The sequence below is a fragment of the Podarcis raffonei genome, chromosome 14 (genome assembly GCF_027172205.1).
Source record: "Podarcis raffonei isolate rPodRaf1 chromosome 14, rPodRaf1.pri, whole genome shotgun sequence".
Taxonomy (NCBI): domain Eukaryota; kingdom Metazoa; phylum Chordata; class Lepidosauria; order Squamata; family Lacertidae; genus Podarcis; species Podarcis raffonei.
The window spans coordinates 18084447-18228625 of NC_070615.1; the positions used below are offsets into that span (position 1 = coordinate 18084447).

The 144179-nt window shown below is 45.2% G+C and overlaps 2 protein-coding genes across 4 annotated transcripts; one reads left to right on the forward strand and one right to left on the reverse strand.

The window, feature by feature from the left end:
- Positions 1 to 5169: 5169 nt before the first annotated feature.
- On the forward strand, positions 5170 to 30975 carry HAPLN3 (hyaluronan and proteoglycan link protein 3). Its single transcript, XM_053365344.1, has 5 exons — positions 5170 to 5303; positions 17192 to 17340; positions 19661 to 20029; positions 25700 to 26002; positions 29352 to 30975. The coding sequence occupies exons 2-5, from the start codon at positions 17220 to 17222 to the stop codon at positions 29630 to 29632; spliced, it is 1074 nt and encodes a 357-aa protein (XP_053221319.1). The 5' UTR covers positions 5170 to 5303; positions 17192 to 17219; the 3' UTR covers positions 29633 to 30975.
- Positions 30976 to 35517: 4542 nt separating this feature from the next.
- ACAN (aggrecan) lies at positions 35518 to 120909 on the reverse strand. 3 transcript variants are annotated; one of them, XM_053364998.1, is made up of 20 exons: positions 120506 to 120909; positions 88537 to 88615; positions 79486 to 79562; positions 77988 to 78371; positions 76518 to 76692; positions 74694 to 74821; positions 73367 to 73660; positions 71528 to 72010; positions 70539 to 70713; positions 67880 to 68007; positions 65866 to 66159; positions 64592 to 64771; positions 60846 to 63341; positions 60126 to 60239; positions 51181 to 51294; positions 45090 to 45248; positions 44206 to 44288; positions 42790 to 42934; positions 40080 to 40262; positions 35518 to 37480 (listed from the first exon to the last, which is right to left on the reverse strand). In XM_053364998.1, the coding sequence occupies exons 3-20, from the start codon at positions 79553 to 79555 to the stop codon at positions 37392 to 37394; spliced, it is 5694 nt and encodes a 1897-aa protein (XP_053220973.1). In that variant the 5' UTR covers positions 79556 to 79562; positions 88537 to 88615; positions 120506 to 120909; the 3' UTR covers positions 35518 to 37391. The 3 variants fall into 3 exon arrangements, with proteins under 3 accessions (XP_053220973.1, XP_053220972.1, XP_053220974.1); XM_053364997.1 differs by lacking the exon at positions 88537 to 88615; XM_053364999.1 differs by lacking the exons at positions 51181 to 51294; positions 88537 to 88615.
- Between the last annotated feature and the right edge of the window lie 23270 nt (positions 120910 to 144179).

Below are 144179 nucleotides of genomic sequence, written 5' to 3' on the forward strand. Positions count from 1 at the left end.
AATAGCATACAAAAGGATATTTCATTTAAGGGAAATTGCTTTGCAAAAATACATCTCATAGGCAAAAATATACAATAATGTGTATATAAGGAGAATTTTGAACTAAAATGCCAATTAATTTTCCTGCACCAAGACCAAAGCTGCTGCTCGTAGATATTGCTATTGCTCAGGGAAGCAGGCAACACAAGTTATGCACCCAGGTGGCAAAAATAGATGTTGGGCCAAGTTAGAAGTGCCCAGCAGTTTGTGGCTCCAGCTCATTGTACCTTCTGAGTGTGACCTTTGATGCAAAGCAATGCGATGCCCATCCTTTTTAGACAAGGTCTCCTTGTTCGTAACCAGGAGACAGACTGTCTTGACAGATAAAGCCTCTTGTAGATATCAGACAGTGAGAGAGAAAACAGCTTCAGCCCAGTGCCTATCAGAGAGGCTTGTGCCTCTGAGATCAAAGCGGGAATAGTTCATTGAGAAGGAGCAGCGTTTGGGAAAGGACGGACTGTAGGCCATTTGCTTTCAGGATGAGCAATTGGGGCTGATCTGCCTGTTAAGGATATAGGAGAATTTTGATGGAAAGGAGGATGGAAATTGCAGATGTTTGCTTATTTGTCCTATGCATAGAACAGAAATCAAACCAACAAATATAACCAGTATTTGCTCTTGTTTTCAGTTGGCAAGCGATACATAATCATTGAGTTTCTTCTTACCCCAATTTGCATCACATTGAAATGAACGTTGTAGAATAATGTAATGATAACATAAAGCATTGCAAAATGTGCATATTATGATAAATTTGCATGAAAATGCTAATGAATTTTCATGAGGACTTAAACAAACGAACAACCCCCCCCACAGCAACCCAAAGCGCAAATTAAGTAAGTTCACTCTTATATGTGAATGGAACCAAATTTCTTCCCCATCCCTAGATGTTCATCGCACCCAATTGTGGTAGACGAGTTCTTGGTAGTGTGCATCTTGGGAAGGAGGGACTGTGCCTAGGCCATGCAAATACTTCACTGTGTGTTTGTGTGTGTGTATATGTTTATATAAAGGTTGTTTACTTTGAAGTCTGAACATCTCCTGCTTCCACAGCACGGCTGGATCCAAGCCCCATTTCCTCATCCTAGAATAACAACAGCAGCACAGAGAAACAGCCCAGAGGGCCCAGAGGCCAGCAGGGTCGCGATGCACACAACTTTCCAGTTCCTTTTCTCATTCAGACTCTGCTCTGTAGCCCAGAAATAAGGGCCACGTGAGGAATTCGTGCATTCAGGTCAGGATAAAAGAGAGTCTCTTCTCCTGCTTGATTTACCCCAGATATATGCTCCAATAGTCCTTATTGGTCCTTATTTTATGAGTTGGTTTCATGATTTACCTTTCCCTCTTATTGTGCTCTGTGATTGTTGTTTATTATTGTATGCTGTCCTTGGAGGGGATAGATTTTTAAAAAACAAACAAACAATAATATTGCGTTCAGATAGTAAAGATAAAGGGACTCCTGACCGTTAGGTCCATTCGCAGACGACTCTGGGGTTGCGTGCTCATCTCGCTCTATAGGCCGAGGGAGCCAGCGTTTGTCCATAGACAGCTGCTGGGTCATGTGATCAGCATGACTAAGCCGCTTCTGGCGAACCAGAGCAGCGCATGGAAATGCCGTTTACCTTCCCGCCAGAGCGGTACCTATTTATCTACTTGCACTTTGACATGCTTTTGAACTGCTAGGTGGGCAGGAGCTGGGTTCAGATAGACTCCATTAATTCATCATCACTGTCACCATCAATTGTGACCAGTGTGGTGCAATGGAGCTTCTCTCCTGACACTGGTGTCGCTGCAGTTTACCTGGTGGTGTGGGACAGGCTGGCAGCAAGCTTGGGTCTGTGTGGGTGCCCAGGCAGGAATGCTGGATTGACTCCAGTTCAGCTCTCACCTTGCCACTGCTCTGTCCTGCCCCAGCCCTGTCCAGGTAAGGTGCCATGATGCCCATATCAGTGGCTCTGAACCTCTTTTCAACCATACTGGCTCCTACTGGTTGTCATAGCAGTGACAACAGATGAAGATGGCAAAGACAGAATTCGATGCCCTGAGTCTGCTAGCACAAGAGCTCATGTGCTAGTGGATAGCTGAGTTTAAAAGTTGTGCAAGAGAGGAATCCAACACAGCAGTTGCGTGAGTGGAAACGCATTGCGCAGCAGACTGTGCAACGTATCATGCAGCAAAGTTACTAGCCACCTGCTTGTGCATTCTCTTGCACAACAGTGATCTGCTGGCACAAAGCACTATCTGCTGGCACTATTGGGACGAGGGTGCCACTACTAAGTGCCTTTCACTTAGTGCTTCAATGGATACAACTCAGGGTGGGGGACTTTTGTGGCCTCCCAGATGTTGCTGGACCTCAGCTCCCCTCATCCCTGACTGTTGACCATGCTAGTTGGGACTGATGGGAGATGGAGGACCACAAATTCTCCCACCCGTTCTAACTAAATGTAAAACTGTGAAATGCAGAGAAACTCCAGCTTCTGTTAACAGCTGCCAGAAGCTGGGTAGCAGCTGAATGAAAAACTCCAGTGCTTCTTTCTACATGAGACTGGTCACGGTTGCTGTCAAACTGGGTCCATATTTATTGATTATTTAATTTATTAATTACATGCCCTTCACCCTGAGGTCCCAGGGAGGGTTACAACATTAAAAACAAATTTCTTAATTACTGAATCTACAGTTTTTCAAGATAAAGTACACCTATGCTTTTTGTTTGCTTGCATAATGATGATGATACTTTAATATTTAATTTAATTTATATACTGCCTTTCATCTGAAGATCCTAGGGTGGTTCACAACAGAAAAATACAAAGTGAGAATACAAAATACATAATAAAACCAAACCAAACCAATACCCCCCATTTTATATACTGTGCTTTAAAAAACAGCTAAATTGTGTTTTCTAATGTGCAGCTTTGTACTGTATTTACCTCCTCTTACAACAGATTGTATTTCATATAATACCGGTATGTTTTGCTTTTTCTGCATGCATTTATAACAATTATAAGGCTATGCAGGGATGGTATTTGGAATCTGTCATGACCCCTAGTCTTAATTCCCTTGGGATGTCACTGATTCCCAATACTTTAGGCCCGCCAAAACTACAGAATGTTAGGCATGAAATCCCTGTGATTAGACCTCTTGACTTTATTTGTAAAAGCAACCATGGGGTGCCCCGAATGGAGATCAGAGCAATGGCAATGGGGGAAGGGTGTGTTTAACAATTTTCCTGGTCAACATTCAGGGAGATGGGGCAAAAAAATTCAAAGTTGCTGCCTTAATATCCTTGCAGCTTCTATTAAGTTAAAAACAAGAGACTAGATTTTCCATGTAACATTTGGCCCTTATTCACGTGCTTCTCCCTTCAACTCAATGGTGAAGCTTAAGGATATTAACAACATTTTTTTAAACACCCCAACAGTAAGCCTGATGTGTAACTTCCATAAAATTAAAGGGGACTTACCAGTATTTCTGAATAGAAATGCAGAGGATTGCACAGTTTAGTAGCTGCTGTATAGCTTTGATGTGTGCAGTGTTTCATTATAATTTTGGGTGAAAATCCTCAAATTAAAACATGCACACCTGGGTGCATGCATGTGCATGTGCATATGCACAAACACAAACACACACAATGGAAGAGAAGAGAGAGGCTTGAACCCAACAGACCCTTTTGCTTTGGAAGAATAAATGGCAGTATGCAATGGCATAGGGGTGGGAGAAAAAATGTGTGCCTATATTACCCCTTGGCTCCCAGTACATTGGCTCCCAATACATTTCCAAGAACAATTCAAAGGGTTTTAAAGCCCTAAATTGCCTCAGCCCAGTATGCCTGAAGCAGCGTCTCCACCCCCATCGTCCAGCCTGGACACAGAGGTCCAGCGCCAAGGGCCTTCTGGTGGTTCCCTCCCTGTGAGAAGTGAGGTTACAGGGAACCAGACAGAGGGCCTTCTTGGTAGTGGTAGCCAGCCCTGTGGAATGCCCTCCCATTGGATGTCAAGGAAATAAACAACTATCTGACTTTTAGAAGACATCTGAAGGCAGCCCTCTTTAGGGAAGCTTTTAATGTTTTATGTTTTATGGTGCTTTTAATATTCTGTTGGAAGGAGCCCAGAGTGGTTGGGGAGGCCCAGCCAGATGGGCGGGGTAAAAGTAATAAATTGTTGTTGTTGTTGTTATTTATTATTATTATGTTAGAACATGGACCTTTAAACACCTCTGTAAAGCTCCCTTGCCTGCTGCTCATCCCTGCCTCCATCTCTCTCTCTTTTCCACTGTGATTTTCTTCTCATCCCCAAGGAAGATTTTTGATTGTAGGCTCATAGTGGCAGAGACCTTTCACAGATCATATAATAATAATAATAATAATAATAATAATAATAATAATAATAATGGATAGCTCTTGGTAAGCAAGGATGGAGAGTGTGTGCCTCTCTAGATGTCGTGGGACCCCTCCCATCATTCGTCCCTTGAAGGTGAAGGGACCCCTGACAGTTAAGTCCAGTCGTGACCGACTCTGGGGTTGTGGTGCTCATCTCGCTCTATAGGCTGAGGGAGCCGGCGTTTGTCCGCAGATAGCTTCCTGGTCATGTGGCCAGCATGACTAAGCCGCTTCTGGCAAAGCCAGAGCAGCGCACGGAAACGCCGTTTACCTTCCCGCCGGAATGGTACCTATTTATCTACTTGCACTTTAACATGCTTTCGAACTGCTAGGTGGGCAGGAGCTGGGACCGAGCAATGGGAGCTCACCCTGTCACGGGGATTCGAACTGTCAACCTTCTGATCGGCAAGCCCTAGGCTCTGTGGTTTAGACCACAGCGCCATTCTAGCTGGGGCTGATGGGAGCCGGAGTCAAGCAGCACCCAAAGGACCACCATTTCCCACGCCTGTTTCCAAGCTGGTATTGGTGTTCACTCCAGAAAACCTCGACAACAATATGAAAAACGAAACGAGTAGCAGTTGATTACATATGTAGGATGCGCCAGTCTTTCTAGACGGTCTGGGCACCCTCTCCTGGTTATCTCCATCATTTCTGCAGCCTGCTTTGAGGCACGGGGGACTGGAAGAGGCGTGCTTGCTCCTTTAAGAGGCTGTCCTTAAAGCCCAGAGGCTCGGCCCGCGACTGCTCCCCTTTCGCCCCCTCCCTCCCTTTTACACATTTCATTAAACTTTCAGCTCAACTTCCTCACTCACTCTGCAGTGAGCGATCAAGCCAGCAGCTTCTGCCGTTCCTCGCCTCTCCCTCCACCAGGAGATTGGTTTGGCTCTCATCTGTAAGTTTTGGGATTCCTGGAATGAGGAACTCAGGACTGGGGGGTGTTGGAGAGGAAAAAAAAGGAGAGATTTTCTTTCTCTCCTCTGGGACGCTGCTTTGCGTCCTAGAGGATGGAGCGCTTGGAAGAGGCAGGGCTGGGGGGGGGCAAGTGTGCAGAAGCTTTTAAATGCACGGAAGTTCGCCCTTTTGCCAACATGTCCTGGAGGCATGTTGACAACGAGAGGATTTCTTTCTTTTTTGGGGAGGGGGGTAGGAGGGAGGAACTGGTGGGACAGGCGTGAAATCCAGGGGGTTGGTGGCTCCACCTCAGTCCCACTCAGAGTAGACCCATCGAAAGGAATGGACCTTAGTGAGCCATGTCCGTTCACTTCAGAGGGTCTACTCTGAGTAGGATGCAAACTTGGAGCATGCCATCAATGCTGTCGTGATGATTGGGAGGTGAGCTCTGGGCATAGCGAAGTGTAAAAGAGAAATTATTCCAGCCGCTTCCTCAGAGCCAAAAGAAGCATTTTCTGTGATTGTTGGTCAGGCGATGCAGGGCACATTCTGGACGGACGGGCTTGCAAGCTCGTCCAGGTCTCTGCCAAAGTACCATCCCATTGATTGAGTTTAATACGGTTTACTCCCAGGTAGGTGCGCACAGGACTGCAGCCTTAAGGGCTAACTGGTTCTTAACTGGTTCTTGATTTTAAGCACAAACTGATTTCAAGCCTCGAAGTGTGAATACTGTTGATGTGATGTGAGCTCGGATGAGGAAGGAAAGTGGAAATGTCCATTTTTACCTTTGCATCATTTTTACGGGCTCATTTTTACCTTTGCATCAAGAACTGGTTTAAACTGCAATCCTATCTCACCCATACCTGGGAGGAGAGCCCATTGAACTCAGTGGGGTTTACTTCTGAGTAGACATGGTGAGGTTTGTGCTGTTAAACACAACCCTGTCCTCTTGCTTTATGGGATTGTGAACCCTTTGAGTCTTTTTTAATTCTCCTCTGACTGTTGCTGTCCCACATATTCTTCTAAATCTAAAAGTTTGCCATGCTTTTAAAATTGGAATTGGAGAGCTACGTTGATTGCATAGGGTATCTCCAGTTTTAGGGAGCAGAAAATGTGGGACAGCAGGAGTTGGAGGAGAACCCCACGTGGATGAGGGGTAGTCAAAGGAAACACAAGGGGTTCACTATCTATATTAAGGCCAAGGGACGCGGGTGGCGCTGTGGGTTAAACCTCAGAGCCTAGGACTTGCAGATCAGAAGGTTGGTGGTTTGAATCCCCGCAATGGGGTGAGCTCCTGTTGCTCGGTCCCTGCTCCTGCCAACCTTGCAGTTCGAAAGCACGTCAAAGTGCAAGTAGATAAATAGGTACCGCTCTGGCAGGAAGGTTAACGGCGTTTCTGTGCGCTGCTCTGGTTCACCAGAAGCGGCTTAGTCATGCTGGCCACATGACCCGAAAGCTGTATGCCAGCTCCCTCGGCCAATAAAGCGAGATGAGCGCCGCAACCCCAGAGTCGGCCACGACTGGACCTAATGGTCAGGGGTCCCTTTACCTTTACCTTTATGGATGGGCCCAATTTTGCATGTGAAATTGCCCAAACAGCTGGTAATGTTGAAGGGATGAAGACATGTAAAAGCAGAGGGAGCTACAAAGTGCATCTTTGAAAGGAAAGGAAGAATGCAACAGGCATGATTAAAGGTACTGTTAATGTGATCCCTTTACAGTTTCAACAAATATGTCCTGGGTAATCAAGGAAGACTTGTAACTTGCCAAACTGCAATATTTCATCACAATGCATATACTAAACTAACAGAGTTCATCACAGCTGATTTGCTATGAAATTCTTTGGATTATACCACCAGTCAGCTCAGATGAACTCTGCTAGTTTAGTATGTGCATTGTGATATGATTTTTAAGCAAACACAAGACCTGATGCCCTAGAAAAGGATGATCTCTCTCCTGGGATTCTATGTGAGGAGGACTGTGCACATATGCTTAACTGTGAAGTCAAACTGGGACTTTTCCCCATGTAGGTATGCAAAGGTTTCCATCCCTACTCCTTCTTGCTAGATGAGACCTGAAATTCTGGTCTATGTCTAAAGCCACTCCTGGAATCTACTGCCTCCCATAAATGGTTCATGGGGACTTTGAGCAGTTGGGAGATACCTTCTTTTGTAGAACATATCCGTGAATATTACTAAGTCTCCTTCCATTTCCCCGAGACTTAAAAAGACTCTGATTATAAATGGATTCTTATTGCCCATTGAAATGTGTATAAAGTGGGATAGAAATATATTAATTTTAAATAAGCAAATATATGTATTGGCTAGGATGTTGTGTTTGCTTTTGGTCCCAAATTCTTTCCTGCATTGACACCCTTAATTTTTAAAAAGTGGAATTGGAGGGGAGTGACTCTCAGAAACAGAGATTTGCTTTGCATACAGGAGGACCGAGGTTGAATCCCCAGCATCTGCAGGTAGGGCAGGGAATGTCCTCTCCCTGAAAGCCTGGAGAGCTGCTGCCAGTCAGTGTATACAGAATGGAGCTAGTTGAATGAATGGCCCAACATGTATTTTAATTGTATTTATTTATTGCAAGTAAATCCCAACTTTCCTCCAAGGAGCTCAAGGGGGTGCATATGGTTTCCCCCTCCTCATTTAATCCGCACAACAACCCTGTGGGGTAGGTTAGGCTGAGAGGCAGTGGTTGGCCCAAGGTCACCCAGTGTGCTCCATGACTGCGTGGGAATTCGAACCTAGGTTTCCCAGGTCCTAGTCCAGCACTCTAACAGTTACCCTTTGTTCCTAAGCCAACCTTTCTCAACCTGTGGGTCCCCAGATGTTGTTGAACTACGACTCCCATCACCCCTAGCTAGCAAGGCCAGAGCTCAGGGATGATGGGAGTTGTGAGTTGTGTTGTTGTTGTTGTTGTTTAGTCATTTAGTCAAACTCATGCTGGTAGCTTCGAGAACACTGTCCAACCATCTCGTCCTCTGTTGTCCCCTTCTCCTTGTGCCCTCCATCTTTCCCAACATCAGGGTCTTTTCCAGGGAGTCTTCTTTTCTCATGAGGTGGCCAAAGTACTGGAGCCTCAGCTTCAGGATCTGTCCTTCCAGCGAGCACTCAGGGCTGATTTCCTTCAGAATGGATGCGTTTGATCTTCTTGCAGTCCATGGGACTCTCAAGAGTTTCCTCCAGCACCATAATTCAAAAGCATCAATTCTTTGGCGATCAGCCTTCTTTATGGTCCAGCTCTCACTTCCATACATCACTACTGGGAAAATCACAGCTTTAACTATACGGACCTTTGTTGACAAGGTGATGTATGGGAGTTGTAGTCCAACAACATCTGGGGACCCACTGGTAGAGAACCGCTGTCAAGACCTAAGCACATGAAAATCTCATTGGGATGTAGTCCCTTTCAACCTTTTCCAGACGATTAACCCAAACATGCATCTGGAAACACTTTCCCAAAAGTTTGTTTGCTACTGGCAGTAGAGCTGCTGTTTCGACTCACCTTGGGGCAGGTTGCGACTGAGTAGGGTCACGCTCCCACAGCGGAAGACCAATGGAGGACTTCTTCCATAGTAACACTTTATATTGTCATTGTTATTTAATATATTGCTTTCCATATGTTGTCATTCTCTCTCCAATATCTTACCTTCCCCAACCCAGTTTAGAAGTATGCAAGCTACTTTGTCCTTTCTGCATCTGACAGCATAGATTCCTAGGTGAGCTTTACTTCCAGGGAAGTGGTTTTGATGACATCTCATAGGCTGCAGTGCAGACTCGGAAAGATGCTCCTTTGAAATTGCATGGGACTTATTTCTGAGTAACCTTCCTTTGGATTGGCCTGTGAAATATGGAAGCCTTGAGAAGATCTCTCAGTCTGTCTCAACTATAGGAAAGATGCAATGACTAACATCCACCTGACATGGATTTCAGCAGCTGAGATTTGAGCATATGTTGTACTTTCCTGCCGGTATCATTGCGGGCTTAAAACGCTTGACTTGGTTTGGACTATATCCAGCCAAGGGATGGGGTAGGAGTTTGGTTCCATTTGCATTCAGAGGCAAACTTGCTTAATTTGAACTTCCTGAAACAATACGTGACAATTACCGTATTTTTTGCTCTATAAGACTCACTTTTTCCCTCCTAAAAAGTAAGGGGAAATGTGTGTGCGTCTTATGGAGCAAATGCAGGCTGTACAGCTATCACAGAAGCCAGAACAGCAAGAGGGATTGCTGCCTTCACTGCGCAGCGACCCCTCTTGCTGTTCTGGCTTATGAGATTCAGAATATTTTTTTTTCTTGTTTTCCTCCTCCAAAAACTAGGTGCATCTTGTGGTCTGGTGCGTCTTATAGAGCGAAAAATACGGTATTTGCACTTCTTTGCAGTGCAGTTCCCCAGCCAAGAGTGACAAATATGCATAAAATCTGTCTATTGGTGAAGATAACATACCTGCATTGCAGAGATTTGGACTAGATCATGCTTGTGGTCCCTTTCCAGCCCTACAAGTCTGTGATTCTGTGATAGAATGCATTACGGTTGGGAAGGCTGCTTGCAAAAACCTGTCCTTTAGGCAAACTTGCATGAAAAAATAATGTATGTTAGGAGAAATTTCCAGGAAAGTGACAATGACTGTTCATGGGGACTGATGTGAAGATTCAGATTTAATATCAGAATATTGGGAAACTGAACAAGCCCAAAATTTATGGATTTGCCCTTCCCAAATGCAGCGTATCTAATTCAGGGCAAATGCCACCCCTCCCATTTAATTCTTCTTCCTTTTCAGTGATAATGGAAGATATGGCGGAACAAAAACTCGGTCTCCCTATCTGAAGTACAGCCCAAGAAGAATCAGCACAGATTCACACTGCGCAACTCACCCCTGTAGATGCTGTCCTTACAGGATAAAAAAACCACACACAGCGAATTCATCCAAGTTTTTGGATTGTTGTGTTTTAAAGGCACACCACAGCACACACCAAAAAATTATAATTGTTGATCTGGGCACAGAAGGTTTTTTGGGAAGGTCAGCATTACACTGAGATTTATGTAATCTGGTCTAATGGAGCAAGTATCATAATGGCTCAGTTTAGATGAGGGGGGGGGCAATTGTAAAGGAAATCCCCAGCTTGTTTAGGTAGGGAAAGGGGCTGGAAGAACAGTCAGCATTTTATGCAGGAAGAGGCTGTAAGGAGACCCATGTAAGCTTGGTGGAGAGATAGGGTCCTGGGGCAGTTTCCTGTAACAGGAGTTTTCCTTTCCCCCTATAAGCGAGTTTTTCTGGTGGGAATTAGGAAGCTCAAGAGAGAGATGAAAGAGAAGCCAGTGAAGAACAAAGAGGGGGCATTGTAAGAAGTGTTGGATTGAGTGAAGGGATAAATGATTCAATTGACAGCATATATAAACATCAAAATTACTCTGCCAGGTCAAGATAAGGTCTGTGTAATCTGACAGTGGCTAGCCCCATATGGTTCCAGAAACTGTTCAAGCAGGGCATGCCCATCCACTCTTTGTCATTAGCATTTTTGGATCTAAGGTACAGATTCTGTATATGAAGGTTCCACGTTTCACTTAAGTTACCCTCGAACAATAGGCATGCAGCTTCCTGGGCAAGATACGGCTTCTTATTTTGTAGCATGCCTCACTGGGTGCTTCACAGAAACACCTCTTCCCTGGTCTCTTTGGTGTCTGCCCCTTCAAAAAATGCAGAGCAAATTTGGCTCGGGGCAGAGTTAGGGTTGGACTGAGGACTCAGCTACATTAGTAAGAACAACAACATTTTGAATGCGTTATAAACATGCAACACCAGATGGCGACAGAGAGGGAAAAAAATTCTATGTGATTTTTACATAGAGTTTTTTTCTTTTGTTATAACAATTTAATTTCTGACTTACAGTCATACCTCATGTTATGTTTGCTTCATTTTCTGTTATTTCAAGTTACATCCCACGGCAACCTGGAAGTACCGGAAAGGGTAACTTCCGGGTTTCGCTGCTCGCACAAGCACAGAAGTGCTAAATCACGCTTCACACATGCACACAAGCGCCAAATCGTGCCGTGCACCTGTGCAGATACGGTGCTTCAGGTTGCACTCTTTTCATGTTGCAAACGGGCCTCCGGAATGGAGGTACCACTGTATTTATAGCGTTCCCCCCTGCTGTGTGTAGATCCACCCTAGGACTGGGGAACCTGGTTCAGAGCTTTGCTCAGCCAGGAAGCTCGCTACATACCCTTGGATCAGTCACTTTAACCAACCTTGCAAGGTTGTTGTAATAATAAATGGAAATGAGGAGACTCTTAAGCTTCTCGGAGGTAAAGCGGGATATAAATGTAAGAAATTAATAAAGACAGAAGGCTGGGGGAAATACCAAAAGGCAAACTCAAGGGAATGCAAGAAAACAGAACAATTTCTGTCAGTGGTGCTCAGCGTTGTGTTGTAGACGACACTCGGGTTATACAAAAGGTGATACATAAAAACTGAGTGGTGCTTCCTGCTGGCCTGGAGACTTCTTGATAACCTTGAGCCAGACTGCAGGGGTTCAAGTTGCCACAATGCTCACTGAATTTAGTACAGTGGTACCTCGGGTTACATACACTTCAGGTTACAGACTCCGCTAACCCAGAAATAGTGCTTCAGGTTAAGAACTTTGCTTCAGGATGAGAACAGAAATTGTGCTCTGGCGGCGCGGCAGCAGCAGGAGGCCCCATTAGCTAAAGTGGTGCTTCAGGTTAAGAACAGTTTCAGGTTAAGTACGGACCTCCGGAACAAATTAAGTACTTAACCCAAGTACCACTGTAGTCATTTCACACTGTGTTTCAAAATCACCCACCCTGTTCTTTTAAGACAAGTCCCGGCTAATCCTCTAAGTATGGAGGTTTGACTTGGAAACCCAATGTAGGCAGGATGCGGCTTCTGATTTTGTAGCGTACGCTTGTGCACCAGTGGGCTACAGGATGACTGCTGGTGTGGATGTGAGAAATAGATAAATTGAGGCTCCTGTGAGCCAGAAGCACAGATCCATCTGCCAACTGCACCTCACTGTGAATTGCTTGTCTGGTCTTTCGCTGTTGCTTTCAGTCCATCTCCACCAGAAGCGGGGAGAAATCCTGCCTCATTTCTTCATCCAATGGACCAATGTGTAAAGGCTCAGGGGTGCCTCTTCCATCCCCAGAGGAGGCTGCCCGTTGTCTCTCTGTACGATCCCCTGTTCTGAACGTGAAATTGTAGAGTTGAGACCTTGAAGGGAATCGAGACCAGTCCCTGCCAGTACAGGAAAACTGCTGCATCCCTGATAGGTGGCCATCTCATTCCCTGCTTCAGAACCTTTGCATGCTCGGAACAGAGATTTAGGCACAATCCTGATTCGATTTACAAAGGAACAAGCTCCTGCTTCACTCAATGGGGCATACTTCTGCGTAGGGATGCACAGGGAGATGTTATTAAGCAGCAGTGTCATTGAACTTGATGACACTTACTTTTGAGTAGTCATGCATTACGACATTGCTGTTGTGCAGAAATACAGGGTGGTACTCAACTATGTTTTACTTAGACTAGACCGAACGGGTTGCATTCCACTAAGTCCTATTCAAAGTAGACATTAATGAATCAAAGTTAGTCATGTCTATTAAGAGTTTTGTTTTTTTTGGAAGAGTTTTGGATTTGATATCCTGCCTTTCACTCCCCTTCAGGAGTCTCAAAGTGGCTAACAATCCCCTTTCCCTTCCTCCCCCACAACAAACACTCTGTGAGGTGAGTGGGGCTGAGAGACTTCAGAGAAGTGTGACTAGCCCAAGGTCACCCAGCAGCTGCATGTGGATGAGTGGGGAAGCGAACCCAGTTCACCAGATTACAAGTCCACCGCTCTTAACCACTACACCACACTGGCTCACTGGGTGTTCTGAGTAGGACCAGCGTTGAATACCACACAATGCCACACAATGTTCATTCTACATTCGTAAGGAATCAGTGACTTACCTGCCCTCTGGAACTTCCTGCCTATTGACATCAAGCAGCTACCTTCCCTGTATTCCTTTCAGCACATGCTAAAAATGCTTTTATTTAGGCAAGCTTACCCAGGCATATGTTTTAATCTGTAATTACAGATTACAGGTAGTTTTTAATTATTTTTTGATTCTCTCTCTCTCACACACTTGCATTTTAATTGTTTTAATGTTGCATTTTAATCTTGTTTTTAAGTTGTATTCATTCAACTCTTTTTTATTATTGGTTGTTAGCCACCCTGAGCCCAGCCTTGGCTGGGGAGGGCGGGGTATAAATAAATTATTATTATTATTATTATTATTATTATTATTATTATTATTATTATTATTATTTTACTTCGACTTCCAGCAATCATTTTAATGTCTATTTTATGTTTTCGGAAAACTGCTCAGAGGTTTCCTTTACAGTTCTGCAGTATTCTGATTTTGTTAGATAAAAATAAATTACTGATTCTCATTTTTTCACACCCTGAGAAGAAACCACTTTTGGCATATCAGTGGAAAAGAGCCACCAGTTTTAATTCAAAATCTTTTTTTGACCTGCCTGGGTATGCCTGCCTTAACGCCATTAACTCTGTGTTAAATGGACAGTTGTTAACAGCTACTAGGAGCAGCAACAAAATGTTGCAGTGTGGAGTGTTTCTGCGCAGGATGCCACCTACCCAAGCCCTCCTCTAGCATGCACTATTCCATTTCCCCTCCCTCCCAGTCCTCCTCCCCATCCAACAGACGGTCAGCATTCTGTGGCTACTTTGCACATTCAGCTCTTATTCAGGCGTTTCACTCCTTAGTGTCAGCCCCCACAAAATAATTATTTTGCACTTCTGCAAATCTCAGGGTTTCCCCAAACCTACCAACAACCATCCAGTAGTGATGTATGGAAGTGAGAGCTGGACCATAAAGAAGGCTGATCGCCGAAGAATTGATGCTTTTGAATTATGGTGCTGGAGGAGACTCTTGAGAGTCCCACGGACTGCAAGAAGATCAAACCTCTCCATTCTTCAGGAAATCAGCCCTGAGTGCTCACTGGAAGGACAGATCCTGAAGCTGAGGCTCCAAAACTTTGGCCACCTCATGAGAAGAGAAGACTCCCTGGAAAAGACCCTGATGTTGGGAAAGATGGAGGGCACAAGGAGAAGGGGACAACAGAGGAAGAGATGGTTGGACAGTGTTCTCGAAGCTACTAACACGAGTCTGACCAAACTGCAGGAGGCAGTGGAAGACAGGAGTGCCTAGCGTGCTCTGGTTCATGGGGTCACGAAGAGTCGGACACGACTAAACGACTAAACAACAACCAACAACCATCTCCTTGTCTGCAGTGCTGTTCCATTGACATATTACCTGCCTGGACCTCTGGATATTGGAAATGGAGGGAATGATTTGCTTAAATCTTTTGCCTGGTCTTCAAAATGTGATGGGTATGAGCTTGCTAGACTATGCTTTCATAGTGAGTAATTCAACAGGACAGATTTCCAGAAATAAGTGGTGGAGAGAGAGAGAGAGAGAAGATCAAACCACAATTAGAGCAGGACAAAGTGGAACATGCAAACAAAATATTTGCTTTAAACTGATTGCATTTTTAAATTGCTGTAGCCTGCCCAGGGACCTTGTGTTGAAGGGAGCATAAGCAATGAAATGATTAACGGTAGTATAAAAATAATGCGGTGTGGAGTGTTCTGAAGGAGTCAACTCCATTCTGTTTCCCCTCCTCGGTTTTCCATCCCTCTCTCACCCTTGGAAGTTTGTGGTCACTGAGCATGCTCAGACATCATTGAGCTATTTGGTTGTTTTTTTTAATTACTCCCATAGAATTTTTCACTCTCAATATTGCTTTGTCGTTGTTGGCATCTGTCTATCTTGGGAAACGATGGCAGATGAAATGGTTTGACTCTGGGAATAAAGTAAAACAGTCAAAGAGTTACAGTGCCTGCTGAGTCTTTTGAGATGGATGTGGGAGAGACATGTTTTGTTGCAGCTGGGGCAGATAAAGGAATCCGGTTTTGCTGCTATAGGTGCACGATGGTGTTTCTTCTCTCTGATGTTTTGACTTCTGCCAGTCATGGAGGGGTGGGGAGTCTCCTGAGCACCCCGCTACTGCCTCCTTATTTCCCGGTAGTTCCCATTGTTTCTAGTGGTTAGAGTGTCAGACTAGGACCTGAGAGACCAGGGTTTGGATCCCTACTCTGCCATGAACCTCACTGGCTGACCTTGGGCCAGTCACCATCTCTTGGTCTAACCTACCTTACAGGGTTGTTGTGAAGATGAAATGGGGAAGAGGAGAACCATGTGCACTACCTTGAAGTTCCTTGAAGAACCAGGTGGGGTATAAATGCACTACAGTGGTACCTCTGGTTACGTACTTAATTCGTTCCGGAGGTCTGTTCTTAACCTGAAACTGTTCTTAACTTGAAGCACCACTTTAGCTAATGGGGCCTCCTGCTGCCACTGCGCTGCCAGAGCACGATTTCTGTTCTCATCCTGAAGCAAAGTTCTTACCCCGAGGTATTATTTCTGGGTTAGCGGAGTCTGTAACCTGAAGCGTATGTAACCCGAGGTACCACTGTAAAAGATAAATACATAGCAATCATAACTCACGACCCGAGTTTGCTATCTTGCTGTGTGTGTTAACGATTGCAGACTTTAGCATCTCTTCAAAACATGCGTGGCTGAGACAGCAGCCTTAGATGCGGTGAGTTGGGAGCTTGAAAGCTGTTTCAGGATTATAATTGAAGATTATAATTTGGAAGACAATTTGATTTTTTTTTATTTTAGTTTTTTATTTTTATTGGATTGTGATTTGATATGTTAATTGGATGTTTTTTATTGGAAAATTAATAAACGCCCTAACAAAAAAGAAAGAAAGCTGTTTTATACCGAATCAGACTAAAGGCTCATGTAGCTCTGTTTTGGTACTACAACTCCCATCATCCCTAGCTAACAGGGCCAGTGGTCAGGGATGATGGGAATTGTAGTCCCAAAACAGCTGGAGGGCCAAGTTGGGCCATGCCTGGACACTGGCTGGCAGCAGCTCTCCAGGTTTTCAGGCAGGGAGTCATATCCCAGCCCAACCTGGAGATGCCAGGATCTCTCTCACTCGCAAAGCAGATGTTCTGCCACATCTGACCCACACCTGACCCTTTCTTTGAAAGCTTGAGTGTGTGGATTATCTGGTATGTGTGGCAATGATGGGAGAGGACTGGAAGAGGGGGGAGTTGCAAGCCCCCCTCCTTTTCCAAGCAGCAGCAGTGATGGTTTCAAATAGGTTGTAAATTTTTGTCTAAGCAGGGGGCCAAGAAGTCAAATTCCAGAGCTGAGGAGCAAGCAGGGAACTTTGTGGGTATCAAGTGCCCTCTGTTGGCCAGAGGGGAGCTTGCACAGACTTCTGTGATTCAGTCTAACCGTGTGCAAGTTTACGCATGTTTACTCCAAAGTAAGCTCTGCTGGTAACAACAGCAGCGAGAATATTGGTAGCCAGTTATTGGAAAGCAAATAATATCCCAACAAAAAGGGAATGGTTAAGTAAATTATGGGAGTTAGCAAAATTGACAGATTTAATAAGGCACAAATCCAAAACTACGGTATAGAAATAATGGGAATGCTTAAATGAATATTTACAACAGCAGGGCCCAAATACGAAAGTTTGGTTGTTCTTAGATTAACTTTGTGAAGAATATAGAGAACACAAAGATTTGATGGACTATGAAAGAACTCAAGGAAATTTCATTAATTATTTCTAAATTGTGAGTTATACGTACAAATTTGTATGTGCAAAATTTATGCAAGTGTTGTCTTTTTAAAATTTATTTCTCTCTCTCTCTCTCTCACTTTGTGTGTGTGCATTAACCAGTTTGCTAATTCCCTGCTCCCCTCCTTTGATGGACAGGCTTCTGTTTTGGAACTTCCCGCGAGTGATGCTTTTCCTGCTGGTTGTGATGCTGCTGCAGGCGAGCAGCTGCTACTGCGGCCTCCCTTTCTACAATGGTTTCTACTATGACCGGTTCATGAGTGACAAAGGAGAGGCTGACGAAGAAGGTAAGAAGTGGGGAGGGGGAAAAACAAAATAAAACAGCACCTGAAGATGGAGAACCTGAAGGAACTGGGCTGGGCTGGAAGGCTGTGGCAGACCCAGAAGATGTCAGGACCTGGAATAGCTCAGTTGGTCTGAAACATACTCGGAGTCGAGTGTGGATTTCATGCTCTTTATTCAGCTCATAGTAGTGAGGAATGAAAATCCCTCAAAATATCTGCTTTATATACATTATTTACACAATGGGTTGCACGTGATTGGCTAATTCTGGGATTCTCCTGTAGGCCAATCAGGTTGCGGATTCACTTCCACCTGGAGCTGGATTGGGTGGCTCCTGCGGACCAATCATACTGCTGCATTGTTCTAGGACCAATCAGCCTGCTGCATTCTGGACCCTATTTTTCTAGGACCAATCAGATTGCTGCATTCTGAATCCTATTGTTCTAGGATCAATCAGACGGCTGCATTTTGGATCCTATTCAACTCAGTACATAACATGGTCAAAGCACTAGACTCTTAATCTCAGGGTCATGGCTTTGAGCCCTACATTGGGCAAAAGATTCCTGCATTCAGGGGGGTTGAATCCTGGTCGCTTCCAACTCTACAATTCTATGATTCTATTCATACTTGTAGAGGCAATGTGTCTCTGATTGCCAGTTGCTGGGAAGGTTCCTTGACATAGACATCTAGTTGGCCACAGTGAGAATGCTGGACTAGGTGGGCTGTTTGACTGACCTAGCAGGAGTGTTCTTACTTTTACAGATGTGGAAAGCAGGCCATGAGAACCTAATCCCAGAGGAGGCTGCTCCATTGGGGCAAATGGAGCCCTATCCCAGCTGCCTCATTCTGCCCTCAGCCAATGTCCATCTTCCTGCCCTCTTATTTATAACCAGTCCAGGGCATGTCCCTGGCTATCAGTTTCCCTTTCTTAAGTTTCGCTGTTGCCTTTGTAGCACTCGGCAGGGAGGGCAAAACCGGAATGAGTTGACTCTGCTTGGCATTGCCTCTGGCGCCACCTACTGTTGGACTCCCTCCCTTCTGCCCTACCAGTCTTAATGGGCCCCTTGGATGTTTGGGTTGTGAATGCCATTGCCCATGTGGCATTCTAGTTTAGAATAATAAAAAAGTGGGTAAGGCGAGGAGAGACATGAATTTTACTATCTAATGAGATAATTGATCCATAAAATGAAAACAATAACCAATGTACTGTACTATAAAATAAATAAGACAGTATTGTAGATGATAGGACGCGGGTGGCGCTGTGGGTTAAAGCCTCAGCGCCTAGGACTTGCCGATCGAAAGGTCGGCGGTTCGAATCCCCGTGGCGGGGTGCGCTCCCGTCGTTCGGTCCCAGCGCCTGCCAACCTAGCAGTTCGAAAGCACCCCCAGGTGCAAGTAGATAAATAGGGACCGCTTTCTAGCGGGAAGGTAAACGGCGTTTCCGTGTGCTGCGCTGGCTCGCCAGATGCAGCTTGTCACGCTGGCCACGTGACCCGGAAGTGTCTGCGGACAGCGCTGGCCCCCGGCCTCTTAAGTGAGATGGGCGCACAACCCTAGAGTCTGTCAAGACTGGCCCATACGGGCAGGGGTACCTTTACCTTTTATTGTAGATGATAAAAATTAAAATTATTATTTTTTCTTACCTGCACTGATGGTAGTCATTGTTTTGATGGGGGGCTTTTATCCATTTCCGCAGTCACACAATCAGTCAATCAGTAGCTGAACTGGGTTCCGTACAGTCACAAAAACAAATTACAGTCATACCTCGGGTTGAATGTGCTTCGGGATGAGCGCATTCAAGTTGCACTCTGCGGCAACCCGGAAGTAACGGAGCACGTTACTTCCAGGTTTCGCCGCTTGCGCATGTGCAGACGCTCAAAATGACGCCACGCGCATGCGCAGAAGCAGCAAAAAGCGACGTGTGAGTGCGCAGACGTGCCATCGCTAGTTACGTTTGCTTCTAGATGCGAAAGGGGCTCCGGAATGGATCCCATTCGCATCTAGAGGTACCACTGTAATCGAAAATGCCTCAAAAACAAAAACGCAAAATAAATAGCAAAATCAAAAGTGCCAAACTTAATCCGTTCCAGAAGTCTGTTTGACTTTCAAAATGTTCGAAAATCAAGGCGCAGCTTCTGATTGGTGCAGGTGCCCCGGAAACAATAGCCGACAGCCGCATGTGACATTTGGCTTCCAAAAAATGTTTGAAAACCGGAACACTTACTTCTGGGTTTTTGGTGTCTGAGAACCAAGGCGTTTGAGTACCAAGGTGTTTGAGAACCAAGGTACCACTGTATTTCATACCCTGTTTTTCAACCCCTGCAGTTCAGTTCCGTGCTGTAAGGCTGATGGTCGAGACTTCCCCGGATGCCGTCTATGCCTACCGTGGCGCCAGCGCCATCCTGCCCTGCCGCTATCATTATGTGCCCAAGCTGGACATCCCGCGGAAGATCCGTGTCAAGTGGTCCAAGCTGCGAGAGGACAACACCAAAGATCAGGATGTGCTGGTGGCGTCTGGGTCGAAGCAACGGAGCTTTGGGGGGTTCCGGGGGCGCACGACCCTGCAGCAGGCGCCTGACCAGGAAGCGTCCCTGGTGATTGATGACTTGCGCCTGCATGATGCTGGCAAGTACCGCTGCGAGGTCATCGATGGCCTGGAAGATGAGAGCGCAGTTGTGGAGCTAGCGCTCCAAGGTGAGTAGGACGGTGCATCCAGTGGCTGTTTTAAAAATCATAACCCAACTTCAAACTAAATTCTGAAATATTCTGGATCGCGGTGGGGAGGAAGCTGAGGCCTGGGGCCAAATCCAGCCCTCCAAGCCTCTCTATCTAGTCCTCAGTACTCTCCCCAGGCCATGCTGCTGCCTCACTTTGGTTTGCACCTTCCAAGAGTGTTCTTGAATCCTGCCTTTTGCTTGCTTGTATGGAGGATAGACGCGGGTGGCGCTGTGGGTTAAACCACGGAGCCTAGGACTTGCTGATCAGAAGGTCGGCGGTTCGAATCCCCGCGATGGGGTGAGCTCCCATTGCTCGGCCCCTGCTCCTTCCAACCTAGCAGTTCGAAAGCACGTCAAAGTGCAAGTAGGTAAACAGCGGGAAGGTAAACGGCGTTTCCATGCGCTGCTCTGGTTTGCCAGAAGCGGCTTAGTCATGCTGGCCACATGACCCGGAAGCTGTACGCCGGCTCCCTCGGCCAGTAAAGCAAGATGAGCGCCGCAACCCCTTACTTTCCCGCCAGAGTGGTACCTATTTATCTACTTGCACTTTGACGTGCTTAATCTTCCATAAATACAGGGAAGCTTCTTCTCTGGTAAGGCTTAATGTTCTCCCCTCTAATCTATTCAATGGCAGATATAATAAAACCCCCAAAGAACAACGGATGCTGCCCGTTGCAACAATGCTGAAGGGGTATCTATCTTGCATGTACTTTTCTATTGTAGTTTTTCTTAAGGGACTGGGAAAGATCTAATATATCCTATTATTTGCTCCTCTGTGTGTCGTCGGATCACTTTGACTTATTGGGGCCCTGAAGCAGTTACAGAGCAAGTGGCAAAGTTCTTGAATACAGATATCATCATTAGACCTCTTTAACAATTGCTTGATGCATACATTCTCTCTCTCTCTGCAATCAGTTTAAAACAGATATTTTGTTTGCATGTTCCACTTTTTCCTGCTCTAATTGAGATCTGATCTCCCCCCATCCCCCCTCTCTCTCACACACAGTGTCTAATATTTTAATTTTGTGTTTTTAAAGCTGTATTATGTATACTTTAATTAATGCTATCATTTGTCATCGTCGACTGATTTTGCAATGTGTTAATGGTCTGTGGATCACGGAAAAAGAAACCAAGGTCCCCCACCACTATTTTAGATAATGCAACTTAAGCAGGTTGGCATATATTTCCTTTCTTAGCAGAAAAGAGTAGAACAAATGATTCAAACTGGAGATGGAGAGGAAGTGAAGAGAGAGGGACAGGATGGAAAAGCCAGAGATCTCAGAAGCCAGTTCTGCAGTAACTCTGTGCTGGGCTTTTAGTGTGGTTGCCCCTGTTCTCTGGAATACCATTCCTGTTGAAATAACAACCGACACTCGCCAGCTGTACTTTCTGGGAAGCAACTGAATAATAAAATAATAATAAATTTTATTTATATCCCGCCCTCCCCAGCCGAAGCCGGGCTCAGGGCAGCTAACAACAATAAAACAGTACAAAAGTACAACACAAACAACACTCTAAAATCATTCATTATAAAATTAATTAAATTCAAGCCACTGGCCACAATTGGGCCAGAGCTCCGCGAAGATTGCCGAGGGAGGGAGTCAGGCTGTGCCCTGGCCAAAGGCCTGGCAGAACAGCTCTGTCTTGCAGGCCCTGCGGAAAGATGTCAAGTCCTGCAGGGCCCTAGTCTCTTGTGACAGAGTGTTCCACCAGGTCGGAGCCACAGCCGAAAAAGCCCTGGCTCTCGTTGAGGCCAGGCTAACTTCTCTGTGGCCTGGGACCTTCAAGATGTTTTTATTTGAAGACCGTAAGTTTCTCTGTGGGGCATACCAGGAGAGGCTGTCCCGTAGGTACGAGGGTCCTAGGCCGTATAGGGCTTTAAAGGTTAAAACCAGCACCTTAAACCTGATCCTGTACTCCACCGGGAGCCAGTGCAGTTGATATAGCACCGGATGAATGTGATCTCGCAGCGAAGACCCCGTAAGGAGTCTCGCTGCAGCATTCTGCACCCGCTGGAGTTTCTGGGTCAGTCTTAAGGGCAGCCCCACATAGAGCGAGTTACAATAATCCAGTCTGGAGGTGACCGTCGCGTGGATCACAGTGGCTAGGTCACTTTTTTTGTTTTGTTCTGAAATGCTGAATGAATTGGTCTCGGCCGTGGGTGTCTACTTTGTCTTGTTTTTATTTACTTATTTAATTTATTTCATAAAATTTATACACTGCTTGATTGTGAAACAGCAACAACAACCAACCAAACCTCAAAGTGGCTTACAGAAAAAGATGAAACAGTAAAATTATCAATAAGCAGAATTAGCAACAATAATTAGAAGCTTTCACAAAATCAAGATAAACAATAAGCTAAAAACAGGTTTAAACACACACTAGCTTTCTAAATACCTGGGTGGGCTTAAAAAAAATCACTTGCTCTTTTTAACTGTTTTTTCCCCTGTTTTTATTATGATTTATACATAATCTTGGGACATATATGTGGAAGGTGATTAATAGCTCAGAAAAAAAATATCAAATCCCATACTTACACAGCACAATTGTTGTGATGGACGCTCCCCCATTTAACATTCTGATGCTAGACTGCCCAAACAACTTAATATTATGGATGCTTGACGAACCTTCCTAACCATCAGCAGCATGAGATAGAAGCCACAAAGCAGATGGCAAACTGAATGTTTCTGGATCACTCTCTCAAATTTTATTTGGAAACATGAATGAAACTGTTCATGACAGTAACCAGGATTTTTTTTTGGGTGGGGGGAGCTAAAGCTTTTTTTTTTAGGAAATCAAACTTTTTGAGCTTTTCTAGGGAAATCACAGGTAAAAATACCCTTTAAATAGGACATTTTGTGGGGCTGGCTTCTGCTAGCTGGGGGGGGGGGACCTCAGATAACTGAGTACTTTCAATGCTTTTCAATAATATTTGTGCCCCCCGGCTACACCCATGAAACTGTCCTTTTCCTGCTTCCTAATAAACAGGACTCCACCTTTGTGCAGGTAGAATCCTTGGGATTTGCTAAGAAGTCTGGAGGCAGTTACCAGAACTGCCAAGTATATACCTATTTCTGGCCACCAGAGGTCAGCAGTAGCCTGTCATTTTTCTCAGTTTTTTTTAAAAAATTCTTTCTTCTTTCATCCAAGATGAAAGGCTCTGTGGGAATACATTAAGCATTTTTCCCCTCCCCATGTGAGGAGCCCATCCTGTGATTATATATTTCTGTGATGCCAGGCAGTATGTTGTTTGACTAAATGGACTGAAAGATGAGCTTTTTCTCTTTTTAAAACCATTGTACTGTGTGGGTTCGCAATGAAGCCTACTTTAGCTTTGTTATTATAATGATTAATCAACCAACAAATTAGAACAAAGACCTACCTAGTTTTGCATCCCAGATCCCATAGTGGCAAACAAGAAGCTATAGGGGAACTCCTCGACATATCCAGGATTCGTCTGTCAAAAATAATGAACAAAAAAATCAGAACATCACTCTGCCCACCCCCCACCCCCCGGAGAAAAAAACCAAAAAACTCAACAACTTTTGTGTCTGGTTTTTCACTTTTTGAAATATGGCAACCCTATATGAGGGCAAATCCCTCTTTATCCATAAAGCTCACTAGTGGGGTAGGAGAGTTGAAAACAACGCCAATATATTTCACATCAAGACCCCTCCTGCTCTATATTTTGCTCTAGTAAGTTTAGTTTGGTCAGAACTGAGAATACACTTCCAGTTGTAGTCGTTTAGTCGTGTCCGACTCTTCGTGACCCCATGGACCAGAGCACGCCAGTCACTCTTGTCTTCCACTGCCTCCCACAGTTTGGTCAAACTCATGCTGGTAGCTTCGAGAACACTGTCCAACCATCTCGTCCTCTGTCGTCCCCTTCTCCTTGTGCCCTCCATCTTTCTCAGCATCAGGGTCTTTTCCAGGGAGTCTTCTCTTCTCATGAGGGGGCCAAAGTATTGGAGTCTCAGCTTCAGGATCTGTCCTTCCAGTGAGCACTCAGGGCTGATTTCCTACAGAATGGATAAGTTTGATCTTCTTGCAGTCCATGGGACTCTCAAGAGTCTCCTCCAGCACCACACTTCCAGAGTTAACACTAAATATATGACTTCTGGTGAATGAGCCACCATAGAGAGCCATGAAAATTTGTGTGTCAGTTTTTGTTTAGACTTATCCAAATGTTCTTATGTCACCAAAAGAAAGTGCGCAGCAATTCACAAGAAGCCAAAGGCCTTGTGTGCACCTCTCTTGGGGACAGAAACTCAGAGATACAATTCCCAGAGTTTCCTGGCAAGAGGGAGTGGTTGTTAAAACTGCTCTGGGGATTGGAGCTCTCAGAGGGCAATAGGCGCTGGGTGGCACTGTGGGTTAAACCACAGAGCCTAGGACTTGCCGATCAGAAGGTCGGCAGTTTGAATCCCTGTGACAGGGTAAGCTCCCGTTGCTCAGTCCCTGCTCCTGCCAACCTTGCAGTTCGAAAGCACGTCAAAGTGCAAGTAGATAAATAGGTACCGCTCCGGCGGGAAGGTAAACGGCGCTTCTGTGCGCTGCTCTGGTTCACCAGAAGCGGCTTAGTCATGCTGGTCACATGACCCAGAAGCTGTACGCCAGCTCCCTCGGCCAGTTAAGTGAGATGAGCGCCGCAACCCCAGAGGCGGCCACAACTGGACCTAATGGTCAGGGGTCCCTTTACCTTTTAACAACTCTCAGCACCCTTAACAAACGACACTTCCCAGGGAATCCATGACTGCTATAAATGTGTACTTCAGATGTTGCAGGCCTGCAGCTCCCAACATCCCTGTCAGGATGCTGTCAGCAGCTGCCGGCTGGTTGCCCAGGACAGAATAAAGACAAGGGAAAATTTCTTACAGTCCTTTCTTATTTCAAACTTTACACAGAGAGGCTCTAGAACCCAGCCTCTTGGATAATGGCGTTATCCCGAGTGAATCTCCACCCACTGCCTCTCCCACTTCCTCATTCGTCACTTCTATGGGTGCTGCAATGTGCTCTTTGAGCTCTTTGCTCTCCTACTTTTAAGGTTCGCCAGGTCCTGGGAGATGGAGGGTCTGGAATGCTTTCTGATGACAACGTGTCAGCCAGGTGTTGCTCTGGCTCTCCCAGCTTTCCCCCTCAGTGTGGTGTAGTGGTTAGGAGCGGTAGATTCGTAATCTGGGGAACCGGGTTCGCGTCTCCGCTCCTCCACCTGCAGCTCCTGGGTGACCTTGGGCCAGTCACACTTCTCTGAAGTCTCTCAGCCCCACTCACCTCACAGAGTGTTTGTTGTGGGGGAGGAAGGGAAAGGAGAATGTGAGCCGCTTTGAGACTCCTTCGGGTACTGATAAAGCGGGATATCAAATCCAAACTCCTCTTCTTCTTCATCTGCCTCTGAGCTGTGACTTCCCTCAAACCCCTGTTGTGAATCTATACTGTCTTCCTCTTCCTCCTCCCTGGAAAGGTCAGGATGGGTAGGCGGCCTCCATCATTCCTCCGCTGCCCAGTCCCTGACAACCCCTGACTGTTGGCCTAGCTGGCTGGGGCTGATGGGAGCTGGAGTCCAGCAAACTCTGAAGGCCATAGGTTCCTCACACTTCAGTAAGTGATCCTTCCTCCTGTACTCACTCAGCAACTTTCTTTTCCCCAGGGGTGGTGTTCCCTTACCAGCCTCAACGTGGGCGCTACAAGCTCAACTTCCATGAGGCCAAGAAGACCTGTGAGGACCAGGATGCCATGATGGCCTCCTTTGAGCAGCTCTTTAAGTCCTGGATGGAGGGCCTTGACTGGTGCAATGCAGGCTGGCTGACGGACGGCACAGCCCAGTACCCCATCACTGTGCCACGGGAGCCCTGTGGAGGCAAACACATGGCCCCTGGCCTCCGGAACTATGGAGAGCGCCACAAGAACCTCCATCATTTCGACGTCTTCTGTTTCTCTTCTGCTCTGAAAGGTCAGTTGTTCTCTGCCATCGTTCACCAGGCAGGCTACTTTAGAGGAGGGATGGGGAGATGGTGGGCCTGGGCATGTCATCTCTGGCCTGGCTGTATGTCCCCACTCTGGCGATTTCAGATTGACTACTTCCTCTTTCCATATGAACCTGCCCGGACCCTGAGATCATCTTCTGAGGCCCTCCTTCGTGTGCCCCCTCCTCGAGAGGTCTGGAAGGTGGCATCATGAAAATGGGCCTTCTCTGCAGTGGCTCCCCGTCTGTGGAATGCTCTCCCCAAGAAGGTTCGCCTGGTGCCTTCATTATACACCTTTAGCCGCCAGGCAAAAACATTCCTTTTCAACCAGGCCTTTGGTTGATCCGATTTAGATTCTCTACTCTTTTAAAATGTGTTTTTGTTGTTTTGGTGGGGGGCTATTGGGTTGTTGTTTTTATTTTTATTAGGTATTTTGTGGTTTTATATCTTTATATCTTTATTCTGTGAACTGCCCTGAGACCCCTGGGCGGTATATAAATTCAATAAATATAAATTCAATTTAATAATAATAATAATAATAATAATAATAATAATAATAATAATAATAATACTGTAATGCACCGGGCACGGGACTGCCTTTGAGGACTGCCGTTAGTTCAAACTACAGCCTCTAGGCCAGGCATAGGCAAACTTGGCCCTCCAGATGTTTTGGGACTACTATTCCCATCATCCCTGACCACTGGTCCTGTTAGCTAGGGATCATGGGAGTTGTAGTCCCACAACATCTGGAGGGCTGAGTTTGTCTATGCGTGCTCTAGGCTGCTGACTGGGACTTGATCCATCTAGCTTGGTTCTGTTTACTCTGACCTGCAGCCGCTCTCCTGAGTTACAAGCAACAGACCTTTCCGGCCAAGCTGGAGATGTCCTTGGTGTGGAACTTGGGACCTTTTAGATACAGCTAAATCTCTCATTCAGTTCAACATCACAAACCTTGTTATGCATTCTGCTACTCTTAGAGGCTCCCAGCCTGCAGAATCCCTACCCAAGATAAGTCTTGGTTGGCTCCCTCTCATCTGAGCTTTTAAAACCGTCACCTGGCTTTCAGCTGGGGTTGGAATTCATCTCACTCCTGTTGATTGTTTCACCCTGAGCTTCATTTTACGGTAGTTAATGGATTTAGGTAGCTTTCCTTTCGCTTTTGCATTTGATGGGTTTTAATGAAATGCTCTAAATGCAGTATGCTGCTTTGAGTATGCTTTTTATTCGTACTACAAAGAGCAATCATTAAAGGGAAGATGAGTTCTGGAGTCTAAATTCTCCGTTTAACTCCCTGTAACTGTTCATGGACTTTGGTACTGAAAAGCACAATTTGTGTTCCCCTAGGCTGTGTTTTCTCCTCTGTGTTGTGGTTGTCTTGATAACCCTGTCCTGCATGGGTTACCAGCATGGCTCTCACAGGCAGACATGTGCTCAAATAGGCTTACCTGACACCTTTAGGGTCTCCCCGCCCCCTTGTGTCAGGGACTGGACTGAGGAGGAACGGTGGGTACCATCCCCCCTTTCTCCTGAACCTTCCCAAGAACAGGAGGACAGTATAGATTTAGAACAGCGGTTTGCAGAAGGCTGTAGTTCAGAGGCTGCAGAGGGGAGAAACTGGGAAATTTTGGAAAAGGAACAGCAAGAAGAAGCACAAGGGGAGAGACAGCTGACAGACTCAATGTCTTTGGAAAGCATTCCTGATCCTCCCTTTCCCAGGACCAGGTGGGCATTGAGAGTAGTAGAACAGAGAGCTCAGAGGCAGAAAGCTCAGATTAGCCAACGCAGGGGTGACGTATAATAGGAGAGACGGAGGGGGTGGGACTTTACTTGGAGCAACGCCATTATTAGGGAAGACTGTATTCCTTCGTCTCTTCCTGCGAATATTAATAAATTACGTGGTAAGAACTTTTAATTGTTTCTCTGCTTCTTGGCAGCTACCGTGGGAGGGATCAGATTCTCCAAAGCTATAATTAGGTTTGAAAGAAGCAGAATCTTCTCTCCACAATATAATCTCCAAGAAAGAACAACATCCTTCTAAACTCCCCAATTAGGCTAGCAAAAAGCTAAGGCTAAAGGGTAACTAGGGAGTAGGGAAGGGAAGAAGAGGAGGAGTGAGAGCATATTTTTATTTGTTTGTTTTTATTTATTACATTTATGTATCACTTTTCCAAGGATCTCAAGGTGGTGTACATGGTTCCCCTCTTCCCCATTTCATCCTCACAACAGCCCTGTGAGGCAGGTTAGGCTAAGAGATGGTGGCCGGCCCAAGGTCACCCAGTGAGTGGAGATTCGAACCCTGCTCTCCTAGGTCCTAGTCCAACGTGCTAACCATTAGGCCACGCTGGCGTATGTCCTTGTGGTGCATGGGGGGCGCTTTGTGTAGTGTGGTGCATGCATGGTTGTAGCACATGTATAGCGCCCACAACATTTTCTCTGGCTTGCAAAAGACTGGTGACTCCTGCTTTACCATATGACCATTGTTTAGGGTCTGCAAACCCAAGGTGATAGCCAACACTAGTCCTAAAGGTAAAGGGACCCCTGACCATTAGGTCCAGTCGCGAACGACTCTGGGGTTGCGGTGCTCATCTTGCTTTATTGCCAAGGGAGCTGGCATACAGCTTCCGGGTCATGTGGCCAGCAGAATTAAGCTGCTTCTGGCAAACCAGAGCAGCGCACGGAAACGCTGTTTACCTTCCCGCCGGAGTGGTACCTATTTATCTACTTGCACTTCATGCTTTTGAACTGCTAGGTTGGCAGGAGCAGGGACCGAGCAATGGGAAGTCAGCCCCTCATGGGGATTCGAACCGCCGACCTTCTGATCGGCAAGCCCTAGGCTCTGTGGTTTAACCCACAGCGCCACCTGCGTCCCTATGCTAGTCCTAGATGGCTTTAAAAGAGGACTAAAGAAATTCATGGAGGAGAGGGCTATCGATGGCGACTAGCCATGTGGGATATGCTCTGGCTCCACAGTCGGAAGCAGCGATGCTTCTGAATGGCGGCTGCTGGAACCCACAGGAAGGGAGAGGACTTTGTGCTTGGGGTCATGCTTGTGGCCTCTGCTTGGCCATTGCAAGAAGAGGATGCTGGACTAGATGGACCATTGGCCTGACCCAACAGCCTTCTTACATAGTCAGATTAGACCCACTGAAATGAATGAACTCAGGGTAGTCATCCTCATTAACTTCAGTGAGTCATTTCTGAACAGAACTTAGCATTCAGTATAACCCCAAATAAACTAAACAGGAAGGAAAAAAGCAGGACATGTATCTGTAAGTGGGTGTCTTTTGGGATTTTCCTGCATTGCTCCGTAACTCTTTCTCTGCCCCCTCCCAACAGGAACGGTTTACTATCTGTCCGGCCGCGAGAAGCTCACCTTGGAGGAAGCCAAGCAAGCATGCCAGGACGATGGGGCTGAGATTGCCAAGGTGGGACAACTTTATTCTGCATGGAAGCTCTCTAATTTGGACCGTTGCGACGCCGGCTGGTTGGCTGATGCTAGTGTGCGCTACCCCATCACTTCACCCCGGCCCAACTGTGGTCCCCCGGAACCTGGGATCAGAAGCTTTGGCTTCCCCAAAGCTGGCAAGTTTGGAGTCTACTGTTACAAGATGAGCTGAAGGAAGGCCAATGTATGGACACTGTGCACCAATGGACAATATCCTTCTGTTGCCCACCTAGAGTTTATTATTTAAAGGGCCAGTCTCGGGGGGCAGTTTTAATTGTATGTTTTTTTTTGTCTGTGTCTCTTGGGCTTTGTTTTTTTTTTTACATTTTTGTAACAAAAGGGGAGGAATGCTGCACAGCCCCACAGAATAGCCTTGGAGTGGACTTGGTGCTGATTCTAAGATTCTTCCACTTCCATTGCCCGTCTAATCCAGTGGTAGAGAAACCCCTCCTGAGTTTTAGTGTTGTTTTTCTGTCTGGTCATCTGATTTCTGGAACGGGCTCAGGTTGAGATCTATGGATGAGATTGCAGAACTGTCTCGTGCTCAGCTAGGTCTGTACTGTGGTCGCTGCATCTTGCCAAAGGATTCCCAGTCCCGATGGGAGGTTCCCAGTAGTTACTAGAATAAGGTCTCCTCACCCCACAATGGCTTTGCCTCCTAGTAAATCCAGTGTTTACAGATTAGGATGGGGTGGGGAAACTCTCCAGCCTGAGGGCTATATTCAACCCTGGGCAGCCTCTTGTCAGTGCTGTGAAGGGCCAGAAGGAAAATATAGCTTTGTACAGTACATCTGTTTCGACATATGCACCTCTCTGTCTTCATTCCAGAGAAGCAAGAGACGTAATCAGAGTTCAGTGACACATTCCAGCAATGCAAAAACACTTGAGGGTGTGAAACAAGGCTGGGAAGGGGTGTGGCTTACAGAGAGGGGTGTGGCCTGGCAAGAGGGGGTGTGGCCATGAAAGGGACTGACTTCTGAGTAAGCATGCCTAGAATCAGATCACCATCAGGAGGGTCACAGGAGTCTACCTCTAGAGGTTGGAGATAAACACGCGCGCACACACACACACACACACCAAGTAGGACCTCTGGCAAGGGGTTCTTCCCCCTGTAGCAAGGTCCTGACCCTGCTGGTCATGCTGGTGCCTACTTTTGTTCAAAGAAAAAAAAGCAGGACAGGTGAATATAGTCTTTCATTTAATGTCTCTTTTTTGGGGGGGCCTGTAGAGCATACAAGTGGGACCTGCAGCAAAACATTGCAGTGTATCTTCACTTTGTAGGAATGTTCTAGTTCTTGTTGGCTAGCCATGCCCTCCTCCCACATCACAGGCACATAGGGAACTGCCTTTTATACCCTTACGTGAAACTACCTTGCCACTATTAAGGAAAGCTCTCTAAGTTGCCATACTTTGGCATCTGCGTGCTCTATTCTTGTGTGTACCTCACCTTTTGGTTTTGCTGTTCAAACTTGGGGGTTTCTCGGACGTTTGTGAATAAAACCCTTAAGAAAACCACCCAAGGAATTTGTGGGATATTGTTGCACTTTGTGTGTGTGTGGGGGGGGGGGGGAAGTGGCTCCCTGATTTGGAGGATCCGTTCAACAAACACTAAACAATGTTTTCAGGGCATGAGTGGAAGCTGCCAGATCTGGAAGTCCTCTTTCTACTGTTAGGGAAAGCTTTCGGAGCTGAAATAACACACACTGGTGAATGTATGCATCTGTGTGTGAAAGGGCGAGGGCGAGAGGGAGAGAACGAATATCTGGGATAGAAAGGGGTTTTTGAAAAGCGAAATGTATCAGGGAGGAGGAAGAACAGGAAGGAAATAGCGGTGTGGGGGTGTGGGTGCACATGCACGCGAGAGAGGCCACGAGCCTGGTGGAAGGCGCCCTGAATGAATTGCATTCATGTAGGCGCCAACAATTTAATCAAAAGCCCATGCTTACCTTTGCACAGCATATCAAAGAACTCTCTGCTTAAATATTTAATTAAAATCCAGCTCCCAACTCATGTAATGAATTCTAAAAAGTTTGCCACGGTTTGTTTGCCTCCTCCTTCTCTGTTAATAATGAAGCAAGCCTGACAGGGACATGTAAGTAATGAGCTCTGCAAAGACACAATGATGCTTAAGGTAGACAACCCAATGGGCACACTGCTCTTTTTGTTCATTCATGTGGCACACATGGGCCATAGACTCTGATGGAACCCCGAAAGAGGCAGTTGAGATAGCTGAGATGCACGTTTCCTTTATGGTAAGGTAAAAAAAGGTAAAGGACCCCTGGACAGTTAAGTCCATTCAAAGGCGACTATGGGGTTGCGGCGCTCATCTTGCTTTCAGGAGCTGGCATTGGCCAGCATGTGGTCATGTGGCCAGCATGACTAAACTGCTTTTGGTGTGACGGAACACCGTGACAGAAACCAGAGCGCACGGAAATGCCGTTTACCTTCCTGCTGCAGCAGCACCTATTTATCTACAGTGGTACCTCGGGTTAAGTACTTAATTCATTCCGGAGGTCCATTCTTAACCTGAAACTGTTCTTAACCTGAAGCACCATTTTAGCTAATGGGGCCTCCCACTGCTGCTGCGCCACCGGAGCACAATTTCTGTTCTCATCCTGAAGCAAAGTTCTTAACCCGAGGTACTATTTCTGGGTTAGCTGAGTCTGTAACCTGAAGCGTATGTAAACTGAAGCGTATGTAACCCGAGGTACCACTGTACTTGCACTGGGACACAGGTGGTGCTGTGGTCTACACCACTGAGCCTCTTGGGCTTGCTGATCGGAAGGTTGATGGTTCGAATCCCTGTGATGGGGTGAGCTCCTGTTGCTCTGTCCCAGCTTCTGCCAACCTAACAGTTTCCTTTCTGACAGAGCTAGGGATGCAGGAATCTGTCAATTTTGGTTTCTCTCTGTTTCTCCTTTTTCAATTCTCACATTAGTTTGAATTATAAAGAAAAAAAAATCCTCATGAAAACTCACCAGCATTTTACTGCGAATTTCTGCGAATTTCTCCTAATACCTATGTTTTTCTATGTAATTTTGCTTTGATTTACATATTTTTGCAAAGCAATTTCCCACAATACAATGCACTTCTCTATGTTCCTGTCACTAATATAAATTTAAAGCATGTATTACCCTAGCATATACATTTTTGGACACATTGCTTGACTGGAGACCTGCATTGCAAAATTCATGCAGATTTTGAGGGATGGCTTTCTGCATTGCTTTGGAAGCTGCAGATTTGGTAGGATTGCCATTAAATGCACACTGAATCAAATTTGTCCCCCCAAAAGATAGAAAGAGACTGCTTTGGGCAGTTACAAAGGTTGGGCAAACAGCAAAGGCCCAACTGAATTGCTTATGCCAGTACTTATGACAACTGTGGTGCTTGAACACACAATATGCCTGTATGTTTGCCCAACTCAGTACAGGGTCATATCTCAGCAGCAGATCACTTATTTTGCCTGAAGGAGGATCTAAGATTAATCCTTGGCACCTCCAGTTACTTATTCATTTCACATTTATTTGCTTATGCATTTATGAATCACCTTTCATATGAGATGATATGGAATAAAACAATAAAACAACTAAAATTGGTTAAAAAACCAATACAACTAAACACAACTCCTATCAGACTCCCAGCCAGCATGCCCAGTGGTCTGGAATGGTGTGAGTTGTAGTCTAGCTACATGTGCCTCATCCCTCATGTAAGGGGTTAAAAGGCCCCAGGAAGGAAGTCACATGAAGCACATCTTCCTGGGAGCCTGGAGAGCAGCTGCCAGTCAGAGTAGGCAGTATTGAGCCGGGTAGAGAATTATTCTGACCTGACAAAAGGCAGCTTCCTGTTTTCCTGCAGAGCAGCCCTGCATTGCTTGAGGCTGGGAGTGATTGCAGTCTATACTGGATGCCTTTGCCTTGCCCTGATCAATACATAAGTTTATTTACAGTCCCTAAACTCCACCACTGTGCTTTTGACATAACCCCTTTGTTCTGTAACATGGCTTCTGACCTGCGACGATGTCTGCCCAAGTGTTCCGAAATGCACACACACAGAACACACACACAGCATGCAACCAGCACCTCCGCAAGGATAAAATACAACAAACTTTTATTTTACAGGGTTCACAACAGCGCCGATAGCTGTTTTAATTTTGAATCTTGCATTTTATGCATAAGAGTTAAACACCCCCCACCCCCCCACCCCTAAAAAAAAAAAGGAGGGAAGAAGGAAGAAGAAAATATTCTGGGTTGGGTTTCTTCCTACCTCTTTTTTTTTTTGCTTTTTACAGAAAAAAAAAATCAGGCAAGCTCTTCTTTGCTTCATTCCACATCCCCCCACCCCCAGACCATTCCCACCCCCCACTTTGAAAACAGAACACACATCAAAAGCCTGGCTCCTACCAGCATCCTTGAGACATTGGCGAGTCCATTTAAATTATTGTAAAAATGACCAGTTTTCTCTTTGTTTTCAATAATTATTACCATTATGCTTTTTAAAAAATATATATAAATATGTGCAGGGAACTCAGGTGCCCGGCACGGTCCCCCTTGAGAGAGCGCCATCTCAGGATGGGAGCTGCTTTTCCATATGTCCTGGTGGGGGGGGGTAGGAAACAGCCATGGTGGGGGGACACAGGCTTATGAAGTTGCGTTATAGATCTATTTCTATGTCCTCTACTTGCATCTTTAAGATGCCCTCAGGAAAGCGGGGAGAAGATGGCCGAAGAAACAAACCTATGATGTTGTCAGCTGAGTGACTCTGTGGCTCAAATTATACGCAGGCCAGAGGGGGCTCAGCCCCCTTACTGTTTTGTGTCAGCTCCTGAACACCTGTTTTTTTTTTAGTTTCTAGCGGGGTGGGATGTTTGTATCACGATTTGGCTAAAAGTAGAGAAATTCAAGGATGGACTTTGTAGACTTCACAAAGGACGCCACAACCTTCCTGCACCCCTCTGCATAATTCAAGCATTACTCTGACACGGAAAATAAGCCAATGAAATGACTGGCAGCAGGTTCGGAACAAACAGAGGGAAGTGAAACCCACCTCACAAGGTTGTTGTGAGGATAAAACGGCATGGACCCTCGTCCGCTATCCTAAGCTGCTTAGTAAAGGTAAAGGTAAAGGTAAAGGTAAAGGGACCCCTGACCATTAGGTCCAGTCGTGGCTGACTCTGGGGTTGTGGCGCTCATCTCCCTTTATTGGCCGAGGGAGCTGGCGTACAGCTTCCGGGTCATGTGGCCAGCATGACTAAGCTACATCTGGCGAACCAGAGCATTGCACAGAAATGCCGTTTACCTTCCCGCCAGAGCGGTACCTATTTATCTACTTGCACTGGTGTGCTTTTCAAATTGCTAAGTTTGACTTTGACGTGCTTTTGAACTGCTAGGTTGGCAGGAGCAGGGACCGAGCAACGGGAGATCACCCCGTTGCGGGGATTCGAACCGCTAACCTTCTGATCGGCAAGTCCTAGGCTCTGTGGTTTAACCCACAGCGCCACCCGCGTCCCTTGAGCTGCTTAGAGACAGAGGTTAAATGTGAAGTAGCCATTGTCTGTATCCCGTGTTCTCTGCCTCAGTTTTAATTCAACACAACTGGGTTAGCTCAGACAGCAGAGCATAAGACTCTTAATCTCAGGGTCGTGGGTTGGAGCCCCACATTGGGCAAAAGATTCCTGTGCTGCATGGGGTTGGACTAAATGGTGTCCCTTCCAACTCTGTAAGTCTTCCACTGCAGGAAACAGTTGCACAACCAGAAACTCAATTGTGGAACACATTGCACAATCTATTGTGCAGCAAAGCTACCAGCCACTTGCTGGTGCATTCTCTCGCACAACACAACATCCTGCTGGCACAAAACATTTCTTCAGAGGAACAAGTTGGTCACTAACTGGCTTTAATTTAGCTCTGCATTGGATACTGCCCCACACATTTGCATGAAGAAATGCATCTAATTCATGGACCTGCTCATCATCCAGAATAAATTTGACTAAAAGCTTTGGGTGTTATTGCCCCCACTTTTTAAAAATTACTGGTGCGTCTTATAGAGCGAAAAATACGGTAGATTAGACAGTTTTATGGGGCAGATGACAATCATGGTGGCTAAAAGCGAGAGGGAGCCTCAATAGGCAGAGGAAGTCTATCTTTGGTTACCGATGCTGAGGATGCTATCATGCTTTGAACTGAAGGACAGTGACTCAGCGGGAGAACATCCGCTTTGAGTGCAGAAGGCCCCAGTTTTAATCCCTTGCATCTCCATGTAGGGCTGGGGAAAGCCCTGGGCTGAAATCTTCGAAAGCTGTTCCTGGCAGTCAGTGTAGACCAGCCTGGATAGCTCAGTTGGTTAGAGCACGGTGCTGAGAATGTCAAGGTTGCAAGTTCGTTCCCTTTATCAAACTGCATATTCCTGCATCGCTGGGGGTTGGATCAAGATGATCCTCGGGGTCCCTTCCAACTCTATGAGTCTATGCTTGTACCAGAGTTTCCCAAACTTGGGTCTCCAGCTGCTGTTGAACTACAACTCCCATCATCCCTAGTGAGCAAGACCAGTGGTCAGGGATGATGGGAATCGTAGTACCCAAAACAGCTAGAGACCCAAGTTTGGGTAACTCTGATGTAGACAATGCTGTGCTTGATGGACCTATGGCCCAACTGGATATGACAGCTTCCTGGGCCCTGCTTAAGAACTTCACAACAGCATTTGACTTGAGCTAGGAAGCTAATACAGATGACCACTGACCAACATGGTAGCTGACCACAAGTTGCACCTCTGTAACTTCTTGTCAAGTATTGTTTCAACTACACTTTTGTTTCAACAAAATTCTGGGGATCAAAGAGTGTGGCCCAATGATCAACACCTGACAGGATGATACAGACGAGCAGCTTACAAAGTGGTTACATTCATTCACACAGCGGCTGAAAACAGATATTGCCTTTGTTCATTCAGCATGTTGGGACTTGAGGGGGAATCTCTGGAACGGCCCACTAAGGTTGATTCATAGGTGTATATATGAAGCTGGCTTGCCAATTGTTAGTAACAAGACCTAAATTTTGTTGCTCCAGTCATTTACTCTCTCATTTCCTTCACACAACTTTAAAGATAAAAATAAAATAAAATTGGATGGGAGGAGAAATTGGCCGAGAGTAGCTGGAAACTGACAAGAACTAAAACAGCATCAGAGGTCCAGCTTTTATCTGTGCCCTTCATTCTTTATATGAATGCCACTCTGGCTGGTCTGATGTTCTGGTTAATTTCAGCCTCCACACATTATTTTACATTTTGCATTTATTTAAAAGAATTGACATTTCCAAACGAGCAATGGCTGTTTCCCCCACCTCCCTGGGAGAGGCGGAAATCCTCTTTTCTACTCCTTTCTCATTGAAAAGATTCAGCCCATTTCATCTCTCTCTCTCTCTCTCTCTCTCTCTCTCGATTTACACATTCCCAGTGGCTCCCTCTGAACCCTACAAGGTAAGCTGCATCAGTGGGAAGAAGCTGAGTGGGACAGGGAAGGAGAAACACAACGGCTTACAAAAGAAAAAGAAAAAGAGAGAGTCTTGTCCACCCTGCAGATTAAATAATTACATGGCCTGTGAATAAAACCAGGACCTCCCCCACAAAAAAATAGCAAATCTTATTTATTATTTAACTTAACCCTCACCCTCTTGCGACCCTCTCCATCCCCTTCCCCGAAAAGGCACAAAGATAATTGGATCCAGACGGTTAGTAAAAAAAAAAGAAGCTTTTGCTATGCTGTTTTGCAAAAGTTTCTCTCTCTGTCTCTCTCTTTTTACATATGCACAAGGTGGATTTTTCTTTAATATATTTTTTCCCCTTATATAACAACAACAAAAAAGCAACAAGAAGAAATCGAATTTGTTAATATAACTGTTCCATAAAATCTCTCTCTCTTATCTCCTCTCTCTGTCTCTTCTTTAATGGGTGGGTCTCTTCGCCATTCCTCCATTGGTCCTTGATCGAGTCCTTGCGCTCCTCTTATGTAGTCTGTGCTTGTAGGTGGAGGCTGTGGGAGGGGAAGAAGAAGGAGAAGAAGAAGAAAAGGCACCTTGTTACCTAGGGATGGAGGTTACAGAGGCCCTGTTTGTCCTCAGCTGGCTTGACCAAACGCCTCTCTCCCTCTTGCTCTCTGGAAAAACACTGCCGAGGCTGTAGCATGTTGTTTCTCCGGCTGGCCGTGCCGAACGTGCCATGGCGCCAGCATTCTCACCCTTGCACAATCAGGCCTTCTCTCACCTCCGGTGCTCTGGGACCCAATGAACCAGCTGGGTGGGTTTGCCCCCCTCTATGACACTTTGTTGCAGGCTCTGTCCCTTCCACCTAACACTAAGGGGAAAGAGATTTGAGGGTGCCACAGACAACTCTGCTACTGTCTGTCATGACGTGGCGTGGGGTGAGGGAATAAAGTCTGCCCTTTCCAATAACGGTTGATAGGCCGAGACATCGCCAGCCCATGAGGCAGACTCTCTTACATTGCTCCCTGTTCAAGGAGCCATAGCTGGAGAAGAGAAGAGAGCTTTCTCTTTGCGGAGGAGGAATCCAGGAAAAAATAGCCCAAGAGACGTTGCTGCCTGAGGACAAAATTCAAAATGCCCTCTGGCTTGTGACAATTTTTTTTTTAAAAGCAAGCTACTTCATTGACAATGGACTCCTCCAAATAGCCTTTTTTTTTTTTTTTTAGCCTTCTGATTTGCTGGCACAAAGTGTACACAGAGCTAAAAGCCAGCTGAGCCACACCTGTAAAAGGTAAAGGTAAATGGCCCCTGGATGGTTAAGTCCAGTCAAAGGCGACTATGGGGTTGCAGCGCTCTTCTCGCTTTCAGGCCGAACGAGCTGGTGTTTGTCCACAGACAGCTTTCCAAGTCATGTGTTTAGACCACAGCGCCACCTGCGTCATGGGTAGCCAATGTGATACCCTCCAGATGTTGGTGAACTCCAACTCCCATCAGTCCAAGTCAGCATGGCCAATGGTCAGGGATGGTGGGCATTGTAGTCAACAACATCTGGATACCTCTGATGGTGGGATATGGGTATCTTCAACCAATGCAAGAGTGCCCCCAGACAGCCCAAGGATCAGAGGAAGTGTGTAGGTTAAATCTGGAGAAGGGAAGGTTATTGGTTATATTCAATGCCAGTCCAACTCAGAGCAGACCCATTAAAGTTAATCAACATAACTAACTTAGGCACATTCATTTCAATGGGCCTACTTGGAGTAAGACTTAATTGGCTACAAGCCTATTTTTTTCAAACATGCCCCCAATCCTGGATCTATTTAGTATTTCTTTTCCCCAAATATTTTACATTCAGGAAGAGGGATGGGCGAATCTGTAAATTTCAGTTCTCATCTCCCCCACCTGAAGTTTGGTTTCCAGATTTCCCTAACAGTTTGTGATTTTTTTAAAAAAAAGTCATCATGAAAATGGCCAGCATTTAGTGCACATTTCTCTTAATATTTTGCATGCAATTCTGTCTTAATAGATACATTTTTTCTGCAAGCCATTTTCTCGCTATATAATGCATTTTTTGCATATCTTCAGGAAAAGTCACATTTTTATGCACACTTTTGCCTAACGTGCACTTTTTCCTACTCATCATTTGGTTGGCGAACTGCATCGTAACATTAGGAGAGGTGCGGACTTCAAAGTACAGTGGTTTTGATTTGTGTATCGTGTCAGGAAGTGTGAATTAGGGAGGTCCCTATTAAAATGCAAACTGAATTTCTCCCCCATCCCTAGTCAGGATCCTTAAAGGAAAACCCATAGTTATGTTGATTCCCAAACCTTTTATTAGCCAATTGAAAGGGTGGCATGGGAGCTGCCATCTAGCTGCCTCTCCTCTACCCCTGCAAATCTTATCCCTGCCCTCTGTCCGTTCACAAGCCAGAGAACTCAAAGACTTACAGAGAGTCTGCTGAGCACAGCATGTTGGCCAAGAAGGACTTGCCAGCTGTTGGCATCGCTATGGAATGAAGCGTCCCCCAAGCTGAATATCCAGCTGGCCCTTGTGAGCCAGCTCTGTCTTGGAGAGGAATAGACCTGGAGTCCTTGTCAGACTGAGCTTTAACTAAGAGCATCATTGTCACTCATGAGGAAGCTTCAGCCAGCCTCTCCCTTGCTGTGGGTGTGAACTGTCTGATCATTCCTAATGAGGAAGAAGAAGCTAGAGAATAATACTTTGGTGTACCAGAGAGCATTCTGGTCCGGTGTAGGCACTGCTTTCATGAAGGCCTTTCCAGTATAGCTGTGCATTTGCACAAAATCTGGTCATCACCCCACATCTTTCTAGTGCAATTATCTCTTCGCTTTTCTAACCACAAAACGTCCAGTGAGAAAAGCGATGGGAAATTTCCCCTGGAAAGTGTGGGTCAACTACTGGCTGGCAAAGGTCGATGGACTGCATACACACGCCATCTGTCTAACTCAAATGGGAGTTGGATAAACTCTTCCGAACTCTCTGTCCCTGGGAGTTTCGAGACTATTTATTGAGCATTTGTGGAGATACATTCGCACAAAACTTGCATGGAGGTTACACAGAAACACAGGAAGCTGTCTTATACTGAATCAGGATATTGGTTTGCAGTACAAATAAGATAGACCATTACATACGATCAATACAGGCTATCCGTGGCTCTTCCCAGTGCCCATTGGGTTGACACCGGATGGTGGGCAGATGGCGCTGAATGTAGCCCTGATTGCACTGGTACCGCACCATGGAGTTGATCTCATAGCGGTCTTTCTTCTTTCCAAAGTGCCTGGCGTTCTCAACCACGGGTGGGTCTCCACAGGAAACTGGTGGAGGAAAAGAAAGCCTTCAAAGTTGCTTTCAGCATAAAGCAGCTCAGTGGCTGGTGTGATACTCCTAACCTTCTTCTCCTATCATCGCAAGAACTTTTAATATTAAAAATGTGTGACACCATATTGCTAACCAGTTGATAGGATGCCTGCTGTGTCTCTGTATGATTTACTGCTCTGGTTTTCACATTACATCATCAGCATCCAATTTGACAGTCTAATTCTGCTCTGTCTCTTCATTGGTGTGATTGTAACATTCAGTCGCTCTTGATACAGATATGCAGCAGAATCAGTCACCTGAGCTCAGAGAAGGACGACTGTTGAGGCTGCTTAGTACCTGTCTCCTTACAGTCAGGAGTCATACATAGAACAGTCACTCATTTTTCTCATTTTTCCAATTTTAAGTTCAGTTTCTCCACATTTAATTGTGTCCGTTTTTCACAGCCCTAATGTAAATTTATGCACATTATAGTGCAAATACACACACACACACACAAAATTTTGTATGCAATCTTGCATACAAATTGCTTACACATTTCTGCAAAACAATTTGCCCCTAATATAACACGCTTTTGTATGTCCTTTTCACGTATATATGTGTGCATATATTTATGCACATTACTTGGCTGGAGAAGTAAATTGCAGAATTCAGGTACAGTAAGTGCAAATTTCAAAGGATGGCTGCGCTTTGGCTCCCACGTTCTTTTGAAAACTGCAAATTTGGTAAATTCTCTTTTAGAGGCACACAGAACTGAGCTCCTCCTCCATCGCTGCTCACTTAGCAGTGCAGGAGGATGTTCTGCAGGAGGAGTGCAGAGAGTTCTTCTGCTTACACAATCTTTTTGAGGGTTAAGAGTGAAGCAAATGTTGAAGTTTGGTTCAGGAAAAAAGTGTGCTTCAATATTTTTTCTAAAATGGGGTTGGGGAACTAGGTTAGAAACAGAGATCTTGGGGGATTTGCAATTATGAGATGCTGGTCCCGTCCTTAAAATGCCGTTGGTGTTCTCTGCACTTATTGGGCTCAGGAGCGGATTCTCTGAAAATTTATCCTTGCTCTGACTTTTGGTTCCATGCAGGAAGGGGGATTCCATACTAAAGCCTTTGTCTGCTGTTTGGTCTATGAGACCTTCAGACGCCAAGGTTGCTAAGAGCGTTCTGTTGCCTGGTCCATGAGCCAGGCTCAGTGGCTGCAGATGGCCATCTTTTTTGTTAAATGTGGCAGGCAGGATTAGAGCTATAAACAACTGGTTAACTAGCATCTAGAGAAGTAGGGGTGGGTGGGAATCTGATTCAGGCCACATTTAAAGGTGAACTACTTAATTTTCACTTCCTGAAACAACGTGCATAGTGGAACTCAGCCAACCTTTGAAATTCACACTCCTATGAATTTTGCAACGCAGTTCTCCAACACAAAGCATGCTTTTAACTCTGAGTAGGTCACTTCCACCTAGAGCAGCTTTATCCGAGAAAAGAAAGCCCTGGCAGATTTCTGCCATTTGAGGGACTGAATGGTCCAATCGTACAATACGTTTCCTGCCCTCTGACTTCACTTGTTGCATCTCTGTGTGAGTCACTGACCCTATGAGGAAAAGTTACCGCATGTTTCGCTCTATAAGACACAGCTTTCCCCTCCTAAAAAGTAAGGGGAAATGTGTGTGTGTCTTATGGAGTGAATGCAGACGGGAGGTTCTGCTCTGCACTCCCTTTAAAGAGCCGCACACACACTCCGCACGCTCTTTAAAGGGAGCGCTGCTCTTGGGGGAGCCTTAGCTGTGCGCAGCCTCTCATGGACAGGGGATGAAGGGTTCCCTTGCCCGGGAGAGGCTGTGCGCAGCCAAACAAGAAGCCAGGACAGCGAGCAGGATCGCTGCGCTGCGATCCCACTGGCTGTCCTGGCTTCTGGCTTAGCCGCGGGAAGCCTCCGCAGAGCAGCGGGGAAGCTTCATCCCGCTGCCCTGCGGAGGCTTCGCACGGCTATCCCTGGCTTTTGCGGGAGATGCTCAGGATGCTTCGCGTTGCTTTTTTATTTCTTGTTTTCCTCCCCTTAAAACTAGGTGCGTCTTATGGTCTGGTGCGTCTAATAGAGCAAAAAATACAGTAATTCAGGAAAGGGGAACATGTGGCTGATGTTGCTAGACTGATGCCCCTCCCTGGACATTAGCCTTCAAACTGTTTCAAAGGGGCTGGTGGAAAATGAAATCAATTTGCACCTGGGGTTGGAAACACATTTCCCATACCCTATTTAATTACTGAATTTTTTTCACACGGCAGACTTGCAGATCTCCCAAGTCACACACATGACTGCAGGTGCGGTGAACCTTTGGCTCCCTAGATGTTGTGGAATTACAACTCCCATCACCCTTGGTCATTGGCCATGTTTGCTGGGGAACTGTTGGAAATTGTAGTTCAGCAACCTCTGGACGGCCAAAGATTTCTCCACACCTGCATGAGTGCCCTTGGGAAGGGTTGCTATCTCATCCTTCCTTGTCCCATAGACCTCTTGCTGCCAGGAATCCAGCCTTACCTGTTCCTTTCTTGCACGTGAATGGGAGATGGTAGTTGCAGGGGACGTCGTTCCACTCTCCCTTCTCATGCCAGATCATTACGACACAATCTTCTCCTTTGGCAAAGAAATTATCGGGTTGGTTGGGCCGCCAGTTCTCATATTGCTAGGAAAGATGAGAACAAAGCTGGTATTGGAACTTAGACAGAGAAGACAGTTGGGGAGGCTTTTCCTTAGGGTCTAATAAGACCCAATGGTGGAGAAAATGGCCATCAGATCACCTGTGGGTTTTTGTTTTGTTTTTGCAGGGTCTCGCAAGTGAGGGTGGGACCATAATCCTGAAAAGTGAGGGGCTTATTGTTATTTGCTCTGCAGGCCGTGGAATCTGGCCCAGCCGGGCAAATGGGGCATTGTTACACCAACCTCTGTCTGGCTTTAGCCAGCCCCACCTGCCTGCCTTCTTATTACCATTCCAGAGGCTGGCACTGCCTGCCAGGTTCCTTACCCTTAGTGTTGCTCCTTGTAGAAGGGAAGGGGACAAAATGAGGATTAGTTGCTCCACCTTCTATTGTCTCTAGCGCTGCTTCTTGTTGGCACTAGCTCCACCTACTGGTGGCCTCCCTGCCTTCCACCCTACCAGTCACAATGAGCACCAGCCACTACCACTTATTGCAGGCACAGGCAACCTTGGCTCTTCAGATGTTTTGGGACTACAACTCCCATGATCCCTAGCTAACAGGACCAGTGGTCAGGGATGATGGGAATTGTAGGCCCCAAACATCTGGAGGGCCAAGGTTGCCTATGCCTGGCTTATTGCCAGCGAAAATATTCGAATGCCATGCAGGTACCTGTATATGCCCAACTCCCCAACTCCTTATAGGACACTTGGCAGCTCTGAAGGGCAAGTGGTCAAAGCCCCAATCAAACCTGCAGCCAGCCCTAACTCTGGTCACAAGCACACCATGTATCTAAAGCACTATGATACCACTTCAAACAGTCAGGACTTCCCCCAAAGAATTCTGGGAGCTGTAGTTTGTTGTTAGGAGACTTCTATTCCCCTCACAGAGCTCCAGTTCCCAGAGTGGTTTAACAACCAATCCTTCTTTGCAGAGAACTCTGGGAACTGGAGCTCAGCGAGGAGAACAGAGGTCTCCTAACAACTCTCAGCGTCCCTTAAACTACAATTTCCAGTTGGGGAAGCCATGACTGTTTAAAGTGGTATCACAGTGCTTTAAATGTGTTGTGATAATGTTACCTCTGTCTCTTGTCCATTCCCACTAAACAAAGAAGCCCCTTTCACTCTTGGGCACAAGGGGGGAAAATAAATAAAGCCCAGAATTGTATTTCCTTGTGAGGAAGGAAGCTCTTATGCTGAAATGTTTCCCAGCAGCCCAGGATCATTCACTGAAAACCATGTCCTTCTGGAATGTAACTCACAAGGGAGTGTCCATCAGACCAGCGGAAGTCATCCTCAACCGCTCTGTCACTAAGGCCAATCCACTGGTAGTCTTGAGCATTGTCTAGAAAGGAGAGACAGAGAGAGAATAAAGATTAGAAAGTTAGCCTGTAACTTCCTGCTGAAATCTGCAAATTTTTACACCACAAATGTTTCACCCTTTCCTTTTGCCCTTTTGTTGTGCCTGGGTGCTCTTCCAGACAGGTAAGGTAAAAAGGTAAAGGACCCCTGGACAGTTAAGTCCATTCAAAGGTGACTATGGGGTTGTGGCGCTCATCTTGCTTTCAGGCTGAGGGTGCCGGCATTTGTCCACAGACAGCTTTCTGGGTCATATGGCCAGCAGGACTAAACCGCTTCTGGTGCAACAGAATGCCATGAAGGAAACCAGAGCGCACGGAAACATCGTTTACCTTCCTGCCACAGTGGTACCTATTTATCTACTTGCACTGGCGTGCTTTCAAACTGCTAGGTTGGCAGGAGCTGGGACAGAGAAATGGGAGCTCACCCCGTTGCGGGGATTCGAACCTGCTGACCTTCCGATCAGCAAGCCCAAGAGACTCAGTGGTCTAGACCACAGCACCACCCACAATAATATGACAACACTGGGGAAGCATCATAAAACGACAAATAAAACGGAATGATGGATTAGTGGCCCAGTATAATTCTACCACTAATGCATTAATTGACTACACCACCATCCCACAACTCCCCCACAACCAATCTGGAATGACTGCAAATTGCAACGTTTTGATTCTACTTCTAAAGTCAATAGGAATTTGTAGTTTCTTGATCAGCCAATGCCACCTGTTTGGAAAGTGCAGCCTCGATTTCTGGCCCTACATACTCCTCAAATCACCACACTTACTGTTCACAAACTCCTGCTCTTCGGGAGTGATGATACTGCTCAGGTGAGACTGATGGTCTCGGCAGAGGTTCTCAGCATCCACCCACGTGTGCTTTTCTTCAAAGTGCTTGTAACAGTTGCCTTGGAATTTGGTCCAGCCTGCTTCACATTCTGCCAGATCTGGAGAGAAATAAGAGGGAATGCATGTGAACAAGAAGCAAAGGTTCTTGAACAACTCAGGACCAGGTTACCTGAAATAATGCCTGCCCTATATGGATATAAAATTTACAGCATGTTATAATTTAAGAGGAAATTATATGAAAATGATGTATTGTCAGTATCTAACACTGAGTAAAGTGACAATATGTATAAATCTAAATCAAACAAGTGTTGGAAATGTAAAGAGAAAGAAGGTTCTTTTTATCATATGTGGTGGTCTTGTAGGAAGGTTACAGCTTACAGGGAAATGATATACAATGAATTGAAAAGGATGTTCAATAACTTTTGTAAAAAAACCAGAAGCTTTACTTTCGGGAATTATAGGGACAGGACTACCTAAATTGTATAGAAATTTATTTATGTATGCTACCACAGCGGCAAGAATGTTACTTGCCCCAAAGTGGAAAGAAGCAGAAGTCCCAGCAAAGGAAGAATGGATACAGAAACTTATGGAATATGGAGAAATGGCGAAACTTACCGGGAAGAAGAAGAAGAAATAACAAACTTTTTATAAAAGAATGGAAATGGTTTATTGAATATTTACAGATAAATTGCAAACAGATAGAAACATTGACAGGATTATTGTAATAACCTGCAGTTTCATAAGAGTATATATATTTAAAGTAGATAATTAAATGAGCAAATGAAATGAATTTGGATATGCAGAAGATATTAAAAAATAAATTTAAGGAACAGCAGAAAGAGGGGGAAGGAAGTCAAACTTTGAAATGTTAAATAGATTGTAAAACTAATGAAATGTATGAACTTGAAAAGTGTAAATAAAAACCAGAAGAAGAAGAAGAAGAAGAAGAAGAAGAAGAAGAAGAAGAAGAAGAAGAGGAAGAAGAAGAAATACTGCCTGCCCTTGTAGAGACGTATAATATTACTCACGGCATCATACCCTACAGAATATCACAGGGCAGGGACCTAAAACAAGCATTTTTTGCCACTGTGGAATGGTCTTCTCTCTGACCTACCAGAAGCATCATCCAACAGATGCTTCAGGTATCTTGAAAAGATGCATCCTTTTGACTCATAAGTTTGGATCCTGCTTTTACTAGATTTCTGATTTTACCTGTATCTGCTTTTACCTGTTTCTTTTTAAATAGTACTGATTTATAGCTTTTATGTTATTTTTGTATACCACTTAGGGATTTTCAGATATTAAGTGGCTTAGAAATGCTTTTAAATATGTACACGCATATATCAAATAACTGCATATGCTTTAAAAATATATGCACACATATTTATTTATTTAACAAAACGTATGCATCACTTCATTGTAAATAGAACCTCAAAGTAGTTTGCAGAAACAGAACAAAGCCAAAATGGTCAAAGAACGACAATGTTAAAAATTAGGTATTAAAAAAAATATATCAAAATATAATTAAAATAAACAGTTAAACTAAACTAAAATTAAAATAAACAGCTAAACTAAAAATAGAATATGATTACAACACATAGCAGCTTCTATGTTTCTAGGTAGGCTTGCCTGAAGAATGTTCCATTTTCAACAAGTTCTGGAAAAGGTATGGCAAATGCGCCTGCCTGCTGGCAATGTGCAGGGAGTTCCGAAGTTATGTGCTGCTATACTAAAAGACTTCACAAGTGTGGAACAAGTATTATGTGGCACCTCTAATAGTGCCAGTTCTGCAGATCAAAGGAGTCAAGTGAGTGTATATGGAATAAGGTAATCCCCTTGATTTTATTCTGTGAGACCCCCAGGTATAGGGCGGTATATAAATTCAATAAATCAAATAAATAATAAAAGAAACAAACAAACTAGTCCCAAACTGTTAAGCACTTCATATGCAGATAGCAAAAACCTTCAACTTTGCCTAGTGACAAAATGGCAGCCCCATGCAAATCTCTGAGCAGGGTTTCACTCCTGCAAGCAACTGCAATTTCTGGCTACATAGGCAGAACGAGCCAGTTATCCTCAGGCAGCTGATTTTGGGCGTCGTGGAAGGACAGCAAAAGGTTAGCTATTTAATTTATTATTGTTGCATTTTCACTGCCAGGCAGGGAAGAGAGGCTCTTGTGGGATTTTTTTTCTCTTCTGCTTAGGTGCCAAAATAACTTGACCAGCTTTGGGTATTATGTGTGTTGACTTGGAGGGGGAGCCCATTTGCCGCTCCACCTCAGAGAAGAAAATGTCTTCTGCCCGCCGTGTAGACGCCTATGTCGCACTTTGCTGTGATGCACAGTTGTCCTCTCAGACAAGAAGAGTTATTGACTTCCCTGTTGAGGAGGCTCCCTACAGTGCTGAGCAAAATTTCGAAAGCCCATTAAAGGACACCACAGTGTGCCAAAGAGAGAAGGGGAGAATGGAAGAGGCTTTTAAGACTGCCAAAATGGAAGCAGGGCAACATGGTCAGTCGCTTGTATTCCAAGAAGCTGAGCTTGAGGGAGCAGGGAAGTTTTCTGAGATAAATTGTGAGCAGGTAAAGAAATCGCTGCAAGACTGTGTTAGGCCCTAAAAATTAATAATTGGGGCCAGATTCACACCATACGTTTAAAGCACTGCGATACCACTTTAAACAGCCATGGCTTGGAGCTGTGGTCAACAGATAATACATATCTAGCTTTGTTATAAATGTAAATATATTTTGTGTTGTGTTGGATCACTCCGATAATCAAAAGTTGGAGAATGTTCATTATCAGGAAAGCAAAAGTGTTAGGGGCTTTTTTGTAGATTAGAAAAATGATGATTAAGAAAGGGGGAAATTACAAAATTATGAATTATATGTAGAACACCAATGGAGATAGCTCTTTCTCTCTGTTTTGTAATACTAGAAACTGGGTTAGGTAGGTGAACCTGCTTTCATGACCCTTAATCCACTGCAGTCCCCAGGTTCTTTTGGTGGAAGCCATGACTTTTTAAAGTGGTATGATACTGCTTTAAATGTCTAGTGCAGATGGCATCTAGGTCACAGTGAGCTGGAGCAGAACTTTAGGCTGATTTAAATATGCCTAACAGGGCAGTGGAAATCCATGGAGCATATTGTAAGAAGCAGGACCCTCCTTAGTAGATTATGCTGGTCTAAACCACATAATCAGTAGATTTTGTGGTCTAAACCACAGAGCCTAGGGCCTGCCGATCAGAAGGTAGATCTCAGTAGATTATGCTGGTCTAAACCACATACCGTAATCAGTAGATTTTGTGGTCTAAACCACAGAGCCTAGGACTTGCCGATCAGAAGGTCGGCGGTTCGAATCCCCGCGACGGGGTGAGCTCCCATTGCTCTGTCCCAGCTCCTGCCAACCTAGCAGTTTGAAAGCAAGTGCAAGTAGATAAATAGGTACCGCTCCAGCGGGAAGGTAAACAGCATTTCCGTGCGCTGCTCTGGTGCACCAGAAGCGGCTTAGTCATGCTGGCCACATGACCCGGAAGCTGTACGCCGGCTCCCTTGGCCAATAAAGTGAGATGAGCGCCGCAACCCCAGAGTTGCCTGACATGTTCTCGAACTCTCCTAATATTTCTTGTTTGCCGGGAAGGAAGATACTGAATGTGCTAACCTGAATGTACAAAGGTACATTTATATTCATTGCTCCTCCCACTTTCGTCCCTGGTCCCACCCACAACTTCCACATGGCCCCCCAGAAGATTTCCCAGAAGGAAATGTGGCCCTTGGGTTAAGAAAGCATCTCCCTCCTTGTTGTACACAGTCCATTTCTTTTCTGGCCCTGTTTGCCAAGGTAAACAGGCAAAAACCCTGCCTGGTTGTTTGTTGCTCTCAGCTTGTTCTGCAAGTAACGTGGGTGGGAGGAAGAAAGACATAGGAGGCATCAGATGTGAGTTCATCCTGCCTGCCTATTAGTAAGATGATGGGATGGATGGATGGATGTTTTTACTTGAGGCTCCTAAGGGAAGTTCCGTAGCCCAGCTCAAGAAGAAATATTCCTTCTTTGTCCCCAACAAGGAACTCATCCGTGTTGGCACATGGTGTGGTATCATGTTTCCCTTGCTGCTGGAGTATTTCCCATGAGGAAAAGCTAAAGTTTGGAACTTATAAACAAACAGGGGTGGTGGTGATGTAGGAATAACCAGAATTTATAATATTATGAAAAGAGTAGAGAAAACTGGTTGTCTTTGTTTGAGGGAGCTTCCAGGTAACCAATTTACTGGGCATTCATCCTGCTTTGTTTGCAAGGAGGCTAGATGGGGTTGCCTGTTTAAGGAGCATTCATTCTGATTTGTTTGTGGGGAGGCTGGATGTGCCTGCATCAAAGCAAATATCATCCCAGGGCATTTCCCCATCCCAAAGAATCCAGTCATTTTGGGAAGCGAGTTTGTTGCACAAGACCACCCACTCAAACATAATTGTGCAACCATAATTTGCTGGTGGCGCTGTGGGTTAAACCACAGAGCCTAGGGCTTGCCGATCAGAAGGTCGGCGGTTCGAATCCCCGTGACGGGGTGAGCTCCCGTTGTTCGGTCCCTCCTCCTGCCAACCTAGCAGTTCGAAAGCACCTCAAAGTGAAAGTAGATAAACAGGTACCGCTCCAGCGGGAAGGTAAACGGCGTTTCTGGGCGCTGCTCTGGTTCGCCAGAAGCGGCTTAGTCATGCTGGCCACATGACCTGGAAGCTGTACGCCGGCTCCCTTGGCCAATAAAGCGAGATGAGTGCCGAACTCCAGAGTTGGCCACGACTGGACCTAATGGTCAGGGGTCCCTTTACCTAATTTGCTGGTATGTGATTGAATTCCATCTGAAAAATGATGGTTTGGAAGTACCCCCCCACCAAAAAAAAAAAAAGTAATGCTGAAGGTTAGTTAGGGGGATGCACAGTGGGCCATTGTGCCACATACAGTTTTGTCAACCAACAGAAGGGTGAAGGAGAAACAGTCTACTGCTACTGCCACAAATAGCATTTGTCTCACTCAGCCTAATGGTAGGGCCATCTCCCTTAATGTAGCACTCCCCCCCCCTACTTCTGCCCACTAGAAGTGAATCCACTCATTCATAGGAAGAAAGTGAAGGGATATATTTAGACACATAACCAAGGGGATTAAAGCTGCAGAGGTAAGGCAACATATTTCACCTTTCCCCAATTGCACCTCAGATTTCAGCCTCCTTTTCTTTCTTCTACACATTTCAGTAGGGTCCAGGGTTCAGTAGGTTTGAGTCAGACCTCCATAATCCCACTCTGTATTTTTGGAATGATGCTGGAAGTGTGACGTAAGCTTGGGCATTAAGAATGTGACCAAGAGAAAGAATGTTGGGAACTGACCAACGAAGGCTTCCTTTGGTTTCTAAGTGTGACCAAGAGAATACCCAGGAGTTTTAAGAGTTATAAAAAGGGAAAGACAGAAACTACCTATGGAAATTCCTTGCCATACAGAAGATAAATATAGGCTGGTAAGCAAAGAAACCAGCTTTCCTTGTGGCAACAATGCACAATTCCTTCTATTACTAACATGCAAGCTTCAGGTGCTGTCGATTATGTACGTAGCGAAAAATGACACCAGCATGAGCGCGCAAGAGGGATCCGTCAGCAGGCTTAGGGGAAACACCAAAGTTTGCAGGCATATGAGCAAACAAAAACCGGCGAAAAAACTCTAGTGGGAGGGAATCCCAGGCTAGCTCAGAGAGGTCTGAGCATGCTCAGTGATCATGGTATGCAGATTAGATACTTGGCAGGGCAATGAGAAAACACTGAGTGGAGGTGGAGAGGCTAGAGTCCTGAACATCAGCAGCACTCCATATTGCAATGTTCTGTTGCAGTTTCTACTGGGTTTTTATTACAGTTATTAAAGAGTTAGATGAGGATGGGATGGGTGTGTGTGTGTGTATCAGATAGAGAGGATGTCTCCCCACTCCTCCCAACCCAGGGGAGAGAGAAGGGATGCTGTTAGTACTATTAGCTGAAGCCAGGCAGGCAGGGCGTACCAACGTCACAGAGGTCCCCTCCGTAGCTGGGAAGGCATAAGCATTTGAAAGTGTGGATGCCATCGACGCAGGTAGCTCCATTCAGACAGGGGCTGGAGTGGCACTCATCAATGTCTGCAAGAAATCAAGGGCTGCCATTAGGACTCAGGCTCTGGAAAGAGGTCCATCAGCAGGAGAAAGGCTTTCCTTGCTTGTCTTGCAGGGCAGGAAGAATGAATGGATGGATGGTTTGGAGAGGCAACGGGGAAAACTCGGAAGCGGGCACCAGCTTTCGCCTTAGAACGGTCACCGCCAAAGAAGCAGAAGAGGAACGGGGAATGGGAAGGGCAGGCTAGGATGTGATAGGAGGGCTTCCCCTTTGGTTACTAGCAGGGATGACAGATCAACCATAGAGGCAAATGACTGCTTGCATTTGGGAGAAAGAAAGGCAGCTTAGTACTTTGATGGGGAGGCACTCAAGATGCATAAGATTGTGATGGGCTACCCAGGACATAGACATGCTCATAAAGGAGAGAAGATAAAAGAAAATTGTGGGTCATTTTTGTGATGAGAGGACCTAAATGGAAAAGTGAACTCTTGGACCGAAGTCAGGAAAGGGAGCTTCATATGTTTGCAAAGTTATTTAATTGTATTAGTGAGCCACTGGCGTTTTTCTCCTTTAGGCCCACAAGTTAAAAAACAACAACCTTATAATTCCAGAGACTTTTTATTTTATATAACAAATGCTGGAAATTCAGAGGAGGGAGATATGGTTATGTTATGGTCCTAAAGGACAGGAAGAGAAGTTTCTCTGGCACCTTCATTACACAGCAAATGTTGAAAGTGCCCCTCTTTACCCCACCTGTTGACACTTAAGGTTTGTTTTGTTAGGACCCACCATGTTTCCGTGTCTGCAAGTTGTTTTAAACTGTTTTTAATATTTTGTTTTAATTGTTGTAACCCTGGGGACCTTAAGGTGAAGGACAGGTAAATGATGATGATCCTGATATGATATTATGTTCCTCAGTGTGCAATGGCATGAGGCAAGATCTTAATTCACCCAGAGCAGAAAAACCCCACAATCTTAGCTTTGCCCCCTCCCAAGCTGGTGAGCTCTATAGGTCTTGGTGTTTCAGGTTATTTATCAACGAAAAGGAGCCCCAGTTTTCCCAAGTCTTTTTAGCACACCCTGCAAAATCAATTATTGCCATGACTTTTTGTTGTTTGCTTCATTTGGAAATCTCCGCTTGTGGCTTTCTCACCCCTCTGGTCACCCAGCTATCATTCGGTAGAGCCTGAGACAATCCCCGGGTTGTGGGTTTGAGCCCTGAATTGGTCAAAAGATTCCTGCTTTGTCAGGGGTTGGACTAGGTGACCCTCATAGTCCCTTCCAGCTCTACAATTTCATGATTCTATGAGCAGATGAAAGAGTTCTCCAGCAGAAAGGAAGCATGTCTAAACCAGGAGAGGGCAGGAGGCAAATCAGGATCTACTGGGACCTTCTCTGGGTAACTTGCAGTAGCTCAGCGAGGGTTGGCAACTTCCAGTGGTTTAATAAGAGTGACCAAAAAAAAAAGCCTTTCAACTCCTCTCCAAAATTTGACTGCTGAAATCGAGAAAGTTTTGGAGCTAACAGAAGTAGGTGTATGTGTGAATGGATCCATGCAACAACTCCAGTTCTGGTACTGAAAGCAAGTTCTTGGTCTCTGAGCATGTTCTCAGCAGCACCTTGTTCCTGAGCCACTCTTCTGTACTGGCCATTCATCCTGAGTTGCTCGTGGTGTGTTTATACATCTTCCCACTAGTCAGCCATTCATCCCACAACTGCAAAAAGTCTGTTTCTTTTTCTTTTTTTAACGGGGATCTGTTGCCCCAGGGCAGCAGTAGGCTTCAATCCACTTTAATTGTGCAAGCCTAAATTTCCCAGTATGCTCTTGAGTTTCTCCCACAAAATACTGACAGCCTAGAGGGATCCTTTGTCTGCTTCTAGTTGTTCCATCTTTATCCAGAGTCTAAGACACTGGTCGTCATCACACATTCATTTCACAAGCCAAGCGATCTTCTTCTCTTAAGATAACCAGCCACATCCTTATTTCCAACTTTGGACTCATCTAGACTTCCTTTTGTGCTGCGTTTCTAGGCCCAGGTTGGGGCTTTAAAGATCCACATCCAAGCTTTGTTTTTTGCTTTTTTGCCTCAGTGTGTTTTCCCTGCGTTTACTGCTGAATCGGAGGAAACGGCAATCAGGTTTTCTGCAGATTGTCGTTTTCTCCGATTCGCTGGTGAAACGCAGGTTTTCCTGGGGAAAGCGCTGAGACCAAAGCAAACAAACAAATGCTCAGACATGAAAGGTATAATAAAACATGAACCTCTTCCTGGAAATCGCAGCACAAAAGGAAGTGTGGATGAGCTAAAGAAAATAAAGAAACAGCATAGGAAATTAACAGCATTAAAAAGGCCTGTACATTATAGAAAACCCATCTAAACTTGGGTTTCTAAAAACATAGGAATAGGGGCGGGGCAATGATTCAGTTCACATTTAAAGGCAAATCTACCTAACTTGCCCTGTCCAAAACAATGTGAGAACTGACACACAGGGATCTCTGAAGATTGTACTTCTCTGAATTTTGCCATGCAGTTCTCCAGCCAAGTAATGTGTACAAAAATGCACATGGTCACGTAAAGTCTGCACAAAAAATGCAGATATGAGTAAAAGATGCACAGCATTAGGGGAAATATAAATATTAGGAAATGTGTACATCAGGCAAAATTTTCATACAAAAATTTGTATATTAGGGTAAATTTGCAGCAAAGTGGTGAATTTTCACAGGAACCTTTTTTTCTTAAAATTGCAAACTGATGTGGAAATGTGGAGAACTTAAGACTGGAAAAAATGAGATACCAAGAGAATATGTAATTGACAGATTCACCCATCCCTAGCTGTCAGAGAATGTGGCTCTATAGCACTTTCCTGAGAAACATTATTTTGCCACTTCTTCTCTTATCAGAAAAACCCTCCAAGGTATAGTGATGTAAAGTGCTTACTCTAAAAAGACCTACCAGCAGAGAACAGGTCAGCACTGGGAGTCAACATGGTTCAGCATTTGCTGAGCTCCACACCCCAGAAAGGTGTGACTGCTGCGAACTCCCTGAACCTGCTTCTTCACCTCTGTCTCTTGCTTGTTTGCTTTATCTCTTCCTCTGGCCCAGAAGATATAAGCAAGGGACTGGCAACAGTGGTGAGATAAAGGAGTAGCTGCTGCTGCTGCTTTTGCCTCGGCCTACCTTCTTCCTGGCTTTTTACCTGGCAAGAGAGCAGGTGATGGCAAAGGCAAGGAGGAGCAACAGTAGATGGCGCTGGAAGAACATAGGAAGAGCTTTTCCTAGATAAGAACAAAGGCCCATCTGGTTGGACATCCTTTTCCCACGGTGGCCAACTGGGTGCCTACAAGGATTCCACAAGCAGGACCTAAGTACAATAATACTCTTCCTTACTTGTGATTCTCAGCAACTAGTGTTCAGAGGCATATCACCCGAGACCTTGGAGGTGTAGCAAAAGGTAAAAGGTAAAGGTAAAGGACCCCTGGATGGATAAGTCCAGTCAAAGGTGACTATGGGGTTGCGGCCTCATCTCGCTTTCAGGCCGAGGGAGCCTGTGTTTGTTCACAGACAGCTTTCTGGATCATGTGGCCAGTATGTCTAAACTGCTTCTGGCACAATGGACACCGTGACGGAAACCAGAGCGAACAGAAACACCGATTACCTTCCTGCCACAGTGGTACCTATTTATCTACTTGCACTGGGGTGCTTTCGAACTGCTAGGTTGGCAGGAGCTGGGACAGAGCAACGGGAGCTCACCCTGTTGCAGGGATTCAAATCACCGACCTTCTGATCGGCAGGCCCAAAAGGCTCAGTTGTTTAGACCACAGCACCACCCGTGTCCCTATGTGGCACATAGCCATGATAATGGAAATGACTCGACTTCCGGGTTGGCGCCATTGTTTAATGGCGGATTCCCTCCGAGCTCCGGAGGGAATCGGCTCCGTAGCGTCTGGGTCTGGCCGCTGCGGCGAAGCGGGGACCCTTAAAATCACAGGCGCGGATGCCTGTGAACACAGAGACTCGGCGGGCACCATTTGCGCCCCCCCAATCTGCGACGGAGCCTTTTTAAAGGCTTCGGAACGGAGGCAGGGTGAGGCGTGGTGCTGAGAGTACTCCCTCGCCTACGGAGTGAAGCCGCAAGCCATAGACAGAGAGCGCCAACTTCTTCCAAGATCGACTGGACTCTAAAATATAAACCCGTGAGTAATACGGAGATTGGGACTTTATAAAAAATTTTAATTCTGGATTTGGAACGAGCGGGAAGGGGCTAAAAAGGAAGTCACCCCCCCCTCTTTGTAAACAATTTAAAGCAAAGGACTGAGCAGCTAAGGTCGAAAGAATTTGCTTCTTGTTTTTTTTAATGAAAAGATTTTGATTTCACGGTTTTGACACTATAAGAAGATTTACTGGAGGATAAAAAGAACTTGGGGACTGAAATTTTACCCCCCCCCCAGACCCGGGAACGCCCTATGAGAAAGCCTGGTGTATGGAAGATTTTGACAGCTGTCAAGTGAGCTGTTAGTCAGCTAGCTGTCAGCTGGAAAAAGAAAACATTGTTTCTGCTGTTTCTGCTGGTTTATTTGGTACAACTTTGTTAAAAACAAGGAGGGCTGATACAAAATAACTGGACTTTTGGTTTTGAGCTGAAAGGAACATTAAGGAACTAAAATCCCCCTAGAGGGGGAATAAGGACATTACACTACAAAAATGACTGGAGTATGTAAATTCCAAGCAGAACTAGACAGAGTTTTCGTTCTCTTGGGAAACTTGAAAGATGAATACAATGCTTTGTCTACAAACGTATCATTACTACACTGGACAGTAAACAACAGCTTGGAGCCTGATAAGGACTTGAAACAGGAAGCCTATTTAACTGAACAAATAAATGAAACTGAAAGCGTAGAAACGATGGAGCAATGTGTTGTTTTTGAAGAAAATGAAGGAGGAGCAGGAGATTTGCAGGAGTTAAAGGAGAGTTACAACATGAGGCCTGACATGATGACAAAAAAGGATAATAAAAATTGGATGTGGAAAGCCTGGTCTGAATGGGAATCTGGAAAATGGAAAGATCTCCTCGGGAGGAGACCTGAAGACCTGAGGATTACAAATTGGTTGAAGGTGAAAGCTGGAGCTTTGGGGACATTTGGATCTGTAAGAAATCTGAAACAAGAGTTGGAGCACCCCATAGGCTTTGCTTTTAAGTATGGAGGACTGGCTGGAAGCAACATGGATTCTGTTGGGCCGGAGCCCCTCCGAGACTTGGGGCTTAACATTAAGGACCATCAAAGAGACCGGCGGAAAGGAACTGAGAGAGATATAAGGGCCTCGGACGTGAGATCTCCAGGCTAAATAAATAACATAAAGACTGATGGACATTGGTTGGGGTCTGGAACCGGGAAAAGGGTGGGCGGAGGTTGGGAATCCAAAGGGTGTATAAGGATAATTTGTTTTTTATAATTTAGTTAATGGTAAGGAAATTGGGCAAATCGTGGAAGGGAAATGTCGGTCGACTTCAGGAAAAAGGTTTAAGAATAATTAATGGGGTATAAGTATGGATGTGTGTTTTTAATAAGGTAAAATTGGTTTTTTCTTTTTAAATTAATTGAAAATAAGATTGTTAAAAATAAATGGAGGAAATGGAAAAAAGAAGGAAAGTAAAACAATAGTAAGTTAGAATAAATGTATAAGTTAAGGTAAAGAAATAAGTTAAGGACTTGCTGAACTGACAATTTAAATGGGAATACAAGAAGGGGAGGTGTGAGGAGGTCTGAGAAATAAGGTTAAGAACAATAAGTATCAGAAACTTTTATGTGTTTTTATTGTTGTTTAGTTTTGAATATTTTGTATTTTTGTGTTTGTTTTTCTCTCTTTTGTTTTGTTTATTTCTTGTTCTTGTTTGTTGTGTGTTTTTTGAAAATCCTAATAAATATTAAATTAAAAAAAAAAGATAATGGAAATGACTCAAAGCAACTTACAGACACATGAAATCGATTCCAACAAACACAATAAAAGAAATGAAAGAAGCCCACCTCTGTACAAAGATCTTACAGATCCTGCTGCACTGAAAGAGGCTGCAAATACTTGAAAACCCTTCAGATTAAGGGCCAAAAGCCTCTGTAAAAAGGCAAAATTTTGCCAGGTGTTTAGAAATATATAAAAGATGCCTGGAGAGCCTCCCTGAGGACAGTGTTTCTACAAGTGGGAAGCCACTGTTGAAAAGGCCCGTTTTTGCCACCCTTTGGATCTCCTGTGGCGGTGGCAGATGGAGAAGGGCCTCCGATGAGGATTGCAGCATCTGGGTTGTTCCACATGCAGAGAGGTATTGCATCTTGATGGTAAGCATCGATAGCCTTATCCTCCATGAATTTGACTCATCCCCTTTCAAAGCCAGCAAAGTTGAGGTCATTGATCCATCTCGTGGTAGCAAATTGCATCGTTTAACTATTCACTGTGTGAAGAAGTATAGGGCGTATTTTTCACCCTATGGGGCGCACCTAGGGGTTTTTTTTTGGGGGGGGAATAAAGAAAAAAAATTTATTCCCCCCCCCCAGGTGCGGGGCTGGGGCGGGGGAAGCCTGAGCTTCCCCCAGCCCCAGCCCCCAGAACAGGCTGCTATCCGCAAGCCTTGGGAGCCTGGCGGGAACTCCCGCCGGTCTCCTCAGGCTTGCAAAGCCCGGGGTGTGCTGCTCAGCCGGGCTCCCAAGGTTTGCGGAGAGCTGCCCGAAGCCTGGAGAGCGAGAGGGGTCGGTGCACACCAACCCCTCTCACTCTCCAAGCTTCAGTGAAAGCCTGAATTCGTCCCATAGGACGCACACACATTTCCCCTTCATTTTTGGAGGGGGAAAAGTACGTCCTATAGGGCGAAAAATACGGTACCTCCTTTGGAGACCACATGCGGACGATACATTCAAAGAACTATGTTCAGGGTGGATCTACTATAAAACTAAAGAAGATTATGCTTCAGGACCCTGAAACGACTTTAGTCCACGCTGCTTAATTTTTTGGGGGGGGCGGAGGGGCTAGTACATCCAATTTGAGTCAAACAATTCAAATTGATTGATTTTTGTGTGTGTCTCAATGCCAAAGTTTGAGCGTCAGTAGCACAGACGTTCTACATGTGGTGTGTTGCAGGAATTCGAAAATTAAAGGGACAGGAAATTTTTATTTACACCAGTGACTTTGACATGTGAGATAATTTTGACATGTACAGTGATTTTAATCAAAATCTGAGATGTAGCAGTTTTTCTTTTTGTTTTAAAAAGTGGTGATCTGTTGTGGAACAGCCCCATTGAAAAAGATAAAAGTGGTTATTCAGACCTCGTTGCTGGTTGTGAAGCCCCCCACCCCCACCCCATAACAGTTCAAGCTTCAAGGCCCCAAAATTGTAGGTCAATTACAGACTATGATACCACTTTAAGCAGCCATGGGTTTCCCAAACTTGGGTCTCCAACTGTTTTTGGACTACAATTTCATCATCCTTGACCACTGGTCCTGCTAGCTACGGGTGATGGGAGTTGTAGTCCAAAAACAGCTGGAGACCCAAGATGGATGGAGAAGATAGATAGATAGATGGATGATAAGTAGATGATAGATAGATAGATAGATGATAGATAGATTGATAGATAGATAGATGATAGATAGATAGATAGATAGATAGATAGATAGATAGATGATAGATAGATGATAGATAGATAGATGATAGATAGATAGATAGATAGATAGATAGATAGATGATAGATAGACGATAGAAAGATATCCCCTCCCTCTTCCTCTCTCCTTTGTAGACAATGTTCAAGACTACCAATGGTTTGGCTTTAGAGACAGAATGGGTAAGGATGACTTCTGCTGGTCTGATGGACACTCTCTTGTGAGTTATATTCCAGAAGGACATGGTTTTCAGTGAATAGTCCTGGACTGCTGGGAAACATTTCAGAATAAGAGCTTACTTCCTCACAAGGAAATACAATTCTGGCTTGATTTATTTATGGCCCTCATGCCCAAGAGTGAAAGGGGCTTCTGTGTTTAGTGGGAAAGGACAAGAGGAAAGGAAAATTTCTTCTTCTTTTTTTAACCCCTCGTGTATTGGGTGTAAAGGACTACTACTGTTTAGGATTGCCATATGTCCAGCATTTCCTGAACATAGCCAGAATATGGCAGTCGGAAACAGTGCCCAGGCAGAAATCGCCGACATGTTCGGGAAAATCTGGATGTATGGCAACCCCCCCCCAAAAGCCCAACCACTTTGCCCAAGAAAGCTCAGCAACTTTTCTGCCCGGACTGTCACTTTTTGAAATACGGTAACCCTACTACTGTTAGTATGCAGGACAAGAGACAGAGACAGGGACCACATTCACACCATACATTTAAAGCACAGTGACACCACTTTAAGCAGTGCTGCTGTTCGCAAAGGCGTGTGTGTTTCATCTTGGGCTGAGTGGGTCCAGCCCCACTTGCCCTGCAGCTAGAATTATGAATGAAGCCTCCTTCCTGGGGTTGGAATGCTTCACTGGGTGAGAAACTCTCTTCCCAGTGCGGTTACGTATATCAGCTGTTGTGGGGCTGATGCTTGACAGCCATCAATTTTGGATTATTATCCGTTTGCATTGAGCTGCATTCGTTGTTTATTGAATTGTGGATCAGTAGAGCAGATCTGTAGTTCCATGTGTGCTTGAACAAAGAAACATAACAATAGTGCATTGTGGGTAGCCTGTCTGTTCTTCTGTTTCTTGGTTCTGCCTCCGTGCTCAGAACCTGGGATATTTGCTCAACGTGCCCAACAAGCAACACAGTTTTGCAATAACATTTTCTTGGTGGGGTGCATATTACCATTTCAACAGTCATTTTAAGAAGAAGTTAGGACTTACCTATGTCACAGCGATCACCCATATATCCAGGTGGGCACACGCAAGTGACGCTTCCATCTTGTTCTTGGCAGGTTCCAGCACCACATGGTTTCTCTTCACATGTCTTGGGCATAACTGCAACCATGAAAGGAGATAAGCATTAATGATCCCTTCCCGTGGTGGCTGGTGCCCTTTGGGACTGGTAGGGTGGAAGGCAGGGAGGCTAACAGTAGGTGGCAGTAGAACCAATGACAGGTGAAGCCAATTAGTTCTACTTTTGTCTACATCCTCTTTCCTGTTGACAAAAGTAACATTCATTTCTTCACCCACATTTGCCTTCAGTCATGCTCTCACATTCTCCCCCAAAAAATTCCCAGAAAGACTATGTGGCCCTCAGTTTGAAATAGGTTCCTGACCACTGGTTTAGATGAACAGGAATGAGGTTCTATTGATGAAAGGCAGTATGATAAAGGATGGTCTGGGAGAGACTCAGGGCTCAGCTATACGGCTGGAAATAAAACATTTGAAGTGTGTTTTAAGTGCAATATACAATGTGACACTAGATGGCAATGGTGAGCCTTATGGAAAATTCAATGTATTCTTAAAAACACTTAAAAAAAAACATTTTCACAATTTTAAAAAATATGTGTGTAGATTCTACCTCAGGGAGTGTGAGCATTCTAGAGATTCAGATAACCAAGGCTGGCTATTGGGGGTTCCACTGCATATTTTTAACTGTACCTTGTGTAGTAGATTCCGTCTCATCTGTAACCTCTGGTGAAACTTCAGGCAGGACATCAGTAGCAGTCGGAGGTGTTGGTGGAACCTCTGGAAAAGCTGCACCTTCTGTTTCCGAACCTGGTATTTTGTGTGTATAGGCCTCTGTTTCAACCTGGCCTTCTTCTAGATGCTTGGAGTGCGCATCTGGTTCACTGGTTCCTGGTAGACTATCTGGCAGCAGAGCTTTCTCTGGAATGTCAGAAGCAGGGTCAGGGGGTGGCCCAGAACTATCCCCATGAATCTGGCTTCTTTCTTCAAGTGCCTCAGAGGGCAATCCGCTGAAATAAAGTACTCCAGATGTTTCTGTATGGCTTTCAGGCAATGGTGATGTTTCACTACCCGTTTCATAAAGGGTTGGCATTTCAGGGTGGCTGTCTGGTAATGCTGATGCTTCACCACTTGTTTCATGAATGGTGGAAGTTTCTACACCAGCTTCATGAAACCTGGATATCTCACCACTGGTTTCATGAACAGTTGAGGATTCTACACCAGCTTCATGAAACGTGGATATCTCACCACTGGTTTCATGAACAGTTGAGGATTCTACACCAGGTTCATGAAACGTGGATATCTCACCACTGGTTTCATGAACAGTTGAGGATTCTACACCAGGTTCATGAAATGTGGATATCTCACCACTGGTTTCATGAACAGTTGAGGATTCTACACCAGGTTCATGAAATGTGGATATCTCACCACTGGTTTCATGAATAGTAGAGGTTTCTACACTGGCTTCATGAAATGTGGACGTTTCACCACTAATATCATGATATTCAGGTGGGCTTATGGTACTTTCGTGATATGCAGAAGTCTCTCCAGCTGTCGTGGAGGTTTCTCCACTTGATTCAGAAAAATGGGGATGCGTTGCCTCTGTTCCTCCAGCCATTTCCTGTGAAACTGCAGGGCTTGTCACAGCTTCTATAAGATCAGAAGTTACTAAGGTGATTTCTGGGATTCCAGAGGCATCACCACTAGTACCAGCTACAGTTGAAGACTCTCCACTTAGGTCAGTGACACCAGCAATTTCTCCACTGAAATAAGGAACACCCGATGATGTTCCACTGATGTCAGTTGTTCCTGATGGATAGCCGCTAACTGTTGTCACATCGTATGGTTCTCCAGATGCCTCCCTATCTCCTGAAGGAAATCCACTGATTTCTAATACCCCAGATGTCCCTTCTCCAAATTCCTGGGCAACTGATGGCTGTGTTACAACTTCCACCAAAGTTGTATCCACAAGGGAGACCGTGGGAAACCCAGACGTGAGCCCACTGTAATCATAAATTCCAGATGACAAGCCACTGGTGAGACCAACACCAGAACTTTCACCACTAATGTCTGTTAGTCCACTTGGAAGTCCACTAATTTCATGAGATCCTGAAGTCCACCCACTGAAGTCTATTTGGCCAGAAGGCTGACCACTCACATCTAACATTCCAGACACTGTGCCTGATAGATCTTCATCTCCTGAAGACAACCCACTCATTTCTACAAATCCTTTGCCTTCTTCTTCTTTAGCTGAAGGAGTTGTCACCTCAAACAAATTGGCATCTATGAAGGTAACCCCTGAAGGCTCGCCACTTCCATCAGTACCGGAAGCTTGGCCACTTAAGTCCACGAAGCCACTTATATCAGGTATCCCAAAATTTTCCCCACTGAAGTCAATTCCTGAGGACAACCCACTAATATCTGGTAGGCCAGATGGTTGTCCGCTAGCGTCAAGTCCGGATGGTAATCCACTGAAATCAGGTATCCTAGGCAGCTCCCCACTGATATCAAGTCCTGAGGAAAACCCACTGATGTCAGGTATTCCACTGACATCAAATCCTGAGGGTAACCCACTGGTTATGCCACTCATGTCCCATCCAGGAGAGGGCAACCCTGATAAGTCTCCATCTCCACTGACACCAATTGTTCCTTTCCCTTCAACTTCCTTGTCCGTTGCTGTGGTGACAACTTCCACCAATGTGGCATTGACAAGGGACACGGTAGGAAATCCAGATGGGAGACCACTGTAATCATACTCTCCAGATGGTAAGCCACTGAAAAAGTCCACACCAGAACCATCTCCACTGAATCCAGAAGGCAACCCACTGATTTCTGGAACCCCTTTGCCTTCTTGAAGTCCAGGTACTCGCTCTTGGATTCCTGAGCCAATCCCTGATGTCAGTTCTTCATCTCCAGAAGGTAAAATGCTGACTTCAATATCACCGGAAGACAGACCACTTATGTCTCCTGATGGTAGGCCACTCTCACCAGAAGGGAGTCCGCTGAAATCTGTGGTTCCAGAAGGAAACCCGCTTTCTCCAAATCCAGAGGGTTCTCCACTAGGTTCATACATTCCACTTGTATCTGGAGCTCCAGATGTCCACCCAGAAGCAGATGTTTGTGTGATTGGAGCTTCTACACTTGTCTCACTAGGTATGGCATCAATAGGAGCAACAGCTGATGGAATCACTTAAAGAAAGAAGTGTGTGGGAGAGAGAGAAAGAGAGAGAGAGAGAACATTAAACAAATCTTGTTCAAGGACACTATGACATTTTCTCACATGATATAAAGAGAAACATCAGCTTGAACTCTTTTCAGTATCAGTTGTCCATTATCATCTCTCACTAGCTATGGCAGCCCAGGAACTCAAGCAGAAGGTCTCACCCACTGCCTGCTACTGGATCCTTTTCACTGCAGATACCTCGTGTTCCACTGTTGACTATGTGCTGGTCATTCGCAGATTAGATTACAGGCAGCCCCCCATTTATGTGGGGGTCACATTCTGAGGCACTGCACATGTCCGTGAAATCGCACATATTTGAAACACCACTGGAAAAAGCCTGCAACTGCTCCATTCCGTCCCTTTTTGTAACATTTTTGTGACGTTTTCAGCTCACTTACGGGTTCGGAGCAACTTACGTATGCACGGTCATGCGCATATTGAACAGGCGTAAATGGGGGAGATGCCTGTACTGCAATGTGCTCTATATGGGGTTGCCCTTTAGGCTGACCTGGAAGCTGCAGCTAGTGCAAAAAGACAGAGACCTGGCTGTTCATTAGGGCAGAATATCACCATATTGCTGTGGAAAGAACTGCATTGGCTGCCATTTAGCCACTGGTCAAACTTCTAGGTGCTGGTACTGCTATACAAAACCTTATGCAGCCTGCGATCAGGATACCCAGAATACCTAAAAGATTGTCTCATCCCCTATGTGCCACACCTATTGCTGTATTCTGCAGGAAAAGGCATCCTGTCAGCAGGTCTGTTCTGTACGATGTCAGAATTGGGCCTTTAAGTGTGGCTACGCTTTGGAGATCCCCCCTATTACATATCAGGCAGGCACCTTCTCTAAATCGACCATCCTGTAAATTAAGTTCTTTGGATCTAGTCTTGTTCTCTGGGGCAACAGGGAAGAAATCTTTGCCCTGTTCTGTGTCACGTTCCTCTGGGTATTTGAACAGCCCTATCGTGTCTCCTCAATTTTGTCTTCTCCCCTGGTTCCTTCAACCATTCTTCATAGGACTTGTTTTCCAGATGTTGTTGACTCCAACTCCCACCAGTTCCAATCAGCATGACTAATAGGCCAACAACATCTGGAGACCATATGTTCCTCACCCTTGGTCTACATGCATCATTATGTCCACCACACATAGGAAGCACACGGTTACAGCCACCTCTGAATAGGGCTTCAAAGTTATAACCATGGAGCCCAACATACCAGACAACAATGATATGTTTGTTGGAAATACTTCTGTTCCCCACTCGGTCTGATTTTCAGAATCAGTGGCAAACTCCATTTCCACAGTTGTTTCCTCCCCAGAAGGGACTTCCTCGACCCCAGGAACTAGCTGGGCTGCAATGAGCTCTTCCTCTATGCCCTCATACTGAGATGGTTGAGCTGAAAGACAAAAAAATCACAGTGAATATCCAAGAGTGTCCTGTCTGTCTCAGAGGTCTTATGTCTACACTGTTTAGTGTGGGGAGAATTTTTGGAAACCCTCAATTCTGAATGAATAATGCCCAACTCAATGTAATTCTCATTAGTCCATCATGACCCCCATATTTCATTTTCTCAGCTAAAAGTCTTACATTGTTTGTTGTTGTTGATGATGTTTTTTATTTTCATTTTTACTATTTCATCATTAGCCCAGACACTGAGATCTAGTTCCGAGGGCCTTCTGGTGGTTCCCTCACTGCAAGAAGTGAGGTTACAGGGAACCAGGCAGAGGGTCTTCTTGGCAGTGGCACCCTCCCTGTGGAACACCTTCCCATCAGATGTTAAGGAGATATGTAACTATACAACCTTTAGAAGACATCTGAAGGCAACCCTGTACAGTGGTACTTCGGGTTAAGTACTTAATTTGTTCCGGAGGTCTGTTCTTAACCTGAAACTGTTCTTAACCTGAAGCACCACTTTAGCTAATGGGGCCCCTGCGCCACCGGAGCACAATTTCTGTTCTCATCCTGAAGCAAAGTTCTTAACATGAAGCACTATTTCTGGGTTAGTGGAGTCTGTAACCTGAAGCGTATGTAACCTGAAGCGTATGTAAACTGAGGTATAAGGAAGTTCTTAATGTCTGGTGTTTTATTATGCTTCTGGATACGCTGGAAGCCACCCAGAGTGGCTGGAGCGACCCAGTCAGATGGGCAGGGTACAAATAATAAAATTATTAACAAGATCAATACCAATACCAATGTCGCTATCAATATTAAAATCCTGCCTTTTCCCCAGGCTTGGACTCAAAGTGGCTTACAGTTTCACCATTTTAAAACAATTCACATCGTTCTTCTCTTCTGGAATACATTATGTGGTATTATTCTGGCCCCGTAGTGCTTGAAAAACTTTCTGTGATGAGTCACAGAGACACAAGAACATCAGAAGAAGAGCCTGCTAGCTCAAACGCCATCTGGTCCAGCATCCTGTTCTCACAGAGGCCTGTGGCAAAGCCTGTGAGCATGACCTGATCACAACAGCACTCTCCTGGACAGTACCTCTGAAACAAAAAGCGTGGTGCTTTGACTGAGGATCAGGGAATCCCGTCTGATTGGGGTACAGGTAGGTGGTCCTCACACCAGGCTTCTCCCCACCACATGCAGGACGTGGGTGAACAATGGGATATCGAAGGCTGCCATCAGCCAGCCAGCCAGCCCGGCAGTTATCCAGACCCAGCTTCCAGGCTGCATAGAGTTGACCAGTTGAAGCCAGTGTAGCATTCTGGCTCTGACAGTATTCTTGAGCTTCCTGTAAGGTGAACTGGTCTGGTTGTGTTGCGAAGAAGACCTCACCTAGGGATAAAATAGTAAGCGTGTGAGTTTTGGCTAGATATATTGGAGAGGTCCTATGGAAATGGAAATGGGGGTGGGGTGGAAATTGCTGACATTCCCTTATTCGTCCCATGTGTGGAACATAAATTAATCCAGCAAATATGATTGCTGTTCACCTTTGCCTTCAGTCCGCAAATGGAACTTGATTGATTACATTCCTCCATATTTGCATTGCGTTTCCTCTGCACTGAAATACGTGGGGTGGGTTAATGTAATGAGAACATAATTTATGTAATTAAATACGCAAATTATGTAAGTGATGAAATTTCACCATGGGGGACAGTGAGATTACTAATGCGGATCCCACCTGCACTATACATTTAAAGCATCGCCCTCCCAATTTAAACAGTCATGGCTTCCTCCAAAAATCCTGGGAAATATAGGAAAGGTACTGAGAATTCTTAGGAGACCCCTATTCCCCTCAGAAAGGTTCCCCAGGGTTCCCCAGGTTTGATTGTTAAAAATTGTTTTTTTAAATCATTTTTATTTGATTTTACAAATATAAATTCATAACAAAATCAAATACATACCCATATAGAGAGATTTCTTTGAATCTCAAGACTTCCCCCATCCCCTTCCTGGGTCCTATTGTCAACATTTTCAACTGCATATCATTTCATAGTCTATATTTTGTATCTATCCATATTGTCCACAGTATTTGTTATACTGCAAGTTAGATTAAAATCCTGCTAATGTTTTCATCTGTTTACAGTGGTCTCCTAAGTAAATTATAAATTTTTTCCATTCTTTCTTGAAGTTTTTGACTTCTTGATCCCTGAGCTTTCTGGTCAGTTTTGCCATTTCGGAATAATCTAACCATTAAAAATGGTTAAACCACTTGACGGAAGATGGAGTCTTCCAGCATTCAGTTCCATTGGATGTTTATGAGTGCCATGGGAGGGGGAGGAAAATGTATCTCTCCAACCACTTTTTCCATGCCAGGTGTGATTTTATAAATTTCTACCGTGTCACCTCTTACTTGCCTTTTCTCTAAACTAAAAAGTCCCAGACGCTGTAGCGTTTCTTCATAGGGGGCGCTTTGTCTCCTTGATCAGTTTGGTTGCCTTTTTCTAAACCTTTTCCAACTCTACAATATCCTTTTTGAGGTGAGGCGACCAGAATATTAACATGTCTGGCCAGGGCCGGATTTAGGTTTGATGAGGCCCGAAGCTACTGAAGGTAATGGGGCCCTTTATATGTCCAGCTGTCCTTTGTCAACAACAAATTGTCGCTGTTTTTTGTGTTAAATAATTATAATCTTTATATATAGTATTAGAGTAGCAAGTGGGGGTAATAGGGAACTGTATGTACTAGTAAATAATACTATAGGTCTACTAAATAATAAAGATGAAATATTTTCTGAAGTAGTTTTATAATGGGATCAAAATAAATAATGTATTACATGAAATCAGTCAGTAGGCATAAGACTCACACCCTTAGTCTATGCTGCCTTATCATCAGTCTACAAGCACTCTTTAATTTTGTTTTTTATCTTATATTTTGGAAACATACATCCAGTTTTTTCCCCTTTAAAATTTTTTAGGGCCCCCAAGAGAGTGGGGCCCTAAACTATAGCTTGTTTAACTTATAAGTAAATCTGGAACTGTGTCTGGTGCATGAATACATTCAAATGCACTTTACTCCTCTACCTCCAACGCAGGAATTATGGAAGAAAACTTACCATTCAGTCTGTCAATATAGCAGTAGACATCAAACATCTCGGATGCTGGGCGCATGCCATATGTCCGTACACCTGGGATGTCGTCTTTGTCTCCTTCACATTTGCTCCGCGGAACCACAATAGGGTACCTGGCCATTAAAGACATTTGTTAATTTTTTACCCAAGATCTCACCCATCTATCTATTTAGAAGATGTATGAACCCCTTGATCAAAGAGCTCTCTGTGTGGTGTGCAGAATAAAGCTGTAAATAAAACACAGCTAAGATCCACAAACCAACTGCAAACAAATATGCACGAAACCACCACCGTTAAAAGCAAATAGAAACTCAATAATGCTTTTGAAACAAATATATGGTAACTCATTATATTTCTAGGTATGCTTGGCAAAACAAAACAAAAAAGTTTTCAGCAGGTGTCTAAAACAGGGCAGCCCAACTTTCCATACAAAGTGAGGTGCAAGAGCACTTTGGAAGCGGCCTTGGCATGTGTGGGGCAGAGTGAGGCCAAAATTTGCCTCCACACTGCCTTCCCAAAACCCACTAAGTGAGGAGCAAGGCTCTGGCAGAGTCCTAGAGCCCTCCTTCCTCCTTCCCAAGGCTGGGAAAGTGATAAATCAGACTTTGGGAAGGAGACACGAGGACTTTGGACTCTGCCAGGGCCCTCACAACCTCCTTCCCCAAAACCAACTCCTTGATTACCCAACTTTGGGAAGGCAGTGCAAGGGCTGGAGGGTGTCAAATGTTGCTGAGGGCTGCAAAAAAGGCATTGAGGGCCACATGCGCCTAAAAACTTTCACCAAGGTTGGCAGATGAAATTGATTGACTGTATGGGATTGGCAGAAATGACGAGCAGAATCCGTGAATAGGGAGAAGAGTCGGCAGAAGAAGATTGGAAAAAATTTAAGGACTATTTACAGAAATATTGTAAAATTAAGGAATGCTGAATGATGTTGGATTGAAATTAAGTGGTTTCTAGCTGTAATGATATAAAGGAACATGGATGGAAAAAAAAGGGTTTGGATAGAAAATAAGGTGATATGATAAGCTGTAATGCTTTAAGTTAAGGATTTGCTGAACAAATAATCTGAAATGGAATACAAGAAGGGGAGGTATGAGGAGGTCAGAGAAATTTGTTATTGAAAAGTATGTTTTACGAACTATATGTTTTTTTTAAATTTCTTTGCTTGTTTTTTGTTTGTATAAAAATTGGAAACTTTAATAAATATCTTTATTAAAAAAAAAACTTTCACCAAGGGCACCTGCTTAGTTGTCAGTAGGCAAGGAGATCCAAAGTACAGATAAAGCCACACTAAAGAAATGTCTCCTCACAATGCAGAACGGATGCGGCAACGGCACAGGCATGACTGTAAGCTCAATTAGATTGGCCACATGAGAAACGTCACCTTCTCAGTAGTGGCCATAGGAAGTTGATTCATAACAAGGCAGACCATGTTGCTCAGTGTTGTCCAAAATGCCTGGCAGTAGCTCTCTAGGGTTTCAGGCAGGAGATATTCCTTGCCCAACCTGGAGATGTCAGGGATTGAACCTGGGCCCTTCTCCATGCAAAGCAGATGCTCTCCCACTGAGCCACAGCCTTTCCCCAATGTGGATCAATACATTGATGGTAGAGGTAGTAGCAATAGTAGAAATGAGATCACCAGCAACACCACTCAGTTAAATGAACATTCATTTATTAATTGTATGTATTTAGTTTCATTAAATGCTTAAACCTGTGGAAGCCCTCCCATCCGATGTGAAGGAAATAAACAACTACCTGGCTTTTAGAAAACACGTGAAGACAGCCCTGTTTAGGGAAGTTTTTAATGACTGATGTTTTACCGTGTTTTAAATATTCTGTTGGGAGCTGCCCAGAGTGGCTGGGGAGGCCCAGCCAAATGGATGGGGTATAAGTAATAAATAATAATAATAATCATATCTGCATATGAGAAGAAACAATAGGTCTAAAGAAAATATAATCCTTTTTTGTTTTTTAGAGATGCACGCCTGTGGCACAGCAAACATCATCTTACAGGAACCATTCCAGTCTTAGAAGAATCATCTGATCAAATACTGACACTGAGACTGGCAGCTGCATGCAATTTGCTCTGGGATTTGCAAAATATTAGCCACTTATGTCACACCAGCTCTCTGTAAGCAACAGTTATAGTACTTAGGGGAGAGCAAAGGAGCTTGCTATCAGGCTGGATTCTGAGCTGCCCCCCACCTTGTGCCATGTTGACAGGTGGGCGGACCCACCACCCCATTGCCTTCCAGATGCTATTGGACTCCAATTCCCATCAAGTCAGAGACATAGACCTTGTTCATCTCCAGATGTTCTTGGACTCCAGCTCTCATCAAGTCCAGCTAATATGGCCAGAAGTCAAGGAAGGCAAGAGTTATAGTTTAGCAGCATCTGGGAGACCCAAGGTTCCCTACCCCTGCTTTAGCTGAAACCCTCTTTCTTGTAATTTGAACTCACTAATTCAGATCCTTATTCTCTGAAGCAATAGAAAACAAATTGGCTTCATCATCAACGCAACAGCTCTTCAAATGCTTGAAGATGGCATCCATCCCACTACTTCATCATGTACCCTGCAGGCTAAAAATATCCTGCTCATTAACCTTCCCACTGGACTTGCTGAGTCATCATCTGTCCTTACCTGACCGTCTGGTCTCTCAGCCAGCCAGCATCACACTGGTCGTAACCATTCTCATAGGCTGCCTGCAGCTGTTCAGGAGTGGCAATCACAGCATTGTTATCCAGGCAAGCTTGCTGAGCTTTGACAAAAGTCAGGGAATACCTGTTGGTGGATGGCCGGTAATGAAAGATGACACCTGTTGAAGGAAAAGAAAAACAACTGAAGGGGCAACAGGGCATGAACCCATCAACACTTGCATTGCATTTCCCCTAGGGATGTGCTAATATTTCTGCAATTTCAATATGTGTTTCCGGAGAACTGAAACTGACTCTAAAAGCAGTTCCCTCTGGAAGATGAGTGTATGTCACTGGTTTTGGCTCAGTCTTGTTTTCCTTGAAATATTTGTGATTAGGGATGTAGGAGAAATTCAGTTAGCTTTTTCTTTTTGATGCGAACCTACCCAATCTGCACTTCTTAAAACAATATGGAAAGCAGAATGCAGATATTCTTTGAAATTCACACCTCTGAATTTTGCGATGAAGCTCTCCAACCCAACATGTGCCCCCAAATTCATACATTAGGGGAAAGTATGCATAATAGTGTGTGTCTCAGTGAAATCCATATACAAAATCTGCATTAGATTAGGGGCAATTGCATGAAAAAACGTGTGTATTCAGAAAAATGCAACTAAAATGCTGACAATTTTTCATGAGGTCATTTTTTTTGAAGGTTTCCTAGCTGATGGAGAAATCTGGAGAAGTGAAGACCGGATTGGAAAAATGGGAAACTGGAATTGCCAGACTTGTCCATTTCTAGGTGTGATCGGGTCCCTCTTGCGGGTTTCAGGTTGGCCACAGTGAGAACAGGATGCTGGACTAGATGGGACATTGCCGGATCCAGCAGGCTCTTCTTACATTCTTATGTGATTTGTTGTGGACCACTCTGGGCTACTGAATCAGGTGGATTTTGTTACCCTGCATTTGCATATAGCACTAGGCATTGCCACATACCTGTGGGAGAAATGGGTTGCCCAGGAATGAGGCCAATATCAGGAGCAGCTGTTCCCGGCACAATTTGATCTTCCCCAGTAAATGGCAAGGTGGATTCTAGTCCTGGCGTGACGGTAGCCCACAAGCTGTCTTCCACCGAGCTCACCTCCAGGGTATCAGTGGTGGGAAGAGCATCTAGGAGCGAGAAGGTGGCGTTTTCTAGACCCTCCCAGATCCCCACATCTGTCCTGTTCTCTGCCTCTTCAACGAAGCTAGTAACAAAGAGATCTGGTGTTGCTGTGAAGCCTTCGTCCACCTCCGAGGCGGTAAAGTCTATTGGCTCCAAGGTGGCAATGCTGCCTCGGGCCTCCTCCTCGGTGGCGTTGCGTGCGAATTCCAGCTCAACATCTGTCTCAGTGACTGTCTGGATGGTGAAGCCACTGCCCAGTTCATCAATTATCTCGCTGGTGAAGTTCTCATGGATGATTGTGTCCAAGTCGCGACCTAGGGTGGAAGAGTGAGGATTCATGGGATATGAATGCAATGGATGAATACAAAGCATTGCAAGGCTACAACCTTAGGTCCCCCAAAGTCCTGAAACAATGCTACATCAGGGGGCTTTATAGGAAATTTACATGGTGGACAGATCTAACTCAGTATTGTCCACACTGACTAGCAGTGGCTCTCCATGAGTGTCAGGCTTCAGTGAATTCTGATCCTCTCCTGCTCACACCAGACAGCCAAGGAAGTAGACAAGGAAGCTCTTACTGAGTCTTTATTCAGTATTCACAGTGAGAGGCTCATTTATGCTGCCTCTTAGATTAATGGCGCTGCTCCAGCTGAGCTCCTCCTCCCTCCCTTCCTAGTAACAGCACTTCCCCTTATGGTGGCCACCAGGGGCTAATTGTCTTTGAGTCCTTTGCTCTTCCACTTTCAATGCACGCTGGGTTTTGGGAGAAGGGGGGTCGGGAATGCTTTCCAGTGATAACGTGTCAGCTGGCTGCTCTGTCTCTGTCTCCCCCTTCTGTTCTCCCAACACCTCCCAACTCTTCTGTTCACCTGTCTCTGAGCTGTGACCTTCCTCAAACCACTGCTGTAAATCAATATGGGACCGCCTACGGGACCACCTCTCCTGGTATGCCCCGTGGAGGACCTTAAGGTTCACAAATGGCAACATTTTGGAGGTCCCAGGTCGCAAGGTGGTTAGATTGGTCTCAACTAGGGCCAGGGCCTTTTCAGTACTGGCCCCGACTTGGTGGAACGCTCTGTCACAAGAGACTAGGGCCCTGCGGGACTTGACATCTTTCTGCAGGGCCTGCAAGACAGAGCTGTTCCGCCTGGCCTTTGGTTTGGACTCAGTCTGACCCTTATGTTTCCCTCCCCTTATGGTTTTGATCTATGGGCTACTTTTAAAATGAGGCTGCATTTTAAATTGCATTTTAACCTGTATTTTAAATTGTGTCCCCCCCCATTATGTTTTTACTGTAATTTTACTGGTGTTAGCCACCCTGAGCCTGGCTCTGGCTGGGGAGGGCAGGGTATAATTATTATTATTATTATTATTATTAATATTAATATTAATATTATTAATACTGCTTTCCTCTTCTCTAAAAGGTTCAAGGGGAGGGCGGCCGGCCTCCACCATTCCTCCTCAGTCCCGTTTCCCTCAGCCCAGTCCCTGACAATGGGTGTCTCTCCCAGTCCCATCACCTCTTCCACCCAGTAAAGGTGCAAGTTCTGATGGCCACAGGAGGTTAGATAACCCACTGACTGCTACTGGAGATTGGTCCATGACTCTCATGCTTCTGTACTCTTGCATCTAGGAAAGTACAAAGAAATAACTTGGGACCCAGTACTTACCAGCGTAGCAGATGGCATCATAGCGGGAATGGGGGTGAGGATACCCTGTCTGGTTGACGTGGAGGTACACGGTGCGCACTCCGACCAGGCCACCACCACAAGTGGGGCGTGCCTTGTTGATGGGATACCGGACGCTGCGGTCTGCCAGCCAGCCAGCGCTGCAGACATCCATCCCATCCTTCCAGGCCAAGTACAGTTCTCCCGTCGTTGCCAAACGAGCGCCAAGGCGGTGGCATTTCTCTGCAGCTTCTGGGAAGCTGAATTTCTCCGGGGAGGTGGCGTAGAAGACTTTCCCTGCAATCACACATAGCAATTTTTATTTATTACAATTGATTTATTAATTGCCCTCTAAACCACTGTCTCAAGGCAATTTACACACAAGATAGTTAAAAGCCCAAAAACAACAAGACCCCAAACCCTAACAATTGGACAGTCATGGTCAAGACCAGTTTAACTAGCTGGGAAAGCCTATTGGGACAAAAATGTCTTCAACTGTTTCTGGAAAGTGGAGATAGTGGGCACCTGTTGTGTCTCGACAGGATTGCTATTCCACAGAACAGGGACAGCCACACTAAAGGCCCTGATCTGAGTTACTGTGGCTTCTGAAATCTTTGGAATTTGCAGGAGAAGCTCTCCCACAAACTGCAGTAATCTAAAACACTTAAACCAAGGATTAGCCGAAGGTTTGCATCTTTTCCTTTTTACACAGTGATCTTGGCCTTTTCTTAGATAGTTCACAGGGTCAAGGGGTCAAACAGAACAGAGGTGAGGAGATTCAAAATGGCAAGCATGTAATGAATAGGAAAGATAGTCTGCAGATACTGGATGAAAGCCAAGGAGATTTATATAGTTAGAGATGCCACTAAAATGTCATTTGAACTGGCTGATGTGAGACTAAACCAAGCGAGACTCAACTCAGCTGATGCCTGGGGAATGAGGTCCAACCCTACAATCTGCAAGGCCAGCCAGTTCCCTTGGGGAGTTTAATCCTCCCCCCTCCCCTGCAGCCACCTTTACCTGCCTGACACCGGGCATCACATATGACATCAGATGTGGGGCAGGTAGTCATGGCTTGGAGAAAATGGCTTTGTGGTCTAAATGGGGAGACGTGACAGGTGAATTTTGTTCCAAGGGCTGGAGGTTCACCACCACTGGGGCAGATAAGATTGCACGTATATTCCTTGAGCACTTGGAGAAGCTAACTCGTGAATGTAAAGTCACCCAGGGCTCTGCTGCACCACAAAAGGGCCACAGACCACCAACTGTCATGAATACCTTGAGGTGGCAAATGGAGTGTATAAGTGTTAAATAGGTAAGAAACAATTACCTTCCATTTCTTCTGCATAACAATACACATCGTACGTCTCATCCGTCTCACGAACACCGTATGTTCTCACTCCAGGAAACTCATCCTTGTCACCATAACAACCTTCCCGGGGATGGTGCATTGGGTACCTGATTCAGTGAGAGATTCAGTGAGAAGAAGAAGACTGTGTTGCCTGGGGGTGGGGTGGAGAAATACTGTTTACTGTATGGTGCTGGGATGGAGGTAGTATCTTGAAGAGCAAAGGGAACCTAAGCAGAATTTGGATATACACCTATGCATGTATGAAGAGCCTAGCAGCTGGATCAAAAGCCCATCTAGTCCAGCATCCTCACAGTAGCCAACCAGATGCTCATGGGAAGCCTGGAAGAAGAACCTGAATGCAACAGCAGTTGTCCCTACTTGATATACTACCTTCCAGCAGTGGAGGTAGAACATAGGCATCAGGGTAAGTAGCCAAGCCATAGACAGTGTTGACCTCATAGATTTGTCTAATCCTCCTCTCAAGCCATCCGAGTTGATAGCCATCATTGCACCCTGTGGGAGCAGTTTCCAAAGTTTGACGGAGCTGCATGAAGAAGTACTGTATTTTTTGCTCTATAAGACTCACTTTTTCCCTCCTAAAAAGTAAGGGGAAATGTGTGTGCGTCTTATGGAGCGAATGCAGGCTGCGCAGCTATCCCAGAAGCTAGAACAGCAAGAGGGATTGCTGCTTTCTCTGCACAGCGATCCCTCTTGCTGTTCTGGCTTCTGGGATTCAGAATATTTATTTCCTTGTTTTCCTCCTCCAAAAACTAGGTGCGTCTTATGGTATGGTGCATCTTATAGAGCGAAAAATATAGTAAATTATATTATCAATGCTGAATCCCCAGGTTCTAAAAGTATGAGAGAGGGGGGAGAAAACCACCTCTCAATTCACTTTCCCTATGCCATGCATGATCTTAGACACCGCCATCGCGTACCCACTCAATTGCCTTTTCTCTAAACAACCCCCCCAAATGTTGCAACCGTTTCGCATAGGGAGTTCCTCCAGCCCCTTATCATTTTAATTACTCTTTTCTGAACCTGCTACAGCTCCACAACTTACTTGTGGAGGCGAGGATGGCCAGAAGTGTACACGGTATTCCAAGTGTGGTTACAACATAGAGTTGTATAACGGCATTGTGATATTGGCTGTTTAATTTCCAGTCCCTAACATGGACTTCTGCATCTTCACAGCTGCCACACACTTGGTCAATATCTTCACTGAGTTATCCACTACAACCCCCAGGTCTTGTTCCTGGTCAGTCACCACCACTCCAAACCTCTTTAGCATCTATATGAAATTTTAGGGAGAAGGCCAATGTACATCCCTTGATCTGATTGAGGGGGCGTGTGTTCCATTAACCTGGGAAATTGCAGGATCAAAGTGATGAAAATTGGGGCGGCATTCCCACATGCAGTTCTTCCCTGCTGTTTTCAGGGGGGAATCATGAGGGGAAAGAAACACACATGTGCATAAAAGATGGAAGAATAGCGACGTCCAGTGACGTTCGTTGTGATGTCCTCTGGTGTGAATGAAATCTGATATAACTTGAGAGTATATGGGTCAAAAAGCTACAGCTCCATAACCCAACAGGTACTGCAGTACAAAAAGAGCAGGAAAATCAACAATATACCCTATTCCATGTTGCAGAATACAGCTGCAAGAAGCAAAAATCGGTGTGGAACAGCCCCTAGTCACATTGACCTCTGACCCTTTTCTGATTCTTTGTCCATGATAACCTGTATTTTCCCCAATGGTCAATTTCTCCCCTGTGGTTCACATAATTCCCTGCCAGCACTTACCTGACCGTCTGATCAGCCAACCATCCAGCATCACACTGGTCAAAGCCATCGTCATAGGCAGCCTGGAGCTGTTCTGGAGTTGCAATGACAGCACTGTTCTGGATGCAGGCCTGCTTGGCCTTCTCAAAGTCCAAAGTGTACCGGGTGGAGATGGCTCTGTAATGGAACACGATGCCTGGAAAACACATTCACCAACATACACACATGCATCAGTAAATAACCCAAACCAGTTGAGTTTAAATAAAAGTGAGGCAGAGGGCAGCGACTTAGGATATTCAGGAACTAGAGTGATACTGCAGAGAATCTAGCGTTGCCTGTGTGCTTGCTTCTGGGTCCCTGCTGTTCTGAAACACATAAACTTCCCTTTTGGGGCCCATGGGCCCTCCTTCAAACTGGAGAAAGTGTTGCAGGTACCGCACACAAACACACACACTGCAACCAAGCACACACCGCAACTTATTCTCATTGGCTACAACACAAGGTTTCTTTCAAGTCAAATTTCAGGATGGGCAGGGGAAAGGTACCATGGTGGTGACCTGTAATCCAGCCCTAAAGGACAAAACTGACATGACATTAAATGTGTAAGTCCATTTGATCAGTCTGTTCACGCCCCCCCCCCCCTTAACACCAATTGATAGGTGAGCAGGATTACTACCATGGCAAGCACAGAATGCAGTTAAACGTTTTGCCCCATGTCTGTCAGGATGCTGTCAGCGGCTACCGGCTGGTTGCCCAGGAATTATAGAGACAAGGAAAAGTTCCTTACAGCCTTTTTTAATTTCAGTCTTTGCAGAGAGAGGCTATAGAACCCAGCCTCTTGGATAATGGTGTTGTCCCGAGTGAATCTCCACCCAGCATCTCTCCCACTTCCTCATTCCTCATTCTCATCATCTCCTCTAGGTTGCTGAGAAGTGCCCTCTGTCTTTGAGCTCTTTGCTCTCCTACTTTTAAGGCTCTCCGGGTTCTGGAATCTGGAGGGCCTGGAAAGCTTTCTAATGACAACGTTTCAGCCGGGTGTTGCTCTGTCTTTCCCATAATTTCCCAGCTTTCCCCTTCATCAGCCTCTGAGCTGCAACCTCCCTCAACCCCCTGTTGTAAATCTATACTGTCTTCCTCTTCCTTCTCCCTGGAAGGGTCAGGATGGGGAGGCGGTCTCTACCATTCCTCCTCTGCCCAGTCCCCAACAATGTCATGGGCCTGTCAAAATCCCCCTACTCGTGCAGTTAGACCCAGCAAAGCAAACTTCCATTGTTGCCAACTTCTCCTGCATCTAACAGCAGTCGGTGGCGGTGGGCCGCACCAAACTCACCGCCTCCCGGTAAGCTGCAGTAATGCCAGTAGTGGAAGGTGCAGTAAGCCCTGCTAGCTTGCCCTGGCAACCACTCCTTGTGTGAAGTGCATGGCCATCTGGAGAACCCAACTCAAAAAGGTCAGCCGTAGCAGCAGCAACAGGAGAAGATGCAACCTTACCTTTTACCTTCACCTCTACGGTGTCCTGGCTATCCTCAATGCCATGTATCACCTCGCAGCGATAGATCCCGGTATCATTGGAGCGAAGTGCCTTGATTTCCAGCGTGGCATCAGTGGGTATGGCTGGGTAATTGGGCAAAGAGACCACCTCCTGGTATGCAGTGTTGATTCTCACGTGCCCATCCATGGCCACCAGCAAGACAACCTCTTTGCCGCCCGACAGCTTGCTCCATTTGATCCGTGGAGTCAGAGGCGGGGTGAACGGAGATGTGGTGACGTGTTCCAATGTGTTGATGTAGTAGCAGGGGATGGTCAGGGTGTTTCCCAGGGGAATGCGCAGGGGGGAGCGTAAAGGTATGCTCACACTCAGTGTGGCACCATGATCTGCTGGTTCCAAGAAGATGAGGAGGTGAGAGAGGGAGAAATCAGCAGGATTCGCCCATTGCTAGACATGGTGGTTATCGGTGGCATGCGGTGAAATCTTTCATAGGGGCATTGTTAGGGCTAGAGGCACCAGCTTACAAAGGCGATGGGGCCCCCGACATCATGCGTGCGACATCATAATGTCCTGATGTTGCACGCATGAACATCGCACCTCCCTAAGTCGGGCAGAAACTTCCGGGCTTTGGCAAGGGGGTGCCAGGCCTTGGACAGGATACTAGAGTCCTGCTACCTCATTCCCAAAACTGGGAGGCTTTGGGAAGGTGGTGGGAGGGCCTGGACTCAGTCGGAGCATCGCGTCTCCCAAGGCCGGCTTAAGCATATCCGGTGCCATGGTGCAAAGATCCCTCTGACGCCCCCCCTCATTTCCCAGAGTTGTCAACCTTTTCCCAAGCCTCTGCAGGGATCGCTCTCCTCCCGTGGGGGCTTGGGAAGGAAGCTGCATGCCCGCCAGCCATATAGTTGGCGGGGCGCAGCTTCCATCCGAAGCCTCTGCGGGGATCGCTCTCCTCCCACGGAGGCTTGGGAGGCAAGCTGTACGCCCTCCAGCCATATGGCTGACAGGGCGCAGCTGGCAGACATGCAGGAGGGAAAGGGGAGGCCACTGGCAAAGCTGTGCAGCTCCCCCACTCACTGGGATACCCCTGAGAGGCTGGCACCCTGGCGCAACACGCCAGTAAACCCAATGGGAAAGACGGCTCTGGCGCCTCCCTCTCTAAGCCAGGTAGAAGCTTCCCAGGCTTTGGGAAGGAGGTGCTAGGCTTTAATATTCTAACCCACCAGGAACATGTAAGGGACTAGCCTAGTGCCCCATGTCCATAGACCTCACACCACTGGTAGCTAGATTCTGCCTCCATGTTTGGAAGCAGTAATGCTTCTGAATACTAGGGGAAGGGAGAGTGCTCTTGTTCTTGGGTCCTGTTTGTGGGTTTGCCACATGCAACTGGCTGGCAACTGTGAGAACAGGATACTGTTCACAGGAAGGGGCTTGAGGCCTAACACTATCCACACACAAAACTTCATATATTTTAAGGATGGCTCTGGAGGTCTCACATACCTAAAACTTCCACAGCGACAGCTGCAGTGATGATTCGCAAACACACAAAGGCTAGTAGAAAAGTGGTCATTGTTTTCCTGAAAGAAGCATAAAGACAAAAGAGCTGTGTTAGAGAGAAATGGACAGCACCATCTTTTGTGGAACGAGGGTGACAAGAAGTGAGAGTGGCTCCTGTACTTGCGAGAGGTGTGGAGCAAGCGTCAGTTCAACTAGGGGTGATCTTCTGGAAATGGGGGAGAAGAACCTTCCCTGTCTGATATATTATTAATTAGTAATGTTAATTAGGTTGTATCCAGTGTTGTTGTTGTTTCTACCTTTCCTCCAAGGAGCTCAAGGCGGCAAACTTGGTTCACCCCCTCTCCATTTTATTCCTACGTAACCCTGTGTAGCAGGTTAGGCTGAGAGACAGTGACTAGGTCCAAGGCCACCCATTGTACTTTATGGCTGAGTGAGGATGAACCCTGATTTGCAAGGTCCTACACTGAAATGCTAACTGCTATACCATGCTGGCCTACTTAGAGTAATCCCATTGAAATGAACGCATGTGAATAACTAAGGTCCATTAATTTCAGTGGCTGTACTCCAACTAGAACTTAGCTGGATACAATCTATCATGATGATGTAAAAAAACATCCTGGAACCAATTCTGGTGAAGGTGCAGCATATAGAAAGACATAACAAACTGGAGAGAAAGTGGTGGCCAACACATGAAAATAGTGGATGAGATTCAGATTCAGATTCTGCAAAGTGGCCTTCTTTTTCTAGGCACCTGGTTGGCTACTGTGGAAACAGGATTGGCCTTGGGCCTGATCCAACAGGCTCTTATTCTGTTCCTATGCTCTTAGTGCCTATCACTTTCATTGGGTGATCCGCCTAGTATTATGAAACAAGGAGAAAAATTGTGAGTCCATTCTCTCTATACTAATTGAAAAACAAACCAAAACACCCCTCTATTGTGGCCTCTTAGTCATCTATTTTTCTGCATCTGAGCACCATAAGGACATAAGAAAAATCCTGCAGGACCAGACCAAAAGCCCATCAATTCCTGCATTGTGTTTTGTGCAGTGCCTCTAGGATGACTGCAAGCAGACTGTGAGTGCAATAGACTCCCCAATCTTGTATTCCCAAGCAACTGGCGTTCATATTATCATTCTTTCTGGAATCCTTCTAAGCAAGCAGCCATCATCACCCCTTGCAAAATTGGGTGCTGGTAGTCAGGAATGCAGACCATTTTCTACACAACATGACACACTGCTCTCTCTCTTTCCTCTATTCAGGTAGGCAAGATGCATTATCAGAGTTAAAAAACATATTCTAGATGGGAAAACCACTTAAGGAGGGTGGAAAGCAGGGCTGGAGAAGGGTGTGGTCTGATAAGAGGGGTGTGGCTGGGGAAGAGGGTGTCCTGGGAATAGTCCCAAGGGCCACACTGAAAGGTGTGGAAGGCCACATTTGGCTCCTGAGTCTGAGGTGCCCCGCCTCTTACTGTAAGTAAATAAATATGGCATAAAAATGGACATTGGTTTATCAAACTTGGACCAACCGCCAATCAGTTTCATTTTGTGACCCCTCAACCACACCATGGGCCAGAACAGAGATCTGATGCTTGGGGAGTCCTGCCCAAACAGGGCTCGAACATAACAGAGGAAATGTGGAGGAGCTCTGGTTCATTTGGGTCCCGTGATTTGGTGCACACTTCTGTGAACAAATCCCTGATTGTTTTCACAAGATGCCTTCCTAGAACTGAGAGTTTTTCTGTTCAAAATCCAGCTTGCTTCAGGAAATGGGAGGGGAAAGTTTTTAGGCAGGGGAGGAACTCGTTTTACATCTCCCCCCCCCCTTCTTAAATAAGGCAAACGCTGGAACCCAAATACAGAAATAAATATACTTCTATGACTTTTTGTGTGTGTGTTTTCTCAGCTGTAGCAAAAATAAGAAATTTATTCCATTCTGACCGGCTTCCAAACCACCCCAAGACTGAAACTCCTTTATACATTTAGCTACTTGGGATGCTGCTCTTCTCCTCTCCTGTCCTTATTAATTTTTGTTTTAATTGCCGCAATTCCTTGGTCATCAAATTAACTGAAACAAAATAACATGCTCTTCAACATTTCTCCACTGAAAATAGGGACGTCCCATTCCATAATGATAATTTTACTATTCATCTTACTGGGTTGCCCCAGCCACTCTAGGCAGCTTCCAACATATATAAAAACATTGTAAAACATTAAACATTAAAAAACCACTTCTTATATAGGATTGCCTTCAGACAGCTCAAGCATCAGATAACTCCTTACCCTCCAATGAAATAGGGACATCCTTAGGAAAAGTGGGACATCCCGGGATCAAATCAGGAACTGGGACGGCTTCTCTAAATCAGGGATGTCCCTGGAAAATAGGGATACCTGGAGGGTCTGAAATAAGGATATGTTTGGACCAGCCTGTTTCCCAAGTTATATTCTAAGAAGGAGGAGCTGGCAGAATTATTTATGTCAGCCCCATTAGGCAGAGGTATGTGTGCATTGGAGGGCAAAACCAGGTTATTAGCTGAACGCACGGATGCACTGAAGGTGTCTGAGTTTTATACAAACGAATGCAAAGGGATTTCCGTCTAAGTAAATGTGCACCTTACATTGGAAAGAACAGCCAGATTTTGGAAAATCTGAAAGCCCCATAAAGAGAACAGGTCTTCACTGGGTGCACCTCGCGTCTGCTGTAATGGGAGCTAGCGTTTCACTCTTGAAAGAAAACATAGCTTAGAGCTGTCATCTTCAAGCACCCAGGACCCAGCCTATAAATCGATTTTCTGAATAGGCCTATCTTTCTCCATTTCTCTCTGGATCATCAATTGCCCAAAGAGGACAGGACAGGAGGACTTTGTGAGCCAAAGCACATTGTGTGCGTGTGTGTCTAATTAATTCACTTTTGTTTTGAACCAAAAGCAGCCAGCAGTGCCTTAATACAGTGTCACACTTCTGATCCACATTGTTCCTTGTGCTGGTTTCCTGCTAGAAAAATCACCCCCACCAGAGCTACTGTTTGCCCCCAAAGGTGCAGTAAACTGCGATTACTTTCAGTAAGCTGCAATTAATGTTAACAAGCTGTTTAGGTCTATTACCCAGCTGTTTTTGTGCAAAGGATCCCTTGTCCTCATTTCCACCCAGTCATTTGCCTTCTCTCCTTCTCTCTCTCTCTCTCTCTCTCTCTCTCTCTCTCTCTCTCTCTTTCTTTCTTTCTTAACACAACAGTCCTGGCATCACCATGTGATATGCTTTGGCATCTACCAGGACCCCATTACTCCAGAAGGGCTCTTGGGCAGCCAAGCACATTTCCAGGACCTCCTTTTATTTTTTTCTGGCACTAAGTCTGGTAGCTTCCTATCATGAGGCACAGTGAGGCAGCTGCTTCAGGCGGCAAATTCTGAGGGGGGGGGGAAGTGGCTAGAAAGGTGTGCCATGTGGTCTGCCCTGCAGCCCCTAAGCTAGCTTGCCACCATAACAGCTGGCACACCAATGAGGTGACATGAGGCAAACCAGCTTGGATGGTATGCGCCTACCTCTCCACTGGAGCTTGTGCCTGGATCTGCATGGGGAAGCTTTGGTGGCATGTCTTGCCTCAGGTGCCCAAAAGTCTTGGGCTGGCCCTGGCTACCATGTTAATTCCTCTAGCACCTGTGATGTGGTGCTGCTTTGAGACAGTACTGGAACTTAAATGGCAGCTGCCTGGAGCCAATCAGCAGTGGGTGGTGCCCTTTGGGACCGGTAGGGCGGAAGGCAGGGAGACCAACAGCAGGTGGTGCGAGAGCCAATGACAGGCAGAGTCAACCCATTCTCCTCTGTCTTGTGTTCTCCAATGGCGGCACTAAGGTAAAGAGGAGGAAGCTGATAGGCTGTGCTCTCCCCTGGCTGCTTGTAAGTAAGAAGGCAGGCAGGTGAGGACTGGCTGAGGGAAGCTGGGGGTTTGTGGGGCAGTGCCCCATTTGTCTTAATGGAGCAGCCTCTACTGCAACCAGATTAGCAACACCAACACCACCAACACCAGGTAACTGTGTCAATGGGTGAAGGAAGCAGCTGCCTCTGAGGCAACTATACAAATGGAGCCAAAAGCTGGAAGCTGGTCCTAAAAGCTAGAGAGCACAGTAGGAAGAAGATGGTGGTTATTTATGTATGCTACTACTGCGGCCCATGTTTTGTTAGCCCTCAAATGGAAAACGAGCGAGGTCCCAACTAAAGAAGAATGGCAGCTGAAGTTGAAAGAATATGCACAGCTTGCAGACTTAACATATAGATTAAGGGAACAAGAAGAACATACGTTTAGAGAAGATTGGAAAATATTTATTGGATATATGGGAAAGAATGGTGTACGCTGGCAGCATTAAGATAAATTCAGCAGTGTAAATAAGCTTTGATGGATGCAATAATGGAATGCTGAATTGTATAATTTCTGTAAAATATGCAGGGATTTATGATATGCAAAATGAACCATGGAAAGAGAAGAAGGGAAGTCATTGATATCTTAAGGATGTAAAAATGAGTATCTTAAATTGGAAAACAGAAAATTTAATAAAATATATATACGAAAGAAAAGATGATAGTGTGATTCAGCAAAGGTCAGCTTGCAACCCACTGGCCAGAAGCATTACTGTTTCCGGCCCTCGAGGCAGAGCATAGCCACTATGGCTGGTAGCCATTGATAGTCTTATCCTCCATGACTTCTTTTTAAGCCATCCAATTTGGTGGCTATCACTGCCTTTTGTGGCAGCAATTTCTACAGCTTAACTATGCACTGCTTTCTTTTATCAGTTGTGAATTTTCCAACATTCAGCTTCATCGATAGTCAATGAGCAGGTGTGCCAACTCTAGGGGGTGGAGTTGTCTTCCGAACTCTCAATAATTGTTTGAAGGGGGCTCAGCCCTCCCAATATTGAGGGGCCCCAGTGCAATGTCGCAGAAGGCTGCACCAGCCTGGGGAGCATTCGGAGATGTTTGTGACATTGTGTGAAGTGTGCAGGACGTAAATTATTATTATTATTATTATTATTATTATTATTATTATTATTATTATTATTATTGTTGTTGTTGTTGTTGTTGTTGTTGTTATTGTTGTTATTGTTATTGTTGTTATTGTTATTGTTGTTATTGTTATTGTTGTTATTGTTGTTATTATTATTATTATTATTACCCCGCCCATCTGGGCCTCCCCAGCCACTCTGGGTGGCTTCCAACAAAGATTAGAAATACATTAAAATGTCACACATTAAAAACTTCCCTGAACAGGGCTGCCTTCAGATGTCTTCTAAATGTCAGGTAGTTGTTTATCTCTTTGACATCTGATGGGAGGGCATTCCACATATGCATGATGCCTCCCCCCATCTTAGGGGCAACACAGTGTGCATGAGTGCTAGTGTTATGAGAGAGGGTAGTGCGTTTGGGCCACACTAACCTCCCCACGCTGACCTCCTGCTCTCCCTTTGGTAGGCAAAATTGACCCAGCTGCCAGGAAGTTGGTCCAGTGGCTCCACCTCCCCTTGTGAGACACTTCTCTTTTGGAAGAGACCAAATTGCAGCCAGGCAGAAGGCACATTTGCTACTGGCCTCATTTGCAGTGGCAGCAAAAAAGAAAAAGAAAAACACCTTTGAGTTCTTGTCACTGTTAATGGTGAGCCTCACACTTGAGATACTGCTGGAGAATTTCTCCTCTCTCTCGAGCTATGGTTCCCAACATGGGGCACATGCCCCACAGGGGGGCAATTTGATTTTTAAGGGGGGCAATTCGAGAATGAGTTATTAACAATTGTTAATGGCCTTTTAGGCTTCCTCCATGTGAATAGGAGTCCACTTTTTGAATAATAAGAATTACAGTGGTACCTCAGGTTACATACACTTCAGGTTACAGATGCTTCAGGTTACAGACTCCGCTAACACAGAAATATTACCTCAGGTTAAGAACTTTGTTTCAGGAAAAGAACAGAAATCGCGCGCCAGTGGCCCGGCGGCAGCAGGAGGCCCCATTAGCTAAAGTGGTGCTTCAGGTTAAGAACAGTTTCAGGTTAAGAACAGACCTCCAGAACAAATTAAGTTCTTAACCCGAGGTACCACTGTACCATCAGGATTTTAGAGATGCTTAGGTGGGGCATGGCCCAAAAAAGTTGGGAACCACTGCTCTAGAGAGATTGAATGAAATGGTTCACCCTTTCTAATTTCTCAGACTACGAATAGAGTGAAGAGAGTTTTGAGAGGCCATTTGCACACAGTGCTAGTCTCAACAAGAACCTGATCAACCGCTGTGGTGGAAACTCCTCAGACCCAGACATTTTGCTTGGAACAGCTTTCCCTTTTGGGCACATGGAAAAAGAAAATATATCCTCTTGGCGCTTGCCATACAAGAGGGTCTGCTTTTTCTCTCGCTGAGATCCATGTTTATACAGCAGGATGCAGTGGTCAAGCTTTTCCTGGACTGTACCATTTCAGGTTGCAGGTATGTGTGTGGGCAGATCCACGCCACACATTTAAAGCACATGACTTCCCCCAGTGAATCCTGGGAACTGTAGTTTAAGGGTACTGAGAACTGAAAGCCATCTGCTTCCAATGTGCAATGGGTGTGCTTTAAATGTTTGGAGTGGGGCTTGCCTGTGTGTGGGTCACATATCTGTGTGCAAAAACCCTCTCCCTCAGAAAACGAGCATATAAAGGAGAGAATTCCCCTGCACGGCTCATACAATTTTATGGGTGCTGAGAGTTGTTAGGAGATCTCCTGGTCCCTTCAGAGACCTACCATTTCTCAGAGTTCCCTGGGAAGAGGGATTAATTGTTAAGCCACTCTGATAAATATAGCTCTGTGAGGGTAGTAGGGGGTATCCTCTCAACAGCCTTAACAAACTATACTTCCCATGATTCTTTGGGGGAAGCCATACCTGTTTAAAGTGGTATGATACTGCTTTAAATATACAGTGCAGATGTGGCCTAATGTAAGCTCAGGGTTTTGTGACTGGAAGGCCCCATGTTTGTTTGTTTTTCCTTAAAAGGCAGATGTGGAGAACCTTGACCATGATTGGTCCTGTGGCATGGAAGGAAAAAGTTAGATCCTAACAGAAGGCAAACATTCAAAACAGGGTCCCTGTAGATGCATTTTTTAAAAAAGAAAACAAAACAAGTCCACCTCATGCCAACTATACAGCTTCTTTTCTTCTTTGCATCTGGCAAGGATAGCAATTAGGAAAGCTTGTGTTGGGTTACACTTAGGGTTGCCAACAATTCACACACTCACACCCAGGAATGGCTCCTGTGCCTTTAACCAGTGATGAGGAAACTGTGGTCCTCCAGCTGTTGCTTGGCATGGCCCATAGTCAGGGATGATGGGAGTTGTGGTCCAACAACACTGGAAGTTCCCCAACCCTGCTAAACAGGCAGAAATTCAGTAGGTGAAGTTTTATCACCACCATAGGTGCAGTGATAGGAAAAGTTTCCACCTGCTCAATTTCTCCTTGCAGAGCAACTATTGAATATTCTAGAGTGCTGTCCAATATGAAAATGAGATTAGAAAGGGGAAGCCTGGCTTTGGTATGTTCCTCCTTTCTCCTCAGTGCCCCCTGTGCTCAGTTATTCCAGGGAAAATACACCACAGTAATAACATCATTAATACCTTAGCTTTTATACACTACTTGAGAGCAGGGATGAGGAACTGCTGCCCTCCAGATGTGGATGGACTACAACTCCCATCAGCCTTGGTGGCTCTGCTGGCTGCTGGGTATTGAGTCCACCAACATCTGGAAGGTGACAGGCCCCTACACCCCTGCTTCAGAGGGATCAGAGCACTTCAGACACATTACTGCAGTCCTCACTATGACCGTGTGAAGTGAGTACAGATGTGGGTTATATTATAGTGCAGATGAGGACTGGAGGCTGGCTGTATCTACATAGTAAGTTCACGGCAGAGACCCAAGATTCAAAAGAGAGGCTTCCCAAGTCGGAGTGCAAGACTCTTTCAATGCAAGCTGACACCTGCCTACTCAGAAGTAAGCCCTGCTGAGTTCGATAGGATTCGCTCCCAGGCAGTGCTTTTTTCTGGGGGTACACAGGGGTATGCATACGCCTAAACATTTTGTGAATCTAAGTTTGGCCTCATTGAGGGGCAGTATTTCAATATGAGTAGGAAAATGAGAGTACCCCTAAAAAAATTTTTAGAAAACCAAGCACTGCTCCCAGGTAAATGAGTAAAAGTACTGCAGGCTCAGCTACTGTGTTATGCTAGCTTCAACAAGACCTTTATCTCAACAGGGAGATTTCCTCAAGTAACTGAAGGAGTTTGCTTACACTATTAAAGCAATTAGTACTCTGAGGAGCTCTTGTTCTGCTATAAACAATGTCAAGGAGACAGGTTTTCAGCCCAGGGGGGTTTCTCTTTCTACTATAATATTCATGACAGCCAACACATCTCTCTCTCTCTCTCCCCCTCTGTCTCTGACAACACACACACACATTTTAAATACCCCAATGTCCATCAAAAGTTCTCTCACACAAGAGATCATGTTTCCTTTTATAATATTAGGCTCGAGTGCAGCTGCTGAAAACTCAAGGATCTTTCCTCTCCTTTAAATATTTTCATGAGTGTGCCATTCAGTTTAAAAAAATGAATAAACAAATAAGAAGGAAAGCAATACTGTATGGCCTGTTGCCTTAAAACCAGCTCGAGAAATTATTTCCCCATCAAGTGGATACCAGCAGTGCTTGCTGTTAAGGTAGAATTTGGGGGCAAGAGGTCCAAGGCCCTGCTCAGGAGAATGAGATCAGCAGGGCTGGTTTACCACATTTTGAAGTAAGCAAACTAATACAAATTTCTGGAGGCAAACCATCCATAAGACCCATAAACCTAGAGTCTAAAACTACCTAACTGGTGGGTTTCTAAGGTGACCCAGCAAGGTGAATTAGCACAGTAAGGGTTAACCCAAACCCTATCTTCATTATTTGCTTCCTTCCTCCTCCCATTTCTGACTCCAGGTTTATTATGCCATTCCCAGAAACGTACAAAACCAAATGGCAGCTGGTTGGTTACCTGGAACTAGAAGTCAGCAGGTTTGAATCTCCATTAAGTCTCCAGGGCTAGCTGCTTCAGACTAGAGGTTAGCAGGGTCCTTCAAGAAAAGAGGAGAGAGAAGGTAGGGTCCTTTCAAGGCAGCAAGCAGGCAGGGCAATCTGGACGTATGGTTCTATGGAAGCATCTGCCTTAGCTTTCCTTGGTTGCCAGAAAAAGGAATGTACGCAGATGCAGAGAGACAAAACACAACGTTCTGTGTTATTGAAGGCCATTATGGTGCTCAGCGGTAAGACGCGAGACCAAGCAGAGTTAACCGGTGCTGTGGGTGACATAGCTGGCAGCCAACACATCCCTCTAGGCTTGACGCAGGAGAGGAAATAAGCTTTTTGCTTCATCTGCTGAATCTGTGTGCATGTCATAATGATGCTCTTCCACCAACCAAGAAACAATATCATGGCACTGGAAGAAGGTAATGCTTGTCTCCTGTGGTAAAGGGCAGCTTTGTGATGGGGTGGTTTGGTCCATAGATTCTGGAAAAGTAGCCCCTATGGCCTGATCTTTATTCCCACTCCATCTTCTACACAGCAGCTGCTCTTTAATACATAGACAAAAACAAACCCAGACACTCGAAATGTGACTGTGGCTTTTCACATATCATCGCTTACGCAGCATCACCAAAACGAAGGAAGATTGTAATTTGGATTGTAGCACCAGGGTGTTCTGTTGTGTGTCGGCTCCTAAGAGGGCCCCGAGTGGCATGGAATTTACAGCTGCTAATGTGTATGTCTAGGTGCAAATTTAGAAATAATTTTCAGTAATTTACACAGAGATATAATCAGTCTCAGATTGCAGTTTCAGATGCTGAGGCTTCTGATAGCAATATTGCAGGGTGGGGTGAGGGAAACAAATATTGTTTTTCTAATATATCTGTAGCCAGAAGAACAAGCACTCTCACAGTTCCATCACAGGACAAATTATCGCAGAGTAAATGAACAGACTGCTTAGCAGGCAGGCAACAGCTTTCGGCAATGCATGACAGGTTGCGTATTTGTAGTAGGGAGCTGTGATGGGATGATGAGCTGCTTGTGCGTAAAGTCCTAGTCCCTCAGAGTTTGGCTAAGTCCACAAACCTCTGTCTGTGACGGAGCTCCTTAAGCATGGCTCCATCAGTCGCTTGTAGAATCCGACAGTGGGCGTTTACGGAACTTCTTCCAGCATAAAAGTTCCTTAACGGAAACGCGTCTTCTGGACTCTCGGCGTGACAGTTTCCGGCGAGGAGTAGGTGTCCCTATGGGAGGTCCTGAAACCTCCCCACTATTTTCGCTGGAAGTGTCTCTGAGCCCTCCCTCCGACTCACTTTCCCTTGGAGCTATTCCTCTCCCCCTGCTGGTTCCCTCCCCAGCTGATAAGTCTCTCTCAGCCTCTGTGAGCCCTTTCACCTCCTGTCTCTCCGATGGCAGTTCCCTGACAGGAGCAATGGGTATTCCACACTCATCCTTGGTATGCAAAGAGGGGAGTAACAAGAAGGCAAAGTATCCCTATCCCATCATTGGTGGGTGTGCATTTGGAGCATTTTCATCCCTCAAAATGCTGCTGCAACTGATGACCATTTGTTTAACTGCGCCACCAGGCTTCCTCAGTAGTCTATTCCTCTGTTGATCTGATGCAGCAGATTGGCCCTGAGCATGAAGTTCAAGAAGCATTTTTGGAAAGCTTCTTTGGGATATGGAGAAGTTTAAAAGAATACAGGGCCAGGGATATACACTGGCAGAGGAAGAGGAGTGCGGGGGGAGCGCACTGCTCCCAGCAGCGCGATCCCGGTGGGGTGCCATCGTAGCTGCTCCCCCACCCGTGCTGGGCGCCACGCCACACCCCCAGGACACACGCCAGTCCTGCCCCCTCCTGCTCTCCACCCCCCAGTGCCTGAGCATGAAGCTCCACCACTGAGGATACGATGATGGCCATTCAAACAAAAATACTCCACAAGGACCTTGAATATGTCACAGGGCCTCTACTCTGTAGCTCACTATGCATTAATCCAGTACTGGGGAGATCATCTCTCCAAACTCTGGCATAAAGCCGATGTACAATGCTACCTCAGAATGAGCCAGGTTATAAATAAGCTGCTTGTCCAAGATTGTATAAAGATTTCTCCAGCTCTTCTATCCAAGAACTTTGAAATAACTAAGATCCATTCATGCAGTGGTGGTGGTATCAAACACCCATTACTATTTCTGCAGCGGAGTCCCTACTGAAGTGTCTAGGATATGCCAGTATTACCCAATGAGCAGGAACTGGGAGCTTTTTAGGCACTGTATGCTCCAAAGCAAACACTCTGGGACACTGAAAACACAAGATGCTTCAGTTTCAAGGGTATGACATGCAATGGGACTTCATGGAGAACACAACTAAAGTCACTCCAAAAGAAGCTATGAGAGCACTCCAAACCATTTCCTCATGTATGTGCACGGAAAATATTAGATCTAGCTGAAAGGCGACACCTGGAGATCTGGATTGACCATTGCTAAATATCCCTAATTATTGCTGTTGTATAATTGTAAGTTTATTGTAGAAGGTTGTATAATCTTAACAAGGTTGTGGCTGTGACTATCATGAAGGACCCTGCACTTCCGAATTTGCCACTGTGCCACTGCTGGCAACACCAGCGATTGAATCTGAAACCTTCATCATGGCAAAGTATGGAGAGCTCTTCACAAATAGATGATCCTATGAAACTAGTTTGTTCCAACTCAATGCAGGAACTGAGGAAGAAGAACAGGCAGCCTCACATGAATTGTCGATTTTGGAGGGGCTATTTACTGAGATCTTTTGCGAACGCTGTAGTAGATACTGGCGGACACACTTTGGTGACTCCTGAGCTAAGCAGCCGTTTAAATGGGAAGTGTTCCATCCTTGGCAACCATCCTGCAAACAAAAAAAAGCAGGGGAAGAGAAAGAAAGGAGAACCCGCAGAGATGGGCTGAACGCTGTCAAAGCGAGCCCGTATCCAAGTCCTCCTGCCTCTGCCTCTCGACAGCACAATCACCCCAAGATACATGGGCAACGTCCAAATAGCGCCAAGAGAGAATCAGCTAAGAAAACAAACCCTTCTGCAGATGCCAAATGCAAAGGCTGCAGTTCGGGCGGAGAGCCAAATGGGTTTTTAAAGAGCTTTCTAATCAAGCAGTTTGCCTAGTTAGGACATGGCAGGTTTTAACACTCAGAGAGCTGGGATGGCACTGCAGTTGAAATTGAAACCTGGTAAGTGGCTGGTTCAGGAGGAGGAGGAGGTGTCAGCAGCAGGAGAGGTGACAGGGTTTAGTGAGCAGGAAGAGGCTGTGGCAGAGAGCAGTTCAGACTTGGAGGCTGAAGCAGAGGCTGGAGGGGAGGGTGGCTAAGAGGCAGAGTGGAGATGGGATGCTGAAGAATCCAGGGAGTCTCCCCCTCCTGCCATGACCAGTTCCCCTCCCCCTGGTCCCCTAAAACTCACTGAGAAATGAAACAGGCAGAGCAGAGGGGGGTTGTGCACAGACACAACCTCAGAAAGTGTGGTGGGGAAAACCCTGGAGAGGAAGAGTCCTAGGGCACTGGGAAAGTGGGGACTTTCAGTCCTCGCAACTGCTTCCTTGGGGAAGACCTCCCAGAAAGAGTTGCTGAGACCACTAGGACTGAGCTGTGGTTTGTTTCCTTGAATAAAGAGCTAACTTCACTGGCCTCGGATGATTTATTGTTCTTGTCACTGTCCTATGCCTGACTCCAACCCTGACAATTTATATGTGTAGAAAAATTACTATCATTTAAATAGAATAAATCTTACCAGAGCAGGGAAGGTGGTCGTGCCCAGGTGTTATGTGTCCCTACCTGCTCAGTCTGCTGCTCATGCTGCTCAGGTGTTGCTAAAGGGCAGCTTCAAGGTTCCATCTTGGGACTTAGCTACATTTGTCCATTATATCGTTATAACTGCATTATAAACATGCAAACCAGATGCTGCTGTGGAGCAGTAATCCATCGTCCAATGGGATTTTCCATTAAGAGCTTTTATAGCATTGTTTTCTATAGCGTTTTTTTAAATCTGTATAGATCCAGCCTTAATCCAAGGAAAGATCCACACAATACATTTTAAAGCACATCTAACACATTTATGAAACATGCAACTTTCCCTACAGAAATCTGGGAACTATAGTTTGGGAATTTCAGGCCTGTGAGGAGGTAACTGCAGTTCCCAGGATCCTTTGGGGGAAGTCATATATGTTGAATATATGGTGTGGTTCTGCGCTAAAACACATTTGAACTTCAGAAGGTGCTTTCAAATAGTGGGCTGTCCTCTATAAAGTAAGATTCAAGGTCACCCTATGCAACACACACTACGGGAGGGATTTATCCCCAACGGTGGCTCTCATGACTATTGCCATAGTTGTTACTATGAGACTTAGCACAGTTCCCTAAAGTTATAAGGAGGAGACAGTTGGGCTTCCCCTTGGAATGAATGGCAAATGGCATCCAATGGGAGCTGCAGAGGTACCTTGGAAATCGAATGGAATCTGTTCTGGAAGTCTGTTCAACTTCCCAAAAGTTTGACTTCCAAGGCGCGGCTTCCGATTGGCTGCAGGAGCATCCTGCAGCCAATCGGAAGCCACGGAAGCCGTGCTGGACATTCAGCTTCCGAAAATCATTCAAAAACTGGAACAATAACAATCACTTCCAGTCCCGCCCCCCCCCCCCGGTTTTTGATCATTTGGGAGCCGAAACGTTCAGGTTTACAGGAATTTGGCTTCCGAGGTTCCAGTGTATTGAAACAAACGAACTTCTTCCTAATCAGCAATGAGGAAAAAGGCATTTTAATTTCAAGGAATGACTTAACAGGATGAATGAAACGTTTAACCGTGGCCATGGCTGGAGTGCATTACTGGAGTCAACGAAGGGGCATAATTTCCTCCCCTTGTGCATTCCTAGTTTCTGACTGCGAGAGCCTTTGTCCAGGAACCAAGAAAATCTGATTGTGTGGACTGTTCCTTAAGAACTAAGCAGCATTAAAGAAAGGAACACTTTTTTTTGTTTGCTCTTGAATTCAAGGGTGGGTGATCCTGTGGAAGGGACCCATTTGTTCTGGAGACTTCACTTAGGAACATAGGAAGATGTATTGTGCTGAGTCAAACCATTGGTCCATCTAGCAGCGGTTCTCCAGAATTTCAGGCAGGGGTCTCTTCCAGGCCTACCTGGGACCTTCTGCATGCAAAGCATATGCTCTACCACTGAGCTATGGCTCTTCCCACTTCATAGCTTTGGGCTGTGTGCCTCCCATCTCCACCATAAGCAAAGCATCACTTATAGAGGGAGTGTGAACTTTTATTCTTATATCACAACACATCTCTCTTTTTCATCTTCAAAATCCCTTTTAAAAACCCCAGCTTTTGTTCCCTGGAAGTAAGGTGTCCAGAGGGTACTTTCCCAGTTTGCCGCATCAGTCATTCAGGTACATTACCCCATTTGAGATGAAAACTTCTAGGACTGGACTTCTCTAAGGTACAACTCTGGGTATCCCTGAGATCATTAATATATACCTCTAATTGGGGATGAAGAGAAATTCCATTCCATTCACACCTAAAGGCTAATCTACCTAAATCAAACTTCCTGAAATAATACACGAACCAAAAACGCAACCGTACTTTGAAATTTGCACTTCTCTGAATTTTGCAATACAATTCCCCAGCCAAGGAATGTGGACAGGAGTGCATATACTGAGGTTAAGTGTCCATGAAAATGGAAATGTTACTGAAAACAACATACAAAAATGCACCACATTAGGGAAAATTGCTTGCAAAAATACACATTGCTTATTTATAAAAATATGTATATACTGCTGCATCATAAAATACATATCCCGGTGGTTTACAACAGTATAAAAATATTGGAGAAAATTGCACTAAAATGCTTTTAATGTTTCATGAGGGATTTTTTTAAAAAAGGGAATTTGCAGACTGTTATGGAAATGTGGAGAACTGAATTTAAGACTGGAATCATGGGAAACCAAAACTGACTGATTCACACATCCCTACCTCTAATTCAGTCCTGCACTTGGAGCATCAAGCCACATACCAGACCCTCCAAGTGCCCCTATTTTCCAGGGATGTCCCTGATTTAGAGAAGCCATCCCAATTTCTGATTTGATCCCGGAACGTCTCACTTTTCCTTAGGATGTGCCTATTTTCACTGGAGAAATGTTGGGGGGTATGGAGTTATCTGACCCCTGAGCTGTCTGAAGGCAATCCTGCATTGGGAAGATTTTTAATGTTTAATGTTTTATTAGGTTTTTATATATGTTGGAAGCTACCAAGAGTGGCTGGGGCAACCCAGTAAGATGTGTGGGATATAAATAGTAAAATTATCATTATGGAATGGGACGTCCCGATTTTCATCAGAGAAATGTTGGAGAGTATGAAATGCAACCTCCATTTATGTATTGTGGGCTGCAAAGTGACAATCACCCCTCCTTCCCCACCCCATTTTGCAGTATCAGGCCTCTAAGCCTGGTAGACCTGTGTTCAAAGCTTGAAAAGTCAAAAACCATGCAAGGCTGCTCTAACTAATGCATTCAAGCAACTGTGCTCAATCAAAATGGTGTCCTTTTCAGTCAGCTGATCCCATCAAAAAATAGCTACCTTTGGTTAAGCCTGTTCCTCTCTTTTTGGGGGCAGAACTCCAAGTACAAAACAAATCTGCAAAATAAATCTTCCCTAATTTCCCTCTCTATTATCTACATGGTTTATTTCAACAGAGCCAAATTGTTCAAGCACAGCGAAGACAAAAGGACGAAGTGAGATAGTTTACAAGCGCTTGTTCTGGGTCAGGTATGAAGAGACCCATCTATCAGATACAACAAAGACTTTAGGGAAAGCCTTTCATTGCTGGCCTGACAGTGATTGAATTGCAAAAGAAGAGAAGGGAGGAAGTTAAAGGAAAAGGAAAAGCACATCAGGAGCAACTGCTTTAAAGATTCCCTCAGTGTAGCTGGTACATTCAGTAAACTCACTTACAGCCTGATCTTATTTCATTTCATTTTAGCTTTTGTGTCCTGTTTTTACTTCCCAGAGGAAGCCCAGAAGGGTTAGCAACAACAAATAAGAAGTTAATAATAGCAAAATGACAATCCAGACAATGTGAAAAAGGAACAATAAAAAGTCTGCAATAGCTTATTGATAACATTTCAGTTCAATGCCAACTTTTAAGCAGAATTGATTTTAAAAAATAATAATAATTCCCACCAGTGCAGGCATTTCAATGATCTCTCACACATTTAGCCATCAGATTACCCAGAAAGAGGTTTAAATTACCACATCATTCTTCTATGCATCTGCTATAAGTACCCTCCAGATGTTGATGGACTATAACTCCCATCAACAATGACCGGTGGTTATGCTGGCTGCAGCCGATGGAATTGAAGTTCAGCAACATCTGGAGGGCCAAAGTTTCCCCAGCCATGTGCTTCTGACTACTAAGGTAACATATTCATAAACTCCAGGCTCCTCCTTTGACAGCCACATTCACACCCTACATTTAAAGTGTTACAATATGAAATTTGCCAAATAATAACATTTACAACGTGGTTTAACAACCAATCTTTCCCAGGAAACTCCAAAACATTACAAAGTGAATCTTGTTTTATTGTGATCCAGCTAGAGCAATCCAACTGGACTAGATGCTGTAGACAAATGGGATTTTTTTAAAATGTAAGCAACACATGCATACGTGGTTGAACCTCATTGACGCCATCCTAGAAGCTTTTCCATGAAAAAAGTAAAAAGCTCAATAAAAATAAATACATACATAAAGAAATTAATAAATACATAAAGGATCTACCCACGTGATGCTGACACAAACCCATACACTAATAATTGGCGTAGAACAAAATATCAGTACCCCATCTCTCTTTCCCCCCTCTCTTTCCCAACTGCAAGATGTCTATGACAAAAGTGTCTCTCACCAAATGTAAACAAACTGTGAAAAAGACTACGAATTGAAAGTGGAAACAATAGATGTACCTTTCCCTGTTGCACTGTTTGTTTTGTAACACAATTTTAACAAACAAAAAAAACAAACAAAACTAATTTTTAAAAGGAAAAAGGAAAATTCCAGTAGAGAGTGCTCATTTAACTGTCTCTCCCTCTCCCCTTTTTAAAAATTGAATGAGCACTCCTATAGTGGAATTGTAGCAAAGTGTACAACTTGCAAACGAAGAAGTGCTGTGGGTGTCAGCACAAAATGGCTGCCATGGATAACCGAAAAAGGAGGTACTGGTGAGTACCACCACAAAAAAGCATGCGGTAAAGCCAATGGTGTACTGGTCACCTCAGATGACAGGGCTGACCCAAGTCATTTTGCTGCCTGATGCAAAGAGGGCGCCTGCGTCCCAATTCCACAGAAGTCAGTTGGAAAGGCTGCTGAATCTTAACTATAACAATGGAAATATGACAGCATCCTCCAGCACACCTTAGGGCAGCAAGCTATCTTAAGAGCCTCTAAGGAGGCTGAACAGTGTGCACAGGTATCGGACTGGTCCATTTTGTTCATTTATTGCATTTATACACCTCCTTCACCAATTTGCTCCAGATGATGTGCGTGGCTCTCTCCCTACTCATTTTATCTCCGGAACAATCTGTGAGGTAAGTTAGGCTGAGAGAGAGTGAATGGCCCAAGGTCACCCAATGAGCTTCATGGCCAAATGGGGGATTTGAACCCTGGTCTTCCAGGTCCTTGTCCAACACTCTAACCATGATACCACATTGGCTCTCAGTTTCTCATTTTTCAAATATTAATTTGTTGTTGTTGTTTAGTCGTTTAGACGTGTCCAACGCTTCGTGACCCCATGGACCAGAGCACGCCAGGCACTCCTGTCTTCCACTGCCTCCCACAGTTTGGTCAAACTCATGCTGGTAGCTTCGAGAACACTGTCCAACCATCTCGTCCTCTGTCGTCCCCTTCTCCTTGTGCCCTCCATCGTTCCCAACATCAGGGTCTTTTCCAGGGAGTCTTCTCTTCTCATGAGGTGGCCAAAGTATTGGAGCCTCAGCTTCAGGATCTGTCCTTCCAGTGAGCACTCAGGGCTGATTTCCTTCAGAATGGAGAGGTTTGATCTTCTTGCAGTCCATGGGACTCTCAAGAGTCTCCTCCAGCACCATAATTCAAAAGCATCAATTCTTCGGTGATCAGCTTTCTTTATGGTCCAGCTCTCACTTCCATACATCACTACTGGGAAGAAGAAGCCGTCTTTGTGGAATTTTAGTGTTAATATCTTCTCATTTATACGGTTTCATAAGCAATATTGCTTAATTTACACATTCCTACAAAGCAATCTTCCCTAATGTGGTGCATTTTTGAATATGCTTTTCTGTACACTGCAGAATGGAATTACAAAATTTGAAGAAATGCAAATCTTTTTTTAAAAAAAATCCCCCACTGTGTTTTAGTTCACATATTCTTTCAGAAATTGTGAATTAGGGAGGTTTGCCTTCAAATGTGAAATGAATCAATTTTCTCCACCTCTTCCACACAGGATTGTCCTCCAAAACAGAGGAATGGTTGTTGGTGTTGCGGCTCATGAGGAACAGCCAGGGGGTGGGTCTACCACTCCTGCCTCCCCCAGCCCCCAGCATCTACTGCCTGAGGTGAGTGATTCACTATACATTATTATTCACAATAATTAATGACATATTGATAATAATTAATTAACGATTTGACATATTAGTCACTGACTATGAGAAGTCTCTAAGCAATAATTCCAAAACAGTCCCAGGAGAAAACTTCAGCAGCAATGCTATTGCATCAAATAGTCCATCAGCCAACTAGTTATAATTCTTCAGATGTGTGGGAGAAAATACAGGTTTTAACCTGCCACTTGAGAGATGATAATGTTGGCACCAGGCAGTCATCACTGGGGAGAGCATTCTGCAGTCAGGGAGCCACAAGCGAAAAGGTTCTTTCCTTGCTCACCAGCCTTTAGACCTCCCTCACAGGTTTCTCAACTGCTTTTAAATTTAGGCTAAGGGCTGCATGAAATAAGGCTGAAGACAGTGCCGGATTTATGTATAAGCTAAACAAGCTATAGCTTAGGGCCCCACTCTCTTGGGGGCCCCCAAAAAAATTAAAGGAAAAAAACCCACCTGGATGTACATTTCCAAAAAATAAGATAAAAAAAATAAAAAGAAACCTACATACAGCAACAGTGTTTTGTGTTGTGTAGTCTCCTATTTGTTAGTGCAAATGGCTTTAGATACCTATTAGGTCCATAAACTACCATATATTCAACACAAAAAACAGCGACAATTTGTTGTTGACAAAGGACAGTTGGACATATAAAGGGCCCCATTACCTTCAGTAGCTTAGGGCCTCATCAAACCTAAACTCGGCCCTGGCTGAAGACCACAGTTTGCCCACCTCTGAATTTCATCAGGTACTAAGCTTTGTGAATGAGTCACCATAGATGCATACAGGGATTCAAGGGAGACCTTTGGCAAAGGATATTCTTGTATGCAGAAGGCATACAGCACAGCAGTGGTGGGACCACACTGGAAATTTCCTGGAAAGGCACTATGTCAAGGACATTGTGGGATATTAAAATCGTGGCTTGCAGACAGCAAGGCCAGTGGGACCTTTCTGGGATCTGGGGCCTTGGCAACTGCCAACAGAGGCTGAATATATTGATGCCATGCCTGATTGTAGAAATGGAGTGCCTCAGTGCCCTCTTCAGATGGCAGGTCTCATCTCCTACCTCATTTTCACAGATCAGGAGGACAGAAGCAGAACTGGACCATGAAAAGTTTGGCTGGTAAACTGACTTGCTCAATTATAATATCCAGGCAGATTTCACATCTTGAAAAGATGTGTTCAGATTTTGGGGGGAAATAAGTCTTCTCCAGATGTTTGGGTGAATGCACGTGGGTTTAAAGAGGGTAGGCAAATGCGTATACATACAGATACCCCCCCAATACCTCACTGAGCTCCGGCTAGACTTCAAACTTTCCCACACCGAGAGGGAAAATCTGAAAGCAGATTGTAAGGTGCTTAGGATCCTTGTTGTGACCAGGAGTACTGATACAGTACGGTTTCTGATCATGGGGGATATTCTAAGCACTTTCAGCTATGAACACCCTTCAAATTTCCCTTCAAACCTTCCTTCTCAATGTGGGACTGTTTGATGTGGAGATGGCACAGATGGGGGCACTGGGAGTGTGCCCCAGCCTCCTCCCCACTTTTAGCATTCCTGAAGAGGGCTCCAACCCTCAGCTTCTGTAGCTGAAGTGCCCAAGTTTTAGCAAAAGTGAAAGAAAAGCAAACAAGGAGAGAACCTTCCAAAACAAAAGGTAATCTTGACATTTTTAGTGTGCTGTTAATTTCCCATGTCCATATCGTATCAGTAGTTGTGCCAGTATAATCATCCCAAGGTAACAACTTAGGATGAGCTAACAAACTTTATCCCACTACCTCTGGCCTAATAAATATTTACTTGCTTCTGGTGTAATACTATCATCTTGTACGGCCTTTGTGATGAATGAGTTGCTTGATTATCTTAAAATGTCTCCCAAATGCAATCCTTCCTGCCCATACAAATCTTCTAAAGAGGACTGGTTAACTAGCCTTTTTCTCCCCACTGCATGGAACTCGGGGAACTGTAGTTCTGCAAGAGGGGCAATGAGCTGTACTGGCTGAGGCAGATAGAATTTCATTGATTCATTCATACCTTCAGCATAGATGAGCTTATGGTGGGTCACAACATACAACCATACAATCAGTGGTAAAGCTTCTACTTTGCATGCAGAAGGTCCAAGGTTCAACCCCTGACATCTCCGGGCTGGTAGAGACCTCTGTCTAGAGCCCTGGAGAGCATGGACTCATCTCATTTGGCCTGGGGCTTCTCATCAGGGATGCCCCAAGGACTGATGCTGGTGTGATAGGAAGCCACAGCATAGACTCATCCCATTTGGCCTGGGGCCTCTCATTAAAAGCATGCCAAGATGCTGGCGTGAGAAGAAGCCATAGCATGGACCTTTGGGGCCAGTGCTTCTCATCAGTGTTGTTCCAAGATATTTTGGTGCCTGAGGGGAAGGACAAGATGGTACCTTCACCAGTCCAGAAGCCAGGTGGCCTGGTGGCTGAAACCTATGGCCACATTGGCATCTTCCACAGTATAACTCAGTGATATGTTTATTCATTTATTTAAGGACTTCTCACACCACTTTTCACTATATGTCTAAAGGTTTGTGTACACACACACACACACACACACACACACACACACACACCAGAGGCTGTCGCCACTGCTCACATTGCTCACCCCTCTCACAGCTCTTTCAAGCCCCCAATATCCTTGCAGCTCCTCTGTTCCCGTCTAGCCCTACATTACTCAAACCTCCTCTGTTGTTGAAATCCACTGTTTTAAAACCCGCCTTCTCTTTTGCCCCCCTGCCCTGCCCTGACTTCACAAAAAAACTGGATTCTGATGAGGCCCCAGAAGTCCTCCCCTAGGGGCCGCATGATGATAACCAGGCCCGTCTTTCCCATACGGCTTAGTGGTGCATTGCGCCAGGGCACTGGCCTCTCAGGGGTGCCCCAGCGAGTGGGGGAGCTGCGCGGCTTTGCCGGCGGCCTCCCCTTTCCCTGCACGCCCGCCAGCTGCGCCCTGCCAACCATATGGCTGGCAGGCGTGCAGCTTGCCTCCCAAGCCTCCACGGGGATTGCTCTCCCACAGTGGCATGGGGGAGAGTTGTGCACCTCCTCATGGCTGGCAGTGTGAAGCTTCGCCCCCCCCCCATCCGTGGTAATCTGGGAGCGCTGAGCAGATATTTGCACCCCGGCGCCGCATCTGCTAAAGACGGCCCTGATGATAACCTTCTATTTTTATAGGACAATATGAATGAAACCAGACTGAAACTATCTTCACAAGCTTCACTACTTCAGAAAAGCAAGATGGCGGTGGCTATGCGAACCATATCACGTGCACAAAGGCTGATTAGCTTGGCAACACTTATTTCAGTTTTTTCAAAAATAGTTATTTTCCAGTCAGCATGTTCCTGAGTAAAGAGCAGAATGAGTCACATTTGCATTTTAAACAAGACCACACGCCAGATGAACGGAACAGGTTTAAATGGCCACACCTCAAGTTAAAAGCCAATGTTCGGTCTCTCATTAGTTTCCTGCCACACAAACATCTTGTCTGTGGCAGGCAAGCAGGCCTTTCTGACTCACAAATAGTTCTCTGTTTGCCTTCCTTGCACTGGCACCAGCTAGGATGGATAGAAAATGCCCTGCCCTTGCAGGCTCTCTATGCCTCCTTTGTCACCAAAATCCCACACCTCTTCAAATCGCTCATCCACCAGAAACCCCCCTCCAAAGTCGTTAAGGCAACTTGAGTTCTGCCATGCATGTTGAGATGTGCCAAGTCTCGGAAGACAGGCCTATCAAACTCACAACCTCCCTGAGACACAGATCATGTTGCCTCGACCCACTACAAGTCCACCTTACTTTAAAGCACATTTCCTCACCACTAAAAGAATCATGGGAACTGTAGTTTGTTAAGAGTGCTGGGATATGCAGCTCTGTGGTGGATAAACTACAGTCCCCAACATTCCTATTTATTTATTTTTTTATTTTTGAGAGGGAGGATGATGCCAGAAGATCTTCAGTTTCCAGAGTTTCCAGGGATTAGAGATTGATTGATGAACCACTCTGAAAACTAGCTCTGTGAGAGGAAGTGTGGTCTTCTAACAACTCTCAGCACCATTAACAAACAACAGTTCCCATGATCCTTTGGAGGAAGCTATGACTTTAAAATGGCATGATACTGCTTTAAATGTATTGTGCAGTTGGGGTCCAAGCTTGCTCTGTGAGAGCTTTACTATTTCATCATTAATTTTTTGCAAGAAAGTCAAATACATTTGAGTAATGCTAATAAAAATTATCCAATCCTTCATTCCCCTCCTTGCAGGTGCGTAGCATGGGGGGGGGACAGGGGCGGTTGCCCCTGGCGCAACATTGTTAGGGGCACAAAATTTCAACACCTGGTGCTGCCTCAGTATCTGGTGCTGCACTTCCATCGTGCTTCCTGTGAACCAGGAAGTGACCTTTCCAGACAACAAAATGACTCTTTTTATCTCTGTGCCTACAATACACACTCTGTCTGTTTTCTTCCCTCCCACTCCCTGCCCTCCCCACAGCCCCGGGTGTGGCAACCCACGCTACACCACTGCCTCCTTGCGGATATCTTTGAATTCCTTTCCATTTATTTATTTTTTATTTAAACATTTATAAACCATACTTTCATATAAAAATATCGCAAGGAGGTACACAGCAAAAACACTAAAAACCTCAAGTAATTCAGTACAAGCTGGTTGGCAGAGAATCTCAGGTCTGAAAGGCTTCTCTGACTATTGCAGTGTTTAGAAGACATCTAATAACTAGCAGGGATGACTCCTGTGGATGGAAGAACATGTGCGTGAAATGCAGATCTATGATGTATGAGCATATGACAAACTCTCTCCTGCTCATTGGCCTCTCCTTTGGATCCAGCCAGCTTTCTATTCTGATGTACCATTCCCTCTCCCCTTATGGATTTTTCTTTAGAGTGAGTTCTAAACAGCTGGGAAGCAAAATATAGGCTGTGTACATATAGCATTTTATTTTAGAATCCATGGAGACTGAGTGCTTGTCCTCGCACAATCTAGATCTATTGCATATTTTTTTTTGTCCCTAAAATGTGCTTCTTGTGAAACTGGTTTCATTCTGAATAGTAAAGCTCACTGCAGATTGATTCTGCATTACGCTGAAGTATGTCCATTTGAAAACAGGTGTAAGCTGACCTGGCAATGGGGTGTATGAATGCACACCTAGACTCAATCTAGACTAAAAACAGTATGTTGAGGATGAGTGCAAACAATTCCAGATTAAAAGAAAACTTAACATTTTTGTGCTACAAACGTGTTAGCATCTAACACAGCCACAGGACCGAAAAAATATAATATTCTTGAATTTAAGTCCAGGACTCAGTTCTCCTTTCTCCGACTGCTTAGACAGCTATTGGATAAAGATTGAGGAAGAAGGGGGTTCTTCCCTCTCCTTCGTCAGGACCTATAGCTGCAAGCAAGGTGCCAGGAGCACTGGAAAACACAATTTCCCTTGCTCCCCTGACAGACACGAGGGCTATTGGCATATTTTGGCATTGCAAAATAAGAGAGAAGCTTGAATATATCCCTTGCTGAGTCTTGGGGTGGATCAAAACAGAGTTGCTGATTCTTGAAATCAAAAGTTCCAGTATGTGGGTAGAGATAGGGGTGGAGCCCAGGTTGAATTGGGTCCTGGGAGGTGGAGCCCACCGCACAAATTGTTCCTTTGGCTTCGTTCCAAAGCTAAATAAACAGTGGGGGGGGGGGGTTGAGCCCCGCCACCCTTCAGTCTCTGGTCTGTTGACAACAACCCTACATTGCACAGAGATCTAAAGTATACATGTGTGTAGGGGGGGTGAATTGTGTTAGAAGCCATCTCAATCCTACTCTGAATTCCCTGTACCCCCTTTGAACCTGAACCTGAAAGGGATGTGATCATTTTATGTTGAGAAAACACTTTGCACGCACAAACATATGTATTGCACCAGTGTGTGTGTGTGTGTGTGTGTGTACACACACACACACACACACACACACACACACACACACACATTTATATATTCCGAGAGAGAGAGAGAGAGGTGGATAGTTCCCATTATAAAATAAAAAGGCCCATCTATTCCTGAACCCAACAAAAAAGCTTCTATACATCTCACACTGTAAGCCCATTGAGAGGGAAAGGCAGAGACAGCCACTCACACCCACTCCCCCTTGTACACACAGATGGATGGAAGACCGAAGAACTTCAGGCTCGTACACACACAGGGCGATCTGTTCTGCTCTCGCACAAGGAGGCAGTGAGTTCTTAAAAAGCAAACTGTGCAGTTTCCGTTGTTACATGGTGCTCAAGTTAATTTAATATATAACAACTCTCTTTCTCATTCCACCTTCTCTCTCTCTCTCTCTCTCTCTCTCTCTCTCTCTCTCTCTCTCTCTCTCTCTCTCCCCCTTAACCCCTGCTCCGGCCCCAACTCTTGCTCTTTTTAAAGGACCTTGAATGTTCAGAGCTGCTCTGCAGAGGCTGAAAGCTGGCACCGTATGTGGTCCAGGCCTTGCAATGAACACAGCTTTTGTTGCCGCTTGCTGAGAAGCTGGCCGCGAAGGGTACACACACACAGTGACCGGTTTGTCTGGTGCACGGGAGCTGAGTGGTGGAAGGACTGGAGGGAGGAGGAGGAGGAGGGAGAGGGAGGCGACTGATTTTGGGGACGGTGGCACCTTGCGGTGGCCAGGCACCTTTCTGCAATGCAACAAGGGGAAGGCGAAGGGAATGGGCAGGTTAGAGAACCAGGACAGAAAAGATGTCTCATTCATAGCCTATGAAAGCTCCTGTTGATTTTTGAAACGGTATGGAGACGCTTGAGAAGCTGACAGTGGCTGCATACAAATGTGCCTCTTCTCTAGAAATCTAGGCGGGACTGTGCCAATAATAAAACACACACACCATTGCACCAAGGAAACCTACATTGTATGACTCACATGAAATAGGCAAATAATAGAAGCCAGGATAAATGCAAATGGTTTCCTCGGGTTTGCCCAGTGGTATTTCGGTTCCCCCAGGATTTGAAAATAATAATAATAATAATAATAATAATAGTGTCTGGAGGTGGTTGGAGGATGGATGGCGGCTAACAGATTGAGGTTGAATCCTGACAAGACAGAAGTACTGTTTTTGGGGGACAGGAGGCGGGCAGGTGTGGAGGATTCCCTGGTCCTGAATGTGGTAACTGTGCCCCTGAAGGACCAGGTGCGCAGCCTGGGAGTCATTTTGGACTCACAGCTGTCCATGGAGGCACAGGTCAAATCTGTGTCCAGGGCAGCTGTTTACCAGCTCCATCTGGTACGTAGGCTGAGACCCTATCTGCCTGCGGACTGTCTCGCCAGAGTGGTGCATGCTCTGGTTATCTCCCGCTTGGACTACTGCAATGCACTCTACGTGGGGCTACCTTTGAAGGTGACTCGGAAACTACAACTAATCCAGAATGCGGCAGCTAGACTGGTGACTGGGGGCGGCTGCCGAGACCGTATAACACCGGTCTTGAAAGACCTACATTGGCTCCCAGTACGTTTCCGAGCACAATTCAAAGTGTTGGTGCTGACCTTTAAAGCCCTAAACGGCCTCCGTCCAGTATACCTGAAGGAGCGTCTCCACCCCCATCATTCTGCCTGGACGCTGAGATCCAGTGCCGAGGGCCTTCTGGCGGTTCCCTCATTGCGAGAAGCAAAGCTACAGGGAACCAGGCAGAGGGCCTTCTCGGTAGTGGCGCCCACCCTGTGGAACGCCCTTCCAGCAGATGTCAAAGCGATAAACAACTACCTGACATTCAGAAGACATCTTAAGGCAGCCCTGTTCAGGGAAGTTTTTAACGTGTGATATTTTACTGTATTTTTGGTTTCTATGGAAGCCGCCCAGAGTGGCTGGGGAGGCCCAGCCAGATGGGCGGGGTATAAATAATAAATTATTATTATTATTATTATTATTATTATTATTATTATTAATAATAATAATAATAATTTATATATACCCCGCCCTTCTGGCTGGGTTTCCCCAGCCACTCTGGGCAGCTTCCAACAAAACACTAAAATACAGTAACCTATTAAACATTAAAAGCTTCCCTAAACAGGGCTGCCTTTAGATGTCTTCTAAAAGTTTGGTAGTTATTTTTGTCTTTGACATCTGGTAGGAGGGCATTCCACAGCGGGTGCCACTACCGAGAAGGCCCTCTGCCTGGTTCCCTGTAACTTGGCTTCTCGCAGCGAGGGAACTGCCAGAAGGCCCCCAGCGCTGGACCTCAGTGTCCGGGCAGAACGATGGAGGTGGAGACACTCCTTCAGGTATACTGGACTGAGGCTGGGAGATCACAGGGGCATGAAAAAAAATGGGGGAGGAGAGGAATGGGATATAGGAACAGACAGTAGAGGCAGTTGCATGAGAGCAAATGGGTCACTGGCTCACCTGCCTCATCCTCTCCTCAGCCAGCCAGCCTGCACCTGCCTGCTTTCTTATTTACAACCAGTCCTTCTCCTTCGTTTCAGTGTTGCCCCTTGTAGAACTGTCAGAGATCCTCAGGGTCCCTTCAAATGCTACAATTCTATGATTCTAGAGTAAGTTGGCTCTGTCTGTCATTGGCTCTGGCTCTGCCTACTGGGACTCTCAGCCTTCTGCCCCAGCCCCGACTGAGAAGCAGAGAAACCTAGAGTGGTAGTAACCATGTCACTCTTTGTTGTGGTTTTTCTCCCACTGTTTTGACTAGCCCTCCCCAACTTGGTATCTTCTCTGAAGCAGGGTGGACAATTGTCAGGGATGGTGCGTAGCTGAGCCATTCAAAACAACTGGAGGGTGTCAGATTGAGCAATGGGGGCAGGGACTGGTGTTTTGATTTACACCACTGGAAAGTCTCATGTACATTGATGGCTCTGCCTCTGAATTCTGCACATCAAGGTAGCAGGTCTGAAGGAACTTTCTTCATGTGTTTGGGTGAACTAGCTTAGAATTCTCTCCACAATCTGGGTCCTGATTGCAGCAGGGTATTCTTAGTTTGACCAGCTGAACGTGCCAAGAAGAACCCCGCTTTCAGTCTGCCCCACTAAATGCAAGAAGGTTGTGGCCGGCCCGGCCCACACATGAGGCAAGGTGACATCACTGCCTCAGACGGCAGGGTCTATGGGGCAGCAGATACCATTGTTGATCTCCCCCAACACCTAGTTCCTGATGTAGAGATCTTCCCTGACCCCTTCTTTACTGGTGGGAAGAGGGCACCATTATAGGATTCCCCCTCAAGTTCCAAAATGTATTGGGGTGGCCCTGGTCAGTGGGAACAGGGATGTTGGAGTGGGGCTGGCACACACTCCCACAATACCCTGTCTATACTTTGTTGCATGCATTCTCTGAATGCCTGAATAGAGCTATACATGCTTCTTTTTCCAGTCAATTTTCTAGTAAGCCATTGCTCCTGTTTTGGACATATTTTTTTTTAATAGATTTCACAGGTTTTACAAATTTCAATACATGTTTTTTCTGAAAAATGTTGACTTCCCACCCTCAATTCCATGCTGTTTTTATTCCCACCTTATACCTACTGCTTTATATAACATACTTTGATCTAATGGCTGTTCCTGTTTTGTGATGTCTGGTTAACCTTGTAAATATGAGTTTCTTGCGTTTCAGCGGCAGACTATCTGCTTTGCATGCAAACAGTCCCAGGTTCAATCCCTAGTATCTCTGGTTAGGGTTAGGAAAGAACCCTCCCTGAAACTTGGAGAGCCACTGTCCGTCACTAGACAATACTCAGCTGGGTAGACTAATGGCCTGACTCAGTATGAGGCAGCTTCCTGTAAGTTACTTTTCTTCAGAGCAGCTGTGGGGAACCTCTGATCCACATGACTACTTAGACCATATTGGCTAAGCCAGGCCTACCTCCCCTATACCTGATGCCAGGTGTGGGACAGGAAAAGGGCTGAAAGGGGGTTTGCAGACACCACTGATGAACAGCACCTGCCAATACCTGTGTAAGACCCCATACACAGTGTGTTTCAAGCCCCTCCAATAAGGCTGGAAGGATCTGTCAGTTTCTAGTTTTCCCGATGTTAAATTCAGTTTTCTACGCTTTCACATCAATTAGCAGATTTTTTTTTTAAAAAAGATCCTCAAGAAGATTCACCAGCATTTTAGTGTGAATTTCTCCCCTAAAAAGCACATTCCTATATGCTGTTTTGATTAACATACACATTTTTTGCAATGCAATCTCCCCCAATGCATTTTTGTATTTCCTTTCCACCCTTATCTTCATTTTTATGCACACTTTCCCCTAGTATAAGCATGTTTTTGGTAAACATTGGTTGGGTGGAGAACTGCATCGCAAAATTCAGGTCGTGCGCATTTTGAAGGATCGCTGTGTTTCATTTCGCATGGTGTGGATTTGACAAAGTTGACTTTAAATGTGTACTGAACCTAATTTTTTCCTCCTTCCCTACCCACCAATCATGTGATCATCAGGGCTTCTAAAGTGCTGTGCCAAGGGCTTCCTAATAACCTATGATCACCTGATCTGTGGAACTTGCAAAGTGCAATGTTGCGCCTTTGTCCACCTGGTTTGATTTCAAACCACATGGACAGAAAATGGCAACCTATTTTCAACTTGGGCCACAGTGAGTGGGGGAAGATAATTTTTTGACCGGCTGGCAAGATCCAGCTCTGCACCTCAGCTCTAGAGTTTAAATGCTTGAGTGTTGACTCTAGTATCCATGCATGTATGAATGTGTGTGTGTGTGCGTGCACACTAGAGTACCATGTTATGGGCATCTTGTTATTTCACACATTGAAACTTGTGAGGTATGTTCTGAATGGCCAACATTATTCAAATATATGTTTCTTTAACACCCTATTGGCTTTGAAATAAATGGGAGAGACTATTGAGGAGTAAACCAAAAAGCATAGAACAGGTGGGGAGAACCTTCAACAATGTATAATGAGGCAGCCAGTCTTGGTGTGAGTGAAAATGACACAAATAACAGAAGGTTATTGATCTTAGCACTCTGGTGCTGAGTTCTAAGATCAAAGACCCACTGGGTTGTATCTAATGTAGCGATAAGTGACTTTGACTTGTTCTTTTGGCAAAATGCTTTGGTGCCAGCAGAACATTAATTGCACAAAAGAGCGCATAAGCAGTTTGCTTGTAGCCCTGTTGTGCAATAGATTATGTTACACCACAAGTGTCTGCTAGCACAACTGTTGCATTGGATTCCTCTGTTGTGCAGCATCAAAACTCATTCATCTGCTAGCTCAAGAGACCACTGGGCACCGCCCCTTATCTCCAAAGTTAACACTTAGTGCTTAGATTGGAGGTAATGGTTCTTCACAGCTGATGTCATCTGAGATCAGGTGACTGACAGGAGGGTGTAAAGGTAAAGGGACCCCTGACCATTAGGTCCAGTCGTGGCTGACTCTGGGGTTGCGGTGCTCATCTCGCTTTATTGGCCGAGGGAGCTGGCGTACAGCTTCCGGGTCATGTGGCCAGCATGACTAAGCCGCTTCTGGCAAACCAGAGCAGCGCACGGAAACACCATTTACCTTTCTGCCAGAGCGGTACCTATTTATCTACTTGTACTTTGACATGCTTTCGAACTGCTAGGTTGGCAGGAGCAGGGACCGAGCAACGGGAGCTCACCCTGTCGCGGGGATTCAAACTGCTGACTTTCTGATCGGCAAGTCCTGGGCTCTGTGGTTTAACCCACAGCGCCACCCGCGTCCCGACAGGAGGGTGTAGTTTGCCCCAAATAGCCTTGCAGGCAAAGGCCTTGTGGGTCTAATTAGGGTCAAGGGTCGGAGGCTCCCCACTGATGCTGTAAGGGACACAAGAAGTAAAAGGAAGGAGGCAAGAGGTGGTGGCAGCGGCTACAAAAGGGCTAGAGATTAGAAGAAGCATTACAGGAATAAAAATGTCAAAACAATGCACTGTCTAAGGTAGCAGTGGGATACCTATGGTCCTCCAGATGTTGTTGAACTACAGCTCCCATCAGCACCAAGAAGCATGGCCAAGGGGGGACCTTTGGCCCTCCAGATGTTGCTCAACAACAAATCCTATCATCCCTGGCCATTGGCCACGCTTGTTGGGGCTGATGGGAGGTGTAGTTCAGCAACATCTAGAAGGCCAAAAGTTCCCTTCATGTGGCCTTAGGAGATGTCATTTTTAGAGAAGCCTCAAAGAGACACTACAACTTGGTGACAAAGCTGGAATTCAGGAACACTGTGTCCTCATGGCTCACTGAGGTCATGCTGCTCCAGAATCTAATGATTATATCCTGTATGACTGTATACTGAGTATAAGTTTTTGATGGGCTCTTTGACATTTTATAAAATCACCACCAAACTGGACAAGAAAAATGATGCTTTCAGAAGGGCAACACTCTCACAGTGTCTGGGAGATCGAATACAACTGACTTCCCCCGCCTCCAATTTGCACAATCTAGAGCTGCCTCAGTAAGTAGTTCACTACACAAATGTTGTGGTTGAAATATTTAAATTTGGACACCTAATACAAGCTCTGGGCGAATCTATAAATGCCTATGATAACTAGCTAAATCATGGTAGCAGAGAGAATTGGAAGCATCCACAAAACATTACATTATAAATTTCTGCAGCAGGATGAGCAGCCACCAGAGAAGGCAATTACTATGGCCAGGTTGTATGAAAGGGTTCAAGAATATAGTTGCCTAATGGCTGCTATGTGTGGTGACTGCAGATATGCCCATTAATTGTGTCACTCAGCAATGTAGCAATCACAAGGGATGCAGCACCCCAGGATACAAATCAGACAAGCTCTGATAATCTTGGCTGCCACTTGGGATGGGGGAAGAAATTAAATGTGGTTTGCATTTAAAGTCATAACCGCATACAAAAATGTATTTTTTAAGAGAATGCTGTAGAATTTCAAGAGGATTTTTTTTAAAAAAAGAAATTGCTGAAGAAATGTGGAGAATTGAATTTTAAAAATGAGAAAGAGAGAGAACCAAACTGGACATTTGTAGCTTGTTGTTTTAAATATTGCATAATTTTTTTTAAAAAAATATTAATGTTGTATTTTAATTGTTGTGACTGACCCTGGGACCATAGGGTGAAGGGTGGGTAATAATATATATAATAATGATAATGTTAATGATAACTGAACCACTCCTGAGAGCAGTGTGGCACAACAAATGCTACTTGTTGATATTGCAAATAATAAAGTGGACATCGAACTTGGATTTCTCACAAAAAAAGCCAGAGGTGCAGACTAACTGCAATCATGGGCCAACTGAGGACATTTTTCCGCCTGAGGCAAAGGACAATATGCCTTCCTTACCACTAGCACAGGCACTTCCTTTTAACATGGGATAGCATCCTTCACTGCACCTAAGGGCAGTAAGGCTAGCTTAGGGACACACAGGACAGATCACTTGGCTACACAGCTGCTTGCTTTATGACTCTCAGCATCTTCCACCTGAGGCATCTGTGCCACTCTGCCTCATGGTAGGGCTGGCCCTGGACAAACTTGTATGAGCTGCCTTGGCAACTGAAAATGAGGAGGAGGAAGAGGGCCTGGTTTATTTTATGAATTACAAAGGGAAAGGAAGTGTGGAAGTTAACAGGAAGCAGTGATTGATACTGGGAGTGAAAGGAATTTTGTTAGTACCAAACTTTACCACACAATTAAGGCTGTTGCCCACAAATAACAATAACGAAAACCACTTATGCTCAGCTCCATCCATTCATGTTTATGGGTTACTGGGAAGAACAGTTCTCATAGAAAAATACTATTGTATGTTGGTCATGGGGAACATCTACTTGCCTAGAAGACTGCTTTTGTCATACTTCTTTTTCAGAAGGGAAAGTCAGTGAATCAGATCGCAATGGAGTCTTTAGTTCTTAAAGACTCCAAAACCTAAGAATCTGAAATTTCTGTGTTCCTTCCTGGCAATTTCTGACTCTCTCTCTCTCCCCCCCCCCCCAATTATGTAGGTATCTCAGAACCACTTCTGGACTAAAATGGGCTTTTCTTAAACTGTTCTACAGTGACAGTGCCACCTTTTCAGCACCTGAAAATTGCACCAACCTAGGACCATTGTCTTGTCTATTATAACCTTCATGTACCAAACACTGAGGGACAGTTGGACTAAGAGTCATTTTGCTACAGACTTAACCAGCTGAATCTTGTAAACCTGTAGTAAATGCCAGCTGCTCCCCTTTCTACTCCAGAGAAGCGGTATTCACAGAATGAACATAAAACTCGGTGGCATGTATGGTTCATAAAACATTGTAATGCATGCTTCTGAGGGATGTTGTTTTGTGTTGTTGACTGATCACTAAGTACTCATACACCTACTTCAACCAACTAAAAACAATGTCTTACCATCTTGCAATCAGCATCTCACTGGGAGATGACAACACTATGCTTGTACTATCAAACACAGCTTTAGGAAGCCCAACACAGCTGCTTTTATTATTACGTCTTACACTCTCTGAAATGGGGTGAAACTCCTTGTTAAGGTTGTCAACATGTGTATTTGTGGTTCAAGGCACTATCTCTTGGAAGAAAAGATATCAGTAGGATGTATTTCTCGCTACGTTGAAACATATTATTCAATCTGGCAACTGATCACACAGACAGTGCCCACCTAGTTGCACCCTTTCAAGCATGTAAACTGCTTGGAGGATTTTGTTGTTGGTGGTGTATACATCTTATTAAATAACCAATTTTGCCTCTGGCAAAATTTCCGTCCATGAGGATGTTCTGTCAAGAGGTGAGCGGGTTGTTATGCCTGCTGCGGTTGCTATACCTGAATCTAAGATATGCAATTGATTGAAGGTGGCTCATGATAAGATGCATCATGGGGTTCTATGAACCAAACAACTTCCATGTGCAAAGTTTTATTGGCCAAATATGGGTTCTGATGTGGAACGCTATATCAGGAACATGCTGATTATGAATGGACCCAACCTTCACATGATGATCAACCAACATGACCTCTTCAGTTAGCACACCATCCTTGGACCAAGCTAGGCATTGATGCATGAGACATGTACTCCAAACCTTTGTGCTCAAGTCACTGATGATTAGGGCTGTGTACCAGATTTGGCCAAAGCCCAAATCTTGAACTGAATCAGGCTCAAATGGGGGGGCTCCAGGCTTTTCCTGAGATGGGTGGAAACAGCCTCAAATCACCCCACATTGGACTACCCAGAGTGATCTGGGACTGTCAAGGGGCAGAATGTCAGGCAGGAATGAGAGGCAGTCAGCCCCAGCATGTTCCACCACAGGGAATGGGCTGGGGAAGCAGACTCCAGCAGGACTGAAACTTCTACTCACTAGCTGGTGAGCAAAGGATTCAATCCTGCAGGATGCAGGAGCTCATTCACAAGCACGTTCCCAGCAAGGAAGGAGGTACAGCATCTCCTTCCCCCTCTCAAAACCCCAATCGAACATTTGCCCCATGCCTCAAATTGATTTGGGACTGGATCTGGGTTGGGTGTTCCTTCGCTGTTTGAAGAAAACCCTGCAAGCAGCTCACTGTGAAAGGCAGAACTGGAAAATAGAATTATTAAAGATCTTTATGGCCTATTGACCTACTTCATGCAGAGTTTCAGAGGAGACATTTCCCAGATTGCATTTTTCTTGTCAGATTCATACCAAACTAGGGTCAGGGTGAAATTTGATCAAGTTTTCATTTGAAGGCAAACCTACCTAATCTGCACTTTCTAAAGCAACACACAAACCGAAGCACAGTCGTCCCGTAAAGCTGGCACATCTCCAGATTTTTGCTATGCAGTTCTTCAGTAAAGCGTGCATGTAAATGCATATATTAGTAAAAAAATAACATACAAAAATATATCATACCAGGGGAAACTGCCTTGCAAAATTGCAAAGAAAAAAATTGTATATATTAGGAGAAATCTGCACAAAAATGCTGATCAATTTCATAAGGCCTTTCAAAAATCAATCAATCAATCAATCAATCAATCACACACTGATGTGGAGACTGGAAGACTGGAAAAATGAGGAACTGAGATGTTTCCCAAGCTGACAGATGTGCCCATCCAAGGACAAAGTGAAACAATATAGTGATGCAAAACAAAGGGCTAAAGGACACAGCACCAGAGTTGTAGGCCTGCTTCCATTCTGGGGAACCATCATTGGCACTTCAGACATTGGTGAACTACAACTCCTATCTCCACTGGCCATTGACCATGCTTGCTAGGTCCAATGGGAGATGTAGTTCAGGTGCCCCACAACCTGGTTAACATTGCTGGCACTATTGCAGGTGATAAATTTCAGCCAACCTGTAGACATGAGCACTGTGTGATTCTTAAGAGCAGATTGCACACTTCCTTTGAGCATATGAACCCTGAAAATGGGAGCGTTGTAATTAGAAATGTTGAACATCTGCAAAAGGTCCCACCTTGAGTACCAGCTTGAATATGGAGATGCAAAGGTTCCTCATCATAATTCTGATTCAACTACAACTGCTGAAGCATCCAGTGACAACAGAAGCAAGGAGATAGGGGAAGCAGAGGCTACACTTCTATGTCAAACCTTCTCCATGGAAGATGGCTATTAAGTGCATGAGCTGTTTGGTGACCCTCCAGATTTAAAGTCCAGATTAAGTAGGATTTTAAGGATCTAGTTCATTTATATAAATATGCAGTTTAGAAAAATAATAATGTAAGAGTGGGCTTAGGTTTACTGCTGTCGTGATCTAATGTAGTGTATTCTCTTTATAGATACTCCTGCTCTTCTACACCTCCCAGCAGTCTCTGTAAGGCAGGGGTGGGGATCCTTTTTCAACCTGAGGGCCACATTACCATTTGCGCAACCTTCTGAGGGCCACATGCCAGAGGTGGACACTGGGCCGGAGCAGAGCAATGAAAACGAATTTTTACCTTTATACAGTAGTCTAGTTTCTACACACACACCTGTCCCCAGTGCAGTTTTTTTCTAGAAAAAATGGGCCAGTACTCACCAGCAAGCAGGGGGCAGGGCCAGCACATGTGGGAGGGGCATGGCCTGAGGCCAAGGCTGGGTGGTGAAGGCAGGTGAGCTGCTTGACACTCCTCTGCCTGCCCACCCACCTGCCGGGACATAGAAGAAGAAGAAGAAGAAGAAGAAGAAGAAGAAGAAGAAGAAGAAGAAGAGGAGGAGGAGTTTGGATTTGATATCCCACTTTATCACTACCCTAAGGAGTCTCACTGTGGGTTAAACCACAGAGCCTAGGACTTGCCGATCAGAAGGTTGGCAGTTCGAATCCCCGCAACGGAGTGAGCTCCCGTTGCTCGGTCCCTGCTCCTGCCAACCTAGCAGTTCGAAAGCACATCAAAGTGCAAGTAGATAAATAGGTACTGCTTCGACGGGAAGGTAAACGGCGTTTCCGTGCACTGCTCTGGTTAGCCAGAAGCAGCTTAGTCATGCTGGCCACATGACCCGGAAGCTGTACACCGGCTCCCTCGGCCAATAAAGCGAGATGAGTGCCGCAACCCCAGAGTCGGTCACAACTGGACCTAATGGTCAGGGGTCCCTTTACCTTTACCTTTAAGGAGTCTCAAAGTGGCTAACAATCTCCTTTCCCTTCCTCCCCCACAACAAACACTCTGTGAGGTGAGTGAGGCTGAGAGACTTCAGAGAAGTGTGACTAGCCCAAGGTCACCCAGCAGCTGCATGTGGAGGAGCGGGGAAGCGAACCCGGTTCACCAGATTACGAGTCCACCGCTCTTAACCACTACACCATGCTGCCTCCCATTGCTGCCCAAGTGAAGAGGCCTTCCTTGCCTGGCTTGGGAAGGCAGCAGCAGGGCTCCAGGATCCTGTCAGAGCATTGTGCCTCCTACCCTAAGCTGAGCAAACACTTCCCAGGCTTGGGGAAGGGGGCGTCATGCTCTGATAGGGTATGAGCCCTCCCACCTCCTTCCCTCTCCCCGCCCCAGATGATACTACTGCATATTGTTGCATACCACCAGAAGAAAGCACTGCCTGTCTCTATCCTCTGCCTAGGCAAGAAGCATTATTAGAGTTCAATGATACATTTCACCAAGGCATAAAACACTCAAGGAGGGTGCAAAGCAGGGGCAGTGAGGGGGGTGGGTCTTGAGGGGAGACCAAGGGGTGGATCTAGTGGGGGGATCCAGGAAGGGAAAAGCCAAGGCAAAGGTCTAGCTTCAGAGCCTGAAGGATTGTTGCATCAGGGGGCAGAGCAAGGGCAAAATGTGGGAGGAGCCAGTATGAATTAGGAGATTGGAAATTTGGAAAACTAGACAAACCAGGGGAAGGAGTAGTAAGAGATCTGGCAGGGCCATTGCAAAGTCCTCGGTGTACTGTTTTCACCAGAATCTGAAGCTTCAATGAAGCAAAAGTGAAATTTGGTACGCTGGTTTATTGTTATTATTTTATTCCATGACTATATTACCATTTCTTTGGGCTTGCCCATACTTCCACTTGTCTCCTGCCTAGAAAGCACAGGTCTGGGTGCTTTTCTGCTTTTCCTGTGCTTTCTAAGCAAAGGTCTGAGTGGTTTTGCCTTTGCTTTGCTGCTTTCACCCCAGAAAACACACTCTTTAGCGCTAAATCATAACAAACAGCAATCCTTTAAAAACTGATTGCCATTTGTTCTGATTCGGTGCTATACCATAAGTGTTCCTGGGGGGAAATGGCAGGGCAAATGGAGGTGTGAATAAGCCTTCTTTTACTTACCTGTCTCCCCCCACCCCCAGTGTCTACATGTTCTTGTATGTAACAAAAACTATTCATTTTTCTTTAAGAATCCGGTGCTGCGTATTGGCTGGGTTGTGTGACCCAACAAGGCCAAAAACTAAATCCTTATTTTGTACACATCCAGTCTCTTTGTGAAATAAAGTTTAGGCCCCATATACATGACCCATGACTTCTTCTTCTTCTTTGGTCTCATGGACCACTTTCAGAAGAGCCAGTCAAAAGACTCACAACTTATGCTTGTCCTCTGTAGTAAGGACGCAACAAACAATATCCTACCTCTGTGACACGGGTAAGTATCTTTTTCATTGCTGTTTCAGGGCTGGTGCAAAACCTGTCCACTTCCTCCCAAGGCATTATGGTCACTGAAGTAGCAGATCAAAATTTAAGTCTTCAATTAAGGAGGGTATATAGTCCTCCTACCACTGTTTAATCCTGTAAAGTATGTTAGGCTGAGAGACAGTGACTGGCCCAAGGTCACCCAGCGAGCTTCATGTCTGAGGAAGGATCTGAACTCTAGTTTTCCAGGTTCTAGTCTGGCACTCTAACCAGTGCTCCACACTGGCCCTCTTCTTAAGTGCATCCCAATGATATTTATTAGCACAGACTATGACTTTTCTCCCATAGATACACATGGCTATTGTATACTCCTAGAAAGGTAACTGTATTGGTTCATTTTATAGGTTCCTCAAGGTTCTTCAGTGCATTTTCTCCCAGGCATTTTGGGACAACGTTGCGATAGCAGTGGGACCTGCCTCTACTGCCACAGAGTTGCCTCCTGAAAGTGGGAAGGGGGAATTCAATCTATATGCACAGGGGCCAAAGACCTTAAGGGATCTCTCTATGCTTCCTCCTCATTCCAGTGATATACAATATCTTAGTAAATAACACCATTTGGCTAAATTGCTGTTACCCTCCCAATAATCGTTTCAAAGCACTAGTGGGCAATGCTGATGGATTTAACGATTGCTTTTTTAAAAGCACCTTATAACTTTTCCTGCTCGTCTTTACGATTTACACAGTCAATTTGGACTGACTTGTAGAAGTGAGCAATTTGCTTTAACCATTAAAAAAAAACAGATTATGTTCCTTCTGAGTGTTACCGCTGTTGGAAGAAGTCTAAGAAGTTTTTTTAAAAAATAAATAAGACTAATAGAGCCATAGAGAAAAGAAACTTTCTAACTGGATAGGGTAGGGGGAAAATGTGAGGTTTTGGCAGCAGGTTGAAAATGCAAACTTCCATGAGTAATGAAGGGGTTGAAAGAAGAAGAAAAAAAGCAGTCTCCATGTAGAAACGACACTTTCTTTTCAACGTGAAACCACAGCTTGGAAAAATTGCACTTTCTGTGCATTCATTCAAAAGGAAGGCGGGTATTTAGAGATTCTAAGCAGATCCCTGGACTTTAAAAGAATGCCAAGTCACTGTAGACCTTGCAACAAACCATATTTCAACAGCAACAAATCCCTGTTAGCTGCCCAAGTCTATTGATTTTTTTTTAAAGTTTTATTTTAGAATGTAGGACAAACACACTCCCCCCTCCTTTCCTGCAGCCATTCATCCATCATTTGTACTAGTGTTGAGCTCACCAGCCACCCAATCCTATGGTAATTACAGCCTCTTTAACTACACAATCACCCTCACATATAATGGAAGTCACAGACAGATTATACCAGGAGGTGACATCAAAGTACAAACACATCCGATAATTCTTGGTTTTGCAGCATAGCGATTTTTGAATCTTGCTCAACAGCGGTGAGCTCTGTAATTTCCAGTTTTGCAGAACGGTTTGCAAATACATTATTAGCGAATCTATAATTTTGCTGTTTGGTATCAGTGCTTTGCTTTATGAGTCACGACTGACCAAGGCAGGCAGTGTGGGCTTGGGAAGTGGGCTGAGGACATGGGCTTTGAGCCACAAAATTCACTTGATGACAATGGACCAATCCCTATCTCTCAGGGTGGCCTACCTCGCAGAGTTGTTGTGGGGAAAAATTAGGAAGAGTCCATGCGTGCCACTCACAACTCCATGGAAGAAAGAGTGAGAAGTGCCTATGTGATAAACTGAGGCTGTAATCCTAAACCCACTTAAACAGGGAGTAAACCCCATTGATTTCAATAGGATTTCCTCCTCTTGTGTAGATATGGTTAGGATTGCAGCCCAATTCTAAACTTAGGCTGAGCTATGGTAAATTCACCCCATAGTCGTTGTGCACTGCTATTCCATATACAAATGCTTGACGCTGTAACTTGGTCTACATTTTTAAGCAAACTGTTCTGATGTGGACTTCCTAAACTAATAGGCATATTAGAATATAGTTGTTATTGGCTTTTCACATTTCTCTGAATTTTGTTATACAATTCTCGGCTCAACCCCCCCCCCCAAAAAAAAATTCCATGCTGTATATAAAGTGCTTTTTGGAAATAAAACATATACAAGAAATGCATTTTTAGAGTAAAATGCATACAAAATGCAGATTTGTTTCTGTGTTGCTGTTTTTTAAAAAAATAAAAATTACAGAATGATGAGGAGGCAGGAGAGAACAGATTTATGAATGAACACATCTGAATGAACTAACACAGAGCAAAAATAGACTGGATACAATTTGTTCTCACTGAATTTAGCCAAAGCCACGGAAGCAAATTTCGTGAGGCAAGCTGAAGATTTGAAAAGATGGAGATGTACAAATGCTGTTGTTTCACGATCAAAAACAAATAGTTGAATCCTGCTTTATGAATGGATTTCAGAAGCATCGATTACATTTGTCAGCATTCATTCTCTCCTCATTTCCCCCTCATTCTGATTTATGTGGATTGTAAGCTCCTTGCAGACAGGGACCCATCTATGCTGCTATTCCATGTAACTCTACAAGGTGCTGTAAGTATGATCATGGCATGGTATAAATAAAAATAAGATGATATTTGTCTGGGGTGGAGTAGGGAGGGACAATGACAGAAACTTTTTCTGATGGAAAACAAGAGGCTTGCAGAATAAATTTTCCACTAAAGTGCTGTCTGTATTCAGATGGCATAATTTATTGGGGAGAGGGCTGGGCGGTTGACCCCTAACCCTACTCTACGTTTTGTGCACCAGCTATTCTTTCATTATAAGCAGAGTCTGTTATTATTATTGTTTTAGCAAGCAAACTAGGCAATGCCCTTCTTCGGACTATAGATCTATTTCCTTGAAATTTCAACAGACTGAGTTGCTGGCAGAGTCTGATTTTTTTCTTGGTTGCTTGGCAATAGTGGGCATCGCACATGCACACGCTTCTCTGACATGAGCAAACTTTTCTGGGGTGCAACTTTTTACAACAAGTTGGGTGTCGAAACCACCCCATATTTTTGCATTCCTGCACATACATAATCCATTGAATCAGACTGACAGCTCATCTGGCCAAGGATGTGGTCAGCAAGAGCCCTCCAGGAATTCTACAAGCATGGCATGAAAGCTTCGACCCTGTTCAATGCTCCAAGCATATGCCATTCAAAGGTACCACTGCCTCGGAGTTCTAGGGGGAAACATCCAACCCCATCCCACCTTGGTTAAAAATAAAATACTTAACAGCAAAAAAAAGGGAAAATAAATTGCTCATGCTTACCTTCAACAAATTCAGTGCTTCAAGAATTTAAGTCCCATACACCTAACAGAGCAATAAGGATTCTTGTGTGTTAAGAAAGAGGTTACAACGTCCGGCGATCCCTTGTAGATCCCCTTCACAGCCTCCAGATGAGATTTCCTGCTTTTGTTTTGTGGATAGATCTTTCCCCCCTCCCTGGTTTATTAACCTCCCAAGAAGAAATCAAAATTATTGGTATGTCAGGTTCCTTTCATGCAGTGGCAGCAAAAGCAGCAGCAGCAGCAAGGTTGATTTTTTGGAAGGAAAAAAAAATCAAAAGAGCGAAGGGGTGGGGGTGAGAGATTTTAAGCAACAGCCCACGTTGAGCTGCTACTGGCTGTGAAAAGAGACTTCCAGACTCCTCCTGTCCCTCCTTAGATACCTCTTGCTATAGCTGGCAGATTGCTAAAGGCACTGAATCCTCCTATGAAAAGTTTGAGTCAAGGTAGGCAGGAATCCAGGAAAAATAAGACAGGAGCTTGGGTGGGGAAGAGGAGGGTGGTGGGAGGCAGCAAAAGGAGGGCTGTAAGAGAGAAAAGAGAAGCCAAACCTCTTTGGGGGGGGATAGGAGGGGGCCAGAAGAAAAAGAAAGGATGACCAAAAGTCCTGAATAGGGAGAACAGGGAATTGGGGGTTTTATTTTATTTTTTTTAAAAGCAAAACAACCGTTTGGAGGGAGAGAGAGAGAGCAGCCAAACTATGTACCACAAGTGGTTGAAAGTAAGGAAGAATATAAGGAATGAGGTTAAAGAGAGAAGCAGGACTTGTGCAAAAATGGGGATGGGGGGAAGAGAGAATCAAGATATATCTAATTAAAATCTCTCAGCAAGACGAGTGGGTGAAAATGAGGGAGAGGGTGCCTGCAATGCAGTCAATAATGCTGCAGGCTGGCTAAGGGAGCTGTCAGGATAAATATTTGGAGCATCTTCCGTAGGGGGTCACCCAAAACATGCAAGGCAGGCAGAAGAGAGGAAAGTTCGGAGGATTCCAGTTAGGGTGCAATTGGCAGGCGTCCAGCTACACAGACACAGAATATTAATTAGTATTCATTTATTGCATTTATAATTCACCTCCCTCCGTCCCCACAAGGAGTTCAAGGTGGCTTAAATTGTTCTATCCCCGCCTCCATTTAATCCCCACAATAACCTGCAAGGTAGATTAGGCTGAGAGGCTGTGTCCTGGTTCAAGGTCATTCAGTGACCTTCATGGCAGAGTGGGGATTTGAACCCCGGTCTCCCAGGTTCTGGTCTGACACTCTCACCACCACACCACACTGCCTCTCCAGTGGGAAGGCACTGGCCAAGCAGCCCATAGGCACTTCTGCTGAGGTTACCATTCAGTATGCCCCGTCGTGTGCTGGTCCTGAACAGAACTTAGCGGAAAATGGTACCTTGCTAGGAAGATGCAGCGAGAAGGGAGCAAGAAGAAGACAATTGGCGCCATGTATATTGTGATGGATTTGTGTGCGGGGACTTCCCCTGAAACCCTAGAAATTAATAAGTGTAGGATTTTGATTATTTGGGATGTGGGAAGGGAGAAATACAAGCCACAGGGGAATTCTTGAGCCAGCCTATGCAAAACAACCTGGTCATTGGCAATGCAAGGGAACTGTCTTTGCCCCCCCCCCGCTCTGAGATGTGAACAGAGAGTGGGGTGCCAGGGTTATTGGGTGTGAGGTGATGGGAAAAGAGAGCTTTTAGCAGGGTGTTCTGGAAAGAAGAAGGAAGAAGAGAGACTGGGGTCCATCTTGGGCAGGCTGGCTGAAGGATGGCTGGGAGAGATAGTTTGGACTCCAGGGCTGCACTGCCGTGGGGTGCAAACCCCTCTTGAAATGACCATGCCGTAAGATCTGGACCCCCTCCATGCAGACTGAAGGTGTAAATAGGTGAACAAACCATATTTCTAAAAGCTACGACAGTCTCTGCCGTGTCTCAGTTCTCCAAAGGAACACAGATCCTGGAAGAGTGCCTGGAACCCCCATGAATCTTGCAGAGAGTGGGGGCGGCGCATGACTTTTGTAATATATTTGTCTACCAATGTTCTTTATTAGAGTTCAAGGACACATTCCAGCCAGGCAAAAACATTTGGGGGCGTGTGTGATGCAGGGCCAGTGAGGGCTGTGGCCTGGGGAGAGTTCTGAGGGGCAGATAAAGAGTACTATCCCTGTTCTATACCTTTGCAGTTACTATTTTCTAAAACAAATGAATCAATGAATGAATATGGTTGGAAGCGCCATACTTGTGATGGATGGAAAAGTGGCAACAAATGCTTCAGTGAGAAGCAACTGGAAGGACCACTGTTCATTTCAGTTGAAATAAATATGTTGGTGTGTTTTAAGTAGTTAAATGTGCGCGTTTTTTCATATGTGGCGGACTTGTAAAAGGGTAAAAGAGTATTCGGAAATGATCCATAAAGAATTGAAAAAAACGTTTAAAAGTAATTTCCCCCCCCCCAAACCAGAGTCCTTTCTGTTGGGGATAATTCAGACTGAAATTTCCAGGTGTCAAAAAAGCTTATGGGCTACTACTGTGGCCCATGTTTTGTTAGCCCAAAAATAGAAAACGAGCGAGGTCCCAACCAAAGAAGAATGGCAACTTAAGTTGACAGAATATGCACAGCTTGCAGACTTAACATACAGAATAAGAGAACAAAAAGAGCACACATTTAAAGAAGATTGCAAAACATTTATTGATTTTATGGGAAATAATTGTGTACAGCTGAAAACGCTGGCAGCATTAAGATAAATACAACAGTGTAAACAAGTTTTGAGGGATGTAATAATGGAATACTGAATGGTATAAAAAGGTAAAGGGACCCCAGACCATTAGGTCCAGTCGTGACCGACTCTGGGGTTGTGGCGCTCATCTCGCTTTATCAGCCAAGGGAGCCAGCGTACAGTGTACATGTGGACAGCATGACTAAGCTGCTTCTGGCAAACCAGAGCAGCGCACGGAAACGCTGTTTACCTTCCCGCCGGTATAGTTTTTGTTAAATATGCAGGGATTTATTATATGTAAAATGAACCATGGAAAGAGAAGGGATGTCACTGATATCTTAAGGATGTAAAATGAGTATTTTAAATTGTAAAACAGAAAATAAAAATATTGTAAAACCAAGAACTGCAGAGTTTCAATACAGGGACATGGGGGAAAGCTGCCTTAAAGCAGGTTAGAGTATTTCTCTGTCAAGACCAGTATTGACTATAATGATTCACAGCAGCTCTCAAGGGTCTCAGACAGAGGGTCTTTCACATGCTACCTGACCCCTTTCACTGAAGATGTCGAGGGCTGAACTTTCTGGATGCAAAGTATAATTTGTGCTGAAGAGACATTAGCAGTTTGTTGACACTCAGCTCTTCCCTCTTGTTTTGATTTTCAGATCCCGTTGATTTAATTTGCAAGGTTTATATACCACTTGATTGTCATGAAACCTCTAGGTGCTTTACCAAAGGAAGGAAACAATAAAATTATCAGTGAAAAGCAAATATTAAACACATTCAAAACATATTTAAAATCATCAGTGAGCTAAGAAACCAAATAAAAACTCATCAATATTCTACATGTCTGGATAGGCTTTTCTAAACAAAAGCACTCGATAAAAACAGTACAGTGGTACCTCGGGTTACATACGCTTCAGGTTACATACGCTTCGGGTTACAGACTCCGCTAACCCAGAAATATTACCTCGGGTTAAGAACTTTGCTTCAGGATGAGAACAGAAATTGTGCTCTGGTGGTGCGGCAGCAGCAGGAGGCCCCATTAGCTAAAGTGGTGCTTCAGGTTAAGAAAAGTTTCAGGTTAAGTACAGACCTCCGGAACGAATTAAGTACTTAACCTGAGGTACCACTGTACCATGAAGGAGACTGCCTTAAGTCAAGAGGCAGGGATTTTTAGAGTGGGGCTATGGCCAACCTAAAAGATTGATTCCTTACAATGCTCACCGAGTGTTATGTGGCAGTTCCACAGATCATAGAATCATAGAGTTGGAAGAGACCAACATGCCAACATGATGTTCGAAGCCACAGTCCTGAGATTAATAGTCTCATTCTCTACCATTATGAGGTAAGGAGATCTCGCAAGTAAACTAGTCCCAAGCCGCTACGTACTTTATATGCTAACACCTTTAATTTCCACCAGTAGCAAAATGGCAACCAGCGCAGGTCTCTGAGCAGACGTGTCATATGCTGACAGGTCTCTCTGGCCAGCAATCGTGCTGCAGCATTCTGCACTAATTGCAGCTTCTGGATCAAGGGAAGCCCCACATAGAGCACATCATAGGGAGGTGCTGAAGAAGATAAGGAGTCAGTGTTTGGCATTATTGCTGGAGGAGTGGATAGGGGCAAACAAACAGCAACTTAATCCAACCAACGGGATAGAGGAAAAATTTGGTACAGTTCATATTTTAATGCAAACCTATCTAATTTGCGTTTTCTGAAACAATATGCGAACTGTAGGAAAGCCATCCTTTGAAATTCTCACTTCTGTAAATGTTGTGAGGTGGTTCTCCAGCCAACTAATGAAAAAATAACAATAAAATGCATATATTAATGAAAACAACATATAAAAATGCATTGTATTGGGAGAAACTGCTTGCAAACATGGGTCCAACTGCATAGAAAGACGGATATGTTCGGAGAAATTTGCACTAAAATGCTGACAAATTTTCACAAGGGCTTTAGAAAACATCTGCTGCAAACTGATGCAGAAATTTAGAGAGAGGAATTTAGGAATGAGAAATGGACAGAAGCCGAAATTGACAGATTCACCCACCCCTGTCCAGCCAGTGAAATGCTCTTGGCTGGGGTTCTGTTGATCTGAGTGCCCATATACAATCTGTTCTCTGTTGAATTGCATTCCCCTCAAAGATCGCATTCACAAGTTTGGGGAGGGGAAGGAAGGAGTTACTCCTGAAATCAGCATTGGTACCAGATGTCCAAGTGGCAGCAGCAGGGCTTTTATTCAGTGCCAGCTGGTGCTTCAGGTGTTGCCTTTTCTAAAAAACCCCACACCTGGCCATATCCGAGCTTCATGCCCACCCTGATTACTGCTACTTTAGATTACTAAAACGGTCTTTGTGTAGGGCTACCCTTGAAGACAGTCTGGGAACTGTAACTGCCAGGATTTTGACAGAGACTTGGCTCATGTCCACACCACACATTTAAAGCACTTTTGTACCACTCTAACAGTAGTTTTTTAAGCATGCTGGGAATTGTTAGGAGACCCTCCCCCCAGAGCCACAATTGCCAGACCTCCAAATATTCTGCAGACCTTGCCCATCTGAACAGTTTCACGAATTGAAAATAACTTGTGGGTCAGTGCATTGTTATCATATGGGGCGGGAGGGGCAAAGCCCTAGAAATTAATAAATGGTAGGATTTTGATTAATTGGGATATGGATGAAACTACAAGCTGCAGAGTTGTGCCAGACAGGAAATCCCTGGGCTGGTTTATGCAAACCAACCTGGCTGGCCTTGTGAAGAGCAGCAAATGTATTAATGGGGTTAATGGGCCAACTGAGAGGAATATTTTGCCTTGGAGAGGAAGGAGGAGGAGAATGACTGGGATCCATCTTGGGCAGGTTGGCTGAAGGCTAGCTGCATTGGTGTTGGGGGACAAGCCCCTCTTGAAATGACTATGCTGTAAGATCTGGACTCCCTCCATGCAGAATGAAGGTGTAAATAGGTGAATAAACCATATTTCTTAAAGCTACAACAGTCTCTGCTGTGTCTCAATTCTCCAAAGGAACACAGACCCTGGATGAGTGCCTGGAAACCCCTGAAATCTTGTTACCACTCGGCAGAGAGAAGAAGAGTCACCCAACTTTTGTAACAGCATAATGCATGGAATTCACTGACAATAGGTATAGTTAGGGCCACCACTATTTTAGATGAGTTTAAAGGGGAATGGTTAGACAAATTCGGGGAGAAAAGGCTAGCAATGGCTATTTGGAACCTCCTAGTATGACTATGGAATGCCAGTGCTGGGTAGCAATGACACAGGACCATTGCCTTCATGCCTACTGATGGGCAGCTTAAAGGCATCTGGTTGGCCTCTGCTTCTCTACTGTTAGCTGAGCTGGACCACGGGTAACCAATGTGGTTCCTTCTAGAAGCTTCCACTACCCCTGAGCATAGGCTGCGTTGACTGGGGCTGCTGGAAGTTGGGGTCCTGCAGGATTCAGAGGGCAACACATTGGCTCCTCCTGCAATGGGCCGTTGTCCTGATCCATCACAGCTCTTCTTTGGTCCTTCCATCGCAAGAGCCCAACCCGAAACCCAAATTTCTCCCTGTTCTTCATTTCACAAGTGACAGCTTCATGCACATATTTGGGAGCGGCCGAATCCCTCCCCTTTTAGCTGCCTGGCAGTTTGGAGCCTCAGGTTGGTAACCTTGCTTTGGCCCAAGCCTGCTGCCCCCGGGACAATGCACCTATTTAACCTGCAGCGGCTGGCTCTGAATGAGGCTCCTTCTCCTTGCGTAGACTGGGCACCTCTTACAAGGTTAGTTGTAAACAGCCACAGTCCTCTCCCCTCCCCGCCTCCCACCTCCCTCTCTACCACCACCCCAATATTGTGGCTTATTCGTCACCTGGCAAAAATAAAAGCGGAGGCTTCCAGGAAGGATGGGCCTTGCTTACACAGAGCAGGGTTTATTTAGAAGCTGTTCCCAGCCCCCTGTCCCTCATATTCTCTCTGTATCTTTCCAGTTACTCATTAGGTTCTGTTGGGGGGGGGAGCAAGACACAGCTTGGTGACTGCTGCAGCAAAGCGGCTGAGCTCTGGTTCAGATCCTTGGTTCAGGCATTGCCTCTGTTGTGAACTCACAAGGTGGCCCGAGGCAAACCACACACTCTCTCAGGTCCCAGTTAATGCAATGTCCCATCACTTGAAACTGTCATGGCTTCCCCCAAAGAATCCTGGGAATTGTAGTCCCTTAAGGGTACTGAGAGTTGTTAGGAGGGCCCCTCACAGTTCCCAGAATTCCATGGGATGAGGGATTGGTTGTTGAACCAGTCTAGAAATTGTAGTTCTGTGAGGGGACTAGAGGTCTCCTAGCAACACTCTGCATCAAACTACAGCTCCCAGGATTCTTTAGGGGAAGCCGTGACTGTCTCAAGTGGTATGATGCTGCTCACTTCAGCCCCAGTCCTTCCCATCTGCAATATAGGGAATAATAAAGGCCTCAGCTCAGTGGTAGGGCATGCAGAAGATCCCTAGAATCTCCAGGTATTTGGAGAGAGACTGCTATCTGAAACCCTGGAGAGCCTCTGCCAGTCAGTGCAGGCAGTCCTGAGCTAGATGGATCAATGATATAAGACAGCTTCCCCTGTTTCCTGTGCTCCCACTTATCTTGCAAGGCTTTCGTAAGGGGTTAAAGGTAAAGGTAAAGGGACCCCTGACCATTAGGTCCAGTCGTGGCCGACTCTGGGGTTGCAGCACTCATCTCGCTTTATTGGCCGAGGGAGCCGGCGTACAGCTTCCGGGTCATGTAGCCAGCACGCGGAAACGCTGTTTACCTTCCTGCCGGAGTGGTACCTATTTATCTACTTGCACTTTGATGTGCTTTCAAACTGCTAGGTTGGCAGGAGCAGGAACCGAGCAACGGGAGCTCACTCCGTTGCGGGGATTCAAACCGCCAACCTTCTGATCGGCAAGCCCTAGGTTCTGTGGTTTAAGGGGTTACAACTAGAAAATTCACATGACGTGCATCAAACGCTCAGAAATGCTATGCCAATGTTAAACATTGTTCTTTACTATAATTCCAAGCCCAGAACCATTGCAGGCTAACATTTGCTTCTTCTCTAGGTATTCCCATTATTCTATTTGGAAAAATGTTTCTGTGTCTTTTTATTGCTTCTGAAAAATTGCTGGTGCCAATACTTACGCAATTTAGGCACCAGCTGAAGACACACCTTTCTATACAGGCATAGGCTGGACACTGGCGTAGAGCCTTTTTAAAAAAGCATTATAGAAGAGCTCTTGGTGGTTTCAATGGTTGAGAGATATAAATAACAACATTCTAAGCACAACATCAAACTGACTCTCAGTATTTTTTCATATCACCATAACAGGAAAGACCAGGAGACCTGTACATCTGCTCTGTCTGCTTTCCAGATATGGCTAACAATTGATGGGCAACTTCAAGCTCCACCTCCCAACTTTCCCTTCTTATAGTTCTTTATCTTTAATCTGGACTTGGGTCAGACAACTCTTCAAACAGAAGGCCCCATCAAATAAGCGCTGTTCTCCAAAGTAGTGCAGCTACCTGTATCTGAAGCGGCAGAGGCCAGAGACAGACTGACCACTAGGCCCTACTAGATCTCACATCCACCTTGTCAATGCTGCATCCCACTATTTTGTGGATGTGACACTCCCCTGGGCTGAACACAGGCCTGGTTTCAGCACCTGGAATCCTTGGGCAGATGCTGAGGTCCTGGCAGTGCCTGCTAGCATCAACAACTGCCTAGAACCTCCTGTGTGAGTCCTTGTTTCCCACAATGCTTCAGAGTCATGCTACCTTTAGGGGCACTGTGGGAAATCTAAAATGGCCGTTTGTCGCTGTCCACCACTGTTGCTAGGTAAGTCCACAGCCAGGCTCCCTGAATGTAAGAGCAGCTAATCAAAGAGCGGTTTTCTGAGGGGTCTCTTCAAATCTGGAACCAGCCCTCTGGGCACACACAACCTTTCTTTGCCCATTCGCTGTGGTTCACCTCTTCATCAAGCTGCTCCCTTGTCTTTATTTTGGCTTCTCTGCTGCTCACAGGTCTGAAAACTCAGAAAGAGAGAGAGAGCGCGCAAAGACTGGCACTAATGAACAAATGAAAACAGGGCTAATTTTATGTTTGCCCCGTCACTAGATGAACCAGGTAAGTAGGAGAAAATGGTGTCTTTTGTGCAGGCGGACACACGACATCTCCCTTGTTGACTTTTCTCCCAGAATTTTCTTCCTAGTTCAGCACTGTATAAACAGCTCTCTGTTGACCTTGGAGATGAATGGTGGGATTACCTCAGGTGAAGAGCTTTTGCTGTATTGGATATTTGTGCCCATGAAACGCTTCTCTCCTTAGCTACAGAAGTGAGGGCTGAGGGTAGCTCAACAGAAGCATTGTTCCATCACATGTCTACTCCGTTCTTATATATTTTATATTTATTTAATTTGAATACAGTGGTACCACGGGTTACATACGCTTCAGGTTACAGACTCCGCTAACCCAGAAATAGTACCTCGGGTTAAGAACTTTGCTTCAGGATGAGAACAGAAATTGTGCTCCGGCGGCGCAGTAGCAGCGGGAGGCCCCATTAGCTAAAGTGGTGCTTCAGTTTCAGGTTAAGAACGGACCTCCAGAACAAATTAAGTACGTAACCCTAGGTACCGCTGTATTTATAGACCGCCTTCCCAGGATGAGGTGGGAGAGAAGCCCTCTCAAGGTGACAAACAAGAATGCCGACATAAAATTTCATAGGGTTGTCTCCAACTAAGTTCTAACAATGGGTAGGCAAACTAAGGCCTGGGGTCCGGATCCGGCCCAATCAACTTCTAAATCTGGCCTGTGGGCGGTCCAGGAATCAGCATGTTTTTACATGAGTAGAATGTGTCCTTTTATTTAAAATGCATCTCTGGGTTATTTGTGGAGCATAGGAATTCGTTCATTTTTTCCCTTCAAAATATAGTCCGGCCCCTCACAATGTCTGAGGGACAGTGGACTGGCCCCCTGCTGAAAACGTTTGCTGACCCCTATTCTAATTAATAGTAAGCCCATTGAAATAAATCAACCTAGGGGAGTTGCATCAATTCATTTCTTTTTTAAAAAATAATTTTTATTAAGTTTCTATTTACCAAATTAAACATATCATACCAATTAGTCCAAATTATATCAATACACATCATAAAGTCCAAATGTTTTCCGAATTATAAATTTTTGTGGGGGGTACCCATGCTTCGCGATCGGCAGGAGTCCAATCATCTATATTTCCGCTGCTTTCATGTTTACAATGATGTTTCCAGCCCCATCTTCTCGACTCTTTGTCATTACTCATTTTCCTTTTCAATCACCTCCGAGTTCTCTCCACAAGTGGATTGAAAGAAACAGTCTTATTTATATCTCTGTGTGGACTTTGTAATGCTCTCTCGTAGATCTCTCACAGAAATCCAATAGTCCAGGCGTTCCGTTCGAGCAGGCATTCGAGCAGACATTCGCCATCTTGTTCCACTCCAATGAAATACAGTCTAAATGTCCGCTCATTAACTTTCCAGACCCGCTGCATCGTAAATTAGTCTCTCCAGGAGGATAATAGCCCTTTCAAATTTATGATCCCAACCTGATAACCAGTCCACGGCTCATCCTCCCTAGACCATATATCATGCAGCAAAGGTCTGCCTGTCCATATTGGATCACATTTCTTGCTGCGTCACAAAGAGAGCCTCTTTTCTTTCCAAATCTTTCACAGAATAAAACCTTTAATTCATATTATTTCCCCACACGCACAGTTCATTTTTAGTCCCACTTGCAAATTGGTCTTTGAGACGGTTCTTTAAGGGGGAGGATTGTTAGGTAATCACATGAAAAAATAGAAAGTCTTCCCCCCCCTTTCCGTTCCGTTCCACCTACCAACATGTCTGCGATTCTCTGATGTTATCTCTGTTCCTTCCGTCCCGATCTTCTTCATCTCAGTGGTAAAATTATTAGCAGATAAAAACACTCCTGACCTCTCTTGAAGCATGTGCGTTTACTTCTCCAATTTTTTCTTCTTTTTAAGCAACGCAACCCGGTTCGCTCCTGAAAGCAGCTTCAGGGAGCTCCAAGCCCGTACGAGGGCTATCCGCCCAGTGCCTCTCACCCCCTCCTGAATCCGAACTCGGGGGTGATTTATAGCAACCACGGGCGAGGGCAGCATCTTCCCATTTCCCTGGGAAGATGAGGGAGACTGATTTACTCCCCATAATCAGCCTCTAATTACCTCGTGCAAGCTGGATAGATGGTATTGTCAGCCATCTTCCAAGGCGCCCCTAGCGGCCCCCTGCATCAATTCATTTCAGTAGGTCTGCTCCAAGTATTACTAACATTGCATACGACTTGTAATGTAGCATTGTATTGGATCTGAGAAATCAATCAATCAGGTTTTTAAAAATAAATAACAGTGGTACATGCCACAATCTCCAAATGGCAAGAGACTCCAGGAAAACCTGTGCTTACCCAGGGTTTGGTTTTCTTGGAATGAAGATCAATGGAGGCTGCTGTGTCTTTGGGGATACATAGTTTTATTTAAGCATATATACATCCTGAGCATAGGATGGAAGGGCTCACAGCATTAACATCCCAACAGATACTGCTTCTCCATTAGGTTCCCTAGCACACAGCAAAACATGCCTCGGTGTCTCCAGTTTGCAGCATCAGCTAAAACTGGCACACACAGCCCCTTCCCCACCTGTAATTCTCTTCTCTAGGATGACAATCCATTCAGGTGAGATGGGAAAAGACCCACCCATTTGTCTCTACGGCAACAGAGCAACTTCTTTAGACATGTAAATGGAAGTATTTACCTGCCCAGCCAAGGCCATTATCTTGCAAAGAAACTGTTCCTTTTATATATATGGGTTTCCTTTTATATATTCTAACCTCAGATGCAGGGAAGGAACCCATGAATATAATCCAGACTGGGTTAGAGCATGGTGCTATTAATGCTGAGGTTGAAGTTTGATCCCCTTAAGGGAAAGCTGCATATAAGTGCATTGCAGGGGGTGGGACCTAGATTATCCTCTGGGTCCCTTCCAATGCTACAATTCTATGCTTCTATGACACCCCTCCCCCCAAAAAAAACACCACATTCAACAATATTTTAAATGACATGACTGAAGAGACCAGCTGTGCATCCCTTTGGAGGAAGTCAACATTTAAAAACATAGAAAAAGCCCTATTATATCAGATGGCAAATATAGTCCCTCATCCTGTTCTCATAGTGGCCAACCAGACAGTAGCAGGTAGCTCACACTGTCTCTGACTATCTATGCACCATGCATTTAAAGAACATTTAAAGCACATGACATTCCCCAAAGAATTCTATTTACTCCTCATGGAACTATGTTTCCCAGCACTCTTAGAAAACTACGGTTCCCACGATTCCTTGAGGGAAGTCGTGTCTGGTGTGTACATAGCCTGGTGGGAGAACCTGAAGGAGGGAGAGCAGTTCAATTCATTTTCCTGCCCTTCTCCTTTAAAAAGGAATGCAAAGCATACAGTGTGTCCCCCAATTGCCCCCCTCATTCCCCACTCCACACCCCAAAAAACTATCCCACCATTTCAGGGGGGAAGATTGGAACCCCAATGTCTGGAAAGAAATTCCATCTGGAGAGTTTTTCATTTTTGGTAAGGATTCAAAACCAGTATGATGGACACAGAATGAATAGCAGGCCAGCAGATCGTTAGATCAGCGGATCATGTGGTGGGAGTCATTTATTTACTTATTTTTCAGCTAAAGAACATTGCTTAAAGTGGTTGCATACCTCATGTTGTTATTTGTCCCTTTCCGACATGGTGACACTTGGAATCAGGAATGAAACAGGAAGTGGGACATTCCCTTTCCTACCTCCCCATATAACCACAAGTTCCCTCCAGTGTATCCAAACATAGAGAGGAACAAGTTCAGCACAACAGAACAGAAAAATGAAAGGGTGGAAAGGAAATTCTTCTCCATTGGTCTCTGAGTGGGTAGCTGATATTTACAGGGGTTTTTTTTTGGGGGGGGAGTGGACTTCTGAATTGCTTCTCAAGTACACATAGTTCCTGGTCTATATAAGGTCAATTTGGGTAGGCTAATTTGTCAACTGACAAGTACTTTTGGATGACACATATGATGTTAAACCTGGCTATGATGAAAAGGTTTGGGTGATCAAGGACATCCATGAGTGTGGCAATTCATTTCCCTTTCTCCATAATCCAAGCTAGAGGCAGCACATTATCAGTTATAGGCCAGAGTAGGAATAATAATAATAATAATAATAATAATAATAATAATAATAATAATTTATTATTTATACCCCACCCATCTGGCTGGGTTTCCCCAGCAATTCTGGGCAGCTCCCAACAGAACACCAATAACAATAATAAAAAAGCAACAACATCAAACAGTAAAACCTTCCCTAAACAGGGCTGTGTTCAGATATCTTCTAAAAGTCAGATAATTGTTTATTTCCTTGACATCTGATGGGAGGGTGTTCCACAGGGCAGACGCCACTACTGAGAAGGCCCTCTGCCTGGTTCCCTGTAGTTTCACTTGTCGCAGTGAGGGCACCTCCAGAAGGCCCTCGGCACTGGACCTCAGTGTCTGGGCTGAATGATAGGGGTGGAGACATTCCTTCAGGTACACTGGGCCGAGGCCGTTTAGGGCTTTAAAAGTCAGCACCAACACTTTGAATTGTGCTCGGAAACGTACTGGAAGCCAATGTAGGTCTTTCAGGACCGGTGTTATGTGGTCTCGGCAGCCACTCCCAACATGGTGTCTTCAGATGTTGTGGACTACATTTCCCATCAACCCCAGCCAGCATGGCCAACAGCCATGGGTGATTGGCATTTTGGTCCACAGATCTGGAGGGGCCCACAATGATGATGACCAGCAACTGGATTTAGGCAGCCTCCCCTGCCCTGCCCCCCATGGTCAAATGTCCCTCTTTGTACATATTTCTTGGCTGGAGAACTGCACCCAGGGGACTGGAGGGTGACAAGGAGAAGAGAGAGAAGACTGGGAAGAGGAGGTGTTGGAAGCTGGACCGGCAACATGATTCAAGTGAGCAGGAAAAGTCTGTGATAGAGAGCAGTCCAGAATGAGAGGCAGAAGTGGATGCTGGAGAGGAGGAGAAGTTGGTCTCCCAGAACCAGAAGAGGTATGAAGAGGGCAGAGCAGGGACAGACCAAGTGACAAATTCTCAGAGGGTGAGGTGGAAAGTGAGGTGGAATTATGTACAGTCATATCTCTAGTTGAGTTAGGTCCATGTTGCAGATTTTTGGGTTGTGAATGCAGCAAACCCAGAAGTGTATACTTCTGGGTTTCGCCACGCGCACGCACGCAGAAGCATTCTGAGCACTTCGTGCATATGCAGGAGCACTCTATTGCATCATGCGCATGCACAGAAGCGGCGCTCTACTTACGGGCTTTTCGGGGTGCAAATGGCACCCCGGAACGGATCACGTCTGTAAGTAGAGATACCACTGTAATGAGAAAGTCATTGTGTAATTTATGTAATTGCACCACAGAGGCCAGCAAGACAAATAATGTCGTTTTTGGCAGAAGACAAACTGTGGTGGAACAGAAACAGTGCTGCGTGCGATGACTACAAGGTGGAATAGAAAACCATGCAAAATCATACCCCTACTTTATTTGCAGTTCTTCATGGGAGGATTGGTCCCTCACATTTTCGTGTTACCCAGGCCACTGGCATAAATTAAATACAGTTGGCCAGGAAAATGCTGCTATTTACTATAGTGGCTGCATTTGAACACCACATGTTTCCATGGAAGATTAGAGATATGGATTCCCCCCCACAAAATAAGCTTCCCTCAGATATCTTGTTGCTACCTTCCCCAAGAGATGTTGTTAGAAGATTCAGGTCAGGCAAAGGAAAGTACTTCTTCACATAGTAAAGGTAAAGGGACCCCTGACCATTAGGTCCAGATGTGGCTGACTCTGGGGTTGCGGTGCTCATCTCGCTTTATTGGCCGAGTGAGTCAGTGGTACAGCTTCCGGGTCATGTGGCCAGCATGACTAAGCTGCTTCTGGTGAACCAGAGCAGCGCACGGAAGTGCCGTTTACCTTCCCGCCGGAGCGGTACCTATTTATCTACTTGCACTTTGATGTGCTTTCGAACTGCTAGGTTGGCAGGAGCAGGGACCAAGCAATGGGAGCTCAGCCCATCACGGTGATTCGAACCGCCAACCTTCTGATCGGCAAGTCCTAGGCTCTGTGGTTTAATGCACAGTGCCATAGTGGATAGTTAAACTAAAGAGCCTGCTCCCACACAAGACAGTGAGGGCCACCAACTTGTAAGGTTTTAAAAGAGGGTTAGAGAAATTCATGGAGGACAAGGCTACGAATGGCTAGTGGTGATAGCTATCTTCTGCGTCCACTGTCGGTGGTGGTATGCTTCTGAATACCAGTTGCTAGAAACAGCAGAAGGGGAGAGGGCTTGTGTGCTTGGGTCCTGCTTGAAGGCTTTCTGCAAACATCCAGTTGGCCACTGTGAGAACAGAATGCTGGACCAGGTGGGCCATTTTGACTACAGTTTTTGAGCACGCTTTTCCAGATTGACGCTATAGAAATGATCCCTGAAAGTGTAGTGGTCCAACACATTTCCAGACCATGACACAGCTAGAGGGAGAAGAAGCCAGATGCCTCACTTACCTCCTGTGTTGGGTATATTTTTAGTATATTCCCTCCCTCCCTCCATCATCTGTTGCCTTATTCATTTCATGGTAGAAGGGACCACTGGCTTCAGGAGCTGCCCCTCCCAATATTTTTAGTGGAATCTTTTAATGGCATTCCGACCCAAGCCTAGAATGTGTCACTTGGCACGCAGAACATTTACTTTTCCACCAAGACTATAAGATCGGGACATACACACAAATGGTCAGAAAAGAGATGAATAATGTCCTAATAATAAGGCCCTCTACTCCCCAGGTGTCTCTTGTTATTTCCTTGCTACTCTGCAAAGCTTCACATATTCACATTAATATGGTGTTGTCTACAGGCACACTGAGGGTGACTCCAGGCTGTCATTCTTTTGCTGAAGGGATTAAAGGGAATGTAGGAGATTTAGGTTTGCTCAGTTAAAGTGGACCGAAGTCATCAATTGCCCTAAGGCACATCCAGACCATACATTTAAAGCACATGGGTTCTCCCGAATAATAATGGGAACAGTGGTTTCTTAAGGGTCTTGGGAACTGTAGCTCTGAAAGGCATAAACTACGGTTCTCATGGTTATTTTTGGGGAAGCCACAAGTGTTAAATGTGCTTTAAATGTATGGTGTGGATTTATTTATTTAATTTTTTGCAGTTAGGAAAGTGATGAGGAAGTGCAAAGTTGTATAACTGGCCTGCAATCAAATCAGAACACATACTCAGTAGAGACTGAATGTAGTCTAACCTCTGTAGAAGCTTTGTGCAAGGAAAGTGGGAATGATGCTCCGTAAAGGCCACTTGCCATAATTCTGGTGGAATAATAATAATAATAATAATAATAATAATAATAATAATAATAATTATTTATTATTTATACCCCGCCCATCTGGCTGAGTTTCCCCAGCCACTCTGGGCGGCTTCCAATCAAGTGTTAAAAACAATACAGCATTAAATATTAAAAACTTCCCTTAACAGGGCTGCCTTCAGATGTCTTTTAAAGAGAAGATAGCTGCTTATATCCTTCACATCTGATGGGAGGGTGTTCCACAGGGTGGGCGCCACTACCGAGAAGGCCCTCTGTCTGGTTCCCTGTAACCTCACTTCTCGCAATGAGGGAACCGCCAGAAGGCCCTCGGTGCTGGATCTCAGTTTCCAGTGGTATCGGTGGCCCAGCCTGGCCTGGCTGCCTGGGAACTGAGGGAAGGAATCAGCTAGCTCACACAGTTCAGTTCAGTTTAGGATTGCCTCTGAATAACAACTGCAGAGAATCACAAATGGAAGAGAGCGATTGCACTCAAGTCCTGCTTGTGGGCTTCCCATGGCCACTGAGATAACTGATGCTGGACTAGGTGGATCTTTGGCCAAATACAGCAGACCTTTTCTTATGAGGGTACCAGTTTGGGAAAGTCTGAACTACGCTGTATAGTTCAAACTCAACAAGATTTCTCCGAGCCCTTTAAGAATTGCCTGAGGGAGAATTTTGGTATCAGAAGTTCTACACCCTCATGTCCAAACGGCTGATGTAATGAGTTGAGTGGGGAGTGGATCTGATTTTTCTACTTCTTGCTACTCAACTAACTGAAAGGCTTGTCAGATTAAAGCCAGCCCTAGAAATGTTATTCCTAGCACTGGACTCACCGACTGCAATGTCAATATTTGTGAACAGGGATAGGTCCTGCAAACTGCAGCTCTTCACCAAATGAACTGCGCCATAAGAATTCTGAGGATGCTGATTCATAGGCTCGGAGAGCTGGGAGAAACCTGAAATAGATCATCTAGTCTCACCTTCCCTGTCCCCAAAGCAGGAACATCTACCCACCAGTTCCCCTACTGATCAAGTGGACCCTTCCAGGGTTAAGCGATGTCTTCCAGACCGCAGGCTATCACAACGGCAGGTGCACTGCCACAGGTTGGCTGTTGGGAGCAGAATGTTGTAAGATTCTGGACTTTCAAGAGAAAGGGCTTCCTCAGGCAGCCCATAGTTAAATTATGGAATTGACTATGAAATCGCTACAAGATCTGGTGATGGCCACCCGCTTGGATGGCTTTAAAAGTGGACTGGACAAATTCACAGAGGACAAGGCTATCAATGACTCTTAGCCATTGATGGCTATGTGCTTTTGAATGCCAGTTAATGAAAACTGCAGGAGGAGAGAGTGTAGCTGTGCTCAGGTTTTGCTTGTATGCTTCCTACAGGCATCTGGTTGGCCACAGTGAGAATAGGATGCTGGGCTAGATGGGCCATTGGCCTGATCCAGCAGGCTCTTCTTATCTTCTTATTGTTGTTGTTGTTTAGTCGTTTAGTCATGTCCGACTCTTCGTGACCCCCTGGACCAGAGCACGCCAGGCACTCCTGTCTTCCACTGCCTCCCACAGTTGGGTCAAACTCATGTTTGTAGCTTCGAGAACACAGTCCAACCATCTCATCCTCTGTTGTCCCCTTCTCCTTGTGCCCTCCATCTTTCCCAACATCAGGGTCTTTTCCAGGGAGTCTTCTCTTCTCATGAGGTGGCCAAAGTATTGGAGCCTCAGCTTCAGGATCTGTCCTTCCAGTGAGCACTCAGGGCTGATTTCCTTAAGAATGGATAGGTTTGATCTTCTTGCAGTCCATGGGACTCTCAAGAGTCTCCTCCAGCATCATAATTCAAAAACATCAATTCTTCGGCGATCAGCCTTCTTTATGGTCCAGCTCTCACTTCTTATCTTCTTCTAGTCTTAGATAATGGACAGTCCATTACTGAATCATAGCAGCCAAGCAAAATAAGTAAGAACACAATAAGTGCTCTACAGGATTAAATCAAAGTTCCATCATGTCCTGCCTCCTGCTTCCCACAGTAGCCATACAAAAGCTTCTGGGAAACCTGAAATTGTGAAGGTACCATAGATGCTAACAAGCGTCCTTGACATGACCCAACCAGACGCCTAAGAGATCCTTCTCTTTATGACTCAGTGATTCTCTTTATATCTTTAATAATTGTAGCTCTCTCATTGTAAGGAGGAACCCAGTCCTGTATCAAAGCACACAATTGGTCCTTCTAGCTGATTGGCTGGCAATGGCTCTCCAGGGTTTCACCCAGGGGGGTCTTTTTCAGCCCTATCTGCAAATGCCTGGGATTAAACCTGGGACCTTTGGCATACAAAGCTCTGCCATTATTGAGCTAGTCCAGATCCAGCTCAGGCTGCAATGCATCTTTCTTTGGTTTTCGTTCTTTCTTTCTCTTTGCTCAGTCCCCCAGGCCCTGCCAAGAGAAAGGCTTCTAGTATGTTGATTTTGTTTTCCTTTCCTTATGGGGGAGAACGATTTCGCACATAATTATAACAGCCGCAGAGAGATTGTGCGAAGAGCGCTTTACTGGAAATTGCAAGAGAATGAACAAGGAAAAGCCTGTGTTTTTTTAGCGTCAGCAACTGGGAGAAAGACTCCAGACTGCAAGTGGTTGGAGGAGAAGGACAATGCGTGGTGTTCAAGCTGCAAGACAGGAACCCTTCAAGGGAGTGAGGTAGGTCTTTCAGGTGCTGAGATGAACTGAGCCAGAATGGACCACAGCATTGGCCCCGATACATCTGCTGGGTATTAGGGGGTTGCTTTTTGCAAGAGGCCTCCATTACGACTGTGTGCAAAGAACAGAGGATTGTCCCTTGCATCAATGAGGTACCAGATATACTCTTCTCTGCCTGTGGGCTTCAGCAGTGGCGGCTGATGTCCATTGGGACTGATATGATGGAAGGCAGGGAGCCCGACAGTAGGAGGCGCTGCAGCCAATGACAGGTGGAGTCTACTATTTCTCATTTGACCCCATTCTCCTCCCTGCTGATTTCTACAAGGGGCAACACTGAGACTACGAAGGAATAATAATAATAATAATAATAATAATAATAATAATAATAATAATAATTTTTATTTATACCCCACCCTCCCCAGCTAAGATTGGGCTCAGGGCAGCTAACACCAGGTATAAAAACAATTGATTAAAATACAACTTAAAAACAAGATTAAAATACATTAAAACGAAGCCTCATTTCAGTAGAAACTCAAATCAAAAACTTTTTGGGGATGAAAACGTCAAATCTTCACCAAGGCCAACTATCCAGACTGGTCCTACGTCGGCCAGAAAAAAAAGCCAAGGAAGTCCCCAAACAGGAATTCCATCACAGAAGGAGAAAGGAAAAAGGAAAGAGGGGGAGGGGATCAAGTGGATTCCAAGCCAAAGGCCAGGCGGAACAACTCTGTCTTACAGGCCCTGCGGACAGAAATCAGATCCTGCAGGGCCCTGGTCTCATGAGACAGAGCGTTCCACCAGGCCAGAGCCGGAAGCCAATAGTGTCACCCTCTAGTCTGCACCCCATAGACCAACCCCCACTGCAGTACATGATGGCAAACTAGCACACCCTGTGGGACTCATTGGCCTTGATGTCGCTAATACTTCTTCTCTGCTAACAAAGAGGTTCTTCTCCTCCCCATCTCTGGTCTCCTGGAATGTTTTAGGGTGAGACTGTGTGCGTGAACATCAGACACTTGGGTCGCTGTAGTGTCTGCATCCCCACTTCTCCCTCCAAGCCACATAGTTTGCTTTCATGTCTGGAGTTTTGAGGTAGGAGTCTTGGCAGAAACAAGGAAAAGATTCCCAAAGAGCAAAAGTGGAGTTGGAAAGGTAAAAGTGATGCCAACTCACTGGATTTTTCTTACGTGCTTGCTTCTGGCCTCTCAGCAGCTCCGCTTTGCTGCTTCGCAGTAAGTTGGATGTCAGCTTTCTCTCTTTTTAATACTAATAATGATTTTATTATTTATACCCACCCATCTGGCTGGGTTTCCCCAGCCACTCTGGGCGGCTCCTAACAGAATATGAAAAACTTCCCTAAACAGGGCTGCCTTCAGATGTTTTCTAAAAGTCAGATAGTTGTTTATTTCCTTGACATCTGATGGGAGGGTGCCACTACCAAGAAGGCCCTCTGCCTGGTTCCCTGTAACCTCGCAGCGACGGAACCGCCAGAAGGCCCTCGGAGCTGGACCTCATACATCCTCAAACATACATCCTGTTGGATCTGTCTGAGGTGAATTTGTACACCACTTCCCAAACCTGGAGCTGTAGAATTGTAAAGGACCCTGAGGATCATCTAGTCTAATGCAGGAATCTGCAGCTGTCCCGTATGAGGATCGAACCTGCAACCTTGGCATTATCAGCACTACGCTCTAACTGAGACCCTCCAGGCGTCCTATTTTCCAGGGACGTCCCTGATTTAGAGAAGCCGTCCTGGTTTCTGATTTGATCCCAGAATGTCCCACTTTTCCTTAGGATGTCCCTTTCCATTGGAGAAATGTTGGAGGGTATGGAGTTATCCAACCCCTGATCCGCCTGAAGGCAATCCTGTATAGGGAAGGGTTTTTTAATGTTTAATGTTTTATTATGTTTTTATATATGTTGGAAGCTGCCCTGAGGGGCTGGGGCAACCCAATAAGATGTGTGGGGTATAAATAGTAAATCTATTATTATGGAATAGGACATCCCTATTTTCATGGGAGAAATGTTGGAGAGTATGTTAACCAACTGGGTTGGGTGGGAGGACATGACTGGTTCCATATCAGGACACGTGAGCAAGTAAGCTATTGTTAGCGGCTGGGCCATATCCTCTAATCCAGGAGTGGGGAACTTGGGCCTGGGGCCTGAATGTGGCCCTACTTTGTGGTCTCCCTCATGGCAGAAATAAGAGACCTCAGGTGTGAGGTCCAAGTGTGGCCCTCCAGGCTTCTCTAATCTGGCCCTCAAAAAATCTTCAGAGGCTACTCCCTCAGAGCCCTGCTGCATAGACTTCTCAAGTGCTTTCACCTGACTGGAATGTATCCTTGAACTAATGTCAGCCCACCTATTAGCCCCGCTGAGGCAGTCACCTCACACAGTAGGCTGGGGACAGCTTTAAGGCACAGCAGATCTGGAAAGGGAGGAACATCCTCGCGTGCAGTGCCGGATTTATGTATAGGCTAAGTAGGCTGAAGGGACGCAGGTGGTGCTGTGGGTTAAACCACAGAGCCTAGGACTTGCCGATCAAAAGGATGACGGTTTGAATCCCCGTGACGGGGTGAGCGTCCGTTGCTCGGTCCCAGCTCCAGCCAACCTAGCAGTTTGAAAGCACGAAGTGCAAGTAAATAAATAGCTACCACTCCGACGGGAAGGTAAACGGCATTTCCGTGCGCTGCTCTGGTTCGCCAGAAGTGGCTTAGTTATGCTGGCCACATGACCTGGAAGCTGTATGCCGGCTCCCTCGGCCAGTAAAGCGAGATGAGTGCCGCAACCCCAGAGTCGGCCATGACTGGACCTAATGGTCAGGGGTCCCTTTACCTTTACCTAAGTAGGCTGAAGCTTAGGGCCTCTAAATCTAGGGGGCCTCGCCATACCACACACTCCCTAGCGGGCAGTCTCCCCTCTCCCCAAATTGCAAACCCAAGACTTCATGCGAGGACAGGGCAACTTGGGCCTCTAAATCTAGGGGTGCTAATGTCTAAATCTAGTGCTAATGTCTGGCCAGGGCAAAGGTGGTCATCCTTTTATATACCTGCTGGGATTGATAAGGCATCTGACCCTCACCTGAATCTTATAACTCTCCTGACAGGTGATTTGGTCTTCAGTCAGTGGAAATAAAGGATGAGATTGCCCACCAGATTCCAGGCACTCTACTATTCAAATTAGGCCCCAGTGTTTTTGTTATAATCCCCTTCTCGGTTAAGTAATCAATTTTAATCTGGAATTTAAATTCTCAAAACTTTATTATTTGTTAATTCGAGCAAGTAAACTACTGCTCTCACTTCATTACAAAAAGTATTTCTACCTGCAACACACTTGAGCAAACCTGCTCCTCTTCCTTTCACAGATATTTTGTTGCCATTTGCAACTGTAGATGGCCTCTGATTAGTTATCATTTAACTCTTTGGGGAAATAATTAGCATCACACGTCATGTGCATGGAAGTTGCCAAACCAATTAACCAACTAGAAGGATTACTGTTAATAGCACCAGTTTTCCTATAACTTGATATTGCTGGATAGTTTTGATGAACTGCAAAAACATTTTTAGTTTGCTTTCTGTTGCCACCCTGGAACTTTTCATTATTAGTGCCACTTTGTTTTGTATGATTCCTTGCAAATGAAGGAAAACAACTTTTCTGCTTGTTTATGTTGATAATATAATTTTGGTTACTGAGAACAAACAAGATTGTACAAAAACAAGATTGGGCACAGGCCTGGCCAGGACATAGGCGTCCTAACTGTGACAAAGGTGACCTGTGCGCTTGCTTGCTTGATTAACAGCTTTTGGGAACTGCAAGGTCCCTGCTCTCCCTTCTTATGGTCTTTGTACTGGACCTGGAGACTCCAATAGAGAGCATTCCATGTCAAGAAGGAGGGCAAGTGGGCACCCTATCAAATGACAGGGCAGGAGCTACACAGAGCAGTGTAGCTCCACGGTTATTTTTTTTTTAGAATAACATTACAACTTCATTTTCCTAAAAAATAATGCTTATTCCACAAAAGGTTTAAAAAGTTCAGTTATTGCAAAAGTTTTTCAGTGTTAATTTTATGCATTTTTTAAAAATCACCATGGTATTTAACAATACAGTGGTACCTCGGGTTAAGTACTTAATTCGTTCTGGAGGTCTGTTCTTAACCTGAAACTGTTCTTAACCTGAAGCACCACTTTAGCTAATGGGGCCTCCTGCTGCTGCTGTGCCACCGCTGCACGATTTCTGTTCTCATCCTGAAGCAGAGTTCTTAACCCGAGGTAATATTTCTGGGTTAGCGGAGTCTGTAACCTGAAGCATATTTAACCTGAGGTACCACTGTAATATCTTATGTCCTTTAGAGGAGAAATTGTGAATTGCAGAATTTTAAATACCCGTCATCATCCTTGCCTTCGCTCAGTTTTGTTATTATTATAATAATAATAATAATAATAATAATAATAATAATAATAATAATAATAAATAATAATAATAATAATAATAATAATAATAATAATAATAATAATAATAATAATAATTTTATTATTTATACCCCGGCCATCTGGCTGGGCCTCCCCAGCCACAAGAGTGTTTGTAACACTCTTCTATTTTCTTCAAGTTGTGAGGGTGGGGGATGGGGAGGGGCCTCACAAGTGGAGTAGCCTAGGGCCTCTCTTCGTCTACTGTATTTTTCGTTCCATAAGACGCACCCGACCATAAGATGCACCTAGTTTTTAGAGGGGGAATGCAAGAAAAAAATATTCTTTAAAGGGAGCGCTGA

Bases quoted from the DNA above. Each gene is read 5' to 3' on its own strand.
- HAPLN3 (XM_053365344.1), top strand. From the start codon at position 17,220: ATGCTTTTCCTGCTGGTTGTGATGCTGCTGCAGGCGAGCAGCTGCTAC. The intron at 17,341-19,660 runs GTAAGAAGTGGG...CAACCCCTGCAG, and splicing joins AGGAGAGGCTGACGAAGAAG to TTCAGTTCCGTGCTGTAAGG. The intron at 26,003-29,351 runs GTCAGTTGTTCT...CCCTCCCAACAG, and splicing joins TTTCTCTTCTGCTCTGAAAG to GAACGGTTTACTATCTGTCC.
- ACAN (XM_053364997.1), bottom strand. From the start codon at position 79,555: ATGACCACTTTTCTACTAGCCTTTGTGTGTTTGCGAATCATCACTGCA. The intron at 72,011-73,366 runs GTAAGTACTGGG...CTTCCACCCTAG, and splicing joins TGATGCCATCTGCTACGCTG to GTCGCGACTTGGACACAATC. The intron at 64,772-65,865 runs GTACTGTCCAGG...TTTGTCTTTCAG, and splicing joins CCACGCTTTTTGTTTCAGAG to CTCAACCATCTCAGTATGAG.